The 144,179-nt window shown below is 43.8% G+C and overlaps 1 protein-coding gene, 1 non-coding gene and 3 pseudogenes across 2 annotated transcripts; 1 reads left to right on the forward strand and 4 right to left on the reverse strand.

The window, feature by feature from the left end:
- Positions 1 to 9,484: 9,484 nt before the first annotated feature.
- On the reverse strand, positions 9,485 to 95,812 carry DEPDC1B (DEP domain containing 1B). Its single transcript, XM_075541059.1, has 11 exons — positions 95,715 to 95,812; positions 72,054 to 72,319; positions 42,051 to 42,186; positions 38,678 to 38,805; positions 37,722 to 37,852; positions 35,363 to 35,410; positions 23,398 to 23,538; positions 19,576 to 19,742; positions 16,819 to 16,995; positions 13,406 to 13,591; positions 9,485 to 11,581 (listed from the first exon to the last, which is right to left on the reverse strand). The coding sequence occupies exons 1-11, from the start codon at positions 95,760 to 95,762 to the stop codon at positions 11,420 to 11,422; spliced, it is 1,590 nt and encodes a 529-aa protein (XP_075397174.1). The 5' UTR covers positions 95,763 to 95,812; the 3' UTR covers positions 9,485 to 11,419.
- On the reverse strand, positions 87,953 to 88,083 carry LOC142442083 (small nucleolar RNA SNORA70). The gene has a single exon (XR_012783337.1). It is a non-coding gene; the product is annotated as a small nucleolar RNA SNORA70 (small nucleolar RNA).
- Positions 95,813 to 105,889: 10,077 nt separating the features above from the next.
- LOC142439989 (microtubule-associated protein RP/EB family member 1 pseudogene) lies at positions 105,890 to 106,706 on the forward strand (annotated as a pseudogene).
- A 2,995-nt stretch (positions 106,707 to 109,701) lies between these two features.
- Positions 109,702 to 110,042, reverse strand: LOC142440798 (pro-FMRFamide-related neuropeptide FF-like; annotated as a pseudogene).
- A 12,749-nt stretch (positions 110,043 to 122,791) lies between these two features.
- LOC142440799 (high mobility group protein B3 pseudogene) lies at positions 122,792 to 123,388 on the reverse strand (annotated as a pseudogene).
- Between the last annotated feature and the right edge of the window lie 20,791 nt (positions 123,389 to 144,179).

Consider the following 144,179-nt stretch of genomic DNA (forward strand, 5'->3'; position numbering starts at 1 on the left):
GCTATCAAGCTGTGAAGTTTTCTGGTTTTCTTTAAAGGAAAAAAAACACAAAACTATAATAAAAGAGCCAAAGTATGATCCACCATTATGTATGCTACCTTACAAGTAAATATAACCAAATTTTAAATTCTTTCCACAATTCATGATTTATTACATATATGGCTTATATTGGGCATTTGAATAAAATCTCTAACTTTTTCTTTGCGGTACAATAATTACCAGCACAAGTCTGACCTCTACTGGGAATCTAGGGCCTGTGATCATGACTTGTGGAAAAGTAAACATCCCAAGCCAGACGCCTCTGAAGGCTTTGTGGGGTCTCCTGAGTCAAGTCTCTAACAAGGTAGGAGTTGATGGATTTTCTGGCACCCAACACCACCATCAGTCTTAAGCAGCTACTGCATCTCATTGTATGTGACAGAAAGTGTTCCAATAAGCAGAAAAGACAAAGAAATCTACAAATAGTTTCAGCAAATGGATTAAATGATCATTATTGATTGCAATGATTATCAAGAACTGGAACATATGAACAGTATCTCCTACTTAGATTGACCATTTGATACATTCTGTTTAGAAAAGTGTTAGCATCCACGTGCTTTGAACGGATTGAGATCTTCAGGAGAAATGCACTCATTGACAAAAACCCAGCTTTAAGAAAAGATCATCATGGCAGAAGGGAAGGTGTGGGAAAGGAAGTGGTGTTAACAAACCCAGGGACAAGGGAACAACAAGTCAGTGGCGAGGAGGGTGTAAGAGGTCTGGTAGGGCTGATCAAGGGCAATGTAACTGAGAGGAATTACTGAAACCCAAACAAGGGCTGAGCATGATAGTGGGACAAGAGGAAAGTAAAAGGTATAGAGGAAAGAACTAGGGGGCAAGGGCTTTTATAGAGGTCTAAATACAGGCATTTACATATGTAAATATATTTACATATGCTGATAGGGAAATGGATCTATGTGCATATAAGGTTAGTAGTAAGGTTGCAGGTATACATTGGGCCTACACTCAAGTACTCTCTCAGTGCAAGAACACTTTGTTCTATTAAACTGGCATTCCATGATGCTCACCTTCTCAACACGATCACTGGCGACAAATGGGTGCATAAGCAAATGTGGTGAAGAAAGCTGATGGAGCCTGGCTATCAAAAGATAGAGCGTCTGGGGTCTTAAAGATTTGAAGGTGAACAAATGGCCATCTCGCTTAGAGGCAACAAAGCCCACATGGAGGAAGCACACCAACCTGCGTGATCATGAGGTGTCGAAGGGATCAGGTATCAGGCATCAAAGGAAAAAAATCATATCATCGAGAATGAGGGGCAGTGCGGACAGGTCAAGCACATTTGTACATTTGTTTTCATAGTCGTTCTCAAAACATTTGCTTTCTACTTGAGCCCTTGGTATCAGCTTCTCACTTTTTTCCCTCCCTCACTTCTTTCCCCTCCCTCATGAACCCTTGATAATTTATAAATGATTATTATTTTGTCATGCCTTACACTGTCCGACGTCTCCCTTCACCCACTTTTCCGTAGTCCATTCCCCAAGGTGACATGACTAACTTTGGCAGCCACAGCTCTACAATCTGGGTAAGTTATCACCAAACTGTTTGGTGCCAGGACTCCTCCAAAGGTCAGGTGTTCTTTGAAGAAACTAAGGCTAAAGGCCTCTTCATCCCAGCGTTGGAGTCGCCGACATTGATGAAAATCAAAGTACACTTATTTCTCAGGAAGATAAAATGATATTTAACCCTCTTTTCTTTCTTTTTTATTAAAGTAAACCTTTATTTGTTCTACTGGACACACAGAGTAATCTGTTACACCACTCGAGGAAAAATACCTCTTGAAACCAGGAAATGAGGAGAGTGCTGACGCATGTAGGGGAATTCACTGATGTCACAGAGCTTTCGATGCAGACTACTGAGTGGAAAACTCATTTGTTCTGTAAACTGTCACCTGAGCCACAGGGTTTTTTGGGTTTTTTAAGGGGTGGGAGAGACTACTTGCTTGTTACTATTTATTACTATGGGCTTGCTACTATTTATTACTATTTATTACTGTTGGTCTGTTACTATTTATTACTATTGCTACTATTTATTACTATTGGCTTGTTACTATTTATTACATTTGGCAGCTCTAAGTAAAATTATAGGGCTAAGAGAAAGGAGAATCTTTCCCCCTAGAAAAGGCTCTGGATACTGTCATTGCCCTTAGCGGGTATGAGAATTGAGAGGAAGTACAGTGAGCACTTCTAGTGTGAAGACATCATTTTGTTGTTGTCGTTTAGTATGTAGACATCATTTTGTTGTTGCTGTTTAGAAATAAGCACATTTGGTGACATTTTAAAGAAAACATAAGTGATTCTAGATCCTCAAATGAAGCAAACAATGCACTTAAAAAAATTCTCCAAAGGATGTTTTGCGGAGATTGTTATTGGACTTTTTACAGGAGTCTTAGCATGGCTAGGAAATTATGGAACTTAGATAGCAGCATAAATTTACAATAAACATCTGAAAGTGACATTTAAAAATACGTTTAAAGGACTCCATTGTCCTATTATTGGTTCCATTTTCTTTTCCAAGTGAAAAGTGTAAACATTAACTAGACAGTGACACTAACAATCCATCAGAAGGTACTCATGCTCCTGGTAAATTGGTGATGAAGACATTTTCAATTTACCCTGGGCAGGTTACTGGATCTTCAAAACTACATGGCCCATTTCCAAATTGATCCAAATGAGCAAATTCTGTTTCTTAATGAGGTCCCAACTTTTAAATCACTCAGGTATCCACGGGCAAATGATTTCCTTAAAATTCAATAATAATAATAATTTCTGTTTTATAGTAATTCATTTGTCTGGAAGGTGCAGTAAGCAATAATGTCAAGGTTCAATTTTACATGTTATGCTGTCTTAAGCAAGGAAATGCAAGAATAATCTCAAATTCCTTAAAACAAGCATTTCATACTTCCTATTTTGAAGTGGAATACCGCAGATTTAGACAAAAAACATTATGAATATTAAGTAGTTGAATTTCTCCATACTTTGCTCCATTAATACTGAATATTTGTAGGTTATAAAATTTTTACTTTATTCTAGATCTTTGATGTCTATAGTTTTTTATTGTCTTATTGTTGTTTTGCTGGATGAAAGTTAGGTTGTTCTTAGAAGCCAACGTTGTCACCAACTCATAGCAAACCTATGTACAAAAGAAAAAACAAATCAGCTTCAAGCTCTATGCCATCCTCACAATTATTATTTTTTAATATTTGAGGCCATTGTTGCAGCCACGGTGTCAATCCAAATCACTAAGGTTCTTCTCTCTCACTTTACCAAGAACAATATCCTTTATCGGGGACTGGTTCCCCCTGAGAACGCCACCTACCCATCCTTGCTTGTAAGGAGTAGTCTGGCTGTACTCCTTACAAGACAGATTTGATTGTTTTTTTTTCTGGCAAGCCATGGCACTTTCAATATTTTTTGCACACCCTTGATTTAAACCCGCCAATTCTCTGGTCTTCTTTACTCGCTGTCCAGGTTTCACATGCACATGAGACGACTGCAAATGCCATGACTCCAGTGAGGCGCCCTTCGCTCCTCAGAGACGTTCTTGCCCTCTCACACGTTGGAGAGGTCTGTGCGGAAGATTTCCCCAATGCAATACGTCACTTCATTTCTTGACTGCTGCTTCCATGGGCATAAGATGAATTCCTTGAGTTAAGTCTTTTCTCCACTCATCATGATCTAGCTAGATCATCCAGTTGTGAGGATATTTGCTTTCTTTACGTTGAGTTGAAATCCTGAAAGCTGTTGGATCTTCATCTGTAAACGCTTCAAGTCCTCTTGGCTTTCGGCAAACAAGGCTATGCCATCTGTGTTTTGCAGGTCGTTAATGAAGTTTCCTCTTAGCCTGAAGCCACATTATTCTGCATATTCTCCAACTAGCTTCTCAAGATGATTAATTCAGCATGCAGACTGAGTCCGTATGGTGAAAGGATACATTTCTGATACAAACCTTTTCGAATTTTAAACCATGCTGTTCCCCTTGTTCTGTTCCAATGACTGCCTCGTGTTTGATCTATGTACAAGTTTTGCATGAGCACAATGAACTGTTCTGGAATTCTCCTTCTTCTCAATGTTACCCATAGTCATGTTGTGATCCTCTGCGTACTCACAAAAACACCGAGTGGAGCTCTTTCTGGAGTCCTATGGCAAGGTCCATCGATAGCACCAACTGTACCCCTGTTGCACGTCCTCTCCTGAATCCCTGACTTGAATTTCAGGCAGTTGAAATTAGAGGTACTTCTGCAACCATTGGCGAATTATCTTCAGCAAAAATTTACTTGCTTTTAACAATTTATTAGGGGCTCATACAATTCTTATCACAGTTCATACATATACATACATCAATTGTATAAAGCACATCTGTACAGTCTTTGCCCTTATCATTTTTTTCTCCTCTTTTCTTTTTTTACATTTTATTAGGGACTCATACAACTCTTATCACCATCCATACATATACATACATCAATTGTATAAAGCACATCCATACATTCCCTGCCCCAATCATTCTCAAGGCATTTGCTCTCCACTTAAGCCCCTTGCATCAGGTCCTCTTTTTTTTTTCCCCTCCCTCCCCTTTCCCCCCTCCCTCATGTGCCCTTGGTAATTTATACCTCGTTATTTTGTCATATCTTGCCCTATCCGGAGTCTCCCTTCCCCCCTTCTCTGCTGTCCCTCTCCCAGGGAAGAGGTCACATGTGGATCCTTGTAATCAGTTCCCCCTTTCCAACCCACTCACCCTCCACTCTCCCAGCATCGTCCCTCACACCCTTGGTCCTGAAGGTATCATCCACCCTGGATTCCCTGTACCTCCAACCCTCATATGCACCAGTGTACAGCCTCTGTCCTATCCAGCCCTGCAAGGTAGAATTCGGATCATGGTAGTTGGGGGGAGGAAGCATCCAGGATCTGGGGGAAAGCTGTGTTCTTCATCGGTACTACCTCGCACCCTAATTAACCCATCTCCTCTCCTAAACCCCTCTATGAGGGGATCTCCATTGGCCGACACTTGGGCCTTGGGTCTCCACTCTGCACTTCCCCCTTCATTTAATATAGTATATATATACATATATACACATACATACACACAATTATATCTTTTTTTTTTTTTGCATGATGCCTTATACCTGGTCCCTTGGGCACCTCGTGATCGCACTGGCCGGTGTGCTTCTTCCATGTGGGCTTTTTTGCTTCTGAGCTAGATGGCCGCTTGTTCACCTTCAAGCCTTTAAGACCCCAGACACTATCTCTTTTGATAGCCGGGCACCATCAGCTTTCTTCACCACCTTTGCTTATGCACCCATTTGTCTTCAGCGATCCTATCATGGAGGTGTGCAGTCAATGATATGATTTTTTGTTCTTTGATGCCTGGTAACTGATCCCTTTGGGACCACTCGATCACACAGGCTGGTGTGTTCTTCCATGGACTTTGTTGCTTCTGAGCTAGATGGCCGCTTGTTTATCTTCAAGCCTTTAAGACCCCAGTCACTATCTCTTTTGATAGCCGGGCACCATCAGCTTTCTTCACCACATTTACTTGTTCACCCACTTTGGCTCCAGCCGTTGTGTCGGGACAGTGAGCATCATAGAGTTCCAATTTAATAAAAGAAGGTATTCATGCATTGAGGGAGTGTTTGAGTAGAGGCCCAAGGTCCTTCCGCCACCTTAATACTTGACCTATAAATATAGACACATAGATCTATTTCCCCATCCTCCTATATATATTTGCATGTACATGTCTTTGTCTAGACCTCCATGAATGCCCTTTGACTCCTAGCTCTTTCCTCCGTCTCCCTTGACTTTCCTCCTGCCCTACTACCATGCTTCATCGCCACCTGGGCTAGAGTATACCTCTTCTCTAAGCAACCTTACCCTTGATCATATCCCACCAGGCCTGCCACTCCCCCTTCATGATGACGACATATGTACAAATGTTTTTGACATAATGGATAAATGTCTGGATTGTGATAAGAGTTGTATGAGTCCCCAATAAAATGATTTTTTTTAAATTCAAAAAAAAAATGAGGGGGAGCTGGACCAAGTAAGAAGACAAAAACCTATCACTTTCATACGGAATGAGATATGTTGGCACTACAAGGCGACCTTCACCTGAAGTCTAGAGCGCATGAACAGTTCTGGAACTTACTCACAGAGGGAAAGTAGTCAAACATGAGAAAATGTGCTACTTCCTTAACTGCATTATTCAGCTCTACTTATTTATGAGTCAGCCTTTTCCCACATAAAGATCTTTAAGTGCAAGTACCGTTCCACCATGAGTGATGAGCATTTGGAAGTGTGCTTGAGGCTGGCGGTCAGCAGCTACTGCCCGGACTATGCATCCGTGGCTCATTCCATTCAGTGCAAGTCATCAGCGTAAACTCAGGTCATGACAAAAAATGTACCTAGTTAATTGTGTTGTGTTGTGTTGTGCAATATGGACTCGTGGTTATGTAAGGCACATAAACATACATTGTACATATAAAGAATTCTCAATGCATTTATGAATAAATGTAATAAATAAAAAAAATTACTTGCATGTGATATTAATGATGTTGTTCAATAACTTCTGTATTCTGTTGGGTCACTTTTCTTAACAATGGGCACAAATATGGATCCCTTCCATTCAGCTGGCCAGGTAACTTTCTTCCAAATGTCTTGGCATACACAAATGAGTGCTCCCAGCACTGTGTTGGTTTGTTGGTTGGTTGGCTTTTCAACATTTCATTTGGTATTCAGTCAATTCCTGGAGCCTCGTTGTCAATGCAGCATGGATTTCTTCCTTCGGTACCATCAGCTCTTGAGTATATGGTTGCTTTTGAGTTGGCTTAACGTTGGCCAACAATTTTTGGTACAGTATTTCTGAGTATCCCTTCCATCTTCATTTGGTACTTCCTTTTATTATCCAATATTTTGCCCATAGAATCCCTCAATATTTCAACTCAAGGCTTGTATCTTTTCTTCAGTTCTTGCAGCTTGTGGTTGCTGAACAGTAGCTTGTGATTGCTGAAAGCTCTTGCCTTTTTGTTTTCTAACCTCAGGTTTTTGCACATTTCATTATGATTTACTTGCCTTCTTACTGCCTTTTGAACATTTCTGTTCAGTCCTTTTTCTATTTGATTTAGCTACTCTACATTCAAGAGTAAGCTTCTGTCTCTCTGATATTTATTCGATCTGCCCTTTCTTTCCTGTCTGCTAAAATGACATGGAGCCATACCTGACCTCTAGTTTCACAAAGGAAAACGAAAATCCAATGTCACATCTACCCAGTTGGTTGCCACAGGCAGAGGTCAACTATGCCTCTACTCTCCATCTTTCTTTACCTATTCTGGAACCAACCATTCCTCCCACAACACTCTACTTTTCTGCTGGGTTTGATCATTTATTGAAACATACACACAGAACTCACAGATAATTTTCGGGATTAAGGGAGCTAATAGATAAATTAGCAGGTTATCACAAGTCAGAATCAGTAAGCAAGGATACAGTCATTGATCCAAAGCAACACCTCTCCTCAGCCAGTAGCCAAGTGTGTCTCTAGTCCTCAGCCTCTCAGTAACATAGCCCCTTGGCCTCTGCTTCCATGGGGCCAGAAAGTCAACCCGCTCCTCTGCCTCCCAGTCCTATAGTCTCAACACTGCTCCTCTGTTCTAGCTCGTGGTCTTCTTGCCTTGGCTGCTGGTCTTGGCCTGTCTCATTGTCTCTGGGCCCCAGGCTCTGGTGCCTCTGGTCTGGGCTTCCACCACTTCAGAGATTACAAACGTGCTCCACTGGTGGCTCTCCTTCTGGTGGTCCTAGGATTTCTCTCTATGCTTCCCAAGTGGCTCTTATACACAGAGGAATGGCTTTGATGGAAGTGTGGCTTTATCTTTCAACAGACTATATCCCCAAGGACATACTGGGTGATGACTTGGATTGTACCCTCTTCTAATGTGGAGCTTCTGAATACGACCCACCTCAATCCTGTAACAGAGGAAAGAACTAGGAGACAAAGGGTATTTATAGAGGTCTAAATACAGGCATGTACATATGTAAATATATTTAGATAGGATGGTGGGGAAATAGATTTACGCACATATATTTATAGGTTTAGTATTAAGGCAGCAGATGAACATTGGACTTCCACTCAAGCACTTCCTCAATGCAAGAACACTTTGTTCTATTAAACTGGCATTCCATGATGCTCACCTTCCCAACATGATCACTGAAAACAAAGCAGGTGCATAAGCAAACGTGGTGAAGAACTCTGATGGTGCCCGCCTATCAAAAGATATAGCATCTGGGGTCTTAAAGGCTTGCAGGTAAACAAGCAGCCATCTAGCCCAGAAGCATCAAAGCCTACATGGAAGAAGCACACCAGCCTGTGTGATCATGAGGTGTATAAGGGACCAGGATTCAGACATCAAAGAACAAAAACATCATATCAATGGGTGTCCACCTTCTTGATACGATCACTGAAGACAAATGTGTGCATAAGCAAATGTGGTCAAGAAAGCTGATGGTGCCCGGCTATCAAAAGATATAGTGTCTGGGGTCTTAAAGGCTCGAAGATAAACAAGTGGCCATCTAGCTCAGAAGCAACAAAGGTCACATGGAAGAAGTACACCAGCCTGTGTGACCACAAGGTGTTGAAGGGATGTTATCAAGCATCAAAGAACAAAAAAAATCATATTATTGTAAATGAAGGTGAGTGCAGAGTGGAGACCCAAAGCCCATCTGTAGGCAACTGGACACCCCCTTACTTAAGTGTTGTGGGGAGGAGATGAGCCAGTCAGGTTGCAGGGTAGCAACGATGAGACATACAATTTTCCTCTAGTTCTTAAATGCTTCCTCCCCCCACTATCATGATCCCAATTCTACCTTAAAAATCTGGCTAGACCAGAGAATGTACACTGGTACAGATAGGAACTGGAAACAGGGAATCCAGGACAGATAATCCCTTCATGACCAGTGGTGAGAGTGGCAATACCTTGAGGGTGGAGGGAAGGTGGGGTTGAAAGGGGGAACCAATTACAAGGATCTACATATAACCTCCTCCCTTGGGGGTGGGCAACAGAAAAGTGGGTGGAGGGAAACGTCAGACAGTGTAAGATACGACAAAAACAATAATAATTTATAAATTATCAAGGGTTCATGAGAGAAGGGGAAGTGGAGAGGGAAGGGCAAAAATGAGGAGCTGATATGAAGGGCTCAAGTAGAAATCAAGTGTTTTGAGAATGATGATGGCAACAAATGTACAAATGTGCTTGACACAAGTGATGTATGTGTGGATTGTGGTAAGAATTGTATGAGCCCCCAATAAAATAATGTTTTTAATCCTTTAATTTTTTTCCTTATTAATTTTAAATAAGTGGAAGGATGACCATGATAATGAACTGAAAACTTAATATTGTAAAGATAATAATTTTCTCCAAATTAATTTATAGATTTAATACAACCAGAATAAAAATCTCAGCAATGTGTGGGTGACGTGCAAACGAATGCTAAAATGTAAGTAAAATTTCATAAAGTATACATTCAACCACTTCAATAATTAGGAGGGGAATGCATGCTAAAACCTTAATGAGGAACCTTCATTAGGCCCGTGTCGGACTGACAATAGTTCAAACTCTGCCAATATCAAATTTAGGGTAGGGTGTTAAACAAAGCAAATTCATAGATTTTTAATCGATGTATTAATTGGTACAAACACTTTGGAATATTCTTTGAAATTATCTAGTCATCAATTTCACATTGAGGCCAAAATTAAACTCAACTGCCATCGAGTTGATGCTGACTCATAGGAACCCTACAGGGCAGGTTTCCCCGACAGTACTCTGGACAGGGGTAGAAAACCTCCTCCTCCTCCCACGGCGGTGTCAAAATGCTAACCCTGCAGTCAGTAGCCAACGTGTAACCCACAACACTGCCGTGTAGGAGGTGTTTCTAGTGTAAGCGTGTCAGAGTGCAATCGTTCGGAAAAAGAAGAAAACAAATCATATCTACTTCCAAAGTTGTGAAATAGGAGAAGATACATTAGTGGGAAAATCCTCCAGAAAGTAGAGCTATTCTCTGCACTCTCCAGAAGACCAAGTATAAGAAGAAATCTTGAAACAGTAAGATCTCCCGTTAGATTACACACATACATGTTTAGATTAGTAAAGCAGTGCCTAGCCAAGTTTTTTTGTTGGCTTAAGCCAGGCCCCAGCATCACGGTTTTTAGATCAGCAAAATTGTACTCAGCTGTAGGAAGCGTGCTATTACAAAGAGAGAGACAGGTCCCAATTGCAAAGAAAAGTCAGTCCAGAAAGTACAGCAGGCCAATTAGTGAGTGCTGCTCTTAGCTTTTTGGGTAATTGCTCTTAAAAGAAGCCATCCAGGTGTTCCATAATCCAAGCACACTGTTATTTTATAAAAGGGTGAGGCAAGGTACAAGAAAGGCAAAGCACCCTCCTATAGTCTAACACAAAAGCCCAAATCCCACTGCTTAGTTTATTGCGGAAAGTGAGCGCGGCAAAAGCAAGGATGTTTAACGGTGGAGGATGCTCTCTGCCCAACCTACCTGTGTGCCTCCTCCAAAACCAACCAACCAGCCTGCAGATATGGCATTTTAAAAAAAGAACAGAAAACTATTTTATTTACATTCCATTTACTTTCAAAAGGATGAGGAAGCTGGGAAAACAATCACTTCTTTTCTTTAACCCCACAAAGATTTGATTTATAGCACAAAGAAGATTTGTCATAAAGTTCACCTCTGCCTCTTGTGCCACGACTGAGAGCAGTCCACTTTGGGCACGTACAAAATCCACTCAAGCACAGGTTACAAGAGAACCAGCTTTAGGAGATCTGGTCAGACTAACCAGCCTGTTTGCAATTGAAAAACAAAAAAATACAGCAATTCACAACACAACGCAGGGCACTGAGAACCCTTTTGCAGCAATGTAGAAGAGAAATTTCACAAGTGAAATCACATTTGGCTATTATGTCAAAAACATCACAGTAACAGAACCCAGTGTATTTCTTATTCAAGTATATACACTATTTTTAAGCAGAAAATTAGTAACAAGAATATACAACCACAATTACTTTCATAAACACCACAAAAAACAACACATAAGACAAATACACATTACCTTGAAATTTCTAGCAATTACAAACATCTTAGCATTGTCATCAGACATTTGACTCATAATTTTCCATTTTTTGTACACTTTAAAAATAGTATCATTTTATAAAAATACTGATAATGGCTCAACGTATTTCAGAAATCTGATCATCTTATTTTTGTATATTTCAGTAGTCTATATCTTAAGCAAGTCTTTCTTCCGCCATTCCAGTCCCTCCTTGACTATCCATGCACTCCAATGGAGGTCTCCCCAGGCGTAGTGGGGTTACATCCGAAAGCTTCGAGTTCTTTGAAAGGGTTGGAAAGGCTTTTTTAACGCCCACATGAGCAGCTGTGGCCTTGGTTTGTTTTTGTCCGGAAACAAAAGTGTTTCACTTTCTGGTGTAGGAAACCGTTGCTGGTAGACTTCAGGATAGGATTTCTGAAACTGGGAGGAATAAAGGTCTAAGAAAGTCAAAGAGACACACAGCAGACTAATAAAACAGGGGGATAGCCAATTCTAATTTTCCCACACTGCTGAGTTTGTTCTGTTTTAATGTGTATTGTTTTGCAACAGAAAATAGTACAGATAAGAACGGAGGACACAATCAAATTCCCATCAACACAATCCATTTCTTTAGTTAAATCATTAAGTCTACTTCCTATTGACCAAATTCATCTTCAATGTGGCCCATCTGTAAAGATGGATGCCTTTTAATATTTCTGACAATGTTACCCATTGCCAAATAGAAATGGGCCTCGATTTATAAGTAACTTACTTGAAGTTAGCTTACTGTTCTATCCAACTAAGGAAAAGCTAGCTCCAACTACAACCACCATCTTCCTGCTTCTCAACTCAGTCCTACCAGCTTCTGTCCAGACAGAAAAGACAAATTTCTGATACACATTACTTTATGAAATGTTACAAGAGAGCTACTTTATTTTTCCTCTAAACCACACCTCTACATTTATCTCCAAAATTACTCTGAGGAAAATATGATTGGGGGTCTAATATCATATACATTAGACTTGAGATATATATGTATATATACTTTGAAAATACCATGGAGAAATTGCATCATCTTTCAATTGCATTTTCCCCATGAACTTTTTAAAGCTCTCTCACATATTTACACATATATATGTAAAATGTATATTTACAGTGTGATCAGGAATCACATTATGTAGAATTCAGTCTTTAAAATAATTATCCGGTCTTTGATCAATACTTTGATTAAGAATGACCAAATAAGTTGTTTTATTGTAAGTTGAAAAGTACTCATTGGAATGTTTATGTTGCGTTTCCTAATGGAATGAAAACTAAAAACTTTTTATAATGCCTAAAATGAGAAGGCAATTTGATATTGGCTATCAGTGGCTTTTAAATGCCAGACAATTTACATCTGAAAATAATCAATTTTACTTGCCAATCAAAGAAATCAAAAGACACTTGGCCTCATTTGATAGGCTCTCCAACTCTAAAATAATCGACACACTACCACGGTGCCACACATCACAAAGCAGAACACGTATTAGAGAATATCTCAACCAATGGAGCACTTAATATTCACACGAGACCTTCAGTGCACAGAACAAATCTGGAAAATTGATCACAACTGTATAAATCAATGTGACTTCTAAAATATATAAATGAAATCATATACTTTTCAAAACAAGCATGATTGCATGCGTTACAGGAAAGAAGACAGTCTCTTCAACAAATGGTGCAGGGATAACCAGATGTTCACCTAAATAAGGAGTTGCCCCACTGCCTCTCACCAGACACAAAAATCAATGCAAAACGGATCCACAAGCTAAGGAGGGAAGGTCACGAAACTCGTAGAGGAAAACGCCGGAGTAGATCTCCAGGAGCTTGTTTTGGATGACGGACTCTTAGATGCGACACCAAAACGCAAGCAGCCGCAGCAGCAGCAGCAACAACAGACTATGAAAATGGAAAGCCTCCATGCGTCGATGCACATCACCAAGTTGTGAAAAGCAATATACAGAATCAGAAAGGACACTTGCAATTCACGTATCTAATAAGGTCTTAATATTCAGAATATACCAAGAACTTCTCAACAACAAAAAGACTAGACTAGAGACCCAAATTTATGGGAGCAGAAAGCCGCTCTGCAGGAGACAGACGGGCTTTCTACTCACATAGAGCGTTCCCGTCACCGAAACCCACGGGGCAGTTCTACCCTAACTCCGGGGTCACTTGAGTCGGCATCGACTTGATGGCAGGGGCAGGGTGGGGATCCTTTTTTACCTGCTTCAGCTTTTTCTTCTTCTCTTTGGTGGAGAGTTTGGCGTCTGTTATGACTTCCTCCAGCAAAGCCGCCAGGGGTTCCTGAGAGCCATATGCTCTTTGGTATTCAAATTCCTCGGGACTGATTTGGCGGCAAAAGGATGGGGCAGATAAAGTGATATCCATATCAGCTCCTGGGTATTTTATCTGAGGAAAGGGGATTAGTAGTAAAAAGAAATGGTACATTTTTCATTTTTGCATAAGCTCCAAAAATCAGTTTGGATCAAATGCCTGAATATCTCAAATTTATCTTGGAAAATATATGCTTCAAAATCCACATTTTATCATTTCAAGCTACAGTTTAAATATGACATGTTTACCTTTCTAAATTCACCATCTATTTTAATGAACAAAACCTCTGTGCCCTCTTCTACTACCATCTGAAATTTGAACCTACCGTATATACCCGAATATAAGCCGACCTGAGTATAAGCCGAGGCACCTAATTATTACCTAGGAAACCAGAAAAACTGATTGACTCGAATATAAGCCTAGGGTGGAAAATGCAGAAGCTATTGGTGAGTGTCAATAATCAAAACAAATGAAAATAAAATTACTAAAAATTGAGACATCAGTGGGGGTAATGTGTTTAAATAAAATATATTATTTTTATTTATTTTAAATAAAACACATAAATAAAAGGACAAGTCATTTAACATTAGTAAACCAGCACAGTAAGTGGAAAATAGGTTCACCAAAAACAATAAGGTATCATCAACAATGATACCTTAAATGTACTATTCCTTGAGCTCAATCAGCAACCAAGCTAAAATGTAAAGAGTTAAAATCCTTAAAAACTGAATTCCTCATCATCATCATCCGTATCCCAATGCAGAGCTTCAGCTGGTGTGAGGTCATCACAGACGCTGTCCTCACTGAGATTGCCGTCATCACCATCACTGCTGTCATTTTCATACAAAGCGCAGTCTTCACTGCCATCCATAGCATGACTAAGACTACATTTCTGGAAGGCACGTCGCACCAGTCTTCTGGAATGTCTTCCAATGCATCTCGAACCCACTTTGCTATTAACTCTATGTCAGGCTTCATGAGATATCCTCCTTTTGTTACTCGGGCTTGACCAGATGACATCCATTCATGCCACATCCTTTGCACATGGTCTTTAAAAGGCTTATTCAAAGATACACGTCATAGGACGGCTGTGATTGGTTAGATTTGAGTAAACAAACATTCAAAACCCTGCAGTGTCAGCGGGGCTTTGAATGAACAGCGGAGAAACGGCAATCACCCATGAGATAACGGGCGCTTGTTCGTTCCCTTGGGGGGGTGGGGCAGCAACATGTTACACCTCGCTGAGGCACCACTGACCCGTGTATAAGCCGAACCCCAGTTTTTCAGCACATTTTTCCCCATTTTTTGTGCTGAAAACTCAGCTTATATACGAGTCTATACGGTAAGTGTATACTTATCATCGGGACTGGTACAGTCCAGGCTTTATGCTGTGGCACACACGCCTGGCTCCTCCCTCTCTGCTGTCTGAACCACCCACCCTGAGGGGAGGGCAGAGGCACCAGCCAGCTGAGCCGTTGGGTAGAGTGGGGTACGGCGATCATTTCCAAGCATATTCATGGTGAAAACTAATAAACACAAGTTACTATCGTTCTGGTCCTCTCTGCTTTAAGCCAAGAGCCACTGTGTCAGCAATGACCCCTGTCCTTCCACATCCTCTTCTGAATCCAGCTTGCACTTCTGGTAGCTCCCTGATGAATGTATTGCTGCAACCATTTGGGGTTATCTTTGGCAAAACTTTATTAGTGATATTAAAGATATTGTTTGATAATATCTGCATGCTCTTGATCACATTTCATTGGAAAAGGGACAAATATGGATCCCTTCCAGTCAGCTGGCCAAGTGGCCATCTTCTAAATTTCTTGGCATAGACAAACAAGTGCTTCCAGCATTGCGTCTCTTTGGAGAAACATATAAATTAGTATTCAGTCCTTTTTCAGAGTCCTGTTTTCCACCAAAACCTTCTTTGCAGGTTGGAAGTTTTCTAAAATATCATTAGTTCTTGATTACATGCTACTCCTGAAATGGCTGCCTGTCAACCAATTCTTCTGGGTATAGAGACTGTGGATTCTATCTGTTGTTAATAATCGTTGCATCATGCAATATTTTCCCCATAGAATCCTTTAATCTTTCAACCCAAGCCTTGAGTTGTTTTCTTTCGGCTTGCAATAGGCTGAGTATGCTCTGCCTTCTCACGTCAGGTCTTTCCATACTTCATTACAATACTTTGTGTTTTTGAGCTAACCCTTTGTCGTTTTCTTTTCAGCTTGCTTCTTCCATTTGGTTATGCCGCTCTGTGTTCAAAAGCAAGTTTCAGAGCCTCCTTGGACATCCTTTTTTGTATTTTATTTCCTCTCGTTTTCATGACCTTTGGCATTCTGCGCGTATGATGTCCTTGATGTCATCGTACAATTTGTCTGGTCTTCAGTCATTAGTATTCAATGCATCAAATCTACTCTTGAAATGGTCTCCAAATTCAGGTGGATAATATACTCAGCATCATACTTTGGCTCACGTGGACTTGTTTTCATTTTCATCAGCCTTCATATTTAGCTTTCACACAAACTACTCATCTGCTGGCCTACTCCACAGTTGGGCCTTGGCCCTCGGTCTGGTTCTGACGAGTGAGACGGAGCTTCTCTCTTTTATCTTCCCACTCACCTTTCGTCTTGATTTGATTCCTTTCTGTTCTCTCTCTTAAGGGTCAGGTGTACAGCTGCCCCAGCTGTTGTTGACAAAGGTATTTTAAGAGAATAAATCATAGATCATGCAGAAATTCCATTATGTGATCTCTGGTGCTGTTTCTATCCACAAGCCCACATATCCCAACTGCTCATCCCCAGGTGACCCAAATGGTTTGCACTCAACTGGTAACCTAAAAGCTGAAATTTGAAACCCACCCAGTGGAACTGCAAAAGGAAAGGCATGCCAATATCCTTCTGTGGAGATTACAGCCAAGGAAACCCTGTGGAACTGCTCTACTCCGGAACACAGAGGGTTGCCCTTAGTTGAGATCAATTCAGCAACAACGAACAACAACAACAGGACCTAAGTCCCAGGTGGACAATGTAAGAATCAAGGTATCTACTACATAAAAATCATTTCCATCACTGAGTATATGGGGGTTCTGAACAAACTCGCTTGAGAATTTTGTAACAGTATTGAAAGTATACAGTATTGATTGACATAAGCAATAGCAAGCACATCTTAGTGTCAGGTTCTGGTGTAAGGATTTTCCATGTATTAAATCACTAATCCTTAAATCAAAAGCCCCAAAGAGACTTCCCAGGTAAGGTGGCTTCCCTCTGCCAATTGTCTAAGATGGGTAATAGCCTATCCTTTACCTGAACTCTTCGTAGGTGGGCCACACGCTCCTCTATAGAGGTCTGCAAGGCCACAGGAACTTTCAGAATATCCTGGTAATTGTCCATCAGAAAGGTTACCAACCTAGCAGCTAATAACTCATCCAAGTCTACTTCATCCTTGGAACACAAGATGCAACGGGAAAACGTCTGAACCATCTGAAAAAAGAAGAATTAATTAATTCCACGTGAGTTTACCTTTTCACTCTGAACTCTGAATTGATTACAATATAATTTGCAAAAGGCAACCTTGGCTAGTTGGTGAGAAATCGTGCAAGGAGCAAGGCCACCTGAGATCACCTGACCTTGTCACAAACCAGCACAAACAAAATGTCTCCCCTTCACTTGTCTGAGAAGTTCTCAAAGGTGTACCTTTTTTTATGAGCAATTTGAAATACATATTAACAAGTTCTGGAACTTATGATGACTCCATGACTAGAGCCACATAGAACTTTTAAGTACAAAGTACTTTATGGCCATGTTATCCTAATTTCACTACTGCATGTCTCACCTGTTGCTTCCCACCCCCTGCCTCATTAACTGTTATTTTCTTAACTAGACAGCACAGAGGCATTAATGCTGGTGAAGAAAAGACAACAGATCACATGCAATGAGTCAGCACAGCATGATCAAGCAAGGAAGATAGTGAAACGTATGCCAAGAATCATGGCCGACTGCGGTAAATGCTGCAATCACCATAATAACAAACAAGGCTTTGAAAGTAGATGCATAGGTAACTGTGTATGCTAAACAGGTGAGGGAAGTCGTATAGGAGCAGGTCCATATACATATAAGCATACCAAAAAGCAACACCTCACTGCAGTCAAGTCGATGCCGACTCATACTGACCCTTTAGGACAGGGTAGAACTGCCCTTTCAGTTTCTGAGACTATAGCTGCTTACTGAAGTGGAAAGCCCCGTCTTTCTCCTAAGGGGCATGCTGGTGGCTTCAGACTTCAGACTCTGTGGATCACAACCCAGTGTGTAACCCCGGACCAACAGGACACCTACATGGAGCTTTAGTTGTGGGTATTTCTACCATCTCTGTAAATGTTCCATGGACACCCATGTACATTAGAACACATACAGGGCAAAGTTATAGAAATGATTTTGGTCCTAGCACTGAACTGCTGGACTTGATAACAATCTTAGAGGACATCTGGGTCCCAGCACAGAAAGATAATGTTCTACAACCTAGCCTGGGCAATAGCATGGGAGACCTTGAAAGTTTTTGGATGGTCACCTAAAATGCAAGTATTGTCCCTCCCCAACTAAGCAAAAAAAAAAAAGGAAAACATTAGAGAGTCAAAGAAGCAATTAGTCCACATAAACTACAGCCTCCTATAATCTAAGACAGGAAAAACCAGATGGTACCCAGCTACCAGTACCAATCATTCTGAACAGGACCACAATCGAAGGTCCAGATTACAGTGATGAAAAAAAAAGGTAGAACGAAAGCAAAAGACCAGTGAGACTAGTCTGAGAGAGGCAGGAGCAACCCTCAAGGCCGTTGCCCTAAGACAACCTTCTAACTTGAAACTGAAGATCCTTCTGGAGGCCACCTTCCATGAAGAATGTGTGCCTGAGAATAGTTCACTACACAACAGGCCCAAAGGAACCATTTGCAGAAGACCAAAGAAAGCAAGAGAGGTGTGGGGACTGCCTCTAAAGTCCTAAAATAATTTGCATATGATTTTTTATTTACAAACTAATGATCTAAAGCACAACAACATAGCCACACACACACACACACACACACAGAGGTCATGAATCACTCTTAGTAGGAGCTTAGTGCCCTTCTGATCATAGTCCACGCTTCTAAAACTAGAACCAGCACAGCCAGCACACAGCAGTTTGCTAAACAGAGAACATATGCTCTCAGAAGGATTCTTTTCCTGCACAACTTTCCAGAGAGGAATTAGGAAGTTTAACTAGTAAATGGCTCCAAACATAAACCCTATTGTAAAATGCACACTGACATATTATACAGTAGAATTCAAAATTGCCAGGCATTTTTAAGCAAATCTGAGAAAACTTGAAGAAGTAGCATCTTTTATAGGATCGTAACCCCTCCTATACCCCAGAAGGGATAAACATCCTCCCTTTCTGTCCTCACAAGTTGTTTAGTCCAACAGCATTATTTATATACCGTATATACTTGAGTATAAGCCGCCCCAAATATCAGCTGAGGCACCTAATTTTACCACAGAAACGGCATTAAAAAAATGGTGATGGCAACAAATGTGCAAATGTGCTCGACACAATGGATAGATGTATGGATTGTAATAAGGGTTGTACAAACCCCCAATAAAATGATTTAAAAACAAACACCAACCAACAGCAACAACAAAAATGTGCTGAGAAACTTGGTATATACACAGCATGTGACTGCTCTCGGTTTTGCTACCCTTCTGCAGTTGGATGGAATATAGTTTCCTGGAGAGACCACCTATCTTTCCATTGTACTGTTTTGTGTTCACAGACGGTATCGCTTTAAGAAGAGCTAAGAGAATCAGCAGTTCTTGACACCCACTCCTGGGTGGGCGACCTGGTCTCTTTTCCACTGAGTGATTTACAATGCTTGGCGAGCAGAAGCAGACCAGCCGGACGGGTTCCAAGCTCGGGCTATCTGGCAAAGCTGCCCTGGACCGTTTAGAAAACTAGATTATCTAAACTAATAAACTTTACTGTATTGAATTTCATTCCAAAAGTCATGTTGGATGTTAAGCATCAACCTACCAGCGTCCGCGTGCTAAAACCTTCACACAGCGGTGGCATCTCTTTGTTCAAGCAGATCCTTGCCATCATCCTAATCAACAACTGTAACTTTTTCCTGTTCTCAGGAGGCAGGAGGAGGCAGCAAATCTGAAACGCTTCAATAGCCATTTTCTCTTTCTGTAACAAACCTAATTTAGAAAGGGGGAGAGGGTATGTATTTTAAAGCCTATAATTCACATGGTTTTGTTATGTTTTCATTTGTAAGAAATAGTTACGATTACAGTTGCATAAAATATTTTCACATATCCTACTATATTCGGACCAGGTGACTACAGACTCTCTGTCCCTTCTAACTCGGTATATGAAATAAAAAGTAACTCTTTCAAAAACGAATAAACAAAATCTAGACAGGAATTACAAACTATCGGTCTTGAATGTGAAATAGACAGCACTAATTTCTTCTCCCGTGCCCTTGAGAGACATGGCTAGGTCTCCACAGAGTCCTTTGCAAGGTCAACGCCTTAGAGAGGTCTTTTGCAGCAGCCTTTACTGATGCAATGGGCCGTTTCTTGACTGCTGCATCCATGAGCATTGATTGTAGATCCAAGTAACATAAATTCTTTGAAATTTTTCATCTTTTTTCCAGTGAGCACGAGGTAGGTTCAGTTGTGAGGATTCTGTTTTCTTTACTTGTAATCCATATTTAGGGCTGGAGCCTTTAATACTCATTAGTGGTTCAAGCCCTCTTCACTTTGTCCAGCAAACCGTCTCATCTGCATCCCACTGGCTCTTAGTAAGTCTTCCTCCGGTCCAGATGCCACGCTCACTAGTCCGGCTTCTCGGAGGACTGGCTCAGCACACACAGAGTAAGGAAGGTGAAAAGACAAACCCTGATGGACAGCTTTTCCAATTTTAAGCCATGTAGCATCTCCTTGAACTGGTCCAGCAACTGCCCCTTACTCTGAAATCCTCTCTCTTTACCTTGTTATTCCAAATGTCGTTGTTAGTCAACAAAACACAAGGGATCATAATCCAGGTCAGCCAGATTTACTTCACATCAGCTGTGACATCACTTTTTCCAGCTCCTCTTCCAAATCTGTCTCTCTGGCAGTTCCTTGTCAAGATACTGCTGCGTGTAATACTTCAATTCTACAACCCGAGTTTGAATTTTTTCTTCCGTGCTTTCTAGCTCCAACTCTTTGCACACTTTTTAAAATACCTCGTCTCGGTGCCACCCTTCACAATATTCTGTTCAGCTCTTTTGACGCAGCTGCTGCCATTTGGTGTAGCTAGCCTGCCTTCAAACACAGGTGCACAGTCTTTCTGACAGTCACTGACTCACCAACAGCATCGTAATTCAGGACCCATTGTGAAATGTTCTGTTCATCAGAAGCGTATGCCACTGCACCTCTTCAATCCACCAGTCCCGGCATCACAGATCATAGAACTGTCTGCTTTTCCCCCTTCCCTGGTTCAGATCTGACCTTTTGCTTTCTTCACATATTATGTCCTTGATGACTTCCCACAATTCATTTGGTCTTCAGTCATTGGTGTTCCATGCATTAAATCGATTGCCAGGATGATCAGGTGGGATATCTTTAAAGCTGTACTTTGGCTCTTGAGGACTTTTAAAAATGTTATTCAGCTTCAACTTGAGCTGGTAGTTGTAAATCAATGAGCTGAAGAACCCAAAATTCACTGTCTCAAGTCAATTCTACCTCATAGTGCCTGCCTCTAAAGGACAGAGGTTGTAAGTCTTCATGGAGGCAAACTGCCCATCTCTCTCCCTTAAAACAAACCCAGGAGGGGGTGTAGAAAGGGAGAAACGATCTCGGGGATCTACATGTAACCTCCTCTCTGGGGGATGGGCAACGGGAAGGTAGGTGAGGGGAGACGCCGGGCAGTGTAAGATAAGATAAAATAATAACTTATAAACTATTAAGGGTTCATGGGGGAGAGAGAGTGGGGAGGAAAATGAGCTGATTCCAGGAACCCAAGTGGAAGGTGAATTTTGAGAATGATGAGGACAACGAATATATAAGGGTGCTTTACTCAATTGATGTATGTGTGGATTGTGATAAGAGTTGCATGAGCCCCAATAAAATGATTTATTAAATTTTTAAAAAAGAAGGCCTCTGGAAAATACAAGAGTTACAGTCTTGGACTGGAAAACACTCCTAATAGACAATAAACAGTCCTTAACTAAAAACAAAAAACCCAGGGTGGCTGGTGGGTTTCAACCACCAACCTTGCGTTCACTGCCCAAAACTGAACTCACTGTGCCACCGGGCCTCCAGGAAAGCAGAGCAAAAGCATGCTAATTCAATCCATTTACTATGACAAAGTATGTTTATCATAAATGATTTGGTCTCTAAACAACTTTTTAAATGTAAGAACAATCTTGATCATTGAATCAAAACATCACCAAGAGATCATTGATTTAAAACATCAACAAGACAGTCAAATTTCCAAGAAGGAACACTATCAGAAAGACCGAAGCTAATAGTGATTTTTTTTCCTTTCTATCAGGAAATTTCCTTGATTGTGTAAATTCTGAAGTAAAAATTTATGTGAGGAATAGCAGCAGGTTTAAGGGAATGGCAATTTTATTCTATTTACTTTGCAAGTCTTAAATAGCAAATAACAAAGCCATTTCTTCTAAAAGTTAGACTTCCAAATGAAAAATAAAGCTTCCACACTTGACTATTCATGAAGTAACATCCAGAAGAGATTTAATCATGAACAGCAAATGTCAGATTTATATTCTTCCTTACCAGTAAAGTTATACTTCTTTGTATCAAATGAAATATAATTTATTATTCTTTAAGAAATAAAAACTAGCTCTTCCTGTAGCGGCCTGAGGTGACCTGCCAAAATGGTTCACTACTCACTTGACCCAGAAAACCCTACAAAATCCTGCAGATCAAGAGGGTCGAACCTCAGAGTCCACTTCAAGAACACCTGGGTACTGCCCAGGCCGTCAAAGGCATGCACATCCAGAAAGCCACCAAATCCTTGAAAGACGTCACTCCGCAGAAGCAGTGTGTGCCTTCCGACGTCACAATGTTGGCGTTGTCAGGTGTGCCCAGGCCAAATAGTGGGGTTGGACCCATGGTCGGTAGCCCAAAAAGAGTAAGGAATTTTTGCTTCACATGCTTAAAAATGGAGAAACTAATGCTGAACTTAAGGGTTTAGATGTGGATCCTCTGGTCATTGAGCACATCCAGGGAACAAAGCCCCCTGGAGGCACCGCCGGACTTAGAGTGTTCATGGTTGGATCAGTCCATACCTGAGAGCTCCTGCTGCCACGCTGAGATGATCCTGACTGAAAGGGAACAGACTGTTCCTAAACCAGAAGAGGAGGTTGCACAGAGGAAAAAGATCTCCCAGAAGAAATTGAAGAAGCAAAAACTCATGGCTCAGGAATAAATTAAGCTTAAAATAATAAAAGTTTAAAAATAAAAACTATTGATTCTTGCTTTGAGTTTCATAATATGACTTAACCATTTTCATTTTTAAAATGTTGTGATCTTTGCCTAACGGTAGTCTGTCTCAAAAAAAAAAAAAAAACCCACCTCACTGCCATTGACTCATTACTGAACCATAGTGATCCCACAGGACAGACTAGAACTGCCCCTGTGAGTTTGCAAGGCTGTAAATCTTTATGGGAGGAGAGCACCCTGTCTCCTCCCTCAGAACAGCTGGTGGTTTCAAACTGCTCACCTTTCAGGATGGCCCATCCCTTACCCACTACGCCACCAGGGCTCCGATGGAAGTCTTTAGATAATGGAAAATGAAATGATTAGATATCAACAATACAAATGTGCATGCATTACAACTTACCTAATACACTGACAAAAGCATCAAAGAGATGGAATGTAAGCAGAGGCTCTTTTAAGTGGCTATAGTAATCAGCTATCGTTTTAAAGACATCTTTTTCAAATCCAGAGTACATAGGCTGCTTCCAATCAGAACAATTTGGCCCTATTTTTAAAAAGGAAAAAAGAAACATTAATGAGACAATCAACTATACTTGCCTTTATGCATATATATGGTGTACATAGATATTCAAAATCTGAAAAGATTTCAAAGGGGAAAATAACAGAACACAAAGTGCTCACACAAAATGTTTTATATCTAAATTGAAATTTCTCCCTCTCTATTTAGAAATATCTACAAATTCATTCTAAAACAATTTTAGAAAGAAATCTGCTCTAACTTGTTCTTCTGACATTTTTATTACGTGTAAACAATGACTGCTTGCTTTGAAACATTCAACATTTTCCTGATCTTGATACATTTAACCAAGATGCTGATTGGCTCACAAATGTAACAGACAAGTTATAAAGAAAACCTCAAATGAGCTTTTCATTATTTCTTTCATTTCTGTATCATAAAATCCTGGAGTTCTAAGGTGAATAAAATAATCAATTATGCCTCTAACTATTTCAAACTGGTAAAAATGTAGCTTTTTTAAAAAAAGATGTCCTGATAAGGAGATTTTATATTCTCTCTTGTTCATCCACTCTTACTCAGAAGACATCAGCCAACACGGAAGCAACAAAATTCTGACTGTAAACCGAAGTATACCACTGATGATGTCAGATGGATCTTGGAAACTTTCAACACTGTGTTTTATTGACTAAGAAAAAGCATTCAACTGTGTAGATCATAAATTATGGATAACGTTGCAAAGAATGGGAATTTTTTAATTAATAAATCTTTTTATTGGGGCTCATACAGCTCTTATCACAATCCGTACGTACATCAATTGAGCAAAGCACCCTTATGCATTCGTTGCACTCGTCATTCTCATAATTCACCTTCTACTTGGGTTCCTGGAATCAGCTCGGTTTCCCATTTTTTCCCCCTTCCCCTCCTTCCCCAGTCCCCCCTCCCCCTGGTCCCTTGATAGTTTATAAATAACTATTATATCTTATCTTACACTGCCCGAGAATGGGAATTCTTAATTGTGTAGAGCCTGTGCATGGGCCAAGAGGCAGCAGTCCAGATAGAAGCAGAAGATGCTGAATGGTATAAAATCTGCGAAGGAGTGTGCCAGGATTGCCCTTTCATCATATGTATTTAATTTGTATGCGGAGCAACTTCAGAGTAAGTAGAGAAAAACTGAAGTGTGAGGGATGTCAGTTTACTTGGAGCCACAGTCAACACCCATGGAAGCAGCAGTCAAAAGTATCAACCCGGTGCCGACGCCCTAGCGACCCTATGCACACGGAATCAAAGGCTGCACGGTCCGTGCCATGCTCACAGCGGCTCCGCTGCCCGGGCCGTGGTTGCAGCTACCGTGCCACTCCATCTCGTGCAGGGCCTTCCTCTTCTTGGGCGCCCTCCACTTGACCAATGGAGATGTCCTTCTCCAGGACTAGTCGCTCTTGACAACATGTTCAAAGTATGTTAGATGGAGTCTTGCCATCTTTGCGTCTAAAGAGCACGCTGGCCTTGCTTCTTCCACGACAGAGGAGCAGAGGAAAAGGGGAACTCCCTCACCAAGACGGACTGGCACGGTGGCTTCAACAATGGGCGCGCGCACAGCAGCTATTGTGAGGACGGCACCGAACAGGGCGGTGCTGGGTTCTGTTGTTCAGAGTTGCTCTGCAGTCAGTCGGAACCTCACAACACCACCACCAAAAGAAACTACTTGGCCCTACAGCAGTGACAGAAAGGCGGTACACACCAAGCAGAGCCTACTTCAAAGAGAGACTGGTTACAGGACCCGTGAGTGAGCCAGCACAAGGCCAAGATGCACGTAGGTCTAGCTCCTAAAGAGAACAGGAAAAGCGAAACTCTGTACAGAGTTAGCAGTGAATCACCCCAACGGCTCACATGCCGAACACGGATTCATGCTGCCACATTAGCAGACAGACTAGAACTGCTTGGGTCTTCAGCAAATGGCAGGCAGTCCTATGAGGAGCAGTTTAGCCAGCCTTCCTTGTCGCACTACCTCGGGGAAGAAAGAAGAGGTGTAGCGGCATTGTCCATTTCTGGGCCCAGGAGGGCACGAGACAAAGCCATCATATCGGAAAAAGCATCCAGGAAAAATTTAAAGGAAATGATTCCCCTAGAGATGCTACAACAGAAAAGGAGGAGCGAGCTAAGAGACCGGTAAAACTCCCTGCAGAAGGCTTTCCACTGCAGGCCACTGGGACAGAGGGAAAAACGGGTTTTGCTGGTCTCCTTGAAACGTCCCTTACCTTGCCATTCTGCGCAGTTCTTATGAGAAATGGCTTAGTTTGATTGGGAAAAATCTGACGATCATGTGTTGCCACATTAAGCTAGCAGCAAATGCGGCCAGTTTGTCATTTCCTCCTCTGAAATAGCCCAAGCTTAGCCCAATGAAATAATTAGTTTGATCAGTCTCAGCAAGCAACACGCAATGCTAGAATTACTCTACAAGGCTATGCATGCCGTTCAGTCTAAGCAGCTGTAGCCCTTGGTGGATACTTCACCAGCCTTACTGGAAACATGCATACATTAAAAAAGGTTTCTTTACAACGATCCGTTCATAGTGATTGCTATCAAAAGAGGACATAGTTTTTAAAATGTTTTGTTTCTTGGTGGTGTTCATCTTGAACCCCAGTATGTTTTTGTTTGTTCTTTGCTTTTTAAAAAATAAATGTTTACTCCTGGCATATTCTGGAAAAGAAGTGCTTTGATATTTTGGGGGGGAGGGGTGTTGGTATCTACTTTTTTATGAATTCTAATGACCTACATGCCAGGTGAACGAAAAGGAAAAAAACTCACAGCCCAGTTTGTATAGCATCGACCCTCATTTTGCGGCTAACCAGAGGCTGACCAAAAAGCAGTGTCCATACAATGAAGAAAAGAGCACATGTTTTCCAGTAAAAGCAGAAAGGCCTGAGGTTGAAAGGCGTTGTCATGTTTACAGAAAGGGAGGCCTTTACAATCTACCTTGATTCCACTGTGCATGACTACGGTGAAAATGGACTTATTAAGAACAAGGAAGACAAGGAACATGTTCATTGTTTTCATGAACCCCAAAGTAAATTTAGGGGGCTAATAAACTTCTGGAAAAATCTGTGATTTTTTTAATCGTTTTATTAGGGGTTCATACAACTCTGATCACAAGCCACACATACATCAATTGTGTAAAGCACATTTGTACATTCATTGCCCTCATCATTCCCAAAACATATGCTCTCCACTTAAGCTCCTTGCATCAGGTCCTCATATTCCCCCTCCCTCCCCGCTCCAATCTCCCTCAGGAGCCCTTGATAATTGATAAATTATTATTTTGCCATATCTGGCTCTGTCCAATGTCTCCCTTCACCCACTTTTCTGTTGTCCGTCCCCCAGGGAGGAGGTCACATGTAGATCTTTGTAATCGGTTCCCTCTTTCCAACCCCCTCTCACTCTACCCTCCCTGTATCACCACTCAAATCTGTGAATTTTTAAGGATAACCTTTTGGAGACCGGTTGTTTTTTGGCACATTAATAAACATCTTATTGGATACCAGCCATTCACAAAGTATTATAATTGATACATGCTAGACATACTCCCTGTGTCCAAGACTTGCCATCTAATACAAAACTCCTTCACACAAAATCACTCATGAAGTATCATGAAGTATCATGCTGTGATACTTCTGTGACGGGATTATATCTACCAGCCTTCAAGGAAATCTAATTAATACAACTATCATTCAAAGTCATACACGAAGCACAAAAGCTAGTGATGAAGAAATTGAAGAATTCTACCAGCAACTTCAGTTGGAAATTGATCAAACACACAATCAAGATGCACTGATAGTTATTGGCGACTGGAATGCAAAAGCAGGAAACAAAGAGGAAGGAATAGCAGTTGGAAAACAAGGACCTGGTGATAGAAATGAAGCTGGAGACCGCATGATAGAATTTTGCAAAACCAACAACTTGTTCATCGCAAATACCTTTGCTGAGGTAACTGACTATACACATGAACTTCTCCAGATGGAATGCACAGAAATCAAACTGACTATATCTGTGAAAAGAGACGATGGAGAAGCTCAATATTAGCAGGTAAAAGCAGGCTATGGGCTGAATATGGAACAGACCATCAATTGTTCATACGTAAGTTCATGGTAACGCTGAAGAAAATTAAAACAAGTCCACAAGAGCCGAAATGTCATCTGAGTCCATCCCACCTGAATTTCAAAACCATCTCAAGGCAGATTTGACACATGGAGCACAAATGACAGAAGACCTGATGGGCTGTGGGTGGACAGCAAGATGGTCAACATGGAGAAAGCAAAGGGTCATTAAAAAGACAGGAAAGAAACAAATCAAAGTGGATGTCAGAGAGACTGCAACTTGTTCTAAATCACAGAGTAGCTACGGCAAATGGAAGAAAAGATGAAGTCCATGAGTCGGATGGAAAATTTCAACTGGCAGCTCAGTAAACACAGCCAAATCTTATCAGAAAATGTGAAAACACCTAGAATTAGAAATCAAAAGAGAAGAACAGACTCCCCATATCTGAACGGAAAGAACTCAAGAAAAAATTCAAGCCTCGAGTTGCAATGTTTTAAGATTCCATGGGAAAAATGTTAAATGATGCAGGAAGCATCCAGAAGATAGAAAAAATACCCAAAAGAACTGGTAGACATCCCACCATTTCAGAAGGTATTGCATGCGCAAGAACCAATGGTGCTGAAGGAAGAAGTTCATATTGCACAGAATGCAGCGGCTACAAACAAGGTTCCAGGAATTGAGGGGATGCCAATTGAAATGTTTCAACAAGCTGATGACTCGTCTCTGCCAGGAAACTTGGAAGAGAGCAACTTGGCCAACGAAGAGGAAGAGATCCGTATTTGTACGCATTCCAAAAGAAGGTGACTCAACAGAATGCTTAACTATCAAACAGTATCATTGATATCATATGCAAGTAATATTTTGCTGAAGATCACCCAGCAAGGGTTTTAGCAGTACATTGACAGGGTTCAGGGCAGATTCATTAGGGAACAAGGTTTATCACTGCTGATGCTCGATAGATCTTGGCTGAAACAGACTGCCAGAAAGACGTTTAGTTGTGTTCGCTGACTGTGCAAGGGCACTCAGCTGTGTGGGACACCACAAACTGGGCACCTTGAGAAGAATGGGGCTTACAGAGCGCTTCACTGTGCTCACGAGGAACTCGTGCATGAACCAGAAGCAGCTGTATGACCAGAACAGGGAATTCTGCATGGTTCTGAAAGCCAGGGAAGGTGCGCATCAGGGTTGCATCCTCCTTCCATACTTCATCGATCTGTTTGCGGAGCAAACCATCAGAGAAGCTGGACTATAGGAGGAAGACTGTGGACGGCATCAGGATACTGGAGGGAGGCTGGTTAACCACCTGACATAGGTGTGTGGCTCAAGCTTGCCTGCTGAAAGTGAAGACGACTCAAAGGACTTGCAGCCTTGTAAAGAAAACCAAGTCCTCACAGCTGGGTCAATAGGGAACACCATGCGTGAAGAAAATGTTGACGTTGTCAAGGGCTTTTGTCTAGCTGGATCCGCAATCACTGCTCATGGAAGCAGCAGTCAGGTGAGCAAAAGACGTGTTGCACTAGGTAAGTCTGCTGCACAAGACCTCTTCAGAATTTTACTTTGAGAACTAAGGTGTGCCTACCCCAAGCCATGATATTGTCTATTGCCTTATATGCATGTGAAAGTTGGACACTGAATAAGTTAGGCTGAAGAAGAATCAACGTATTTGAATTGTGGTGCTGGAGAAGAATATTGAAAGGACCACGGGCTGCTAAAAGGATAGACAAAGCTGTCTCGGTAGATAAATGTACGGCCCCAGTGCTCCTTAGACACAAGGATGGCAAGACCTCTCTTACATACTGTGGGCATCTTGTCCCTGGAGAAGGATGTCATCTTTGGTAAAGCTGAGGGCCAATGAAAAAGAGGAAGACCTTAAGGAGATGGATTGACATCGTGGGTGGAACAATGGGCTGGAGCACAGAACAACTGTGAGCATGGTGCAGAACCAGGCAGTGTTCCGTTCTCCTGGGCACAGGGTCGCTATGGGTCAGAACCGACTTGATGGCATCTAACAACCACAACACACACATGTGAAAACCATTACAAAGAGTCACTCCTCGTGTGTAACTCCAGTTCTTCTAACCTTTCTGCAGAAAGCCACTGTTTAGTGCCAGGGAAAATTATAATCTTCACTAAATCTTGGTAACCACAAGAAATTCAGTATCATAAACATGCCTTAATATATACCCTACAACAAAGTTAGATTGACTTACTCTGTTCATTCCCTGCTACCAACTTCCAAACTCTTACTCTCCCAGGAGTTCAACAATGGGTAATTTAATTTCTCATTTATATTTTCATCTTGTCACTTCTGTCTCTGGCCAAATATAATTTAAATTTAATTTACTTTAAATGGTTGTGCAGGCAGAATAAAAAAACACTCCCCTTGACTCAATCCTCCATAGTCTGCACCTCAGAGTTCCTAAATATGAATCACCAGTCGGAGAAATTTTTAACTTGTTAGTGTGAATTGTGCAAAGGTTTCACGAGCAGGTGATGAGTTTCCGTATTCTGTTTCATCTCAGTCACACCACTTACCTCACTCCTGCCCCTGTGTCCTCTCCCTCGGCTCTTCCTTCTTTCCTTCCTAACCCTTTTGAACTTTCGTCCTTTGGTAAACACTGTGCTTTTGATCTCAAAGGGTTGAATAGATACATATTTTAATACCTAAACCCAGAGGGGTTTAGGCTTTGCACAAACTATATTTGGCAATCACACTCAAAATGATACAATGTAATCATTTTCTATTACAACTAAAAGTATTCACATTAAGCTGTACTGAGAAAACAACCCCCAGTTAAATGAATAATTCAAGACTCTGGATGGCTATACATCTATCTGTGCATGCTCACTCCCTGCCACAGAGTCAAGTCCGACTCACAGCGACCCTACAGAATACAGTAGAGCTGCCTCTGTGGGTCTCGGAGAATGTAATTCTTCACAGGAGTAAAAAGCCTCATTTTCCTCCTTTGCAGTGGCTGGTGGTTTAGAACTGCTATCCTTGTGGTTAGCAGCCCATGGCATAACCACTACACTACCATGGCTCAGTATCTACATGCTTGTCCTACCCAGAAGGGTAGGACCTCTGTGGGGTAATTTGTGAGGTTCTGTTGATTCAAAGAGTTCAGCACTTGGCTGTCATCAGAAAGGTTGGCAACATGAACCCACCTCACCGGTGCAGGGGAAGAAGACAGACCAGGCCACCTGCTTCTGTACAGAATGGAGGAGCCTCGCAATCCAGGGGAGGCCAAGCAAAGTAACAGACACAGGGAGCTACTGCCCTACACACACTCACCGTGAACGCCAAATTTAGAAACAAAACAAAACAGAAAACAGCCAACGCTGGAGAGTTTGGAGCCCCCACGCACGGGCGGTGGGACTGTAAATCTGTGCAACCATTGTGGAAAGTGACACAGTGACACCTGAAACAACTGGGGATGGAAATTCCTTCGGATCCAGCAATGCCTGTCGGGGACGTACCCTGAAGAAGTAAGAGCCATAATAGGCACAGACGTATGCCCTCCACGTTCACCGCAGCACTGCTCACAGTAGCAACAGGATGGAAACAACCTAAATGCCCATCAATAAAAGGATGGATAAAGGAACTGGTGCAGCCACACAAAGGAATACTGTGCACCTCTAAAAACCATGAAACGTCTCATGGCACGGATGGGCCTGGGGAACGTTGCCCTGAGTGACATTAGCCAAACACTGAAGGACAAGTGCTGCATGAGACCACTGTTAGTAGAGGGGCAAAGAAGACAAAGACATCCATGCCAAAGGGAACAGAGGGTGTTACCAGAGGGAGGGAGATGGAGCACGAGGCTAAGGGGTTAACAGGTACTAACTTGAGTAAAGGAGAAGACAGGAATCCACAGAGTGAAAAGAAGCGGGAGGAGGTAATCTATTGGGGAGAAGGGGTAGTAACTAGTTTCAACTGTTGAACACAAAATTGAAGTACTGAAATGTAAAATGCCCCACCATGTTTAATCAACCATGTTTAAAAATTTTTTTTAAAAAGCCCAATTACCTGGCCTTTGGAATCAAAGAGAGGATTCAACAAATCCTAGTTCTACTGCTTATTAACTCGGTGATCCAAGTCCTGGGCAGTTCCACTCTGTCACATGGGGTTGCTATAGGCAAAACCAACTCACGGGTTCCCAACAACAATAACAACCAAAGGGCAAATATAACCAGAATCAAGTGGTCAAAATAACTGGCACTCCTCTCATTCAAATAACTTTTGGGGGGGTCTAAAACGTTATGATTAGACTCTTTTTGGGTCAAGCTTTCCAAAATCACCCCCCAAATAAATCTATGTACTTATATGTATATGTTAGGTATTAGGGTAGTAGATGGACATTGGGCCTTGACTCCAGTACTCTCTCAATACAAAAACATTTTGTTCTAATAGCCCAGCATTCTGTGATGCTCACCTTCCTGACTCGATCGCTGACGACAAAACGGTGCACAAGCAAATGTGGTGAAGAAAGCTGATGCTGCCCACCTATCAAAAGATATAGTCTGTGGTCTTAAAGGCTTGAAGATAGACAAGTAGCCATCTAGCTGAGGAGCAACAAAGCCCACATGGAAGAAGCACACCAGCCTGTGTGATCATCATGAGATGTCAACGGGATCCGAATAAGGCAATAAGACCCAAAACAAAACCATATGGGTATGATTTGGGGTAGAGGGGGGCATGGAGTAGACCCAAGGACCATCTCTAGACAAATGGACATCCCCTCACAGAGGGGTCACAGCGAAGAGATGAGCCAGTCAGTGTAAAGCATAATACCGATAAAACACACAATTTTCCTCTAGTTCTTTGGTGCTTTCTTCACCCTATCATGACCTCAATTCTACCTTACAAATTGGATTAGACCAGAGCACGCACACTGCTACAGATAAGAGACTGCAACACAGGGAATCCAGGATAGATAAAACCCTCAGGGCCAACAAGGAGGGTAGAGATACCAGGTGGGTGGGGGGAGAGAGGAGGAATTGATCACAAGGATCAACTTAGAACCCCCTCCCAGGGGGACAAATAATGGAAAAGTGGATGAGGGGTGACAGAGGACAATGTCAGTATGGAAATAATAATCTATAACTTAGCAAGGGTTCGTGAGTGAAGGCAGGCGGGGGAGGGATGGGGAAGAAATAGGGAGCTGACTTCAGGGGCTCAAGTGGGAAGAGAATGTTTTGAAAATGGTGATAGCAGCATATATGCAAATGTGCTTGATAAATGGATGAATGTATGGACTGTGAAAAGAGATGTAAGAGCCCCAGCTGATGGTGCCCGGCTATCGAAAGAGATCGTGTCTGGGGTCTTAAAGACTTGAAGGTGAACAAGCAGCCATCTAGCTCAGAAGCAATAAAGCCCACATGGAAGAAGCACACCAGCCGGTCTGATCATGAGGTGCCAAAGGGACCAGGTATAAGGCATCATGAAAAAATATATATATGTAGTGAATGAAGGGGGAAGTGCAGAGTGGAGACCCAAGGCCCAAATGTCAACCACTTGAGATTCCCCTCATAGAGGGTTTTAGGAGAGGAGATGGGTCAGTCAGGGTGCAATATAGTACCAATGAAGAACACAGCTTTCCCCCAGATCCTGGATGCTTCCTCCCCCCAACTACCATGATCCGAATTCTACCTTGCAGGGCTGGGTAGGGCAGAGGTTGTACACTGGTGCATATGGGAACTGGAGGCACAGGGAATCCAGGGTGGACAATACCTTCAGGAACAGGGGTGTGAGGGGCGATGCTGGGAGAGTGAAGGGTGAGTGGGTTGGAAAGGGGGAACTGATTACAAGGATCCACATGTGACCTCCTCCCTGGGAGATGGATGGCAGAGAAGGGGGGGAAGGGAGACTCCGGATAGTGCAAGATATGACAAAATAACAATCTGTGGATTATCAAGGGCTCATGAGGGAGGGGGGAAGTGGGGAGGGTGGGAAAAAAAAAGAGGACCTGATGCAAAGGGCTTAAGTGGAGAGCAAATGCTTTGAGAGTGATTAGGGCAAAGAATGTACAGATGTGCTTTATACAATTGATGTATGTATATGTATGGATTGTGATAAGAGTTGTATGAGCCCCTAATAAAATGTAAAAAGGTTTGAAGACAAACAAGTAGCCATCTAGCTGAGAAGCAACAAAGCCCACATGGAAGAAGCACACTATCCTGTGTGATCATGAGGTGTCGATGGGATCAGGTATCAGGCATCAAAAATCATATCATCTAGAATGAGGGGCAGTATAGAGTGGAGAGCCAAAGCCCATCTGTAGACAATTGGACGTCCCCTTACAGAAGGGTCACAGGAAGAGATAGCACTGATAAAACACAACTTTCCTCTAGTTCTTAAATGCTTCCTCCCCCCACTATCATGACCCCAATTCTACCCTACAAATCTGACTAGACCAGAGCCTGTATAGTGCTACAGGTAAGAGCTCAAAACACAAGGAATCCAGGACAGATAAACCCCTCAGGACCAATAATGAGAATAGAGATACCAGTAGGAGAAGGGGAAGGTAAGGGGGGGGGGGGAAGAAAAGGGGAACTGATCACAATGATCTACATATAACCCCTTCCTAGGAGGATGGACAACAGAAAACTGGATGAAGGGAGACAGCGGTTGGCGTGAGACATTGGGGGTGGGGAGATTATAAATTATCAAGGGTTCATGAGGGAGGGAGGGTGGAGGAGGGGGAAATGAGGAGCTGATACCAATGGCTCAAGTAGAAAGCAAATGTTTTGAGAATGATGATGGCAACAAATGTACAAATGTGCTGGACACCATGGATGGATGGATGGATGGATGGATGGATGGATGGATGGATGGATGGATGGATGGATGGATATGAGAGCTGTAAGAGCCTCCAATAAAATGATTTTTTTAATAAATAAAAATACCCCTCTCCCCCCTCCCCCACACCGAAAGGTAGTATTTGTGAGATACTAACTAACTCAGTCCTTTCCAGTGCCTCTAAGACCCAACCATACTGAAAGGTGACAGAGGAACCACGCTACACCGGGCCCCCTCATCGTACACCCAAATCACTGAGACAGCCTTGTTCTTTCTCTGCCTGCAGATTCTTCCTCTCCAGAGACATCATCCTACCTGTCCATTAGATCAGCCTTCTAAAATGTTCCCAAGCCCAAATGGCATTGCCTGGATTCTGACGCATAGCAACACGGGCTCCTAAACTGTCAATACGTTATGTGGACAGACAGCCTCGCCCTTCTCTCCCTTGCAGAATGGCCAATGCCTCACCCCTGCCCCTGCCTGGCAGTGCCCCAGCATCGCCCTAGGAATTGCTTATGATCGTCAAGATCTGCTGAGCAAGCTGAGAAGATAAAGTCCAGGCAGCCTGAGGAATCCATAAAAGTAGTTAGTGATAAAAACCTGTGAACTGTTACATCGTGTGCCAAGTCACTGTCTGTCTTTGTGGATGCAGCGATCTAAAAAGGAGTGTGGCTTTATGTGCACTTCTAGCACGCCTGCCAAAAGTGCAGAATTCTTTCAAACACCTTCTATCTCAGTCCTTCCACGAAGTCGCAAATAAATTTATCAACAAAAGCACAGCAGCCTACACCAAAGGGGTTCAAATCAGGCTCAGCCATGGAGTAGAACTATTTCCCAATTCAGGGTACGCACTTCTGTTATTTTTATAAACTTGGTAGTAATGACATGATGGCATTGTATGAAAGGTGGGCTACCTGCCAATAAAACTGGTGAAGAATTTGGTAGATAATGAATACTTACAACTTGCCAAGCACTTCAGAGCTGACAGTACCCAGTGCGGGAGTTCTTCTGCCGGAAAAAGAGAGTAAAAACAGTGTTTTGTGCAGTTGCATATAACTCAAGGATTTCTGTGCACTCTTGGTTCAATAAGTAGGTATTGCTTGTCTGAGGAAAAGCCAAAATATTTATGCAAATCATAAATATGCCCCATGTAATTTTCTTAGTAGCAGAGTCACAACATTGGTTTGTACAGGCCATGCCTGCAAACGCCTTACATTAGAAGAGATACCTTTCTAAGGCGTCAGCATAAAGCCATCTGATGGTTCATTGCAGAAAAACCAACTAACAGACAAAGAAACGATCCCAAGCATTATACAAGGGGGGAAAAGAAATCACACACTCCTTAAGAACAGCAAGTTGTCTCAACATGAGTATATTCTTACATGTTGTAACTATTCATTTATGTGTGGTGTTTGCGGCTGAGAAAGCTTCCGGGGCGCGTAGACTTGTGCTGTAAGTAGTGACTGTGGCCTGCTGCAGGAATAACTCCCAGGGACCATGTGGTGCAGCGCCTCTCCCCTCCTGGCCCGGCACTGCCACTCAGTAACTGGGCATCCACTCTGCAGCCTCTCTACGCTCTGCACAATTAGGAGGATGCTTGTTCAACTGCGCTAGGTCTAATGAGTTTGAGGCTTGTGAAGTGCTCTCTGCCTTTCTGAAGAACTTACGTAACAAATTGAATGATGCCTGGTTATCGAACTGGCAGCTGAAAGTATTAATGTTTGGTACACTCAAAGAATGGGATTACAGATGTACTTCAAAGGCTACACATAAACACACACACGCACGCACACACACCCCTCACTGTACATAACTTAATTGCACAGGTTGGCATTTACCTGACAGCTCATTAACCTGAATTCATAGCTCTATTCATTCCTGTCCCCCAGTGTCCTTCATCCCTGATGTAGAAACGGTGCTTCAGGAAGCCAGTGCTAAAAAGACCCCCGTGCCTTCTCATACTTGCTCAGGCTCCTTCTGGGTTACTGTGCTGCCTAGGAGCTTCCATCCCTAAATTTAATATTATTTTAAAAACCCAAAAAGCATAAGATCATCTTCTTTACATCCGAAACTCATTCTGGTTCTGCCCAATCTCAGCATCAAAGGTTGCCCTAAAGGAAGAACTGATCAAAGAGGCCATGGAATTCTGGTCCACCCCTCATGCACAGGAAGCAAGCTGGAAGGCTTAGAGCCAGCCTGGAGGCCCAGCCCACCGCAGGTGCTTGGTGTTGCAACAGTGCAGCCCCGGGCAGCTAACCCAAAGGCCAGCGGCTCAATGCCACTCATGGCTCTCTGGGAGAAACGCTCGGCAAACAGCTCCCATAGAGGTGACAGTCCAGGAAGCGCTGGGGGCAGTTCCACTGCGTCATTCATGGTGGTTCTGGGTCAGCGTCGACTTGGCAGCACACAACAACAACAACATACAAGGGGCCTTCGAAAAGCTCATGGGAAAATGCCATTATCTTTGAATCCCATTTTCCCAGGAACGTTTTGAAGCCCCCTTTAGGTCCCACAACCATATTTTTGCCAAATCAAAAACCAGGCTGGGTGACAGCCAAAATACTTCCTTTTTCCTGCTTTGTAAACAAGTTCGGATGAAAAGGCACAAAGCTTTTAAAGTATTTTTGGCATTTAGAACACCATATTTAAATTTTTAAAAAAACACAATTTCAAATAATTTAAGATGGCAGTTAAAAAAATTACCTAATCTAGACAACCTCAGAAAACTGGACACAGGGACACCTTAATGAACAAGGTGAAGGAGAACTAAACCCAGCCAGGACCAGGAATCAAACCTGGAAAGGAATCAAACTCCAGTGAGCGCCCACGCTTACTCACTACTCAGGGGTCTTCCCGCAGGGGATATGGAGCAACCTAATGCCCAGTGAGGGGTCCATGCGGGCGTGGCACAAATGGTTAGGCGCTGGGCTATCAAGTCAAAGGTTGGTGGCTCAAATCTACCCAAGGATGCCTCAGAACAAAGGCCTGGCGATCTCGCTCCTAGAGATCACAGCCACAGAAAAGCCCTCGGGAGCACGGCTCAGCATCGACTCAAGAGCACACGGTAGGTCTCTGGTTTGAAGTCCAGCCTGACTAACAAGGAACTCGCCTCTGGACGAATCTTTCTATGAAGTTTCCTTAACACAAACAATTCATAGAAAAGTATGAAATGAGAGGAAAGTTAGATAGCATTAGGGACTCATTTTTATTCTAAGAAAATAAAACCCAGAGTTTAGACGGGGAGGGGAAGTCTTCAAAGTTGTTGGATCCACTAGCTGACATACTACGTTCGCCGAGAAGAGCACGGTTCCGCACTTACTGGACTTGTCGTCCAGGATCACCACGCCCTGTTTGCTGACACCGTACACATTATGGATGATGAACTTGGAGTGGATGCGCTGGCTGTCTAAAACTTCTTCTAAGGACTGTAGCCCGAGCATTTTCTGTAAGCTACAGAGATAAACAACAAATAGTTAGTTACTTTTCTTTTTTTTAATCATTATTTAGCAAAATACCTCGTTACTGCAATAGCTCAATCTCAAGGATGCTTATTTTCTGGGATCGCCCAATTGTCTTTACAGAGCGGAAAGGTTAAAATTTAAGTACAACAAAAACAAATATAAAAGATGACCTTCACCATTAACATACTGCTTCCCTGATTTTAATAACAGACCACTTAGAATGTCAGGGAGACCATATAAATCTGGTTTGTCCAATGATGAGAAACGGCTACGAGTATATTTCTTAAGGAGAAGAGGAAAAAGCAGTTGCTGGGCCAATAGTACACAGGTTCCCAAACTGATTTGACCTGTCACCCTCTTTTCAAAATGAATAAAACCCCTCAGTGGCCCCCTAGCAATTGAAAGTGTTTGGCCTTTGAAGCCCATGATCCAGGATGAAGTGTCGGGATTGTTTCTGCTCCCCCACGGGCCAGTCCATACCATCTCCGCCGGGTGCCATGGCCCGCTTGTGTTTGGGAAACACTGCTATGGTAAGTCAAGTCGATAGGAGACCAGATCCCCCAGAAGTTTCATCAAGTTTGAGATTTCTTAAAAACTTTTAAATTCCTGTTCTTAACTATAATATAAATGACAATGAATGCCCATAATTCAGTTAAATTGGTTTTGCTAAGCAGCGCAGCTGCAAATAATACAATACAAAGTTGAGGTATTTATATATAATTTCAGAAAATTATACAGAGGCAAAAGAGAAAAAACAATTTCACTGCAAGTTCTCATCGATCCCAATATCAAAAGCAGGGGCAAATGCACATACTACGACAAAGTCATAGACTTCCATATCTCTTCCACATTGGCCTCCGTCAGCTGCCTGCGGTGGATAAGGCGGCAAGTTGGCACTTCTCCGATAGCAATGCTGTGACGCTTGTACCACATCTCAGAATTCTAATGGAGAGAGAGGCAGCGAGATCAGAAACACTTCAATAGCTAATACTGGCGCTTCATTAGAAATTCCTTTCGTATATCTGTTTCTCATCTGGTTTAAAAGACTGCTAGGAATATTGATTTGGCATGGACGCTGGAAGAGCTATTGCTGTTTCAGGAGCCCTAGGGGCCTGGTGGGCACCAGAACTGCCCTGCCAACCGCAAGGCGACCCACTCAACCTCATAAAGATTTACAGCCTCAGAGAACCCCGGCAAGCAGTTCTACTCTGTTCTGTAGGGTCATCACGGGTCAGCACTGACTCGATGGCAGCGGGGTTTTTGAGCGGATCGTTGCTGTGGTGTGAGCTCACGGCAGCCCATGCCCAAGAGGACAAAACCCTGGCCAGCCCTGCGCCGCCCCCGAACTGCTTGCAGATCACAACACTGTGATCCATAAGGTTTGGACTGACTGGTATTTTGGAAGTAGGGTGCCTCACTAGGAAGTACACACTTTCTTCCTTGTTCCTCCTTGTCTGGAAGCTCCACTGAAGCCTGCTGTGTTATCTGTAATCCGTAATCCAAGACTGAGTGTAGTTGTCTGCTGCTGCAACCCCCTGGATCATTGTTCCGCAAGGCTTCCCTGATTGGTGGATGGTAGCTGTGGATGAAGTGCATCCCACAAGTCAAGGCCTGTCTCCCACCTTGGAGGCATGGACTCTGCCACTCAACCATCACTGTGCCCTCAACGGAGTAAGATGTGGTCACAGGCCCTCGCAGGAGGGTCACTGGGGAGGAAGTTACATCCAGGGTGCAGTACAGCACTGAGGAAACGCATAACTAGCCTATAGTTCTTTCATATGTCCTCATCTTATGATTGTGGTCTCAGCTTTACCTCAGTAAGCTTTTTATGCCTGCGAATATTCATTTGTATAATGGAGACCATTCAAGGCATGAAATCCAAGCTAGACAGACCGGTAAGAAACAGTACTGGGAGCAACAATTCACTAGGGGTGCGGGAAGAGATGAGGGAGAGGGGAAGGGGAACCAACAGCAAAGATGGCGGCATAACCCCTCTGGAGGGGAACAAATAACAGAATCGTAGGGGAACAGATACAGTGGAGAGTGCAAGATATGGCCAAAATATAAAAAATTATAACTATTTATAATATCATAATTAGGGTTCCTGGAGAGGGGAACTGATATCAACGAGTTTAAGAAAGAAGATGTTTTGAAAATAATGGCAGCAGCAATTGTACAATTATTCATGATCTAATCAAGCTATGGATCGCTATAATATCTATAAGAGCTCCCAATAAAATTATCTTTTAAATGTGATCATATTACACGTGAGTATTCATCAGTTACTGAAGAGCCTTATGTGTGACATTCATAATTCATAGTGATTTTTTTTCTGCAGGGGTTGAACTAATCAATGAAGTACCAGTGAAATAAAATGCTATCAATTCAAAATTAAGTGGATGACAGCTATCCAAACTCATGCATTGTCCAGACTGAGTGACATTTTAAAATACAATTACAATGAATGTTTACAAATTAAAATTACATTACTCTCAAGAGGCTCTAGTTTTTAGCAAGCAAAGATAAAACCTATGCAGCCTTGGATATCGGCCCCCTGACCTTTGGCATCTGGAAAAGAGAAGACCCAAATGTCCCACCGGGGCAACCCAGAGATGGCAACGAGAAGGAGCGAAGGATGAACTCTCGGGGCAGTTGATGGCACCATAGCCCCTTTCTACGGAGAGAAAAGGCAAAACTTCACGAGGGTAAGGATTTTCCCCAAAGGCCCACAGCTGTCACCACCTCGTGGCTCCCATGATTCCCGACACTTCCCTTTGCTCATCTCAGTGATGAATATTGAACTTTTAAACACAAGCATGTCAAAAATCACTTGCAAAGCGTTTCTAGAATAGTTTGGGATTTGTTTGTTTGGTTGTTTTTTGTTTTTCAAAAACCAGGTCGTGTAGTGGTCACCCCTTGGGTGGCCACCCACAGGGTCAGCAGTCGGAAACCAGGCAGCTGCTTCGCAGGAAGAAAGGAAGCTTTCTACTCCTGAAAACTGTCACCCTCTCGGAAGCATCCGGGGTGGTTCAGCCTGTCCTACTGAGTCGCGATGAGTGATTGTCATAGAAAACTGTGGAAATGAAAGACCATGAAAATGAATTTTTGTTGAATCACTGACTTGTCAAATGAAATTCAAAGACCACACAGATTTCTGATCTGTTTTAAAGTATCTGAATATAAGGCTGCTGTATTGGGTAGTGCATTATTTCATGTGGCTGTTCTAGCCCAGCTCTCTTTAACTCCCACCAAATTACCTTGGTCTGCCTGGGTCTGGTTAAGAAGGTGGAGGATTCTTATGGACAGGATGCAATGGATTGCCACCCTGCTGAATATAAAATGAGCCCTCTGAGAAGCAGGAGAGGAAATCTTACTACCAGCAAGAACCATGAGTGGATCTGCACCCTAAGATCCTTGCCCAGGGAACCTCCCGGATGCAGGGACGGCTGTGACATCAGAGGAGCAGCAGCAGGAGACCCAGAGCAAGTCAATCTGAGTGTTTGGGACCACATGACTGACTTGTAGAGTGGGGTGCCTCTGAGCACTCACTGGGGGAGCTGGCCTTGCCGACCCACACAGCTTGACTGAATGCCTTTGGGTTGAGGCCTGCTCTCTGGGCATTTATTAGCAGTCTTGAAAGCACTTTGCAGCATGTCCTGACTGGATGTATGTATCCAGGGCATTTCTCACCTGCAATGTAAGCTGTTTAACTTCAACAACATAAAAACACTATAATTGTGAGCACTGCCAGTGAGTTCTGTGTGTCCTCTGCAATGACTCGGAATGACAGTGTAGAAAGTATTAGTGCAGACAACAAAGTCACTCGATGGCAGTGAGGAATTTAGTCCAGGTTTTATTTTTTAAAGTAATATCCAAGTTATTGCATTTCCCTATAAATCCCGCTTCTCAAGCTTACCTGAGAGATATGCTGATAGAGATAATCAAATATCAATTCGTGAAAATGTTGCTCGCGATCGCAATAAGGATTGCTGACCATCACCAGGAGCAGTGAGGGATTCTCAGCCCTAACAGTGAGAGACTACGTTTCTGTTGTCTTCAGCACCTCGCTTGTGTACGTTTTTAATAGCAGCACTCAGAAACTGGGCCAGGGCCAGGGGTCCACAGCCTGTTTCTGCCAGCTAGCTCCTGGCCCCTAGGCCATCGGCAAAGTTAGGCAGGGCACTTACCATCACAGTGGGCCGCATTGGGATGTTCTCTTGGGAAATGCCTGGTGGGGGATCATTAAATTCCGGAAATTTAATGGCATCCTTTTGGTAGGTGGGCTTCTTTGGGTAAGGTTTTAAAGGTGAGGAAGGAGGAAATCTAAAATCAAGAAAAAAACAATTATTACAGTCAGTAGGAAACAAAGATACGTTAACCACAGTCCGGCTCCGTGAGTCCTTGAGAATGTAACAATTCCAAACCTCGGATAATAAATGAACTGCTACTTAACAAAAATTATGACATGTGACGAGTCATACCCAACAATAACATGTACCTTTTTTTTTTTAATGTTCATTCCAGGAGTCAAGCATGTGACACATTTTGAAAATAAATAAAACTTGTTTCTTATCCTTTCACCTCCAGGAGTAAAGACGTTCTTAAAGGAATGCTACCGTAGGCCATGTCTTTAGTGCCTCATAACACAATCAAAGTTAGAGACGGCGATTTGCTGTCCCTGGAGAAGGACATCGTGCTTAGTAAAGCAGAGGCGCAGCGAAGGAGAGGAGCCTGCATCTACAGCAACGCTCTTACCACCCCCACCCCCATCACAGGCCTCGAGGCAGTCACAGGTCACAGCGAGCCTACAGGACAGGGTAGAACCTGCACCTCTGGGGTTCCAAGACTACATCTTTGTCGGAGTAGCCTGCCTCATCTTTCTGCCCCAGAGTGGCTTGTGAGTTTGAACTGCCAACCTCGTAGTTAGCAGTCCAACACGTAACCCTCCTTGAGGGCTCCTTGAACAAATGGGTAGTGCCAACACCACACTCACTGCCATCGAGTCCATGCTGGCTGAGGGCCACCCTGTTGGTCAGAGTAGCACTGCCCTTGTGGGTTTCCAAGACTAATTCTCTAGAGGCGTAGAAAGCCTCATCTTTCTTACACAGAGTGGCTGGGGGTTTTGAACTACTGACCTTCTAGTTAGTATCCCTTGATGCCACTTGGGCTCTTAATGCATAGCAGTACATCCATTATAAAACTGAACTCCCGGATAATCAAGATGACGCTGACTCAGAGACCCCACAGGACAGAGCAGAACTGGTCCTTTGAGTTCTGAGGATGTAACTCTTCCCGGGAGTAAAAGGCCTCCTCTTAGTCTTGAGAAGCACCTAGTGGTCTCTAACTGCCAACTTCATGGTTGGCAACCCAACACGTAGCCCACTGCGTCGCTACAGTTCTCTTCAAATTGGCCTAGACGTTACACCGGCGTGCACACGCTGAAGCCTCCAGTGAACCCCTCTGACCACAGACTGAGGGTGGGCGTAGCCTGGCTCTCACGCAGAATGCAGTGTTTTGGCTTGTTTTCCTGTAGATGAAATCTAGGATGGGTGAAGGTATGGAGAGAGTGACTACATGACTGGTTTCTTGAGGGGCGTCAGGGCGAAGGTTGCAGGGAGGTGGGGAGTTGGTGGCGAGGGTGAGGAGGGAAGTAAATGTTCTGGAGGTGACATGGAGATTATTGTGACGCTCTCTCATTATGACTGAACTACTGAATTGTATGATATGGGAAACAGCTGCCAACAAAACTGCTTAAAATAAAAGACAATAGAAAGGCAAGTAATTTTTTTCCCTACAGACTCTTTTTCAGCTGCCTTGTTAGGAAAGAAAAATATCAGAGTTTATAAAACATGCAAGAACTCTAGATTCTAATGCTGACCCATGAGTCTATAGGTTATTGATTTTTTTGTTAAAGTCATATTAAAAACTGAAATGTGCAGAGAACACCAGAAATTAGTGTAACAATATAGTTAATATACAATTAAAATTAAGCAGCATCAAACTAAAAGTATTGGGAAGGTACTCTAAAGAGTGAAAATAAGTTATGCAGGGAGATATCAAAAAGTATTCCTACTAAAGTGTGGTGAAAAAGCTGATGATGCCCTGCTATCAAGAATACTGTTTAAAAATACATATATAGATATATATATAGCATGTGGGTCTTAAAGGCTTGTATTCAAGCAAGCAGCCATCTAAGTTAGGCGTCAAATAAGTTCACATGCCTGTGTGAACCAAAGATGACAAAGAACACAATCCAAATATGATGGAAAGTATTAGAGTTCAAATTGTGAACACCCAATTTGTAGAACGCTACGGAGGACAGTGGGAGCCCAAAACCTATCCGCCTCTGGCAGATCCCGGACCACAGTGGAGGGGTGTAAATAGCCCTACTAACAAGCAGAGATTATTATAAACACAATTATTGTGGGTGGAACTGTAGTATAAGAGGGTACTGGGTCAGTTGATCTCCCTCTTGATTCATTCTGGATTTGTTCTAGGTTTAAAAAGTCCTCATTTCTCTCTGGCTTATATAAATATTGCTGGCAGTCTTTCCTTTTTGTCTCTGGTACGCTTTTTGTCTCTGGTACGCTTGCCCATCTATAAAGCACGGAAGGGGCGGATGTGCAGAGGCAACAGTTGATGTAATGGCTTGTCAGGGACAGGGGGCGTGGAGAGGAATTTGGGGAGCAAAGGGTGACTACTGCAGGAGGGAAGGTGCACTGGAACTGACTATGGCGATGTTGATACAACTCCCTTTAAGAACTACTGAATTTTATCACAATAAAACCACTCGGGGAAATAAAAGAATGGATGAGGAATTGCTTCTAGACAAAGCAATAGTGAGGTACCACCTTACAAAGACAATGACAGCCAAGTTAAAGACAAGAAAGAGAGAGAGAGAGAGAGAGAGAGAGAGAGAGAGAGAGAGAGAGAGAGAGAAAGGAAGGAAGGAAGGAAGGGAGGGAGGAAGGAAGGAAGGAAGGAAGGAAGGAAGCAGAGACTAACAAACACTGGAGCAGCTGCAGAAATATTGGAACCCTCGCCCACTGCCAGGTGGCTGTAACTATACACAACCACTGTGGAAAGCCATGTGGCGCTACCCCCAAACAATCCAGCAATCCCTCGATTGGGTATATACCCTGAAGAAGTGAGAATCTGAACACAAATGGACATGTGTACACCATGCTCACTGTAGCACAGTTCACAGTAGCAAGAAGCTGGATACAGCCTAAATGCCCACCAGCAGAAGCGTGGGTGAAGAAGCTGCGGGACACACACACACACACACACACACACACACACACACACACACACACACTGGAATACTATACATCCCTAAAAAAACTATTGTAAAACCAGGAAGCACCTCATGGCAAGGAAGGACCTGGAAAACATTATGAGTGAAATATTACATGAAGTAACTGTTACGGTGGGTGTGGGGGGAAAGGGAGGGGAGAGGATTGAAGATCAAGACTTTCATACCTCAGGGAAGAAACCTAAGGGAGTTTTCCAAAGAGGGCAGGGCAAGGACAGGAAGATGAACTGAAGATGACGTGAGCCAGCTGATGGTGTTCACTTGGATGGAGTGGAGGATGGGGGCCCACAAGAGGAAGAAGAGAAATCAAGGACTGGGTGTAGGGTAAACTATTGGGAGATTCGACTGGGAATGTAAACGATTGAATACAAAGCTGATCACCTGAAATGTAAACCCCTACCTAATTTATGATTAAGAAAAATATATCATCATCACTCGGGCTTAATTCATATATCTGAGCAAAATATGTTTGGGGATCTTATAGTAAATGGCTGAGCTACAGACCAGCCCTCGAGTGCCTTCAAAGGAAGGTCCAACAAAAACCGTGACTTCTGAGCGGATCTGCTGAATCAGTTAGATTCAAGACATCCCAGAGAGGTTATTGTTAGGGTACATTTTCTCAAAGGGCACGGGGGGCTGCTGCAAAGAAGCTTTAAGAAAACTGAACGCTGCATTGGAAAGAAATGGTTTGGAAAGCTGCATCAAGATTTTGGTTTTCTCCCCCATTACAACAATGCACCTACTCTTTCCTCAAGGGTCGCAAGGCCGGTCCAAGGGAAACCTTATCCTATCCAATCTACACGCCCCTGATCTTGCCCCGCCAGACTTCTTTTTGCTTCCAAAACCCAAAGAACATGTATAAGGAATACAATTTAAGCCCCTTGAGGGTGCCAACAGTGCCTGGTGACGTGGTGGATACAAGTTGGGCTGCAATCCAAAGGGTCAGCAGTTTGAAACCAGCAGCTGCTGCTCAGGAGAAAGATGAGGCTTTCTATGCCCATTAAGAGTTAGACTCAAGAAACTCACAGGAGCAGCTCTATGCTGTGCTGCAGGGTCTCTGTGAGTTGGCATCGCTAGATGGCAGTGAGTTTGGCTGGGATTTTGGGGGAGATGGCAACGGTGTAATTTTGAAGTGCTGCCAATCGAAGAGAGCCAAGCTCTGAAAGGAAAGGTTAGAGAAACGGAAACGCTATCTGCAAAAGGTGCTTCTCCCAGAATGTCTTACTCAGGGAACTGTGGTTAGAGAGATGCCAGGGCATTGCTCTTCCCCCACTGAGAAGATGGGCTCTTGGCACTGAACTGCAGCTGTGGCAGGTGTGTTACCGATTTTCAGATGGCAGAGTCTAGAAACCTCGCAGGCATCAAGCTCCCTCTGGTGGCTACTTTTACTCTGTGCATCGAACGGTTCCATTTCAGTTCTAACCTTATAACCATGTAATCCTGGGCTGGCAAGCCTTTAGAGATAAAAGGCCACACTTTTCCCTTAAGGAAACTGAGGCCCCCAAAAGGAAAACAATTTACTAAAAACTCAATAACTAATGGACCAACATAAAAAGCCATTAAAACAAAACATTTGAAAACCAGTCCATTTGTAAGAAAAATACAAAATTTCATCGAAAGACATTAAAGAGCTAAGTTGGAAACTGCCTTTATCTCCTGGGGACCCAGGCCAGGTGCTGTGCAGTGCTGGGGCATTGGATCCTACAACTTCACTGTCTCAGTGAGACCCGATGCAGAAAATCTGCTGGGTTCTCAGCCACTCCTGCAACCTGAGGACTTGTAAAGACAAAAAAGTACATGGTATCCAAGGAATCAGGAGGCAGCTGCACCAAGATGGCTGAAATGGTCGTAGGTGGGGAAACATGGGCATATATACTGTCTTAAGATATGTGCTACTCTGGCAAACCTGTGCCTGGTATTCTCAGTTAATAGTATTGTAAGTTTTCTCTGACAATTAACCCCACTGTCCGTGTAAATAGCATCCAGCCACGAAAGGATGGATGCTGTACAGGTGAATAATTCCAGGTACTGTGAGATGGAGTTAGCCTACATTATCCCAATATCACTTTCTCAACTGGGCTTTAAAAAATTAGTGCCTTGACACGTGGATATATGTATGGACTGTGAATAAGAGCTGTATCTGGCCCCAATAAAATGATTTTTTTAAATTAGTACCAGAGGCTATTCAAAAACAACATTAACAGAAAATTGTTATGCCCCAGGGAGATGATCGAGAAGATTCTCTACTATTAATTAACAAGGGTTTGAAAGGGAGCCAAAGGCAGATAAAAAGAAAACAACAGCATAAATCTGGGAATGGATTTTGGGTTTGTACTAAATCCTAGCTCCAATTTAAGAATAATTAGTTCTTATCCTACTTAATACTCACCAATAATTAGATCATGGCCCTGCTTAATGCTCACCCTCAGGAAGGGACCGCAGAAGATGTGGGTGCTTCAGCAAAGTATACTGAAAAAAATTAGATGGTGCCCGGCTGTCAGATAAAACAGTGTCTGGATTCTTGTTTCCAAACAAGCAGCCATCTGAGAGAGATGTCAGCTTACATGGAGGAATCCACCATCCTCAGTCACGGAAGGACTGGAATCCATATACCATATATACTCGAGTATAAGCCGACCCGAATAGCCGCCGAGGCACCTAATTTTACCACAAAAACTGCATTAAAAATGTGCTGAGAAAACTCGGCTTATGCATGAGTATATACAGTAATCCTAAATCAAAGGAGGGATTAGCTCTAATTAGAGCCTAAATTGTGAGAATCTGGTTTGCAGAAGGCTGACGACAGTGGGAGGCCATGACACACGTGTGGGAACTACACAGGAAATGACCGCCGGTGATCTCTCTATCCATGTTACAGACAGGAAGAAACGGGTTACCAAACAGAGGGCACTGGAGAGATGACTGGAAGTTCAAGATGATAAACCTGCTTGAACGGTTAAAACCTTGTCAGTTGATTCCCTGCCAGCCCCCATGCATGCTAGGCCTGATCTGGTTTTCAGCATTTTCTGTATTTTTTATTTTTGTTTGCTCATATTGGGGTTCTTCTCAGATGTGTGATGTCATTGGGGTCACCCTCTAGAATTTTTGCTAAAGTTTTTTTCATATATGAAACCCAGGGTTGATGAACCTATATGACAGCAAGTAGAAAAAGGGGTTTTTAGTTTTGTTTTGAGGAGGGGTGTTGAGTACAGTGATGGAGGGGAGGGGTATAAAAAGGAGCTGATGTCATAGAATTCAGGAAGTGTGGTACTCATATAATTATTTGTCAATTTGAGAGGATTAAGAGTGAAGGGGGTGGAGTCTAGCCTGTCAATCACACCATTGCCAATGAGGCCTCTGTGTAAACATGGCCTTCTCCTGAGGATTCTGGGAACTCCTGTAATTCCTCCTTGGAGGTGCAAGACACACTATCTCTCTCTCTGCTCACTCCCTGCAAGACAATCTTGTTGACAAGTTACATGGAGACAGGCTGATGGCAGCCAGAGCCTTGGAGCTGGAGGAGTCATGTGGAGACTCACACCAGTGCTGACATGCTTCCACCGCCACTGGATCCACAAGACTTTCTACACACTGGCCTGAGATCTTCATGCATTCAGAGTCATTGCATATGTTTCATGAGTCTGAAGAAGACTTTATAGACTGGTATCAGACATGTGGGCTAATATTGGACGTATGGACTTGATTTGGGTTGGCTTCGGACGTTTACTAAATACTTAATTGCTCTTATATATAAAGCTGTTTCTTATACACATATGCAGGTTTATGAATTTGTTTCTCTGGTCTACCCGGACTGACCCAGGAAGGAAAAGAGTGTTTGGAAACTGACTGTGGGAGCAGTTGCAAGATCCTGCTTGACGTGACTGAACTATGGGATACAGGGTTCAGCTTTCCCTTGAGCCACAAAGTCCAATCAAAACACAGTTTTCATGAAACATGATAAAGTGATTCTACATTTTGTACGGAAATACAGCGGGCCAAGTGTAAACAAGACCTGCTCTTAATGAAGAAAACGAGATTCATGGCTTGCCCTAGCACCTATCAAGGTTAGCTAAGATGCTAACGGAACTGGGGCATAGGCCGTGGCACGGAAACCCCAGCACTACGAACAAGAGCCGTCTAGCACCAGCAGCTTCCTAGGCCTTTCCCCACAGATGCTGGCAGAGCTCCTTCTCCTGCGATGGCTCCCAACAATGTCTCCGGCTGGCCAGTCCGTCCCCACTCAGAGCAACTGATAAGGGGTTTTCAAGGCCGTAAATCTTTACACGGGTGGACAGACTTGCCTTCCTCCCACAGGCCAGTTGGTGGGCTTGAACCAACAAAGAACATCCAAAGCAAACACAACACCTACTTAGAAACCTGGTTTATGACAGCTTGAGTATTGCAGGTCAGTATATCTAAATTACAGAGCAGGAAAAAACAGAAAAAGTCAGCACATAAAATCACGATTGGTAGCCGACTCAGTCATCATAGTTGCAGACTGAACTACGGAAGTGGGGGAGGGGCTGTGCGTGGGACATGAACACTAATGCCCACAGAAAAGCCTACAGGGCTGGTTCTGAGGGTCCCTTGGGCGATATGGATGAGGGCATGACTCATACTTCTTAGACCCTAGTACCCCAATTTCCTAAGGGCTAGACCGCCCCTCCTGAGCTGGGCAGGGGAATGGCAGCAAACACCCTCTCCCAGAGGGCAAATCTAATGCTCAGAATTTAAGCTCTAATACAGGGTGCAAATCACAATAAAATTCATTGTAAAAAATGAAAACATTATAATTTAAGCACATCTGCAAGACATTAGTACTAGTGGAATCACCCTCTTCTTGACCTAAACAGTTCACAATGAAAACAACACCCAGGGATCTCCAACACCAACAAAGAGGAAGGAAGCTGTATTCCACTGCAAACCCGATCCACTAGTCTAAAAGGAACGATGGTTCTAAATGCAGAGCCAAGCACCCAGGGTGGAGCCAGGAAACACACAGAACTGATCAAGGCATGGGAAGAAGATGCTTACCAAAACCCATAGTCTAACACTGAATTGATTCAGACTCCTGGTGAACGGAGCAGAACTGCTCCATAAGGCTTCTAAGACTGCAAATACTCATGAAAGCAGGCAGCCATCTTTCTTCTGCATTATGGCTGGTGGGCTTGAATTGCTGACCATCGGACTAACAGCCCACCCACTGTACAGTCCACTGAACCACTCAGGCCCCTACTACAAACCACTGAGGCGGTGTTGTGGGATAAAACATTGGGAGTCTGGATGGAGGAGGTACACGTGGTTTACAAATGAAAGGAATGTATTTTGGCAATCGGCAAACTATGACAGATAATACTTTTCAAAGGTAACCACAATAATATTTCTCCTCACATGCTCCTCCCTCTCTGCAGTTTTCACATTCTTCCATGTAAAGGTTAGTCCTCTATTCTCCTGAATCTCACAAAGAGAACCAGCCTGAAAACCGCGTGATGGCTAAGGCTGTGTGTCAACTTAACTGAGTCACGGTAATCTGGCACTTATACGGTAATATACTCGTCCCCGTTATAGAGCCTGGTATGTGTGGATATCCTGGTAAAACTCTCTAGCTTTGGGCTTGCTCTGGATTCCACATCTGACTCCCATCATCTGACCTCTGGTTCTTGGGATCTGAGCCAATGGCTTGCCATATTGCTTGCTAACTTTCGATTCATCAGCCTGCTGACAGTGCCCATGAGCTAGCAGCCTGCTGCCTGACCTGCCAATGTTGGGTTCATCAGCTCCCGCAACTCTCTTAGTAAAAGGAAGCCTCCAGCCTGCGGTCTCTGACCCACAGGCTTGGGACTTGCTGGCTTATCCAATGGTGTGAGTCATTTACTTGACACACATACACACACACACTTCCACATACACATATGTGCACACACACATGCACACGCACACACAAAGCTCTTCACTGGTTTTCCTTCTCTAGAGAAACCAGCCTGAAACAAATACTATGCCAATTCTAGGTATAGATGTCAAGTGCATAGCAGTTTCTATTCTTATCTATCCAAACGCTTGCACTTGGAATCTCTTCTTGGGATGTAACCTCTTGGACTTTGGTCACCACATGACTACTACTTCAGTGACTACTCTAAGACCATATGGTTCAGGGAAGTACAGTCCACTGAGAGATGCCCTAGAAGATGAAACTCAAAGTAGAATTGGCAAAGAAGCGCAAAGGCACATTTGTGAGTGAAAAAGGTTTTCAACACAACTGATGTTTGAGACCCCTGGTAACATAGTGGGTACACAGAGTGCTAACTGGAAGGCCAGCAGTTCAAAACCACCAGCCACTCCTCAGGAGAAGGATGAGGCTTTCTACTCCAGAAAAATACCTACAGTTTTGGAAATCTGCAGGGGCAGTTCTACTCTATCCTACGGGATCACTATGAGTACGAATTAACTCGATGGTAGCGAGAAAAATGTCTTGTGAGTGAGCAGTAAACTACTCAGATGAGCCCTTCATTAATTCTTAACTCAAAAACAGTGAACAAAATATGAGGAGCAACCAAAAAAAAACCAGAAAGGCACGGGCCAGAGCAGAGCTTTTGTAGTAGTACATTTTTCCCACTAGGTGAGCATCCAGCCACTTGCTCTAAGTTAGTGCACCCAGTGGTGTCGCTTTGCAAGGCTCTCTCTGGTCACAATGAATTTTTTTAATAAAAGTAGTTCCGCTTGAGCCTCGTGTTTTGTGTTGGCCAATGTAAGAGAACAGCATGCAACTCCGAAATTTTGTTTCCTGCTCAGGAAAGTGCTGCAAAAACTGTTGTGATGTTGCACACAGCTTACAAGGACAGGGCTATGGGAAAACTCAAGTGAGCAAGTGGTTTTCTCATTTCCAAAAAGGTGAAATGTCAATTGATGACAAACCTCATTCTGGACATCCGCCCACTTCCTGAATGGATGAAAATGTCAACTCCTAAGGCTGTAACTCTTAAAGGGAGTAGAAAGCCCCGTCTTTGTGCCTTGGAGAGCATGGTGGATTTGAACAGCTGATCTTTCGGAATGCAGCACAGGAATGAGGAATGTAGAAGTCAGAACCTCCCAGGAAAGGAAAATGCGGGTAAAGAAATACTCATTTCATTATTTTTATTTAAACCCTTCAGATCCAGTTTTTGGACTCTTATGAAAGATGGGAGGAGACCAGGTGGCACAACGATTAAGCATCCATGCAGACCCACAAAGATGAGAGCCCAGGACCCCCTATCAGGCAGTGCCACTCCAGAGAGGCAGCATTTTAGGGTTGATGTGACGCAGAACTGACTCGTAACAGACACTATGAAAACATATTTGAGAAGGAATTTTTTAAAGGACGGAGCTCCCTCTAGTGGGGTACATTTGTTTTGCTCTAAAACTTGCCCATCCTGATGAACTATAAAAGCAACTTAGAAGTCCATCTATACAGACTGCACATTTTATACAGGATTGAGACCAGAAAGGCAATTGGACTCGGAATGGTCAAAGTAATACTGAAGAAGAAGAATGTAGAGGGACTCACAGTCCCATCCAGGCTCTCTTAGTTACTGTGGCTGGATTGGTTCCACAGCAGACACGCAGACCAGCAGCGAGATAGAATTGTGAACTCGGAATTAAAGCCAACCACCTACAGGCAAGCAACTGATTTTCAACAAGGGGCCAGCCCACTGAAGGGGGTAGGAACAGTCTCTTCAACAAATGGTGTTTGCAAAGCTGGACATCCAACTGCAGGACAATTCAACAGGACCCATACCTTATACAAGTCACAGGAACTAAGTCAAAATAGATATAAGACCTGACTGTTAAATCTCAATGATGCAATTCCTCAGAGTAAACCATGGGGCCTTCTCTTTTATGAAAACAGCATATCAAAGATGTCATACGCGAATAGAAGATGACAAAACCAATCAACAGAACCTCATTAAAATTAAAAACCTGTACTAATACAAAAGAGGAAAGAAAGAAACTCACGGTCAAGTCAATTGTGACTCCTAGTGACCCTACACAACCAGACAGAAACGAGGGCTTCTGAAGCCACAGATCTCCTGGAAGACTGCCTCTCTGTCTTCCTCGGAGCAGCTGACGGATTCACACCACCAACCTTTCCGTTAGCAGCCCTGGGCTTCGCCCGGTGCACCATGAGAGCTCCCGTGTGCTCATCAAACGGTGTTTAAGGTACACAGCCTACAGACTGGGGGAGGGGGGGTCGTTGGAAACAACTGAGAAGGGTGGAGTCTCTAAAATCTAGAGAAAACTGCATCAGCTCAACGACAAAAATGAAACAGCCCATCACAACCTGGGCTAAAGACATACACAGAATCTTCACCAAAGAGGGCATTCGAGCATCCAACAAACATATGAGAGGATGTTCACGATCACTAAGCATCAGAGAGATGGAAATCAGAACGAGAATGGAGGCTTCTGGTAAGATGGCAGACTAGGCGGACACAGGACCTGGACAGCAAGGACCCAGAGACCACATGACACAGACACTCATGAGAAGCCTGAGCTCTGAGCTTCAGAGGAAAGGATAGGGAAGCGGACTGAGTACTGACCAGAAGCAGCTGGACGAGAGCAATGAGGGGGACACACAACAAGGGAATTGTCGGCCAGCCTGGGGCCGTGTGACCATCAAGCAGCATTCAACTGACACAGTGGCCTGGAACACTGGTGGCTAGTGACAAGAAAGATGGCATTCTCTCGTTCCCCACATTCTCCTGGTGACAACATCATGCCAGCCCCAGCCCATTGGCCTGTGATACATTCCTACCCCCACCCGCAAGCTCTGCTCTGCCTGGTGGATCTGCTCCAGGTACATCACTTCTGTGTCTGCAGGTGTGAACGTCCTCACATCAGACCAACAAAAAACCGTGCTGGGTCCCTGGACACGCCCAGATGGGCAAGAACTCTCTCCATAACTAGCTGCCCTGCCCACAACTGCCCTCTGGCCCTGAAAGAATTTCTTCCAGCAACAAACACCCTGGCCTCAGCCACCATATGAACTTGAACAAACTACTTCTAAGTCATGTGCAGTGACCCAGGACCACATACAGGCCAACAGAAACTCCATCTAAAACCTGGCAGCCCCCCTTCTATGCCCTCCCCTAACCCTAGGAGGATTTTGTCTAGCACCGGGTGCCAACCTACAGCAGGAGGTCTGTCTTCCACAATGTTTGCCTTTCTTTGCTTTTTGTCTTTTTTTTCCCATTCCTCTGTTTTTATTATATTCTTTTCTTTCTTTGCTGTTCATCTTCCTTTTAAAAATGTTTCCCTTGCCTTTTTTCTTGTTAGCTATTAGATACATTTCCTTACTGTTGTTTACCTGTCCCCTCCTTCTGACTTGCTTTATTATTATATTATTATTCTCTCTCTTTTTTGCTGTTTCTCTCCCGCCCCCCCTTAGCTTGTTGGGTTTTGTTTGTTTGTTCTTTTCATGTCCCACCGAAAAGGAGACAACAACTCTGTCCACGTGGCCCAGCCACACCTGTACCTCTTGGCACCCCACCTACTGAGCAAGGCCCACTATTCACTCCTGTACCATGTGGTCATCAGTAGACAGCAACCAACACTAGCCAGGCCCAGCAGCAACTGTGCAACACACACCGCAAACAGAGAACTGCACACACACTCACCTTCTCAATCACAGCCACCAGGACCTGAACAGTGAGTGCCTGGGAACATACTGTGTTAGTCTGGGTAGACAAGAGAAACACATTCAGAGAGACACTCAGATGTGTGAAAGAGAAAACTTTATATCAAAGAGCAATTGTACATTAAGAAAACAACCCAGCCCAGTCCAAGTCAAGTACATAAGTCCAATATTACCCCATATGTCAATACTAGTCCATAAATTCCTTAGACTCACACAGCCATGCAACCATTCTGAATGCAGGAAGATCACAGGCTAGTGGGTGGAAGGGCTTGTGGATCCAGTGGCAGCGGAAACATATCAGAGCTGGCGTGGGTCCCCATGTAGGTCCTTCACTCCAGGGCTCTAGCATAGCTCCATATGTCTTGTCATCAGGAATACCAAGCAGAGAGTCTGTGTGAACCCCCTCCAGCAAGCTTTTTATCTCTGTAGCACCTCCAAATAAGGTAATTAAGCAGTGACCTGATTGACAGGCTAAGCTCCACCCCATTCACTCGTGCTAGTCTCAAGTTGGCACCAGATTATGTAACTACACACATACTGACATACAAACTGCAACTAAATACAATACCACAATGTCTCAGACAAAAGGCAACTTCAGTTCACACGAAGACAAGATAGAGTGGCCCGAACAAGTGATCGATACAGTCAAGTGACCTTTTGGTGGAATAAAAGGTGGGACCCACCCAACAATGGCTGGAAAAGTGGTGTTCAGATACTTCCAACAGGTTGAGAGAAATATTGCAGAAACTGCAGACAAAAACGACCAAAACACAGAAAAGGCTTTCAGAAGACTAGACCACTGTGAAAACAAATTTGAAAGTAAATAGTGTTCCTGCCGAGCAGCTAGTAAGTTCGAACCTCCGACCTTCAGGTTAGCAGCCCAGTACTAAACTACCATCCTACCAGGATCCCTATCACCTCTGAATCAATAAAAAACTAGGGCATCTAGGCCATAAGAAAAACAGCTAACACATATTCATAGATGTGACTCCCCTGAAAGAAGGTGCAGTGGCGTGGTCCAGCCCTTCCCCCACTAAGCGCTAACACAGCTCCTTCTATCAGCACCAGGTGGCAGCACCTACAAACAGTTTGCCTCTCCATACACCTTTCATACAAAGAGTCATTCCATGGTGGTTACTCTAGGAGTTGGTCTCTGAAATTCATATTTAAAAAAAAAAACACCCACAGAGGTTAGGCAAACTCAACATTTTCTGGGTTTCACTGTGCTTAGTAAATCCATCTGATGTATTTTTGTGGACTAATAGTGGTATATAGTAACCATACCATTTAAATGCTTTAAAAAAACTGCAAGCTTACTTTTTTGAAATTCTGGTTGAATATGTATCAAGTACATAATGTGTTTGGGGAAATAAGAGGAGCGGAAGCAGGAAAAGCAGTTAACTACCAAAGTAAGGATGGCTTTGAACTCTGTGTTGGTCTGGGTTGACTAGAGAAACAAACTCATAGACACTCCTATGTATATAAGAAAGAAGTTTATCTACAAGAGCAATTGAATATTGAGAAAATGTACCAGCCAAGTCCAGATCAAGTCCACAAGTCTGATATAAGTCCATCTGTCCGAAACCAATCTATAAAGTCCTCTTCAGACTCACAAAATACATGCAATGATACTGAGTGCAGGAAGAACACAGGCCAGTAGGTTGGAGGTCTTGTGGATCCAGTGGCATTGTAAGTATCTCAGCGCTGGCAGGGGTCTCTCCGTGGCTTCTCTGGCTCTAGAGGTCTGGTTGCATCAGGATAGGTCCGAGTGGCTTCTCCAGCTCGCAGGGCATAGCACCGTGTGTCTTGTCAGTAGAGCACCTCTCAGGGAGTGAGCAGAGAGAGTTTCCAAGGGAGGGAGCCGAGTGAGAGGGTCTCTCCCACCTCCAAAGAGGAAAATCCAGGAGTTCCCAGAATTCTCAGGAGAAGGCCATGCCCACACAGAGACCTCATTGATTATATCTTGATTGACAAGCCAGATTCTACCCCTTCACTCAGAATCCTCTCAAATTGATACCCGATTATGTAACTACCACAAACTCTAAGCTGAGAAATGTTTTCATAGACATCGAAAATAAAGATTCCTTTTTGAGAGGAAGAAATGAGGATTTTTAAAAAGGAAAGAGATGTGACATAATCTGAGAGGTAATTTACTATAGATTAGCAATAACTATTGCAGGGACAATGAATTAGTGAAGGTGCCTCTTCAAACCCAAGTCTCTGTAACTCCCACCCTACTCAGGCCTTTTCCTGCCTGAGTATGAATAAGATGGGGTGTGGGGGGGGTTGCGGGGGCAGAGGGAGACGGGAGGGGTGGGAAAGACACTGATATGAGTCACCTGTGAGTAACTGCTCACAAGATACAGTGTGGGTGCCAACCTGCTGCATATAAAATGAGTCCTCCCTCTGCCAAGCAGGAGGGCAGGGGTCTTATCACCATGAGAACCAGGAGTAGAGCGCATCTTCTGGACCCCAGATCCCCGCTCAGCGAACCTCCCGATCTAGAAGACAACTGTAACATCAGGCTTTAGGCTAAGGCTTCCTGGAATGGGGTGCCTCTGGGCACTTAAACCAGGGAATTGGGTCCGCTGATCCATGGAGCTTGAGCTGAATGCCTTCGGGTTGTGGCGGGAGTGGCATGGCCTTCAGGCATTTATTAGCAGCCCTGAGAGAACTTTACAGCACGTCCCAATAAACAGCTGCATCTGGAGCATTTCTCAATTGCATTGCAACGTGTAAACCTCCTCAAGAAACCCTTTAACCGTGAGCTTTGTCTGTGAGTTCTGTGCGGCCTTTGCAACGAACATCAGAACCTAGAGGGAAAGCAGAGTGCAGGAAAAAAGAAGGCTGCAAAGGACAGAACAGGTACTGAGAAAAGAAATCTCATTGAAACCAAGGAGTGTGTGTGTGTGTGTGTGTGTGTGTGTGTGTGTGTGTGTGTGTGTGTGTAAAAGTCCTGGTGAAAGGTAAATGCTTAAGTGCCAAACAATGGGCCTTCCAGCTACTGGCCAGAGAGTTGGTAGTTTGAAGCCACCATCAGACACTTTGGAATGCCTGGTGGTGCTCCTCCAAAGCCCAGTGGGGTTTCCCTCTGCTCATACAGCATGGTCACTGTAAGGCAGCAGCTGAGCACAATGTGACGTAAGGGGGGCTAACGGGGAGTGATCATGTACAAGACCACCTAAAACCATGAAATACTTCTAAATAAATCTAAGAAAACATATATAAGATCGACATGCATAAACCACAAGCCAACGTTAATAAAGACACCAATAAAGGAAGAATACACCAACTACAAAGATCCCTGCTGGCACAGTCAGCTAAGCATTAGACTGCTCGCCCAGCAGTCAAGGGTTCAAACCTACCAGCTGCTCTGAGGGAGAATGAGGAGGGAGTCTGCTTCCAAAAGTTTTACACCCAAGGTTGCTATGAGTTGGAATTAATTCAACAGCAGTGGGTTTGCACCGTATTTGCATTAATGGATTAGACAACTGAGTAGTTACATAATTTCATATCAACTTGATACATAAAAAGATAAGGGTGGAATCTAGCCTGTCAATCAGGTGACTTCCCTGTGGTACTTCCCTGTGGGTGTGGCCTTCTCATAAGGAGGGCCCTAAGGACACCCCACTTCTCTCTCTGCCCTCACCTTCCTGCTAACTGCCCGACTGCTGCCAGAGCCAGCGCCATCGGATCCACATAATTTTGCACCCACCAGCCTGTGATCTTCCTGCATTCTGCATCATTGCAAGTGGCTGTGTGACTCTGAAGAGAGACATATGAACCAGTAACAGATTTATGAACTTGAGTTGGATGGGGCTGGGATATTTTCTCAATATAATTACTTCTTGATATAAAGCTCTTTGTTACACACATATATGAGTGTCACTGGTTTTGTTTCTCTCGTCAACCTGGCCTTACGCAAAGACTTAATATAAACTTACAGTAAACAAAACAGAGGCAAGCTAGACAAATTGACCAAAGGAACAGAAGAGGCATTAAATCAAATCGGTAAGGCACTATGTCTCCCATTGAAAGATATATGAATCCAGGAGCCAAAGGGCTGAAACAGAAGTATCCTACTTACCATCCCTCCTAGTAACTCACTGGGGGCTTTGTGCTCCCCTATCCTGACAATCCTGGCCTTGGCAGAAACAGAGGTCAGCCTTGCCAAGACATACAACCAGGGTGCTTTGGACTTCCTATGTCCAGACACCAGGAGGCAAGAAAGAGAACCGCTATCCTGATAAGGGTAAGCATTCCTGAGCCGCAGGAAAGAAGAGGGCTGCTCTTGCACAATGGGGACAGGGACCCGCGGCGTCCGGATCTGCAGGGACACCTCTTGGTGAATGACTATGTGCAGAAGCACCGTCTGAGAAGTGCATGGCTGTCGAGAATCCAGGCCCCCAGGAAGAAACTTCTGAGCCATACCACCATATGTGCCACCCAAGGCCCACAGAAGTGATAGATGAGGAGATTGGCAATGGAGTGTGGAGGAGGGGTGGGGGAGGATAAGGACCAGTGGTCCTGAGACCAGTAGTGACAAAGGTTGTATTTCTTTCTAGTAATCTCCCTCTTCTGGGTTTCCTCTCTAGAAGGCCGGCCCATGGACATTCAAGGAGAGGAGGATTCGAGTAGCTCAAGCCACGCCTGCGCTGGCCCTGGAGCTGCACGAGTTGCCCAAGCCCCTTTCATGCAAAGGCCCTGCTTCCCTCGGGTTTCATCCAGTCAATCCAGAGCAAATCAGGAGGCAGGCCAATCCTCCCGGAAAACACGGGACTCCTCTAACAGGTAACCTTTCCTACCAAAGTCCCAGAAGCCTGGTCAAGACTTTCTCAGAACACTACTCACCCGGCCGTCTTAGAGCATCCCTGCACAATCCTCCTTTCCCTCTGTCCACTCACAAGGGCCAAGGCCAGCACCTTCAAGAAATTACTCCTGAACATAAAGAAATTGCACATCTGGACCAATACACAACGTCATGATCAACAGAAAAGATACGGAAGTGGTGGCGTACTTCATTGTACTTGGATCCACAACCAATGTTCATGGAAGCGGCGATCATGAAATCAGAGTACACACTGCAATGGCAAATATCCTACAAAGGTCTTCTACAAAGGATTACAAAGCAAAGGTGTCACCTTGCTGAAAAGTGTACCTGACCAAGCCATGGTGTTTCCAATGGCCTCAGCTCAATCAGAAAGCAGGACAGTGAATCTGAAGACCAAAGGAGAGTTAGTGCTTTTGAATCGTGGGGTTGGTAAAGACTAGTGAATGTACTATGGGCTGTCAGAAACATTACGGATGGAATGCTCCTTAGAAGTGAGGCTGGTGACATGTTGCACGTACTTCACACACGTCATCAGGAGGGACCGATGCCCGAAGAAGGAGATGGTGCTGGATAAAGCAGACTGCCAGCAAAACAAAACGAGGAAGGCCTCGCTCACATGGAGTGACACAGTGGCTGCAACGTGGACGGATGCTAAGGCAGTGCTGCATTCTGACAGGCACAGGATGGCTGAGTCTGAACTAGCTCAGCAGCATTTAACAAGAGTTGGTTACAACAGATACCAAATTTTAAAAAATGTATAAGCCCAGCGGTGCTGAACTGAAATCCCTGTCATGTGGCTTTTCTATCCATGCCTGTTAACTCCCACCCAATCATTGGGTGGATGGGACGATGCAAATGGGGTACATGAAGCAACCAAGAGAGGGAACTGCTCAGTTCGGGTTTCTGTTCCTGACTGCTAGAGAGCTGTTTCAGGAGTGGGGAGAGAGAGAAAGACTCCCAAAACCATTGAGGTAGAGCCACCACCAGCAAGGCACACTCAAGCTCCCTGGCTAAAGTGGCTGAGGCCACGGCCTGGAGACCATGCACAGAGCAGTAGAGCCCTGCTGAGCCAGAGCACAGGGGCTACACACCAGAGACCTGAGGCTGTGGCCCAGTGAAGTGCAGCGGCAGGCAGGCCTCCTGGACCACAGAGGCGGATGCCAGGAGACAGTGTAGCTGAGAGGCTGAGGACCACTAGCATGGAACTACTTTATGATCTTGCCTTGTGGTAACCTTTACCTCCTCTGTAAACCCCCTTAATGATGAGTACTGTCTGTGAGTTCTGTGGGACTCAACAGAAAAGAGGGCCCTGCCAAAGTCCCAGAAGCCTGGTCAAGACTGGGCAGGTGGTGTCCAAAGGTGGACGCATTATCTGATCTCTGTCTAGAGGCAACTGGCGGAAAGGAGCTGGATTCTCCTTCTCCCTGGTCAAGTCAGAGGAGGTCAGATGTAGCCTCGGCGACCTGTGCACACCAGCTTACAAACATGCCCTATAGGGCTACTGCTCTATTTACTTCTTGAACCTTCTACTGTGCCCAGGGCGGAGCTGTCATTATTACCCAATTACAGTGAACTCTGAATCACGTTCCATGAGGCAAATCTGCTTGCACAAGACCTCCTTATTGTATTGAAAAGCAGGGATGGTACTTTGCGGACTAAGGTGAGCCTAACCCAAGCCATGGTGTTTGCCATGGCTTCCCGTGCACGTGAAAGTTGGACATTGAATAAGGAAGGCGGTAGAAGAATGGATGCAGTTGAACTGTTGGGCTGGACAAGAAGATTGCAGGCCCAATGGACTGTTAAAGAAAAAAACTGATGTGTATTGGCTGTCTTGGAAGCTGGGGATACTTCACCTTACACACTCGGGACATGCTGTCAAGAGACATCAGTGCCTGGAGATGGACAGCAGGTGTGGTACGGTGGAGAGGCATGAAAAAGAGGCAGGCCAAGGCCCTTCCTGAGGTGGACTGACACAGTAGCTGCACCAATGGGCTCAAGAATAGAAACAGTCGTGAGGGTGGTGCAGGACCAGGCAGTGTGTCCTTCCATTGGGCATCAGGTCATTATGAGGCAGAACAACATAACAACAACTGAATTGTGCCAGCAGCGATTGTTTACATTGTTGCTAATGTTCTTATAGTTGCTAATTTGTCAAAGTTTCTGATGCTTCGGCAACAATATTTTGGTAATTGGTATTTGTTAGCCTATACCAATATGGTTTTTTGGATGAAGTAGTAATTAAAGAAAAGGGGGGGGGGGTTAGGGGCATTTTTTTCTGTTATATACAACGTTGTAAACTACTAATGTTATAATTCAATGAAGACCAATTTTATAAACTAATTTTGCCTTAAGGATTCACATAATCTAAAAAAATATTGCATTTAAGTGCTGTACAAGTTTATAAGGGGCTTCAAAGGTCATGGGAAAATGGAATTAAACGATAATGGGATTTGCCCAGGAACTTTTTAAACCCCTCATATTTATTACCTATTAACCTGTGATTAATATTTATAACACCATTACAAAGATTTTTATATAGTCTGGTATAGGAGACCAATGAGGGAGGGTGGGGACACTGCAAGTTACTGCACTGAGTGTCACCAACCCTAGTAATGCCACTGGCTGATGGCCTAGTGGAACCAGAGACAGAAAAACTCACTTGGTCTATGTGAGTCAGAAGCAACTCGCTGACAGAGAGTTTGGTTTGGTTTCTGGTGCTACAGCTCCAACAGCACAAGGGACTTTCTGTCTTGTTCCTACTACTTTGCCAACGACCAATACATTCCATTTTAACAATAACGCTGCAGGAGTCTGGGGAAAGTCCTAGTCCAATCTCACTATCTGTCCACAATACACTGAGATAATTAAGGTTTACTGTGCCAATCTGGCTGATAAACACATGTGGGGTTAATTGAAGGGCAGAAAGATAAAGGGCTCAGTGAGCCTAGCCTTTCTAGGTCTTGGGTCTTTTGCTTCAGCTGGCAAAGCTCACTTCCTGCAAGACATGCCTGAAGAGAAGCCACATGGACCTACCCCGATGCAGCCCTGGGTGCTGGAGCAGCCGTGTGGAGACCCCCTGCCAGCGCTGAGATTCAGCTTTCCTCCTGCAGTCGGCATCATTGCGTGTTTTGCAAGATTGAGGAGCACTATGTAGATTGGTGTCGGACATATGGGCTAATGTTGGACTTGTGGGCTTGGACAGCACTGGGTTGGGATGCTTCCTGAATATACACTTACCCTTGATATCAAACTCTCTCTTATACATATGAGTTTCTGTGGTTTGCTTCCCTAGTTTACCCAGACTAACACACCTTCAATAAGGAAATATCAACAGCCTTACTTTATGGATGAGGACATAGATGTGCAGAGACCAAGCCATTTGCCTGAGGTCGCGCAGGAGTGGTAGCTGAAAGCCAAGATTAGAACCCACATCTGCCTCACTGCAAACGCTGAGGCACTGCTGTGCACCACTGAGCTCAAGTGCCACTTAACTGCAGTGCATCTGCCATGGACTGAGCACCCCTGCCTCTGCGGAACACAGAATGGAATCATCACTGTTTAATTCCTCACAGTAAGACAGAGACTACATAGTCACTGACCTTGACACTTCTTTCTAAATGAATTTTAGGTTTCGGCTGGGTGTGGGGAATTCAAAGATAAAAAGCAAAATTAATTGACATCCTTATCTCCTCCCATTTTCTTGGTAATGATCCCAATCTAAGTTCTCATATGGCTGAGCTCACTAATGATTACTGCCTTGGGACTCTGTCCCCTTCACCTCAATGGACCTTTCTCGCAACCTCCCCTTGGCAAACGCCAAGTGAGAAACCAAGCTTCAAGTGCAGCGCCGCTTCTGGACCAAGTACTCCCAGACTTACTCAGACAGAGCTGTGAAGTCACATCCACATGGTGGCTTTTACAACAATGCCTTTTACTTCCTAACTAGGTGGAGAACTGCGAGGTGGCATCGTGCACATGTCTGCCACACACAGGCACTCCAGGTGCTTGTGAGAGGAAGAGGAGGGAGGGGGCAGGAGGGAGAACCTTCTGTGAAACCAAAGTGAAATCAAAGACCCGGAGACAGACTACAGAACTAACAAGAGGATTGAACTATTAATCAAGCAATTGGTCAAATGCTGACTGGAGGTGAGCCGCACACAGGTGCTTCGATAAGCCATGCTTCCTTTCAGTCGCTTACACCTTCTGTCTGACCTCTCCCAGTCCTACCTGCAGGCTTACTGAATCCTCAGATTCAGAGAACTGTGTGCTCAACCTTCTGCAATTGTTATCAATCCAGTCGTGTAATCAGTCTCAAGCAGATTCCTACTCTTACAGCAAGTTAGACTACAATGGACGAGGACAATGATCAGTTCCTGCGTGATCTCCAACCATTGATTTTGTAGCCCAGAATATCTTGATACCATGATTAATCTACTTCCTCTGGCCAAAAGGACTTTCTCCTAAGACTATAGCCTCCAGTGAGCCACGTTCCTTCATTTCTCTGTGTTCCAGTGCTCTGTTTCCCAACGAATGAAACTAACTCGTGGGTAATGACGGTTGCTGTTTTCCATCTAGTCGATTCCGACGCGTAGCAAGCCTGGAGGCCAACATAGGATGGTCCCATAGGGGAAGTTCCTAGGCTGTGATCTTTACAGGGGCAAATCATCAGGCCTTTAACCTACAGAGCAGCCAGTAGGTTTGAACATCCAACCTTTAGGTCAACAGTTGGATGCTTAACCATTGCTACACACCAGGACTCCTTAGACAAGATGAGTTGGCGCAGTGGCTTCATCGATGGGCTCAAACACAAAAACAACTGTCAGAATGGTGCATAACCGGGTCGGGTTTGGTTCTGTTGTCAGAACTGACTCGACAGCACCTAACAACAACAAGGCTCCTTGGGATGATAAACAGACGTAAATTTGTAGGAAAGAAACACGGGTAAGGATTTTAAAATATGGGCCATTGCGAAAGAACCTTGGATTTTAAAACCTGGGCAATTTTAAGGGCGACTCGGTGAAGACCAAGTGGATAAAATGAAGAGGTAAAGAGAAAGGGATAGAGACACCTACAGGAAACATGAAAACACCAGCCACAAATAAGGGACCAGAAGGGAAAGACACGTGGCAGGATGAGTCACTCACCAAATCCTGAAAGGGAGGGTACAGAAGCAGGAGCTGCTCGTCCATGAGCTGCCGTCCGTGCCTCAGGGCAGATGCAGGACACCACGTGATGAGGCTTCCTTGGCAGCCAGTACGGCAGCGAGGGCATCCCAGCCTCAGGCAGAGTAGCCCAGCACAGAACCTGCAGCCCTACTAAGTGAGCCTTGGTGGACTCTGCTGGTATGCCTCAGGAGACGATAAAATAGGGAGGAAGCAATTTACACTACAATGTCTTCCTCATCTGTCTTGCCTTGAACTGGGGTACATGTGTCATAAACTCAATGGCCAACCCCATTACTGTCAAACTGATTCCAACTCATGACAGGACAGTGCTGAACTGCCCGAGAGTCTTTCCGGGGCTCATCAATATCGATGGAGGCACCTGCTCAATTCCAACAGCCAATCTTTCCGTTAGGGGCCATAGGTATTGCATGTGGGAAACTATAAACGTTTAGAACTAAAATGCCCCATTCTGGAGAGGAGGAGGTGGATGCCCACGAAGGTTAAGAAACTTAGCCAACAAATTACAGGGCAAGAACTCGGGACTTGATGAAATGGTAAAGGACAGCAAATTGGCACGGGGTCTTTGTGTACTTTGTTACCAAATCAAAAGATGCCCACCAGAGGGAGCCAACGGGTCATTAATTTGAAGGTAAAGTTTTTAAAACAAACCTTTGGCAATCCAGTCAACTAAGACCCTCTTTCAAAAAGGCTTACAGAGCAGGAGTGAGGAATTTTCCCACAAAGCTCCAGAAAACTATTAAAGAATCACTCACACAAAGAAACTCAAATTCTTTCCTGAACTAAAAATAGAAACTTTTCAAATGATTCATTTTAGTTGTCTTGGTTTGCTCGTTTTGCCTCTCCTTTTCAAGTGGAATATGTTGCCGCTAGATGAGTATATGAGGAACCCACTCGATGGCAGTGGGTTGGTCTGGTTTTCACAAGCACATACGCATTCCAGTTAGCAACCCCCTGGGGGTTGGGGGGGCAGGGCCTGGACTGCTAATTGCAGTCCGTGGTTCAAATGCTCCAACCGCTGCAGTAGTACATTCACTGTGAGCCGGAATCACCTCGAGGGCGGTGGGGCCAGCAGTGTGAGCACCACCACCGTCAGCATACAAGATTCCTCACCAGCCTCCAGGAGAAAACACGTCCCCCTGGGGCGGCCCTTCCCTCCGGATCAGCAGTCAGCTGAGCTCCAGGTGAGCTTCAGCCCTCCACTCCTTTTCACACGGAGCAGTACATTCATACAGTCCACCAGCTCCAACACTGGGGTTGTTTGCAGGGATCGGCGGTTACGCACAGGGGTACTATAAACATGCCCCCGTGGAAGCTTAAGTCTCCGTTCCTTGTAGACAAATAAAAGCCTTGGACCAGTTTCTTAGGTTACAGGATAAATATAAAGGGACTTCAAAAAGTTCATGGGGGAAAAAAATCCATTATCTTTCAGTTCCATTTTTCTGCGAACGTTTGGCAGTTCCCTCGTCTATCTTTCACTTCCTCAGACACTGTCACCACGCTGTGTTGCGAGATTTCACATTCCCACAGGGGAAGCGGGCCACCTGCGCCCAGCGGCTCTGCATCTTCATCGGTATTTGGTACTGTCTTTGGTTCACTTGCTTGTGTTTCTTCATGACGATTGCTTTCCAGTAAGCCTTACAAATCGAGTTAAATAAAACCAACAAAACTTGGGAAAAAATCATTTCAAATCGAAATCAGTATTTTGGAAATTGGCTAGAAGTGAGAGAAAAACAGGAAGGAAAGGAGAAATGAAGGAAAGGGCATAAGAGGGGAAAGGAGAGCGGCACAGATGAAGAGAGGTAGAAACAAAGGGGGAAAGACAAAAGCAGCAGGGCGAAGAAAGCGTTCTGACACTTAAGTTCAGGTCGCACAGCCGCCACTGGAGCCGGGAAGTCTCCTCTGTAGAGGCAAGCACTTGACAGCCATGGAGAACCAGGTTCAAGCTCCAGATCAGGGCAGGCAGCCCCTACCCACTCTCCCTCACCACCACCATCCCCCCTCCCCCACACACACACACCCTCCCTCCCCTCCAGGCTGCTACAGATCATAGGCCAGGCACCTTTCTCCATCAGTCCTGCAGCTGATGATCAGAACAGGCACTTCTATCTTCACATGCCCACAGCATTGCACTTAAACACCCACTGCCATTGAGCCAGTTCCAACTCACAGGAACCCGACTGGGGGGACAAGGGTGCCCGTCTTTGCAGGAGCAGATAGCCACATCTTTCTCCCTCCGGGTGCTTTTGGGATCTGAACCATCAACCTTGTGGTTTGTAGTCCCACGCTTCACGCACAGCGCCAAACAGTCCTACCTAGGTAGATCTGCTCACATAGGTTTCACCTTTTTAAAGAGAACAGTCTTTGGCTTGATGAGAATGAAATAGCCTCCCTGTTCACCTCGAAGGTTGTCATAAAGATCACATGAGGGCATGAAGGGGCAAATGCTTCACCCACAGAGAGCCCAGGGAGAAACAGGAAATGAGGGGCTCAAGTAATACTTCCGGACCTCTGGTCACCTTTCGGAAAACTTGCCCCTGGTCAGTAAGGCCATTTGCATAGTAGGAGCTTACTTTCCTTCATACACTAAGATTGAAAATATCTTTTTATTTTGTATACCTAGTTCGGATTTCAGATCAACTCTTTGATTCTGAAGGGAAAATATTCTAAATTTTAATGTAAAATGCATTCTACATTCACACAGCAAATATGGCACACAATTTTTTGTTTTAACTCTCAAAAGAAAACCTTTCACATTCCAAAATAGTAAGTTTAACTCATCATCTTGTTCACAGAATTATCCAACACACATTGTTATACACATACACACACGGCAGGGGGAGTGGGGTTTCCCAACAGTTCATGGAAAATGGAATTAATAAATAATGGAATTCCCCACAAACTATTTTTAAATGCCCATCCCCATGCCTGTCTCATTAACAAATATATTAAAGGCTTACCGTATATACTCAAGTATAAGCCAAACCGAACATCAGCCAAGGCACCTAATTTTACCAGAAAAAAACACAATAAAAATATGCTGAAAAACTTGGCTTGTACATGAGTATATACGGTATATTTTCTTTAGCATTCTTTAATTATGCCTTTATCTAACTCACAGATCCAAGAACCTACCTCTTCCCTGCTATATTTATGTAAGTTTATATGCTAATATATTTGTTTCCCCCTTTATTTAAGGGCAACTTCTTGAAGAGAAGTGAGACTTTAATAGTAAATATAAAGAACCCTGGTACCACTGAGGTTTGGGTATTAGGCTACTAACCACATGATTGGCAGTTTCATTAGGCTGGGTTGACTAGAAAAACTAATCCAGTGACACTCATATATATATATATATATATATATGTGTGTGTGTGTGTGTGTAAAAAGGATTTTATATCAGGATTATATATTGAGCAAGCACTCTAGCCCAGTCCAGATAAAGTCCACTAGTGTAGACACACACAGCCATCCATATACAATGATGCAGAATGCAGGAATATCACAGAGCGGTGGGTGCACTCATGTGGATCTAATGGTAGTAGCCGCATCACAGGGTTCGCAGCAACTAGGGTCAGCCAGCAGGAAGGTGTGTGTGGGGCGCGGGGGCGGGGTTCCCATGACCCTCCTTATGAGAAGGCCACGCCCACAGGGAGACATCATAAGACTGTGACCTGGTGGACAGGCTAAACTCCACTCCTACACTTTTATACATTGTCAAGTTGACATGCAATTATGCAACTGCCACGGCAGTTCAAACCCATCAGCAGCTCTGTGAGAGAAAGATTTGCAGTTTTGCGGTCTCTGAAACCCTATACAGGGCTGCTATGAGTTGGGTTGAGTGGGTGGCAGTGGGTTTGATTTCCTGGGAGTACGAAACACATTACTGGAACTCTGCGAACACATAAAAATGTGATAGCTACACCAAAAGCTTCCCGTTTAGTCGTCTATGTCCTTGTTTATTCACTGTCTCATTTGGCACTGCAAAGATGTTGAGTGACTTCTGACTCATAGCTACCCAAGGTGCAGCAGAAGGAAACCCCGCTGGCTGCTGTGGCAGCCACACAACTGTTACTGTGCATGAGGCGATGGCTGCAGCCACTGTGTCACTTCACTTTGTCAAATGGCTTCCTCTTTTTCGCTGCCCCTCTACTTACCAAGCCTTTCCCATGCCTTTCTCCAGGAACGAGACTCTCCTCCTAACATGTCCAGACTCATGAGACAAAGTCTCACCATCCTTGTTTCTAAGGAACATTCTGACTGTACTTCTTCCAAGAAGGATCTGTTTGTTCTCTTGGCAGTCCTTGGTACCTTCAATATTCACCAGCACCTTAATTCAAATGCACCGATCTTTCCTTGGTCTTCCTTATTCAATGTCCAACTTCCACATCCATGTGAAAAAGACCAGTGTGAGCCAGGAGGACCTTACTCCTCAAAACATCAGCCTTGCTCTTCAGCATTTTCAAGAGGTCTGGTACAGCAGATTTACCCAATGTAATGCATCCTTTGATCTCTTAACTGCTGCTTCCATAAGCACTGATTGTGGAGCTATTCAAGACGAAATCCTGACAATTTCCATCTTTTCTCTTCATCATGACGTTACCTATTGGGCCAGCTGTGGTATTTTGGTTTCGTTACTTTGGGTTATAATCCATTCTGAAGACTGCAATCCTTGATCTTCATCAGGAAGGGATTTAAGTCTTCCTCCGGTTCAGCAAGCATCAAAGGGAGAGTTCTTAATTTAAATCCTGGCCCTTCCACTGCCAGCTCAATAACAGTGGGTGAACAAATACCTTTGGCCTCATTAAATTCGGCTCACTCACTGCCATCAGTTGATGCCTATTCATAGAAATCCTACAGGACAGTGCAGCACTTTCCCTGGGAATCTTCTACCCCAAGAGTGCCCAGTAGTACAAATTGCTGATCTCAGAGTTAGCAGGCCAGTACATAACCACTGCATTCCTGATTTAAAACTAGGCGGCTACCACCATATTGCCATCTAGTACAGTGGTTCTCAACCTTCGTCATGCCGCGACCTTTAATACAGTCCCTCATGTTGTGGTGCCCCCCCAATCACAACATTATTTTCATTGCTACTTCATAACTGTGCGTTTGCTACTGTTCTGAATCGGGTGACCTCTGTGAAAGGGTCGTTCGACCCCTAAAGGAGTCACAACCCACAGGTTGAGAACCGCTAATCTAGCACCTGTAGATGGAGGTGGAAGTACCCTCCCTCAGCTACAGGGTGAGCTGTGGGACAAGCCTGCCCATCACAGATGCTCTAGAAATGTTCATTCCCGGCTTCCCGGCAAGAACTCTTCTCCGCTGTCCTTTCCAGCTTTCTTCCTTTTCCATACGGAAGCCCCTCTTACAGAAAGCATGGCATTTAGAAGTGTGGTCCTAAATTTCATTGAACTTCATTGAATTTCCATCTGTTTTGAAAGGCAGCCTGCCTCTAGCTCAGTCTCCCACCTGTGTCTTCGTTATAGCCTTGCGACACTACGGGACGCAGCAAGGCTGTTGGAGCACGCAGCTCTGGTAGAACCACCCTGCTCTCTCCCGGAGCCCGAGCATGCAGCAGCGACTGTCTTGCGCTTCAGTCAGAGGCTGCAGGTGTGCAGCCGCTGGCTCCACGCTCTTCAGCTCACTCTCAATCCAAGGCTTGTGCAGCTCCACAGAGTAGATTTACATGTCTAAACAGAGTTCGGCCCAGACTTGTCTGGCTCATTGGCAAACCTCAATGAGTTGATGAGGAGGAACGTTCCCTTGGAAAAATGGAAAGTCACACTGTGATTTTGTGTACAAATAGTGAAGGAAACTCTCCCTTTGTGACTCATTGGTATTTCTTAAAACAAACTGGTAAGGGGGCAGGGGGAGCGATTTCTTAAAGGAGGACTTTAATCTGCCTGTGCAATCCGCTTTCAAGGGGGATACACCATTAAATCTCAATAATGAGGTGAGGTGGGTTCCAATAGAGCAACCATTTTACTCTCGGGGGATCCATAAAGCCCCCGGGAACTGCGTGGAAGAGACTCAATTTAAGGTCGCAATAGAACAGATTGGAAGTTACTCATCCAAAGGATCTTTCAGAAGTGTTCTCAGCCGAGTCTTGATTGGCTACAAGTAATTAACGTTTCCTAAGGGAAAGCATCACTTACTAGAGCATCCCCCAAGGAAGTGTGGCATATGGTAGTCAAGTTTCCAGGGCCTAGTGCTCAGTTCTTTGGTCTCAAAATCAGCTGAGATAACCCAAGATCCTCATTCAAAACTGGATCTGCAAAGGCAGGCATACCAGATGACAATCTTCATGTCTTAACAGCAAGAGACCGCTGATTAAACTCCGCCAGGAGCTAGACTCTAAATGTACAGCAGTATCTGTCCTTAGTCCTTGGGGCTCCTGGCCGCCAGCCTGCTCTGTGGCCCTGCCCAGCAGCTCCGCCAAGAAGGTGCAGAAGCCACATGGCTGGATGCCCCAAGATGCCCTCAGTCAGCGTCCTGTAAAAGCTTTCTTATTTTCTTCGGGAGTAGTTCTTAAAAAGTGACTGCGCAGGGTCCAGATATGCTCCCTTTCTATTTTAACTCCATGTTTCCATGCCCGGTTCTTAACACTTAAGTTCGGCAGGGACATCGACAGAAAAGTCAACAAGTCCTCCTTTCTGGGGCAGTGCAGCTTCTTTGCTCCTACTCCCTCTTCCACGTCCATCACTAGAAACCTGCTGTACTGTACGGAGAAGGGAGGTGAGGGCAGAGACAGCTACTTTCCCTGAGAGAACCATGAAAAGCGGAAAAGCTAGACTTGCGGGACCGTCGTGAATCTTCCACGTAGGGAATTACTAGTGCAGACTCCCAGTGGGCCTTGAACTCTTAAAGATCAGGGGCACTCTGCCACTAAGCCCTGGCTGGCTACACCCTCCTCCTTGCTCACGAAGGTTCGGACGGAGCGTTCAAGTCCAACGTTACCGTTACCTCGGTGGCCATCTCCCCAGGTGGGCATCAGAAATGAAAAGTTCTCCTTACAAAGGACTCACTGTAACAAAAGACTGCTCTGGGGCGCTTGGGGACCAGGAGGAACAGCAAGCCGCTGAGGATCAGCACAACCAAGAGCACTGCTCTCCCGCCAGCAGGGGGGACTCCTGCCACATCCACGCAGCCTCCCCGCCCTCCGCCTCGGGGCTGCCGGGCTGCGGTTACCTGTACAGACGGCCGTTGTCTTCCAAGTCTTCCTGGCCCCAGTTCCCCTTGATGTCCTCAATAACGTGGTTCTTCAGGAATTTCTTTAGCAGCTGAACCGTTTGCTTGCGGGTCACCTCGGGGCCGAAGTTCTGGCTGCGCCGCAGGAGCTCGTGGAGCCAGTCGGCAGCCTCGGCCGCGGTGAAGCAGCGCTCATAACTCTTGAAGCGACAGCGGTGTTTGCGTAAAGGCATCCGAGCCCGGAAAAGCTCCACGGTGTCATTCCACTGGGGGGAAAGGGACAGGGGCGCTTAGTGATCTACTGGCTTTGTCTTTCTTTTTTTAAAGCTATTGCATCCCGAATATGCTCATTAATGCAATTAACCAAAGTCACTGCCGTCCCATAGCGACCAAAGAAGCTTCCAAGCCTGTAGCTCTCTGTAGAAGAAAGCCCAGCCTTTCTCTCGGGGCGCAGCTGGCAGTCTCAAACTGCCGGCCCTGGGTCACAGGCCAGTGCATAACCATTAGGCCTCCAGGGCCCCTTAAAACACCGCTCATTAAAGCCCAAGTAGCAGACGAACTTTGACATGCTTCCACGTACAGCCTCCAAAGTCTAAAGAAAATGTAACTTTCTAAAGGTGGTTAGTTCATCGTTTATTCGTTCAAGAAAAAACTGGGGATATGTCCATCAACGTGTCCTGTTATGTGAACTTAATGGATTTCAAGGCAATGAAAAACAGACATAAAACTAAGTCCAATGTGCATAATTTACTTCCTGGAGTTCTTATGCAGAATGTGGCTTTATTTCATTCAGCACGTACTTATTATCGAAGGAAAGGCATGATGTAAGAGGCAGCGAACTAGAGGTACATTAGATAAAGTGCTTGATGTCAACCTCAAAGTCACTGCCATGTAGTCCATTCCAATTCTGAGCTACCCAATAGCCAGAGGAGAATTGCCCCTGTGGGTTTCCAAGCCTGTAAATCTTTACAGGAGTAGGAAGCTCATCTTCCTTGCTCAGAACAACTGGTGGGTTTGAACTACTGACCTTGTAGTTAATAGCCCTACACATAACCCAGGAGTCCATGCCTGATGCCACAGAACCCAACACCATAAAGACACACCTTTTAAAAGTAAATAGGCAGTCTGCTGTATCCTAGTATTCTCACTCAACAACACAGAATAAACTTTTTTTAAGCACATAAAGCACAGAATGGGTGGTTGTATGGACAAAAATAATTGGTGTGTGGCTTATCCGGGGTACGGGATGTGGTGGGAGGTTGGAGATAAATGACGAGCAAATAATGACACAGGACAGGGGAGTATGTTCTAGAACTGACAGTGGTGATGTATATACAACTCTTTTTCAAGACAACTGAACTATGGACGTGTATGTGGTACACAGTGCACTAAAAGTATTGAGGAAAAAGTAAGTACATAAAAGAATTAAAAATAAAATAAAATACTTGACCGAAAAAAGAAAAAAAAAGAATGGGGGGTTGGAGCAAAGCAAAACTATTTAAAAGAATGGCTACTAGAGATTTTCAAATAATTCATGCTAATTTTAAGCCAGTTTATGGGTAGGAGGCACTTCAGATATATCATGTAGACACAGTGCCCTGAGCAGTTAGGGTTCGTACCAAATTCTAACATCAGAGGGTTCCACAGCCTGCTCTACTACTTAGCAGGGAAAACTCAAGCATGTTAGTAGGCCAAAACTAGATAACTGTTTGTTGGATGCCTTCTAGTCAATTCTGAATCATGTTAAGCCTCACCCTATAATGACAGAAGAACTGCCCCATAGGGTTTCCTAAGCTGTCATCATAACAGAGGGGCCCTGATGTCACAGTGGCTAAGTGCTCGGCTGCTAACAAAAAGGTTGGGGGTTCAAGTCCACCAACTGCTCTATAGGATAAAAACATAACCGTCTGCGACCATAAAGATTTACCGCCTTGGAAACGCATGTGGCAGTTCTACTCTGTCCTATGGGGTCACTGTGAGTTGGAATCAATTTGCTGGCAATGGGCTTAATCCTTATGGGAGCAGATCCCCACATCTTCTTCCTGAATATGGTTATCAGGTATTACTTAACTGTTGTTACCACCCAGGTTCCTGATAGCAACATTAGACCCAAACCAATAAAAATCCATTCCATCTAATAGATCCTGATGCTACAGGATTGAGTAAAACTGCCCCTAGAGGGTTCCCAGTGCTGTAATTTTTATAGAAGTAGACCGTTACATCCTTCTCCCTGCTGCATTCAAACCACTGACACCCCCCCAGTTAACTGCTAAGCTGCTTAACCACTGAGCCAACAAGGTCCCTATCCTAGAACCCAGGAATAGATAATCCATGACTTTCACCTGATTCAAAAACTTAAAAAATGTTATCAGCAGAGAAGGGGTGGGAAAAGGGAACGCACATTCTGGGTAGTAAACATCTGCTACTTTTGGTGATGGTAAAAGAGACATGATATGTAGACATAGCAAGCCCAGCATGACCAAATTAAAGGATGCCTCTGAGAAACGCTCTCGAGCTAAGCATGTCTGTACTATAGAACAGGCATATGTAAGAGGGCAACAAGCACAACAAAGAACAAGAACTGAGCCCACGATCCCATAAGGCACACACGTATATGGTCAGATGTGACAACAGATGTAAGCATCTCTATGTGCATGCACATGCAAATACAGATGTGTGTAGGCAGACACATACATTCATGGAAGGCACCACTACAAACAATCCTCAGACCTAACCAAATACTTTCCAAGATCAGATTTCTACCTTTCAAACCAACTCAACTGGCACAGCACAGCTCACAAAGTCCATGTTCTACATCCTAGTGAAGTGAATAGTGTCTTAGGTCTTAAACAGTTGTGAGAGACTAAGACACGACTATTGGTTTCTATTTATCAGAAGTGTAAGAGAAAGATGATAACCAAAATCACAGAGAAGAAATAAGTCTACAAAGTTGATAGCCTATGGAAGCCACAATCTGAACCACCCTGAGACCATAAGAACTAGATGGTGCCCAGCTACTCTCACCAACCCTTCTAGGAGAGTAAGGGAACACCATAAATGATCTTGGTTAGAATGGGAGAAAAATGCAGAAACTCAAATTCATAAAAATGGCCAGATTAATTGGACCATTTGAGACTAGAGAATTCTCTGAGACTTTTACCCTAAGACACGCTTTAAACACTGAACCAAAAACAATACCCTGAAGATCACCTTTTAACAGAAAAGGGTAGTTCTACCCTGTCCTATAGGGTCGCTATGAGTCTGTATTGACTCATACTTATTACTCTGTATACGGAACAAATAATTTGATTAGCTGGACTAAATAAAGAAATATATAACATCAAGATTGGAAAATGATTCGTTAAAAATGTGCTATATGCATATGACACCAGCTTGCTTGCTGAAAGAATGTAAGCATTGTCTAAGGAAGGTCAAAGAATATAGCCTTCAGTATGCTGTGTGCAAAGTTCAAATCCAACAAAACCCCCTGCCATTGAGTTGATTCTGACTCACTACCACCTTATAGAAAAGACTGAATTTGGGGGATTCTGAGAGTGTACCTCTTTAGGGAGTAAAATACCTCCTCATTCTCCGGAGAAGGGGATGGATCAAATTGTACCGGAGTGGTGTCTCAAACTGCTGACCTGGGAGTAAGCAGCCCAACAAGTAGACACTCTACCACAAGGGCTCCTCACAGCTCAATGAAGAGCAGCATAAATCCTCGCAATTCGACCAATAGACAACGTCACAATAAATGGAGAAAAGATTGAAGTTGTAGAAGCTATGGTCAAGAAATCAAACAGCATATTACATACAGAAAGTCTGCTGCCCAGATCTCTTTAAAGAGTTAAAGAGCAAAGACGTCACTTTGAGAACTACTGTTTACCTGACCCAAGCTATACTATTTTCAAGCACCTCATATTAAAGACGGATAGTGAAAGAAAGAGCAAAGAAGAATGGCTGTATTTGAATTTTGGTACTGGCAAAGAATATTGGAAGTACTATGGACTGCCAAAAGAACAAACAAACTTGTCTTAGAAAAAGTGCAGCCAGAAGGCTTCTCAGAAAGGAGGATGGGGCTTCGAGCAAGATGGCAACTGAGTGACACACACCAGAGGGACTCTGCAGAAATAAACACAGGAGAATTACTGAGAGGGAAATTCCACACAGCCAGATCGCAGGAGGAGCATCAGAAAGATAGCAGAGATCCACTAGGTTTTGAGGAGCTGTGGGCTTTTGGCTTCCCACAGTGGAGGCCAGCTAAGGCTAACTTTAGCCCTGCCACAATCTGGACCAGAGCCAACTCCTTCAGTCAGCCAGCCCAAGGGCTTTATCTCAATACAGCCACTGCCACCTTGCCTCAGGGTAGGGGTTAAACCCTCCCGCCCTACAGTCAGGCAGCTATATTATTATTTTTGTCTTTCTCTCCTCTCTTCCCCCACTGCTCCCCAGACTCAGCTGGCTCAGTTGGGGTTTTTTTTGTTTGGTTGGTTGACTGGGTTTGTTTTCGGGGGGCGGGGGAAGGGTTTGCTTTTTTTCCTCCTCTTTTTCCACTCACACGCCAATGCCAGCCTCCAGGCACTCCCCTTTGCCTAGGGGATTACTCCTACCCTCCACCAAGCTGGGGGAGGTCCACTCTCTGAGGCGTAACACCCAGCTGGGGAAATCGTGCCCACCTTCTGCCTCAGGGGAACTCATACCTACATTCCAAGGCACTCTATGTGGCTGAGGAAAATCCCACCCGCCAGTTCTCAGTGGCATAACAAGCAACTGGAAATATCCAACACATCATCCACTGCAGAGGAATTCTCACCTACCCTCCAAGACCCTCTAAGGAGCTAGGGGAAGACCTGTCCACACATTGAGGTGTTCTACTTGGCTGAGAGAACCTTTGCCGGCTTTCCATGGCACTCCATGTGGCTGGGGGAGCATCTGCCCATCCTCCACAATCCCACATGGCTTAGGGAAATTCCTCCACCTGCCATATTGCCTCACACAGCCCAAGGCAGCCCCGACAACACTCTCCAGCAATCCACTCTGCGGTGGGAAGCTCTGCCCGACCTACACAGCAATCTAGCCAACTAGCGCAATTCCGCCCACCATATGTGGTGCTCTACAACAAAGTGGGCACACCCACATACCCTCCCCAGCACTCATGACAGAAGGTACTACTGAACACCCTCTGAGGTGCCCCAAGCCACCATGTGTCACACCACCATGGCTTCCTGTGAGATCATCCAGTGTAGCACCATCCTCATGGGTCCACAAACACCCAACCAGCATCCCCTGAGAGGACTATCCAACTTGTCCTCTAAATAACAGAATACTGGTTGGCTATGGAAAGAGTAAAACCACAAGAGGATAAAGCGGTAGCCCAACCCCACAGTGAACTTAGCTGCAGGCAGTTCCAAGCAGCATTCCTACGAGTATCCCAGAGAGAGCCCAGTGCTCTACAACTCTCTGGAGAATGGTGCCACGCTCCTCTAAAACAACACAATGCAAATAGCAATCAGCCTGAACACACTCACCAAAAAACAGGAGAAACAAAGGCAACGTTGGAGGAAGTCCTGAACTTAATGACGTGCATAAAAGAAGCAGATATTGATCTGCCACAGATTCTTTAAAATGCTGCTTGGAGTCATACAGGATCTGAGGGGAACAATACATAAAATGGATTAAATGATAGAGGAGATAAAAGCCACACATCAAAGGGAAATACAAGACCTAGGGGATGAAATAACAAAATCCAGTAGCATATTAACAAACTTCGCCAACAAACTGGAGGAAGCAGAGAATCTCACCAATGACCTAGTGGATAACCAGGCAGACTTAAACAAGAAAGGCAGTCAAATAAGATGATCAGAGAAGCTGAAGAAAACCTGAGATCAATGTCTGATACTATGAATAAGAACAACATTAAGGGGAAAAAAAAGAAAATTAGAATAGGTCTACCTGAAAAAGACCAATGAATAATTCAACAGCAAAAATAATAAGGGAATTCTTAGAGAAAAACTTTCCCAGCTTAATGAATGAAAACCAGGCCACCATTTAGGAAGCTGAAAGAACACCAGCTAGACTGAATCCCAAGAAGAGGTGGCAAAGGATTTATAATAATTAAACTATTCAACTTTGAAGAAAAAGAAAAAATCATGAGAGCTGCTAGGGAAAGACAAGCAGTAACCTATAAAGGTGCCGAAATAAGAATATGCTCAGACCTATCAGCAGACACTATGAAGGAGAGAGTGGAATAACATGTTCCAAAAATTGAAGGAAAACAATGCAAACCCAAGAATACTCTATCCTGCCAAATTTTCTATCAAGATAAACGGGGAAGTAAAAGTGTTCCCAGACAAGGAAAAACTCAAAGAAACCCAACTCTACAAAAGATCCTTGCCAACCCAGTATGGTGAGAAGAACAGCACTCGCCGAGCAAAAATAAAACACTGCAACATAGACAACCCCACTCAGAGGGCAACAGAGAAAACAGCCCCCAAGATAGCAATGGCTCAAGGGTGGAAGGAAGGCAAGAATAAAACACACACACACACACACACACACACACACAGAAGAGAAAAAGAGGTAGGAAAACAACCAACACAGAAGGTACAAGATGACATCACAGAATCCACAGATGGATGTAATAACCTTGAATATCAATTGACTGAACTATGACATTAAAAGGCAGGGCTGGCAGACTGGCTTAGAAAACATAACCCGCCAATCTGCTGCCTTCAGGAGACACATCGCAAGATTACAGACAAAAATAGACTGAGAATCAAAGACTGGAGAGAAATATACCAAGTAAATGGCAGTTTTAAAAAAACAGGAGTTGCAATCCCAATCTCAGACAAAATTGATCTCAAGGTGAAAACTATAGCAAGAGATGAGGAGCACTATATGATGCTTAAAAGAAACATAGACTGAGAACCAGTGAGCATAATCAATATATATGCACCCAACCAGAGACCCACAAAATTCATCAATCAAACACTCTATGAGATGAAAAAATGAAATTACAGCCTGAACAATTGTGGGGGACTTTAATACACCACTCTCTCAGAAAGACAGAACATGGGGAAAGAAGAGTAACAAGGTGTCTACAGATCTAAACATTATGACTAGAAGACTTGACAAGATATTTTCAGAGTTCTGTACTCAAATGCAAATAATAATAATAATTCTTCTCAAGTCCGCATGGCACATACTCAAAAATAGACCACCTGCTGGGACACAAGTAGAATCTGTGTAAATTCAAGCACATAGAGATCTACAGATTTCTCTCTCTGACCACTATGCCGTAAGGCTGGAAATCAACAAAAGAACAATTAAGAAATAAGGGCAAATATTGGAGGATGAATAACTATTATAAAAGGGGTGGGTACTGGCCCTGAGCAGAGATGAAATTAGGAAATTTCTAGAAACCTATGAGAATGAAAATACAACATACCAAAACCTTTGGGGCATAGCAAAGGCAGTTATCAGAGGAGTTTGATAGTAATACATGCACACATGAAAAAGGAAAAGAGATATGCTGACACAAAACTTACAGCAATGAGAACAGAGTCAACAGGAAAAGAAATAATAAAAATCAGGGTTGAGATTCATGAGAGGGAAAAGAAGAAAACTATGGAAAAAATTAATGCAGCTGAAAGTTAGTTCTTTGGAAAGATTAATAGAAACAACAGATCACGGCAAACCTAACCAAAGAAAGGAAGAAACAAATTTCAGTAGCAAAGATAAAGGATGCAACAAGGGATAGTACAAGGGACCCTAATGAAATCAAAAGGATAATTACACAGTACTATGAGGGCCTATACTCCAATGATTTCAACAACTAGGAAAACATGGACAAATACTTGGAAAATAATCCCTCCCTACACTATCCCAGTCAGATGTCAAGAATCCCAAGAAACCCATAGCAATAGAAGAAATAGACAAGATAATCATGGGATTACCAACAGAAACATCTCCTGGGCTAGATGGCTTCACAGGGGAATTCTCCTAAACAGTCAGGCACGATCTGACACAACAATCCTACACAAACTTGTCCAGAACATAGAAAATGAGAGCAAACTCCCAAACTCTCCTTATGAAGCTAATATAACTCTGATACCTAAACCAGAAAAGGATTCCCACAAAAATCAAGAACTACAGATCAATACCCTAATGAACATCAATGCAAAAATCCTTAACAAAATACGGGCCAATAGAATGCAAAAGTATATAAAATAAATAATTCACCATGACCAAGTGGGTTCATAACAGGAATGCAGGGATGATTCAACATATAAAAGACCATTAGTATTATTCACCACATTGACATGAAAAATTTTAAGAACCCATAATATTAATAGATACGAAAAAAGAATTCAACAACATCTAACACCAATTCCTGTTTCAGACACTCAAGAAGATAGGAATGGAAGGAAATTCCTCAATATAATACAAGCTATATATGAAAAACCAACAGCCAACGTGGTAGTCAATGGAGAAAAGATGAAAACAATCCAACTGAAAATGGGGACCAGACAAGGATGCCCCTTGTCCCCACTCTTACGTAACATCGTACTGGAGGTCTTAGTTAACAACATATGGCTAAGAAAAGACATCAAAGGTATTTTCCTGGGGAAGAAAGTGGTGAAACTATCATTATTTGTAAATGATATGATTTTACATATGAAAAATCCAAAAAGCTCCAAGGGGAGTACTAGAAGCAATAGAGAAGTATGGCAGAGTGACAGGATACAAGATCAACAAAGAGAAGTCTATCAGACTGTTATACACATCGGACAAGACCACAAAAGAAGGGATCAAAAGGCAGTACCCTTCACAATAGCCAAGCACAAACTGAAATATCGAGGGATATACCTGTCTAAAAAACAAACATTTATATGAGGAAAATTACAGAATACTAAACTAGTACAAGAAACAAGAGTGACCTCCACAAATGGAAGAATATCCCATGCTCGTGGATCAGAAGACTCGATATAGTAAAAATATCAGTTCTGCCCAAGGCACTATATAAGTTTAATGCTATCCCAATATCAATACCATCATATTTCTTCAAAGAATTGGAAAAACTGATCAACTTCATATGGAGAGGGAAGAAGCACAGAATTAGCAGAGAACTCCTCAACAAGAAGGACTGAGTGGAAGGGCTTGTTTTACCTGACTTTAGCACATATTATATAGCCACAGTGGTCAAACAGTGTGGTATTGGTATAATGACAGATACTCAGACCAATAGAAAAGAATTGAAACCCCAGAAATGAAATCATGAGCACAGAGACAATTGATCTTTGATAACAGCCCAAAATTATAAAATGGGGAACCGGGTGCCTTTTCAATAAGTGGTGCTGGGAAAAATGGATATCTACCTGAAGAAAAAAATGAAGCAAGACACTTACCTCACTCCATGCACAAAAATAAATTCAAGGTGGGTCACAGCCCTTGAGATAAAACCCCAAACTATTAGGGCCATCAATGAGGGAGTTGGGACCAACCTGAGAACTTTGGCTCAGGGAATACATAGGCTATCAGAAACAGGGAAGGACACAAACGCAGAGGAGGCACAAATTGACAAGTAGGATATACTGAAGATAAAACACATGTGTACATCAAAAGAATTCACCAAGAGAATAACAGAGCCCACAGACTGAGAAAACATCTACAGCAATGACACATCCGACAAAGGCCTTATTACTAAAATCTACAGTACTCTGCTAGCTTCCAAAGAGAAAAAAAAACATTCCCACTAAGGAGGTGGGAAAAGAACCTGAAGATAAGTTTCAAAGGGTCAGAAATCCGAATGGCCAATAAACATGAGAAAATGTTCCTGATCATTAGCCATAAGAAAAATGCAAATTAAAACAACAGTGAGATACCGCCTAACACCCCCAAAGATAGCCCAATTCAAAAAATCAGAAAGTAACAAGTGTTGGAGGGGCTGTGGGGAGACAGGAACTCTCGTTCGATGCTGGTAGAGCTGTAAATATGTATAGTCATTATGGAAATTGATTTGGACATAACTAAAACAGATAGAAATTGAGCTACCATACAAGCCAGCAATCCCCCTACTTGGCATATACCAGAAGAGGCAAGAAACAAACCACAGCCAGACATCTGTGCTCCAATGTTCATCATGGCACAGTTCACAATTGCAAGGAGTTGGAAAGAACCCAAATTTCCATCAACGGATGAATGGATTAAACAACTGTGGTGCATACACACACTGGAGTACTACTTATCCCTAAAAAGCAGTGCATGAAGCACATCGCCACATGGTACGAACTGGAGGAAATTATGCTAAGCGAAGTAAGCCAAGCACAAAAGGACAACTACAACATGAGTCTGCTGAGGTAAGCTTAAAAATGCAAAAGGGACATAGGGGTAAAGCTACTATATACATACCATATATACTCGAGTATAAGCAGAGGTACCTAATTTTACCACCAAAAAAAACTGGGGGGGTGGGGTTGAGCATAAAAATGTTCTGAAAAAACTCAGCTTATACTAGAGTATATATGGGACATTCCTGGGGTGAGGTCCAGGAACTATGGCAGGGGCCAGACCCAATCCAGGATGCATATGGCAACCAACTAAAGTGGAGGGGGAAATTCATGGGTAGCAGGGGAACAGGGTACTTGTTCATATCGCCACAGGATAGGGAGCGAGGGACCCGACACCAACCCGGTGCACCACGACAGAATGCAACATATTGGAATGAAGCAAGGAACCAATAAAGAGGTCTGCGGAGTTGGCCCCAATTCCAACTACATGGACATGCACCCCTCCGCCCCCCACCTCCCCTCTCAGAAGAATGCACTACAGAGGACAGCGCTGAAGCTACAGCTCAGGAAAAGGGGTGCATCTGATCAGAGCGCACAGGAGCAAACAAAGAGGGAAGACGAGAGTGGAATACATCTGGCCCACCAAGCCCCAAGGACGATATTCCTGCTCAGAGCACCCAATGCACAGAGAGGACCATAGAGCAGGCCCACCATGAGGCAATAAGTCCCTCACTGACCCATATTGCTACGAGGGACAGTCCTGGAGGAACAGGTAGGGAACTGTGCCCGATCTGACCCCACCACACTAGGGCGAAACGCTAAAGGCACCCAAAAGAGCAACAAGGGGAGCAAAGCAATGAAGTTCTCAGGGAATACCAAAAAATAGATTTGGGGGCCAGGGCAAGGCACCCCATCAGACTCGAGTGGAAACAAACAGACCAGGAACTATTTATAGGCCTTTTTATGGTCATTGGGGTTTTTGTTTCTTTGTTTGTTGTTGTTGTTGCTTGGGGTTTTTTGTTTTCTTTTATTGTTTTGTACTGTTCTGCCTTGCTTTTGTGCTTATAATTGTCTCCTCATGTCTTTCTAGATAAGATAGATGGGATAAACAATCCAGAGGAGAAAACAACAGGACCAACGATTCTAGGGGGACATGGGAGAGGGGAGGCAGGGAAAGGAAGTGGTGTTAACAAACTCGGGGACAAGGGAACAACCAGTGATCTAAAATCAATGATGATGAGGGTGTAGGATGCCTGGTATGGCTTGATCAAGGGCAATGTAACCAAGAGGAATTACTGAAACCCAAATAAAGGCCGAATATGATAGTGGGACCAGAGGAAAGTAAAAGGAAACAGAGGAAAGATCTAGGAGGCAAAGGGCATTTATAGAGGTCTAAATACAGGAATGTACATATGCAAATATATTTATATATAATGATATGGAAATAGATATATATACATATATTTATGTTAAGTATCAAGGTAGCACACAGACATTGGGCCTCTACTCAAGTACTCTTTCGATGCAAGAACACTTTGTTTTAATAACCTGGCATTCCATAATGCTCACCTCAAGGCACATTAGCTGGAAACAAAATGGGTGCACAGCAAATGTGGTGAAGAAAGCTGATGGTGCCCGCCTATCTGAGGTCTTAAAGACTTGAAGATAAACAAGCCGCCATCTAGCTGAGAAACAACAAAGTCCACATGGAAGAAGCACACCAGCCTCTGTGATCATGAGATGTCAAAAGGATCAGGTATTAGGCATCAAAGACTCAGAACAAAAAATCATATCAATGTGAATGAGGGGGGGCTGCGGAGTGGAGACTCAAAGCCCATCTATCAGCAATTGTGCATCCCCTAACAGAAGGGTCACAATGAAAAGAAGAGTCAATCAGGATGCAGTAAAGCATTGATGAAACATACAACTTTCTTCTAGCTCTTTAATGCTTCCTCCCCCACCCCACGCTCTATTATGATCCCAATTCTACCCTACAATTCTGGCTAGACCAGAACATGTACATGGGTACAGATAAGAGCTGGTAACACAGGGAATCCAGGGTAGATAAACCCCTCAAGAGAGTAGCGATAGGGGGCAGCAGGGGGTGGGGATGAAAGGGGAAGATGGGGGGAACAAGGGGGAACAGATCACAATGATCTACATATAATCCCCTCCCTGAGGGATGGACAACAGAAAAGTGAGTGAAGGGATACATTGGTTGATGAAAGACATGAAAAAATAATAATGGATAAATTATCAAGAGTTCAGGAGAGAGGGGGAGAGGGGATTGGGGCGGGGGGGCGGGGATGAGGAGCTGATACCAAGAAAATGGTTTGAAAATGATGATGACAACAAATACACAAATGTGCCTGACACGATGGATGGTGATAAATGTCGTATGAGGCCCAATAAAATGACTGGGGAAAAAGAAGAATGAGAAGACTTTGTTTCATGTTTGGGCATGTTATCAGAAGAGACCAGACATCAGAAGAGACATCATGCTTGGTAAAGTAGAGATTTAGAGAAAAGAGAAAGCCCCTCAACAAGATTGACCCAAGAGTTCCAGCAATAATTATGTTCAAACATAATTATGAGAATGGCGTAGACAGGCCAGTATTGTGTTCTATTGTTCCTAGGGTCACTGTCAGCCAGACAGAGGACTCTACAGTACCTAACAACCATGTTTACCTTGGGCATTTTTCTCCTATTTAAAAAGTAGCCCTGTTGTCACACAGAAGGCACTGTTAAATCAATTATACCATAATATCTTATCATTTGATCTCCCTTTGAACCTATTTTAAAACTGGGTCAGTTAAAAAAAAGTGAGGGGAAATCCGTGTGGCTTAAGAGGTGGGCTGTGAAGTCTGGATGCCCTCGCCATGGACCAGGGGTGTGTACCGCCTTGCGGACAGGCAGACTGCATTGCAAAGTGGGCTGCTGTACATGCAGTTAGGTGAAAATTTAGCACCCCATCACTTGATATTCCTGAAGACCCATTTAAACGTGTTTTTAATTTTTTCTGGTTTCTTTTCTATTGAGATTTTTATGTTTTATCATCTTATTCTTGTTAGTTTTGCTGTTGTTGTTTGTTGGTTAATGATTTTCTGAATATGAACTCCAGGAGAGAGAAATCTATAGAGATGGGAACTAGATTAATGGTTCTTTGGGGGTATTTGACAGGAGAGATTAGGGGGAAACGGGGAGCTAATAGCAAGTACAAGGTGGAAGAAAATGTTCTAACACTGACTGGTGATGACTGTACAACTCTTCTTGATGCGATTGGACTACTAAATTGTATGATACATGAATTAAATGGCAATAAATTTGGGGGGAATAAAAATACATGTGTGTTAAGTACTATGTCAGTATTAACAGCTCTCTCAAATGCATAGTATTTTGCTCTACCACTATAATATATTTTTGTTTGTTTGAGATGGACTTGTTTGTCCCTAAAGACTCCAAGTTCATGTCACTTTTACTTTTCCTCCTTTATGGAGGTGGGGGGGGTGCCTACTCAAATCACTATTCAGGGTTTGAGGGATAAAAAGCATAGAGGGTCTTTTGTCCCCCATGTTCCACCAACGCTACCTGATGGGAATATGACAAAAGTGGTTGGAAACCTGAGTAGACCTGTCAGTTTATATATAAGAAAGCTAAGATAAATACTTGGTACCAGATCACCCAAATACACATCTCTTCAGGCACTACATGACTTCCTGGCCTGATGTGAGATAATTTTTCATGTTATTTTCCTCCATTAACATACACTCAAAGCACCCTAAATTTACCGTCTAATCTCCTGAGTGGCAGCTGTCAACTTGAGCCCACACAGATAGTTCTTAAAAGTCCCCCTCCATTTTTAATGGCCCAAATCTGAAAAAAATTAGTACACTTTAGTGACTCCCCCCAAAATAGCAGTTTTATGTCCATTTATGATGAATATGGAAGTTAATTAGCAATCTCTTAATTAGATTAACTAAAACAGCTTCCATTTCTATAATCCACACAGTTTATTATTTTGGTGAAAAATCAATTTATTTTCAAAACCTATTTAAATCTTTTGACTTTTTCTTTGAATGTATTCTACATTATGTACAGCACCTGATGCCAACAGATAAACTTAAAGGGTTTACAGCTGTCACTGACTTGCGAGCCAGAATGACTGCAAAGGCCATCCATCCATCCATCGCCTCTAGTTCTGCCGTCTGACTGAGGCCCAGCAAGGTGAAGTGGCATGACTCGGATGTGGCGAGTACAACAAATTGTAGAATTTGTGAGCTCCCAGGTCAGCAGTTCTCTTCATCCAAGCCTGCTACCCTCAATTGATTCCAACTCTTACCAACCCATTGGGCAAAGCAGAACTGGCCCAGAGTGTAAGACTTTTAGGAAGCCAGCTACCCGTCTTTTTCCCATGGAGCAGCTGGTGGGTTTGAAGTGCTGACCTTTTGGTTAACAGCTAAATGCTTTAACCACTGAGCCTTTAGGGTGGCTTGTCCCCTTCAGAGCGCCACTATTATATACTTTGGGCGCAAGAAGGAAGGAAATGGCACAGACATTCTGGAGAGAAGAACAGGAAGCGCATTTCAGCAGTGTTATATCCTGTGGGTTGGCTCACAATAGTGAACACAACCAATTGTGCTGTAGAATTCTTTATCTTAAACTAGGAGTCTGGAAAAAAAAAAAAAGAAAATGGCTCAATTTGGTGTGTGTTCTGCTGTGTATATTCTAAACTACTTATTTTTATTTTTTAAGGGAATGAAAAGTGTAGAAAGCCCTGAGAAAAAGAGATAAGGCAAAAAATGGAAGGATCCTCTAGGACCGGACCGTGGTTCTCAACTTTCCTCATGTTGTGGTGACCCTAGCCATAAAATTATTTTTGTTGCTATTTCGCAACTGTAATTTTGATACTGTTATGAATCAGGCGACCCCAGTTAAAGGCTTGTTCAACCCCCCAAAGGGGCTGTGACCCACAGGTTGAGAACTGCCACTCTAGGGTGACTTTTGCCCAAGGATGTGCCTTTTGCTAAAGGAAGAGTGGGTTGAGGACTGAGAGAAGAGGGACAATGAAGGAAAGGTGGTCTAGGCAGAGAGAGAGGGGTGGCTGTCACAAATGTCATGGTTTACCGAGTTATAGCTTTAAGTCACAACAGAATTTCGGTGGGGGGGGGGCGGCGCAGAGGACAGGGGTGTGGAGCGACATGGGGACATCATCCTCTACACTGGAGGAAAACTCCAGTCGCCACTGAAAAAGCAAGAATCCTTTTCAAGAAACATTTCAAAAATTTCTGGTCATTGTTTTCTGTGTCATCAAAAGCTTAAGTTTAAGATCAATTTTCTCAAACAGCATAAAACTGGGAACTGACCCAGGGACCCTGATATAATCCTGGGATATTCTAGTGCAAGTGAGGTAATTCCATTAATGACCCACACAATTTAATTTTCTGCTTTAGCTTAGCCCAGGAAGTCTTGAGGACTAACGATGTCTGGAGAGCCAAACACACTTTGCTTTTTAAATCCCTTTGAGGTCATTTCAATGTTCCATTCAATCAACTGTGGTTTATGTTTTCCAGGAACAGCAGAAATGAGCCAAGCTAGAGCCATCAACAATCAGGTAGTCTCCCAGGCCCCTTAGGGCACCCTGAACATGCCAGCTGGCGGCACATGCTACTGAGGAGGGTGCTGCTTACAGCCATTGCACCAACCCCCACAGGAGGGAGGACAGTCAGCTTATTAGGCTGCAGACTAGTGTGTTTTCTACACGGGCTCTCTGAATCCTTGACACATGGTATCTCATACAAGTGAAATACATGATTGAAAATGGTTCCACCCCCAGGACCAGTGGGGAGATAGTCATAAAGGTCAATAGACAGACCTGGAATTATCTATGCTTTTTTGATTGTTTGTTTTTCCTAGTTATGATTAACTTTTGTTTTGCTTTGTTTTCTCTTTTTATTCAATCTTGCTTTCTTTTTCTTTGGTCTCTGTAATTGTTGGTTTGCCTACTTATATAAGCTAAGCAGGGAAGCAAGCTTGAGAAAGCTACAGGACCGACACTTCTGGAGGGACTTGGGGAAGAGAAGGAGGCGGGGAAGGGAGCAGTGCGCAAACAATGCCACAGACGGGGGAATAACGTGAGAATTAAAATCAACGATGAGGGGATGTAGAGATCCTGGAGGTGTTGGAGCAACAGCAATCGAGTTGAGAGGAAGTACTAAGAGGCAGAAGAAGGGCGGGCATGATGGTGGGGCAGGAGGAAAGTAAAAGACAACAGGAACCATCTAGGAAGCAAAGCTATGAATAGAGATATAAGCAGAGGTGTGTACTTTTGTAAACACATTAATTCATAAAAATAAGATATATTGGCCAATGTACATATATTTATAAGGCAATATACTGAGATAGTGGACAGACATCATGCCTCTCCTCAAGTCCTCCTTCAACCCAAGAACACTTTGTTCAAATAACCTGGCATTGTGATGTTCACCCTCCCTACACGATCGCTGAAGACTAAGTGGGTGCATAAGCAAATGTGGTGAAGAAAGCAGATGGTACCTGGCCATGAAAAGATATAACATCTGGGGTCTTAAAGGCTTGAAGTTAAACAAGCGGCTATGTAGCTGAGAAGCAACAAAGTCCACAAGGAAGCAGCACACCAGCCTGTGAGATTATGAAGTGTTGATGGGATCGGGTAACAGGCATCAGAAGACCCAAAACAAACAACAACAACAAAACATATTGTTGAGAATGAGAGGGGTCAGAGCAGAGACCCTAAACCCATCTGTAGATAATGGAATATCCCCTCCCAGAAGGGTCACAAGGAAGGGATGAGTCAACCAGGGTGCAGTAAAGCATCAATAAAACACACACTATTCCTCTGGTCCCTTGAGGCTTCCTCACCCCCCATTATCATGACCCCAGTCCTGCCTTTCACTACCGGCTAGGCTGGAGTATATGCACAGGTACAGATAAGAAAAAAGACCTCATGACACACAGAATCCAGGAACAGGAATGGGAATAGTGATACCAGCAAAGTACAAGGTGGAGCGAAGAGGGGAGAAATAGAGAACCAATAGCAATGATGCACACATAACCATCCCCAATCCCCACAGGGTGACACAAACAACAGAAATCATGAGGGAAGGGAGACAGTGGTGGGGGTTAGATATGAAAATCATTTGTAATTTATCAAGAGGTCACAGGGGTAAAGGGGAAGGGTAAAAAGAGGAGCTGATCCTAAGGGCTCAAGAGAAAGTTAATGTTTAGAAAATAATGATGGCAACATATGCACAAATATGTTTGATATAATTGATGTATGAAGTGTTATAAAATCTGTATGAACCCTCAATAAAATATTTTAATTTTAAAAATGGTTCCAGCTCTCTTTTTCAGTATTGCCTATGGAGGAGGCAGCCTCTCCTACCAGCAAGCTCAGATACCTGGTGTAGCCCAATGTCCTCAAACAGAGGATCAACCAACCAGACCCCTATGTCAAGATGCCCAGAGGCACTGACAACGGGGTCCGAAGATTTAAGGTCAGATGTGAGGCCCAATACGCTTTAGAGAGCAGCAAAGCACAGGGTGCCCAGTGGCTTCCCAAGTTCCTAGTCCTCAGAGCCATGGAGCTGGAAGTGCCGTTGGCAGGCAACAAAAGAGTTCTACCAATTGCCATGAACAGATCACAGCTCGCTAAGACTACACATGAGGTAGGAGGGTGTGCTTGAGACCTAGACTCGAGCCAGGAGTCTGGGGCCGGGGCTAGTCCTGCTTTGTCCACTACTCGCTATGTCGCTTGGGGGTGCACTCCCCCCTCTGTGGACTTTGATTCTATCATCTATCTTCCTGTGCTGAGATTGCTTGCAACATTTCCTCAAGAACCACAAAGCCCTCCTGCACAGAGCAGGCTAGCTGCCAGCAGTCACCAATCCCAATGCCACCAATGAAAGGAAGAGTATAAATATAGGAATTGGTCTATATGCTTTGTACTGAGATTTTAAAAAATCAAACATGCACTCTAAAAAAAAGCATTTCAATTATGATATAAATTTTTTTAAATCCTGACAATGTATTGGGTTATGTGTTGAGCTGCTAACCATAAAGTCAACAGTTCAAAGTTACCAGCTACTGAGGGAGAGATAAACCGTCCTGTCCTATGGGGTCACTGTAAGTCAGAATCTACTAAATAGCAGTATGTTTGAGTTTGTTTTTAAAACAAAAAATATAAAGACTAGTCACACCAAGATCCAGAGCCTTACACGATTCCCTTGCATAAGTGCTGTCAACAAACTGGGGGGATGGAGCAGGAAAGAAACAGTATGGTTCTTCTATTTTCCCTGCCTCTCACTCACGGCCAGCACTGGCTCCTAGTGACACTGTGGGACAGGGAAGACTGCCCGAGTGGGTTTCCCAGACTGTACATGTTTACAGAAGTAGAAAGCCACATCTTTCTCCCGAAGAGCAGCTAGTGGTTTCGAACTGCTGATCTTGCAGTTAGCAGCCCAACTCATAACCACTACGCCACCAGGGCTCCCTAAAGGAGAATAATAAAAGTTTTCCCCAAGTCCTTGATAAAGCAGTCTCTTTCTCATCCCTAAAGTTGATCCTACAAACAACCCTGCCTACGAGGGGGTACCCAAAAGAAAAGAGATTTAAAAAATTTTTTTCCAAGCTATGTATTTAAATTTTTTTACAAAACAAAACAATCTTATCACCTTTTTAAAGTACTCTCCATTACACTAAATACATTTGCCAAATCTGCGATTCCATTCTTGGAAACAGTTTTCCAACTCATCTGTTTGGAAGGCTGACAGCACCTCCCTTTTTTTCTTCACCTATTCGACATCATCAAATTACTGTCCCTCTTCATTCAAGAAAACAAAAGGAAGTCAGAGGGAGCGAGGTCAGGTGAGTATGCATGGGACAGGAGAGGCATGCTTTTTTCTTGCCAAAAGCAGGCACACTAAGATGGCTGCATGAGCAGGTGCATTCTCATGGTGGCAAAACCAGTCCCCTGTCTGCTACAAGTGTATGTGGCCCGGGGGGAGGGGGTGACGGGAAGGTGGCTTAATCGAGGGCAATGTAACCAAGAGGAATTACTGAAACCTAAAGGATAGTGGGACAAGAGGAAAGTAAAGGAAATAGAGGAAAGAACTAAGAGGCAAAGGACATTTATAGAGGTCTAAATATAAGCATGTACATATGTAAATATGTTTCTATATAATAATGATAGGGAAATAGATCTACATACATATATTTATGTTACATATTAAGGTAGCAGATGGACATTGGACCTCTACATAAGTACTCCCTCAATGCAAGAACACTTTGTTCTAATAGCCTGACATTCCATGATGCTCACCTTCCCGACACGCTCACTGAAGAGAGTGGGTGCATAAACAAATGTGGTAAAGAAAGTTGATGGTGCCCAGCTATCAAAAGATATAGCATCTGGGGTCTTAAAGGCTTGAAGATAAACAAGCGGCCATCTAGCTCAGAAGCAACAAAGCCCACATGGAAGAAGCACACCAGCTTCTGTGATCATGAGGTGTCGATGGGATCTGGTATCAGGCATCAAACACGCAGAACAAAAAATCTTATCAATGTGAATGAGGGTGAGTGCAGAGTGGAGACTCAAAGCCCATCTGTAGACAATTAGACATTCCCTTGCAAAAGGGTCACAAGGTAGAGACTAGCCAGTCAGGGTGCAGTATAGCAGTGATGAAACATACACCTTTCCTCTAGTTCTTTAATGTTTCCTCACCCCCACTATCATGAACTCAAGTCTACCTTACAAATTCGGCTTATCTGTACATGGGTACAGATAAGAGCTGGAAACACAGGGAATGCAGGTCAGATAAACCCCTCAGGACCAATAATGAGAATGAAGGTACCAAGGGGATAAGGGAAGGTGGGGGAAGAACAGTCGGTGTAATACATGGGAAAAATTATGAAAGAATTCATGAGGGAGGAAGGGTGGGGGAGAGGGGGATGAGGAGCTGATACCAAGGGCTCAAGTAGAAAGAGAATGCTTTGAAAATGATGGTGGCAACATATATACAAATGTGCTTGACACAACAGATGCATGCATGGATTGTGATAAGAGCTGTAAGAGGCCCCAATAAAATGATTTTTTTAAAGGCAGATTAAACATACAGTGGGGAAGATGGTCATCTAAAAGCCAAGGAACCAAAGAACACTTGGGACTGCCTACAAGGAAAGAATCCAATATCACTGAGTCCCTGGTTTGGGACTGTTAGCTTCTAGAACTACGAGAAAATAAAGTTCTGTTCTTTGAAGCCATCCACTTGTGATATTTCTGTTGCAGCCGCACCAGGTAACGCATCAGGTAACACACTAGCCATGACTTCCCTTTCCAGAAGCTGGTCTGGTCTTCCTAGGGCCACAGCTTTAATGACTCTCAAAAGAAATGGAAACTGTTTACTACCTGCTCCCCTACCTCTTCCTGTTTTAGACAGACACTTCTAAAGCACATGAGAAAATTGCATTATTTTTTTCATTTCATTTTTCTATGAAATTTCTGAACCCCCGCCCATCTATCTACCTAATTCGTATCACTTGTTTCCCACCATTTACTAGATACCCACAAAGGTTTGACGTGTCAGGTCAATTCCCAAGTTAACGTGGTCAGAAGGGGCAAGAGACAGAAAGGAAGCATCCTCACTGTTCAGTGCCATCTAGTTGGTTCTGAGTCATAGGGACCCTGGGTACAGCAGAACAAAACGCTGCCCAACCCTAAACTATTCTCGCAATTGTTCTTATCTTTGAGCTCATGCAAAGACCCGCTGGCCCTCCGTTTTACCAAGTATGATGCCCTTCTCCAAGGACTGAACTCGCCTGATCACAGACAAGCTAAAGCAAATGAAAGAAATAAGGAAGGAAAAGCGCTAACCAGAACATTTCAAAGGGCAACTTGGTGAGGACAAAGTGTACTGCTATCTCGGTTGTGAAACTAAATTCATTCCAAATTCATGTTTGAATACCAGAAAGTTTTAGAATTCAAAAAAAATTCCCATAAGAAACAGTGGAAAGCGAAGTAATTGGTTTTGAGGCCCAAAAGTTATAAATTCATTTTCCAGGACTTTAAATCACTACAGAGGCTCTTCGACTTCTCTGAAATCACTTACTCTGATAAGCTTTCACCATCACGGTGTTTGCGATTTATCCAAAGAAATACTCACTTTTTAACCCCTTTGCTGGTCTGGGTTCTTTGTTTCGTGGTTAAAAGATTTCACACCTTTCAAAACATTAGCCACTTTAATCACTTTTTTCCCCCCAAAAAAAATGTTGATCATGTCGACTTAGCTATGTTGCATTCAGCCACCAAACCACACAGGCAGTGGTGACCTGATCACATCTCCCAAAGGTCTCTTCCCTTAACGATCGTGATTCTCGGTTGTCCCCTTAGCGTTACTGCTGATATCGATTTCTTTGGAGTCACAGGTAAGATGTTTTATACCAATAAAATGAAAAAAAATCACAACAAACGTTTTAACACACCAACACAAGCACTATATGTTGTGTGAGAGAAAAGGGATGCTTCGATTGAAGCATCACCCCCTTTGTGTCCAAGGCAAGACTCACTCTCCCCTGGGCAGGTTTTAACAAGCCTGATTTTGGGTTGACACTTAAACAAAGTTACCAACACAAAGCAGATTTCTCCCCCCGCCCCCAAACTTTGCCGTTCCAGTTGTGGAAAGTTCAAGTGTGGAGTCATTCAACAACTGAGGTGTCACTGCACAAAGACCCAGAGTCAAAGTCAAAAGGAAAGAACATGCTCATATGGATTGTGATAAGAGTTGTATGAGTCCCTAATAAAATGTAAAAAAAGAAAAGGGAAAAGAAAGAAAAGAAAATGATTAGGGCAAAGAATGTACAGATGTGCTTTATACAATTGATGTATGTATATGTATGGACTGTGATAAGAGTTGTATGAGCCCCTAATAAAACGTTTAAAACAAAACAAAAAAAGATGTTGACCTTAAAAAAAAAAAAAGAAAGAACATGCTCAGCTTATCTCTAACCGAAAGAAGTAAAGAAAAAAATCCAGGCACTAGTGAAAAACAAGGCTTCAGGCATTGACGGAATACCAACAGAAATATTTCAACAAGCTGATGCGCCCTGGAAGAACTCACTCGTCTGCTAAGACATTTGAATGGCTAATATCTTGACCAACAGGATGAAATCTGTCTGTATGCCCAATCCAAAGAAGGGTGACTCACAGAACGCAGAAAGTACTGAATAATATGATGGATGTTACTAAGGAGCCCCGGTGGCAGAGCGGTTATGCACTGGGAAGCTAACCTCAAGGTCTGCAGTAGCAAAACGAGGCTTTCTACTCCGGGGAAAAAGTTACGGCCTCGGATACCCACAGGGGCAGTTCTATCCTGTCTTACAGTGTCGCTCGCTATGAGTCAGCATTGACTCGATGACCATGAGAGAATAAGAGAAGAAGCTTTATAGGTCGGAAATTTAATAAATAAATCCACTGCCATAAAGTGGATTCTGACTCATAGCGACTCCATGAATGCCAGTGTATTAACTGCAAATCTTTAGGGGATCAGAGGGCCTTAACTTTCTCCCACTTGACCTTGAAGTTAGTAGGTTCAACGTCTAACCCACAGCGCCACCCGCTATGGACATTATTAGCAAGTGGCCAGCGCTCACTCCATGACCACAGGCCGTCTGAAAAAGAAAAGACTACAGCCATTTGCTCTGGGTCATCATAAAGCAGATGAAGTACAACTCGGGGCACCAGAGGCTTTGCTCCCCAGAGAAGAAGCCACACCTGGGGCCAGCAGGGTCTGCAGAGGCTCTAGCACCCCAGGCGCTGGGCCCCACCCTCACTACGTGAGAGCCACCAGACACTTCGAAAGGCAGGGGGGTGTGAGGGGGGGGTGGAAATGTGGTCAGGGAGCCACCTCCGTCCTGGGCCCAGTTAGAACCGCTCGTCGGGGCCACAGCAAGTGTCGCTGGGGAGGGGACCCGCCCGGCCCGACTGCGCAAACAGCATCACCGCAGTGGCCCGGGACCTGGGCGTCTCCTCTGCCCGCAGCGGGCATTCCAATCCCGAGGGCGGAGTGCGCGGGCAGCGGGCGGGGAGGGCTCCTCCGGCCTCCCAACGCTTGAACCGCGAAGGCGCTGCTTTGGGGCAAAAACCCGGCCCAGAGCTCCAGAACCAAGCTGCACCCGCCCACGACGGGCTGCCCGCCGGGTCCCTCCCTCCGCCTTCCTTTGAGCCTGAGACCGAAACGTCCGAAACCTAAGCCGGGGCAGCCCCGACTCCCCGGCCAGGTTCACGGCCGCCGCGAGGTGTCACACGCACCGGCTTCGCCAGGCCCCTGGCAAACTCACTCACCAGCTTGGTGGCGCGGTACGGCCCGGGCCCCACGAGCCGGTGCTCCATGCCGCACGCCCGCTGCGCCTGCGGCTGCGGCCCCGCCAGCGCCGAGCGCCCCGCCGGCAGAGCTGCAGTTTGAATCGCGAGCCTGCAGGCGCCCGGCGCTGATTGGGCGCCGCGGGACCACGTGACGGGAACTGTGCGTCGCGCGCACCCGCCCTCGGGAGCGCGCCTGGTGGGCGGGGCTGTAGGCGAGCGGCGCGCCTGGGTCTCCGCAGACCGAGCTGTGGCCGCTGGCCACGCTCGTCCCTCCTGGTGGCCGAGTGTGGACCGGCCACGCGGAGCCGGCCAGTGGGGAGCGCCTCCTACCCCGGGAGAGCAGCTAACACCCGCCGCCTTCGAGCACAAACCCGCTTTCTCTGCCACGGGAGCGAGCGACCAAACTCACAGCGACCCGATAAGCCGGCGGAGGACTGCTGCCTGGGCAGACTGCAAATCTTCACAGAGGCAGAAAGCTTCATTTCCCTCCTGCAGAAAGGCTGGTGGGTTCAAACTGCTAACCTTGCGGTTAGCAGCACTCCGCCTAACGCACTATGCCTCAGAAAATCCTAAAACACCCCGCAGTCGCGGACTTAGAATGTGCTTAGTGAGCAGCCCCACGTGTAAACACTGCCACCAGGGCTCCTAAGAATCCTAAAAGGAGCTGTCAAAGTGTCAAGTTCAGTGTCCTAAACCCGACTGGACTGCGCAGGAAAATCCCTGCCTTTCTTCCAAGTGTACCGTTAGCCTAGAGGTAGCACGGTGACTGGGAGAGCTCGCAGTGAAATGCAGGGCATTGGCAACTTTCAAGTGGAGTGACAGAAACTAGAAAAAGAAGGCGTGGTCATAAGGAGTATAGATAGCATGCAAGCTCAACTTAGAGCTGATACAAGAGCCCTGATTGTTTCCTGTGCTTCTCTCTTGCTAGACTGGTGTTTGTCCTGGAATCTGATCCCTCTGTTTTGTATTACACGGGAGACTTCAGCCGAGTACACTTAGTTCTGTGCTATAAAACTGAGTTCTGAGGAGCGTGGGGGGGGGTGGAGAGGACCTGATGCAGAGGGCTTAAGTGGAGAGCAAATGCCTTGAGAGTGATTAGGGCAAAGAAGGTACGGATGTGCTTTATACAATTGATGTATGTATATGTGTGGATTATGATAAGAGTTGTATGAGCCCCTAATAAAATGTTTTTTTTTAAACTGAGTTCTCTTTTGCTGCTTTGGCACCCTGAGAGTTTGCCTCCTGGGAATTGCTGGTTCCAATGTTCAATTTCTCCAAGGGGCAAAGGAGATGCCCACTGGAGTTCCAAGTTCACACCTGGTCCCTGAGTACTCAGACACATCACATCGAGCTGAGGAAGGGGCCTGAAGCCCACCTTATCCCACGTGTGTACCTGCTCTCCCTTGGGCGCTGCTTTCAGTGTGCACTGAGCTGCATTTAGAAAACGGAAAAAGTTCCCGGAATGTGCTGTGTATTGCGATCAAAAAAAAGCAATATGGTTTTACTTCTGGTAAGTCAATACATAAGAATGTGCTTATGTATTGCATTCAAAAAAAAGCTATATTGTTTTACTTCTGGTAAGTCAACCCGATCATTTTTGGTAAGCTGCGTGCAGGTTTTGACCTCCACCTCTCTGACAGAAATGCAGATCCTCATCACAATACTGAGAGGTAAGTGGAGAAAGATTTCAGCGCTTGTCCATCTGGGACCAGCTACCACCTCCCATGGAAGTGTGACACAGGGAATATTTAGGAAATGCCAGGCCCAGCTTCCTGAGCGTTTCCCAAGTCCATTAAGAGTCCTAGGTAAGAAAATCCTTACTTCTGGAAAGTCATGTCCCCATATGATGTGGACATGAGGTAAAGTCAGAGGTCACAGTCTTTGTGAACATCGCTTACATTGGGTTGCTGATCCTCAGTCTTGAAGCTCAGAAAATAACCCAGACACTTCTTAGTCTCCTATATACATTTCTAACCTATACTTAAGGAGCCCTGGTGTCATAGTGGTTATGCATTGGGCTGTGTTCCACAAGGTCAATGGTTTGAGACCAGCCACTCCAAGAGAGAAAGCTGAAGCTTTTTACCCACCTAAAGAGCTACTGCCTCCGAAACCCACAGAGGCAGTTCCATCCTGCCCTCGACAGTTGCCGTGAGTCGGAAGTGACTCGATGGCAGTGAGTTTAGTTTGAGTTAGCCTACATTTCAGTCAAGTGGGCATTCTTTCTACTCCTTAAACTAAGTTTGTTCCCACTGCTTCCCAGACAGATTGGCTCTTGTCCAGGTTATTTAGACATCTGTCTTCCAGGTCTCAGTTCAACTTCAACAAACAGGAGTCTTTGCTGATCCTGGCCCTTAGAAAAACATCACACACACACACACACACACACACACACACACACACACACACACACACACCACTTACCTATATCTACAATTATTTTTATCCTGAGTCAACATTGATTCAATGCCAGTGAATTTGGTTTTGGTTTTGGTTTTTTAACCTCGAGAAGAAGGAGTCCTGTTAGCATTGTGGGATAAGCATCAGACTGCAAACCACAAGTTTGGTGGTCCAAACCCACCAGCCACTCTGCAGGAGAAATAGGAGGTTGTCTATTCCCATAGAGACTCAGAGGCTCCGGAACCATAAACAGGGTCCCTTTGAGTCAGAATCCACTTGATTGCCATGAGTTTGCTTGGTTTGAGTTTGGTGGTACAGTGGTTAAGCACTCCGGTGCCAACTGAAAGGTCAAAGGTTCGAAACCACCAGGTGCTCCACAGGAGAAAAATGTAGCAGTTTGCTTCCTAAAAGACTTAGATTCTTGGAAACCCTGTGGGGCAGTTCTACTCTGTCCTTTCAGGTTGCTATGAGTGATATTCAGCTTGGTAACAATGAGTTGCCTCTAGACTAGTAGTTCTCTGGTAAAGGGACTCCACCTTCTTAGAGCAGTTTGGACAGTTGAAGGGATGTGTTCTAGTTTTCCAAAGAACTGAGAGAATACAAGCAGGTAAAAAGATCCTCAACATGATTATTCACCAAACGAATGAAGGAAAACCAAACCGGCTGCCCTCAGGGCCCTTCTGACTCCTGGCAGCACTGTGTTTCAGGGTAGAACTGTGCCCCATGGGTGTGCATGGCAGTCACCTTCCAAGGACAGGTGATCAGATATGTTTGACAAGGCACCTCTGGATGAACTAGAACCCCATCAATTGTCAGCTAGGGTCATTAGGTAAATGAGAAATTCATTTGTAATTACCTGGAGAAGTCATAGCTCCCAACCTTATCTTGTTTCCCATTCAATACCAGTTCCTAAAATAATCTCTGGTGCATAACACTCCATTCACAATTTTGAATAAATGATATAACTTTGTTTTCATGTCAAAATGTTTTAACTTTCTCCTAACTGTCATTTGCAGTACAGAGAAATTTCATAATATGGTTCTTCTAGCCATTTCCCAAGAAGGATTGTTGGCAGAGTGGGCCACAGTATTGGACTGCTTACTGCAAGGTCAGCACTTCAAAACCACCATCTGCTCCTAGAGGGGAAAAGGAGGCTATAAAGGGTTACAGCCTCAGAAATGCATAGGGACATTACACTGTCCCATAGTGTTGGCATGAGTCAGAATCGACTTAATGGGAGTGAGTGAGTGAGTGAGTGAGTGAGTGAGTGAGTGAGTGAGTGAGTGACAAATATCTGTAACTCTTAAGAGATGATTAAGTGGAACTCTGCACATGAGGCACATGTAACACTAAAAAGAGAGGACTGGTCGGTTTTAGCTGCCACACCCCTGTGCAGATGAGCCATCTCAAAAGCTTGAACAGAGAGAAATCCATCAGTGGAGCACATTCGAGATCTCTGTCTGAAATGGTGGAAGCCAAGGCCATTTCAAGCCAACACATTCGATTGTGTGGCTCATAAAAACCTCTGGATAACTTTGAGAAAAATGGAAATCCCAGAACACTTTTGTGCTCATGAGGAACTTGTGCATGGATCAATAGGCAGTTAGTTGTGGGAATAGACCAAGGGAATAGAAACTACATGATTTAAAATCAGGAGAGGTGTGTGTGTCAGGGTTGTATCCTCGCCCCATAGTTATTCTATCTGTACGTTGAGCAAATCCTCAGAGAAGCTACATTATATGAAGAAGAATTGGGCATCAGGATTGGAGAAAGACTTTTTTAACAACCTGTGATATGTAAATGACACAACCTTGCTTGCTCAAAATGAGCTAGACTTAAAGCACTTGATGAAGATCAAGGATTACCATCTTCATTATGGATTACAATTCAATGTAAAGAAGACCAAAATTCTCAAACTAGATGTGATAGGTAGGTTTATTGTGCCAACCTGGCCAATAGGAACACATGGGATTAACAAGGTTGCAGTTTGACTGGCGGGCAAAAAAATAAATGGCTCAGTAATGCTTTCCCTTTGTTCTCTGGTGATTGGGCCAGTGTGCAGCCACTTTAACTAGTTATCTTCCTCAACTTGCAAGCTATACTACCTGTGGGACAGCCAACCATGGATCCTGTTGCTAGAGCTTGAGGTTTCTTTAAGACTTGCTTCGCCATGCTGCTGGTGTGTACATTGCTTGAGCTAGAGGCTGGTGGATCCTGTCATCTTGCATTGCTTAAGTTTGATATTTCATCCGGGCCTGCTTTGTTAAGCTCCTGAGCTGCTGACTGTTGGTGACCTGCCCTGCTGTTTGCTGCCTGTGGGCAGACTATGTCTGCATCACCTAAGGGAAGATTCAGCTGTCTGCTTCCTTGACCTTGGACCCAGCAGCCCTTGTGAGTTGAAGGACTTCCAGTATATTAACTGTTGCACAGAAGTGAGTTGAACTGAGCCCTTTGTACTTCTGTGTGTACTTCTGTGTGTTATATTCCTTCGTGCTGTATAAGTACACGCACACACACATATACCCTGCCTAACACACTGTATGAATAGGTAACATCATGATAAATGGAGAAAAGATTGAAGGTGTCAAGTATTTTATCTTACTTGGATCCACAATCAATGCTCATGGGGACTTCAATCAAGAGATCAAATGATGAGTTGCATTAGGTACATAAATCTGCTACACACGACCTCTTAAGAGTATTGAAAAGCAAATATGTGACTTTGAGAGCTGAGGTTCACCTGACCCAAGCCATGGTATTTTCCCTTGCTTCATCTGTATGTGAAAGTTGGGCATTGAATTAAGGAGACCAAAAAATAGTCAATGAATTTGAATTGCAATGGAGGCTGGCAAAGAATATTGAAAATACCATGGAGTACCAAAAGGACAAACCAATATGTCTTGAAAGAAGTATAGCCAGAGTACTCCTTAGGGGAAAGGATGGAAACATTTCATCTTACATACTTTGGTCATGTCAGGAAAGACTAGCCCTTGGAGAAGGACATCATGCCTGGTAAAGTGTAGGGGAGGCAAAAAAGAGGAAGGTCTTAAGGAGCTGGATGGACACAGTGGCTGTAACAATGGACTCAAGCATAGGAGAAATTGTGACGATGGCACAGAACTGGGAAGTGTTTCATTCTGTTGTGCATAGGGTCCCTGTCCGCTAAAACTCTCTTGATGCCACCTAACAACAATAACAGAGCACCAGAGGCTGTGCCATTAAGGCCATGGGGCAGAGCAAAGGAGCCAGGCTGAGGTAGAGGTCAAGGCAAGAAGACCATGAGACAGAACAGAGAAGCAGGACTACAGGACTGTGCGGCAGAGCAGTGGATGGCTTCCTAGTCCCCAGAGGCCAAGGGACCACTGGCTGAGAGTCTGAGGACCAGAGAGAGACTTGGCTGCTGGCTGAGGAGAGGTGATAATGTGGACCAAAGGCTGTATCCTTAATGTTTACTGATCCTGCCTTGTGGTAACCTACCTCTTCTAATAACATCCCCCATAGTGATAAGTATCGTATGAAACTTCTATGTGGCCATTGAAACAAATCAGAGAACCCCGCATAGAAACAGAGTGCTATAGGAAGAATGATTATTGTCAGAGTAGGGGAAAAAGGATGGAGGGTGGGTGCATGTCTGTCCTCTTGCCTTGTGAAAATTGACCTTGGGCTTGTATGGGATTGGATTCTCCTCCCTACTACAGCCAGAGGAGGTCAGCTAGGGCCCCTCCAGGCCATTTTTCTCTCCATTGAAACAAGCCCTGGTAGAATCAAGATGAAAGTACTTAGCTGCTAACCAAGAGGTTGAAATAAACCATTTGCCATATAAATTTAAAAAGGGCTGGGAATAGTTTTGATACGCATTAAATTTCCCAGGGATGTTATCCTTTGTATTGCGTAAGATTTGAGCAAAATTTGCTCATCGCATCAGTAAGGACAAGGCAGCTGGTGACAGTTCAATCACTGACAATACAACCCACCTATGTCAACACCATCTGTAACTTTTGAATCACAATTGTACCTATCAATGCGATATGCAAGTACTGATTTGAAGCTTATCAAAATATCACATATAAAGAAAATTTACCCCAGTATCTAGCTTCATATTCTCTTCACTTTTTCTTTCAATCCAAAGTTATTTTCAGAAACAGTCTATTCTCTCACCTGGCGTGGATATGAGTCAAACGCGGACTCAATGGTGCCCAACCCTGGCAGCAGTCTTTACAGAACCCAATGACCAGGCCAGTCTTCTCAGGTGCAGTGTAGGGGGTTCAAACTACAAACCTTTTGGCCAACCACCTCTCCATCTGAACCTAAAATCAATAATACTTTAAATCACCATACATATATTTTTCCTTTATATAAGAGAACATCATGCTTGTTTGTTTTCATCATGTTTGTTTTTCAAATGATCTGTGCTACCAACCAGTTGGACTTCACTCGACAGCAGTGGGTGTGATTTTGGTTGGCTTTGAATTATCTGCAAATTGCACTTCAGCAGAACAAAAGGCAGTTTCTGGAATATGACTCAGTTGAGGACCATTGCTCTGATCTAGAGTATAAATCCCATGAGATCTAGAACCTTATCTTACTTCCCACTGAGCCCAACGTCGAAAACAATATTGCTGTCCAGTCGGTTCCCACTCATCACGTCCCATGCACAACAGAATGAAACACTGCCAGGGCCAGGGCCGTTCTCACCACTGTCTTTATGTCTGAGCCCATTGTTTCAGCCACTGTGTCCATCCATCCATCTCCTGGAAGAGCTTCCTCCCCTTTGCGGTCCTACTTTACCAGCATGATGTCCTTTTCCCAGGAGTGGTCTCTGAAACAGTATCTGGCACATAATAATTAAAATTATGTGTATCTCAGGGTTAATAGAGCCATGTTTGAATGTACTCTTATTTACCATCGATAGAAGCCCTGGTGGCACAGTGGTTAAAGTGCTTGGCTGCTGACCGAAATGTCTGAATGAACTTCGAATGGGTGTTTGACTGGGGAAAATGTGGCAATCTTCTTCCATAATGATTGAAAATCCAAGAGGGTCGCTCTTCTTCCTCAGATGAAATTGGTATGAGTCAGAATCCGCCTGGCAACTGTGGGCTTGGTATTGGATTACTTACCATTGAAAGACAAGAGAGTGTTGACACTCTCTGTGGCTTTCTGTGACACAATGTCTTCTTTCTCTCTTCCTTTTCATCGGGACCCAAGTTGAATAAGAACAAAAAGAAACTCATTGGGGGGTGCGGGGTGTTGGGTAAGAAAAACTCATAGCTATATAACTAAATCTATTTACCTCTGCCTTACAGACAAGAAAATTCGAGGCAAATTTGTGCCCAATTACAAACAGCTATAAAGAACGTAACATGGAGCATTTCACTTTTCTGCATTTATTTTCCACTTCATCCTGTGGTGTTATGGAAGCGTGTTATAAAGGATGACAGATTCCATATTTAGTGAAAGAGGTACCTAGGTTTTATAAGAAACAAATAATAATGATTACACTTTAAAAATACTTTTCCAAGATTTTCACATCATTTCATTTGGGCCTCACAACTATTTGGATGTGTAAATATGAATTCCCAATTTACCATTAAGGAAGCTAAGCTTCTGAGAGAGGTTAAGTTATTTGATTTGGGTCACACAGCCAGGAGTTAACAGAATTTTAACTTGAACCTAGACTCTCGGCCCTCAAGGACCTGTTGAGTTTGGGTTACTTTGCTTGTTGTTTTGCTAAGGTAAGGAATCAAAAAGAATAATTTTCAAATATAAGGTCTTATTTCTCATTGTACAGAATGTTTCTGCAGGCATGTTTCAGGATAGGGGAAAGGAGAAGATACAAACTTTTTTTCCAGTCCTTTGCCAGAGGTGAGTTTTGTAAAACTTGTATGCTTGAGTTCTTTTTCAACCCTCTGAGTATGCTTTGGCTTGTTAGTGCTATAATTTTTGCATTAATTGAAATTGATTGAGTAGGAAGTATCTATATAATCCGATTACTAGGTTCAGGAAAATTTAACTCCCAGTCATGTCTTAATTAAATCATCAAAATTCATTTCCATTCTGAATGTAGCAATTTTAATAAATTTCTGTGGATGCCTAAATAATAATTTTAATCAATTGTTATGCATTCCTAAATAATACCTATGGCATTTAAAATATGAAGACACTGATATCCTGTACACACTTTGGCTAAGCCTCCGAACATCTTCCCAAAGTGAGCTTTTGTACATAAAAACTGTAGTTTCACCATCAGGAGCTTCCAGGTCTCTGGTGTTAGGAAATCTCATGCCATTGAACTGAGAGCCAATTTAGGCTTCCGGGACATTTCAGGGTTAGGAATTGTTTTCTCAATTAAGTTGAATAGGGAGTGGTTGGAAGCTGTACCTTCATTCCTCAGAGTGTTCCTGAATGCTACATGCAATCCTGTTGCCTAAATAGCTTCCCAGCCGGTTGGGTGGGTCATTTTGAAAGAGCTCTTCTGCTGAAACCCAAGTCACTCATTGGCTCACATTAGACTTTTGTCTTTGAATAGGACCGAAACTATGCTCAGTTGGTTTTTAACATTTGGGCTATCAAGAAAGTCATTCTGAAAACTGTGACTTGATTTCTACAATGTCCTGTCTGACCTGTTCTTACTCCATTGGAAAATATTCTCCCAGAACTACTATTCACCAATAAGGGTGTCATATTGTTTGAAGCTAGAATAAAATATGTGAAAAGATAAAGCTGTACTACTTCATTGGAAGTGTTGGACCTATTGAGTGATGTTTGGGTTTGAAAAGAAAGGGAAAATATCCACCACTTGTCGGTCAGTCTTGAGTGTCGCTGTGTTGCTCAAGCTATGCCACCAGTATTTCAAAAACCATCGTAGTGACCCCAGAGGGACAGATTTCACTGGACCTTCCAGAATGAAATAGACTAGGAAGACAGATCGGGCACTCTACAACTTAAAAATAAGATGGGGTGGGGGAGGGCACTGAAAACCTTATGAATAGCAGCAGAGGACAGATACCATGCCAGAAATTGAGAGTATGGGTGGGGTTGGAAGGCAGTCAAAATGTAACTGGGAAGAGCTGCCTCACCAAATAGAGACTACCTGAATGATATGGAGGGGATCCACCTTTCACTTACTGATTGATGTGGCACGTCTCAAACTGAGTAGGAACCATTGTCAACACCCATTAACAACTGGAATGTGAAATGTATGACATATAACTCTAGAGAGGCAATTACATCTGTGGAAAGGAGAGATGGAGCAGCTCAATGTCACCCATCATGAGAGGGCCAGACACTGACTGTGGAGCTGTTCACCACTTGTCCATATGTCAGTCCAAGTTGAGGGTGAAGAAGAGGAAGGCAATTCCGCAATAGTTCAAATACAAGCTGAGTGCACCCCACTTGAATTTAGAAACCAGAATAAGAACAGCATTGAGGCCTAGAGTCTGAAGGACCAGAGGCTGGACTACTTGTGGATGACATCAAGGCTGTCAGACAAGGAGAAATCAAAAGGCCATTAAAAACACAAGAAAGACAGGCAGACAGAAAGAAACAGAGAGAGAGAAAGAGAAAGAGATGGAGAAAGAACAAAATGGATCTTAGAAGAGACTCTGAAACTTGCTCTTGCACATAGAGTACTTAGACAAAAATGGCGAAAAAATCATTCATAAGAAAGCTAACCAGAAAACATCAAAGGAGAGTTCAGAAAGACAAAGAAAAATATTATCAAGAAATATGCAGGCGTCGATGACTAGCGGGGGTAGCGAATGAAGTCATCATGCAGGCCAGTGGGTTGGGTAGGTTGGTTTAAACGAGACCAAGATGTAACAGGAGACTGGTCGGCGCACTGCAGGTGGTTCAGTGGAGAGCCACAGGTGGCAGTAAATATATACTGAACATCAGTCACAAGCAATCATCTGAGTCGACAGGACATGCTGGTTTGGATCCAGAAGTGCCTGCAGTTGAATCTGACAAAGACCGGACAGTTGTGCTCAGCAGTTGCTTGTTGCCAGTCTATGGACATGCCTTGTTTCTCTGACCTTGATGGAAGTGACATTCCAAACTTAGCCAGAACACGAATGCATTCATACCTTTAAAATATTACAAGCAGGTTTTAAGAGGATGGGTGTTGACAAAACCATCCCTGAGGACAAATTAGTAAAGGGGATGCTTCAGGACAATTTTTGAGTTTGTTCAGGGGTTCAAGAAGTTTATTGATGGCACAGACTATGACCCTGCAGCTGCCAGACAAGGTCAGGAAATTGCGTTGGCCCCTTGGCTTCTTGCTCTGGCTCTGAATAAACAGAAGAAACCTCTGAGTCCTAGCAGTGCAGCCCCACAGAGGCCAAGGTCAGCACAGGGAACTGCTGCACCTGCTAAAGCCGGCTCCGTGTGGAGAAGAAGGTGCCTGGTGTGGGCGACCGGGATGGCAAAGCAGCCAGATTGATGCGGCAGGTCAGCGTCCTGAGGCTGACTGTTGAATACCTGGCGAAGGAGAGGGAGAGGGGATCTCTACTTGGGAAGCTGAGGAACGTTGAGTTGATTTCCCAGGAGAAAGAGGTGGGGGGGGGGGGGAGGGAGTGACCGGGCACCACCAAGGATGGATGTACTCTCCGGCACAGAGGACAAGGCTGGGTGATACCCAATGAAGGGGAGCCTGGACTGTTTGAACTCTTCACTGTAAATCATGTGCTTCACTGGGAAATCCTCCCTTTTATGAGTCTTCAAGGACTCACTGGTTTCTTTTCATAAGCAAAACGTCCCTCTTCTTAAAGTGCACTCTGAAGAAGTCCCGTTCCTTTTCCCATCCGTTTGAGTAGGGAGCTTTCTTCCTGGTGGCAGAGCAGTATTAGCACCTAGTGGGCTCAACCAGTCAGCAGAGAGGCTGGCCACTGGGCTCCACCATGAGCTTGCTGGAGACTCTGTCAGTGTAGAAGTCTAAAGTTGGAATTGAAATTTAAGCTAATGGGACATCTCGGCAGAGAATGTATAATAAATAAATAATGTCTTCCAAGTGTCTAACTTTGCTTCCAAATTTCAAAATATAAAGTGAAAGATGACTGGAGAGTCTGTGTTTTAACGTTGTTTGGGAAGGCAGGGCCAGACCTTGGAACCTTTGTTTGGAATGTGCTGTTGATTGACCTGTGGGGTTGCTGGAATCCTTAGAGGATTGGCCCAACAGGCAAGTTGGTTTGAGAATTGCTCTGTGAAGCCATGTACTCTGAAGTCATCGATCAGATGCATCCCTGCTAAACACCAAAATCCAGAGGCACTGGTGCCCGGATGAAGAGGGAAGATGTGGAAGAACTTGATTTTCAATGAGTCTTTCTCTTCATTATCTCCCCTAGTGATTCCCACATTTTATTGTTCTGTGTTCTTTGGGGAAAATAAGGTGTGTCCAATATCCCAACATAATAAACTACCATCTCCATTCCAAGGGTTCAAGTAGAAAGAAAATGGTTTAGAAATGATGATGTCAATGTATGTGAAATGTGATTGATATAATTGATGTATGGGGTTGCTATAAAAGCCTCCAATAAAATGATTTATTTTAAAAATAATTCATCTCTTAAAGATCAATTTGATTTGTTGTCTATATCTTTATTTCTTAGCTGAGTGTACTTGACAATATATCTAACTTTTATAGCTGCATTTTAATGTATCAGATCTGATTCTGAGCCTACTCTTCTGTTACTTTGTGTGAAAGATCCTACATGTTTGCTTCATACTTTTGAGTGTGAGAAGATACAATCCCCACCTGATACTTGATGTTCTGATTGCCTTTCATCCCTACCACTTCACACTCACACCATTACAGTTCAAAGTTAGCACACTTAAACCTTTACCAAGAAATAGAGCTGAATTGATTCTCATATTTGGGTATGACTTCAATTTCTGGAGCATCATAGCCACGCTGCCTTTGTGGCTACACCTATACCCAAACACCTACTGCCATAGAGTCAATGCTGGCTCAGAGTTACCTTATAGGACAGAGTTGAACAGCTCTTTGGTGTTTGCAAGGCTGTAAGTCTTCATGGAAGCAGAATGACACATATTTCTCCCAAAGAGCAGCTAGTGGGTTTGAACAGATGATCTTATATTACCAGCTGAGTATTTAAATCACTGAGTTACCAGGGTTAAGTTGTTGGAAGGTGCCATCAATTCAGTTCTGATTCATAGCAACCTCTGCACAGCAGAACCAAACTCTGCACCGTCTGTCAAGTCATGCACCACCTCACATGTTTGAGCCCACTGCTGCAGCTACTGTGTCAGCCCGTCCCTTTGTAGGTCTTGCTTTTCCTCATGGATGCTCTCATTCACAAGCTTGATGTCCTTCACCAGGGACTTGTCCCTCGTGATAACATGTCCAAAGTATGCAAGATAAAGTGGAGCCATCCTCACCGATAAGCGGAATTCTGGTTGTTCTTTGTACAGCAAAGATTTATTTGATCTGGTAGTGCATGATATGCTCAATATTCTTTGTCAACACCATCATTCATGTGCATTAATTCTTCTTTGGCCTCCCACATTCATTATTCAGCTTTCCCATGCATATGAGGCAATCAAAAATAACATGGCTTGGGTGAAATGTACCTAACACATCAAAGAGACATGTGTGCTTTTTAAGACAAGAAAGAGACTTTTTATTTTCTGTAGCAGATCCTTTGATTTCTTGACTGCTGCTTCCATGGATGTTAACTGTGGATCCAAGTACCATTAGATATTTGGAAACTACTTCAATGCTTTGGCTGTTTAATTTAGTGTAAATGATTGGCCCAGTTGTGAAGATTTTTGTTTTCTTTATGTTCAGGAGTGAAACAGCTAGGTCTTACGCCAATTTGAGGGTACTTGTGCTGAGGTAGGGGCAGAACCCCACCTGTCAATCAAGTGGTAGCCTGATGACACCTCCTTGGGAGTGTAGTCTTTTGTGTAAGAGTGAGAGACACTGGGAATTGTTCCCTCTCTTGCCCTTCACTTTCATCCTTGCTGGGACTCTATGCCTAGCTCCTCAAATGGCACCACATGGCCAGCCCCACCATGAGCGCCGAGCACATCCTGCCAGGCTCTCCAAGATCTTGCATCTGCATGACTGCCGCCATGCCCTGTGAGCTTGCCAGTCTCCTGCTTCACCTTCCTTCATCATCCGCCTGCAGCTCTGTGACTCTGAAGAGGGCCCCGCTACCATCTGACTTACAGACTTGAATTGAATTGGGCTAAGATACCTTCTTGGTGTAGAAGTACCTCTTGATAGGAGTTATTTCTTGTACATAGATAACTGTCACTGGTTTGTTTCTATAGACAACCCCGCCAAACTCAAAGAATAATTCACATAGAAGCTTGTCATATTTGATCTTCATCCGTAATTACTTCAAGTCCTTGTCACTTTTAGTAAAGCAAGGTTGCCTTATTTGCCTGTGACAGGTGACTAAATGAGTCATTCTGCAATCCTCAAGCAGCATTCTTCTTTATATAGTTGAGCTTCTTCTTGTTTTTTTCTTCAGAAGCCAGGCTCTTTATTCGAGGGACACATGGCTCTTTCGGGTGTGGGTCTTACATGCACACACATCAAGACGTGACGTCACTTTTTCCCAAATCGCTGGGGGGCGGCCAGGCTCCAGAACGGGAGCTCAGCCCCTCCCCAACCCGAGGACTGAGCCGCGCGTTGCAGGACCCCCGGGTGTTTCTGCCAAACCTCTGGGGCTGAAACAGGAAGGCCTGGCTCCGGCTGGATCTCCTCATGGCCTGAATCAGGGAGCGCAAGAGTGACCCCCGGGCCTGGGTGTCCTGCAGTGGGTGTGGCCCACTGTCTTCCTCCACGAAGATCTGGCCTCCGTGACTGTCTCCGGGCTCTTCTGTGTGGCCCCAGTCGGTGATGAGCAGCAGGACCACCAGCAGCAGGGAGGCCCGCCTGGAATCCATGCTGCCTTCCTCTGTCCCCATAGTGAGCTTCTTGAGTAATTTGTTCAATGTACTGATTGAAGAAGTATGGTGAAAGGATACAACCTGACACCCACCTTTCCTGATTTTTATTCATGCAGTATCACTTTGTTCTGTTCAAATAGCCTCCTCTTGTTCCATGTACAGGTTCCACATGAACACAATTAAGTGTTATGGGAATTCCGGTCTTTAAAATACTGCCCATAATTTTTAGGATCCACACAGTCAGATGTCTTGGCATAGTCAATAAAACACACGCAAGTGACTTTTTGGTATCCTCTGCCTTCCGCCCAAATCTATCTGATGCCAGCAAAGCTATGCCTCACTCCACATGCTCTCCTGAATTGCTTTTGATACGTGGAAGTTCTCTGTTAATGCACTGCTAGCACCGTTTCCAAATGACCTACAGTAAAAATAGCATGGTATAAACCTCTGTGACTAGGAAAGTGAGAGGGAAAATGTTTCTTACCTGGCATTGGTCTGCCGTGAACATAAGATGAGTTAGAGGAAGAAGAGCCTGCAGACAAAACTGTCATTGAGAAAGCAGTTGAAGGAATGCACCCATGAAGTTCTGAGCGTCCTACCCAAGTCCTCCCTCAAGGCAAGAATACTTTGTTCTGATAGCCCGGCATTCCGTGATGCTCACCCTCCTGACACGATAGCTGAAGACAAACTGGGTGCATAGCAAATGTGGGGAAGAAAGCTGATGGTGCCTGGCTATCAAAAGATATACCATCTGGGGTCCTAAAGGCTTGAAGACAAGCAAGTGGTGATCTAGCTGAGAAGTAACAAAGCCCACATGGAGGAAGCACACCAGCCTGTGTGATCATGAGGTGTCGATAGGATCAGGTATCAGGAATCAAAGATCCAGTACAAAAACTTCTATCAATGTGAATGAGGGTGAGTGCACAGTGAAGTCCCAAAGGCCATCTGTAGACAACTGGACACCCTCTTACTGCAGGATCACAAGGAAGAGACGAGCCAGTTAGGGTGCAGTATAGCACCAATGAAACATACAACTTTCCTCTCGTTCTTTAATGCTTTCTCCCCCACCCCCACTATCATGACCCAAATTCTACCTTATAAATCTGACTAGACCAGAGCATGTACACAGGTACAGATAAGAGCTTGGAACACAGGGCATGTAGAATAGATAAACCACTCAGGAACAATAATGAAAGTAGGGATACCAGGAAGGTAAAGGGAAGGTGGGGGAGAAAGAGGGAACTTATCACAATGATCTACACATAACCCCCTCTCAGGTGGATGGGCAACAAAAAAAGTGGGTTAAGGGAGACATTGGTCAGTGTAAGACATGAAAAAATAATAGTTTATAAGTTATCCAGGGTTCTTGAGAGAGGGAAGGTGGGGAAGGGAGGGGGAAAATGAAGAGCTGATACCAAAGACTCAAGTAGAAAGAAAATGTTTTGGAAATGATAATGACAACAAATGTATAAATGTGCTTGACACAAAGGATTTATGTATGGATTGTGATAAAAGTTGTACGAGCCTACAATAAAATGATCTAAAAATAAATTCCAAGAGCAACAGATTGTCATGTGAAAATGTTGTGCGACCTAAGACTCAAAAGGATCTCTGTGCCTCGGTGTCTTCATCAATGAAATGGAAATAAGAATAGTATCTGCTATGCGGGGTTATGAAGAGATTTCGTTGAAGAGATACATACAAACAGCCTAGAATTCTGCTTCCCTTCTGTGGCATGAGAGCTTCCTAGAACCTGGCCCCTGGGGCACACACACCTTTCCCCAGGGGCATCAATTTAACACTAATCTCGGAAGAGCTTTCACACATGCATTTAAGATTCTAACTCATGATCGTGAGCTATGAGGAAGTGGTGCTCGGTTCATGCCATGAGCCCTTTAATGCCAGGGCTTTCTCCAGCCAGCTTCAAGGACTCCTCTCCAGGCAGTAGCAGGTGATGCAGGGAGCCACAGCCCCCGAACCACAAACAGACACAGGAGAGAGGCAGAAGTAGATGAGCATTGAGCAGGAAGCGGAATGAGAATGAGACTGCGGCCGAGGCAGTTGGAGCACAAGGGAAGTCTGTGAGTTCGGGGTGGGGGAGGGTGTCTGTGGTGCTGGGCTACCCTGAAGGGCTAGCAAGGACCACAAGGACCATTGTGTCCATCCACACTGCTGCTCTTCTATTCTCTGAGAGCCAAGGAAACAAAACGGGCTTGGAAACAAAAACAAAGCCATTTTGAGCATTTGTCTTAGTAGTCATATGTAACCACTTTATCTTTTTCTCCTTTTATTCCTAACACATGTTTTTAAGACTTTGTATTGGATTTGTAATCTAGGTAGAGAAATGTTCACAGCATTTTAAATTATAACTTGGCATATTTACACAAACTGAGCACCTTCTTATAACCAGCACCCTGGTCGAGAAACAGAACCCAACCTAAAGACCCATCAAAGCAAAAATGGATAAATAAACCTTGGTACAAAAACACAATGAAATACCACACAACATTAAAGAATAGCATGAGTTTGAAAAACACCTCATAACACAGATGAACTTGACAGGCATTATGCTGAAGGAAACCAGTCAATCATTAAAGGAAACGGTTTTCACACTAAGAGAAACATTGCTTGCTGGTTACCAGGTTGCTAAGGGAAAGTTCAAGGGGAAAGCAGTGGCTGAAGAGTAGACACATGTTAACTTAGGTGAAGTTATGAAAAGTGATGAAGGTAGGTGATGACACGGGGAGGAATACAAGAGTGAAAGGCAACCAGGATTCATATGGTTACAGACACAACCCTGCAAGACACGTGATCTCTGCGTAGGTGGGTGGACCCATTCATACAGACTGAATCGATGTGGGAAAGAGAACTCTACCCACAAATGTATACAAACATTTGTACCTGTGTTTTCTACCTCAACTGCAAAAATATCCATGACTGTGAGGAACATACAGGTGACCATGTTATGAAAACTTCTTAGACATAACCAAATACCCTGAGAATGAGTCACAGGGCCTGAGGACTCAGAACCAAGGTCAGCTGGCATAATAGGTCCACCAACAACCTGCGGTGTGCAGATGACACAACCTTTGCTGGCTGAAAGTGAGGAGGGATTGCAGCCCTTGCTGATGAAGATCAAGGATTGAAGCCCTCAGTATGGATTATAACCCAATGTAAGGAAGAGCAAAATTCTCACAAATAGACCCATAAGTAGCAGCATGATAAATTGAGAAAAGGTTGAAGTTGTCAAAGATTTTGTCTTACTTGGATCCACCATCGATGCTCATTGAAGCAGCCGTCAAAAGATCAAAAGACATATTGCATTAGATAAATCTGCTGTTCAAGGCCTCCTTTGAGTATTGAAGAGCAAGGATGTTACTTTGAGGACTAAAGTGTGCCTGCCCCAAACCATGGTATTCTCCATTGTATCTTATGCGTGTGAAAGTTGGACATTGAATAAGGAAGACCATAGAAGAAGCGATGGATTTGAATTGTGCTGCTGGAGAAGAATATTGAAAGCACCAGGGACTGCCAAAAGGATCCATGTTGGAAGAAGTAAGGCTCTTTAGAGGCAACGATGGCAAGACTTTATCTTACATGCTATAGCCATTTTGTCAGGAGAGACCAGTCCCTGGAGAAGGACCTCATGTTTGGTCAAGTGGAGGGGCAGCGAGACAGAGGAAGGCCCTCAGTGAGACGGATTGGCACCTTGGTTGTCTCAGTGGAGTCAGGAGTAGGAAGAGTTGTGAGGATGGTCTGATCTGTGCTGTGCTTGTTCTGTTGTGGCTCGGGTCAGTATGGGTGGGAGCCCACTGGGTGGCACCTCACGACAACAAGTCTACAAAGACAGTGCTCTACATCCTTACTTTGAGAAGTAGTGACTGAGGTCTTAAGAACTCCTGAACAGCCATCTAACATGTAACCATTGGTCTCTCCCTTTCCTGAGAAAGAAGAGTGATTAAAGTCAAAGACACATGGAAATAGTTTGTCCAGCAGACAAATGGGCCACCTGAATGCCTGTCTCCATGACGCAGCGACCAGAAATAGAAGGTGCTGAGCTACCACCATCAACTGCTCGGAAAGTATCCTGTTACAAGTTCCTGGACCGAAAAAGCCCTGTCATGGAGTCAATGCTGACCCATAGTGACCCGTGTCAGACTGGGTAGAATTGCCCCTGTGAGTTCCTGAGACCATAACTCTTTATGGGAGTAGACAGTGCCTCGAGTTTCAAACTGCTGACCTTGTGGACTGCAGCTGAACATGTGACCACTGCACCCCCAGCGTCCTCCAAACCCTGGATAGACTGGGAGAAAAAATGTTGGACAAAACCCTAACTTAGAAAAAGACGGGATTGGATAGAGACTGGTGAGATCTCTGAGACTATGGCCCTTAGTCACCCTTCAGGTCTAGAAATGAACTCACCTCGTGGTCCAGTTTTCAGCGAGACAATAGGCAAGTCTGTGTGGGAAGGTGTGCTAGGGAGGTACACACAACTTAGAGATTTAAAAAAAACAGCATGTACCCAATCACAGAGTTCAAAAGATTTCTGAAAGAAAAATGAATGCAAACAGGAAATGCGGGGAGGAAATAGGACAAGTGCACTCAACGACATGAAATGTGTGTTGCTGTTGTGTTAGGTACCATTGAGTCGGTTCTGGCCCATAGCAACCTTATGCACAAGAGGAAACACTGCCTGGTCCTGTACCAGCCTCACAATTGTGCCTGTGCTTGAGCCCATGGTGACACCAGCCGTCCAGTTCCCTGAGGTCTTTCCCTGTTCGTTGCTCCTCTACTGAAGTCAGCGATCCTTGATCTTGCCTGTCAACTCTGGTACTGTGGTGGCCTGTGTGTTACTGCAATGCTGGCACAGGTATTTCAAATGCCAGCAGGGTCACCCACAGGGAGCAAGTTTCAGCGGAGCTTCCAGAGGAAGCGTAGACCGTGAGGAAGGACTCGGCTCCCTGCTGTGGAGGAAGTTTCTGAATGAAATGTGTATGAATTGCTAAATGGAATATCTATCTGCTCTATAAACCTTCAGCCCGTTCACAATAAAAAGGTTTTTTTTTAAGGAAAAACAGAGCATGGCCAATATCTGAGAAGATTCCCCTTGGATTCGCTTCCAGACTGCGCTCCCCAAGGGCAACTGGTGTTGATGTTTTAGGTATAACGTAAAAATTATTCGAAGTTGAAACCACCTATATTGTAACCCTGAAAAGCAAAGTGGGTGTTGGAGGAAGGAAGGATTTTATTTCGTGAACGAAATACCTCCATCACTTCATTTCAGACTGGATTGGCCACCCCATTTGCAGATCACACCGCCCCCTTCATTTAAAACTAAAGAGAAGCTTTCCAGACATGCAAACCTGCTTGACTACATTTTCTTGGCCAACTTTCACTAAAAACATGCTTGCCATGTTCCTGGAATAAACTGACAGAGCAGTAGTAAGGTTCTAGTTCCAACGAGAGGTGGTAGGCAGAGTGCCTCTGCTGAATTCACAATGAAGGTGCCGACCCTGCTGTGTGCTGCTCAGTCTACCCCAGGCCATAGGACCCTCTGTGACAGAGTAGAACTTCCCTATACACTGACTATCATCTTTACAAGAGTAGATCTCCAGGTCTCTTCTCCCTTAGAACCACCAGAGCTCTTCTCAGAATTCACTTGACCTTCTAGTGTGATAGAGGCACTCACTTACTTCATAGTTTTACATTTTTATTGTGAATTAGGAATCCTTTTACAGAGCAGATCATCCTTTTTCCATTCGATTGAGAAACATTTTGTTTCAACTTGCAACCTAGACTTGCTCTGTGTTTGTTTTTAGCCTAACTCAGTTCATTTTTACCTTTTCCTCACTTCGGCCTTCGTGGAATTTTTATAACTTTGCTCAAAGATAGATAAACAGTAAGCAATTATCTAGATGACTTAGCCTTCGAAAGCTTCCAAACAACTTTGCCCAAAGGATCATTAAGACACTGAAGGAAATTGTTTGTGCATCATAAATGTTACACGTATGGTTCCATCTGACTGTTGTAGGGGACATTTATAGCGTGTGACTTGAATAAAGGGAAGTACCTGGGAAAGTACATGACTCCCCCCAATGTGCATTCCAGTATAGAAGTATATAATCTCTTATGCATTCTAGCACACAAGCAGGACTTCACCAAGACAGCCTGCTGATGGTCTCCCTGCCGTTGTCACCGTCTAATAAACTCTTTTTCTAAGTTGGAGTTAGTGAATTGCCTCTGTTAATGCAGGGCTCGGATTCTTATTAGCGGTAACAAAGTCATCTATTACAATTCAGTCAACATACTATCATTTCTTCGGCTTTTCCTCTGTTTCCTACTTCCATTCGCCTATTTTCCTAACCCTGTAAACTTTGTCTTTGGGTAAATGCTGCCCTTCTGATATTAAGCGGTTGATTATTCGATCACAGAAGTGAATTCAATTCCTGACCTACAGGGCAACTGAGGGCCATAGTCGCAGGGTTCTTACCTGTCTCTATCAGACTTTTATGATTTTGAGTTTTGTTTCATGTTTTGCCTTACTCTTTCCAGGCCCCTCTAAAACAGTGGTTCTCAACCTGTGGGTCGCGACCACTTTGGGGGTCAAACGACCCTTTCACTGGGGTCTCCCGATTCATAACAGTAGAAAAATCACAGTTAAGAAGTAGCAACGAAAATAATTGTATGGTTGAGGGGTCACCACAACATGAGGAACTGTATGAAAGGGCCACAGCATTAGGGAGGTTGAGAACCACTGCTCTAAAATGATCCTTTTCAGAGCAGTTGGTGGTAGCCAGGCACCATCTAGTTCTTCCGTTTTCAGAACAGACTGACAAGTAGTTGCTAATAAGCTATAAAGACCCTAGTCCCTACTCACCTTAGTAGGATGTAGAATCTTGTCCTGGTGAACTATGTTGTGCCAAGATCTTGGGAAACATTTTAAAAAGAGATGGTGGGGCCTAAACCTAGATCTCTTGGGAGGGTGGATGGGGTAGAGGTTGAAATTCAGGTGACCAGACAACTGGCCTAGAGAGGAGCTCCTTTGGGAATAGAAGCTGCCAAAAATCACCACAAAAATGCCATTTTTGGATGGTCTCCTTCCATGGACAAACTGCGGGCTAGAAAGTGAGGGCTTGCAGGTCTTACCAGGAAGTGTCCTAAGGGCCTTGGCAGCTTCTCAGGGGACAGGGCCTCCCATAAGATAGCCTCTTCTTGAAGCTGAGCGGCTGTTACTAGCAGTAACATCCAGAAGATACATTAGATAAGGGCTATAAAGAGATTTAAATCATGTCTTAGAATTAGGTCAGGAATGCTACTGAGACCAAGAAATGGACATGGAGGCAATACATTGAGGGAGGAGGACTGAGGCAGAGGATGAAGTAACTCAGGACTGGGAGGCAAATATTTAGAGTGGTCAGTAGCTGTTAGAGGCAAGAACAACAACCCCTATTGACAAAAGATTCTTTGCCAATAATTCATCCATCAATTTAAATTTGGCCATTCTTTATTGTTATGATCCAACTGCCAAATAACAAACAAGACAGAGGATGGGAGACTATGTGAAAAGCTACCATGGGGTTACAACCAGAAATGCCCAGTGAGATAGTTAAGGTTTATTGTGCCAACCTGGCCAATAAACACGTGTGGGATTAATTGAAAGGCAGAGAGATAAATAGCTCTGTGAGCCTCGCCTTTCTAGTTCGCAAGTCTCTTGCTTTCTGAAGGGTGGACCAGGGAGCAACTGCCTTAGCCAGTTCCCTGCTTCAGCTGGCAAGGTTCACTTCCTGTAAGACATCGCTGAGGAGAAGCCACGTGGACCTCCCCCGATACAGCCCTGGGTGCTGGAGCAGCTGCGTGGAGACCCCTGCCAGCGCTGAGATGCTTACACACTCACTGATTCGGCTTTCCTCCTACAGTCAGCGTCATTGCAGGTGTTTTGTGAGATTGAGGACTTTCTAGATTGGTGTCAGACATATGGGCTAATGTTGGACTTAGGGCTTGGATAGCTCTGGGTTGAGGTGCTTTCTTAATGTATACTTACCTTTTATATAAAACTCTCTCTTATATGTATGAGTTTCTGTGGGTTTGTTTCCCTAATTTACCCACACTAACACATTATGGTACCTGGGGAGTGGGGTACTGGGGAAACAAATCATAAGATGGAGAGTAGATGTTTGTTTGACCTCTCCTCATGGTAGTTTTTCTTCTTTGGCTACACTATTTATTCGATTGTTTGCTGGAAAGAATATGGGAAGTATGAAAATAGAAACCTTGTAAGCCCACTTGCTTTCAGCCATTAAAATTTGATCTTTAGATGGGTTTAGGCCATGCCTGAAAATAATGTTTTGAAAAGATATGCCCCATCCAGTGTTTGGGAATACTCAGGAACCAATGCTCTTTGTCAGAAGCTAGAAAAAAATCTGGAACCATGAAGAAAACTCCTCTCTGGGACTAAACATTAAAGGGAGCCTGTGATGCTTGCTAGGTGACCACCTGGATCTACTTGCTGAGTGGAAGTGGGAGAAATGCAGCAATAAAGAGACAGGTTAAATTTTGCCACTGACACCCATGGACTTGGTTTACAATAAACAGAGGAGAGTGGGTTGACTAGTCTAAAGTTCATAACCTAATACGAGGGGGTTAGGCTTGTTGAGTATTTGTGAGAGCCCATGGTCTAAAGGCAAAATGACCAATCGGCACCCTGGGGAGGCTAAGTGAGGCAGCACACATTCAGTTGAACAGAACCAGAGCAGATGAGATTTTTGAGCCTGTGAACTGGTGCATACGGTTGCAGACTTTATGGATGGCCTATCCTGATTTGACTTTGCTTATGGATGCAGACTTTACAAGGTTCCAACAAGAATGAAGATTCTTCACATTGAAAAATATGATTGTCTCGTCAGAGCACTGGGTTGATGTAGTGGGCAGTATAGAAATTGGAAAATACCCAAAATTGGGGGATAAAGGCTTGAAGTAGTTGATTTAAAAACTATCATAGGTGGGGTAATATATTCATAGGATTAAGGTGTAGGTGTTACTTAACTGCAATTGTTAGGCTAAAGAATTGTGTACAGGTGTCAAATTGACAAGGGGTGCATTGCGATAATTAAGGCTTATTGTGACAACTTGGCCAATAAACACATGTGGGGTTAATTGAAGGGCAGAGGGATAAATGGCTCAGTGAGCCTTGTCTTTCTAGTTCTTGGGTCTCTTGCTTTCTGATGGTTGGATCAGGGTGCAGCTGCCTCAGTCAGTTCCTGCTTCAGCTGGCAAGGCTCACTTCCTGAAAGACGTTCCTGAGGAGGAGTCACATGGGTCTACCCTGATGCAGCCCTGGGTGCTGGAGCAGCCGCGTGAAGACCCCTGCCAGTGTTGAGATGCTTACATGTTCACTGATTCAGCTTTCCTCCTGCAGTTAGCGTCATTGCGTGTGTTTTGTGAGATTGAGGAGGACTTTGTAGATTGGCGTCAGACATATGGGCCCATTTTGGGCTTAAGGGCTTGGAAAGCACTGGGTTGGGATGCTTTCTTAATGTACACATACCCTTTATATAAAACTCTCTCTTACATCTATATGAGTTTCTGTGAATTTCTTTCCCTAGTTTACCCAGACTAACCCACCCAGCATAAGAGAAACTCCATAAATGGCCAATTTACCATTGCATGGAAGTTGGAGGTGACTGGTGGGAGACACTAAAGCTTTAACTAACCTACTAATCACAGTGTATGTGTATTATTTGGATCACGATTTCATTCAACCAACTCTAAAATTTTTTAAATTTAATATTATAAAGATTATTGGACATTGGAATAATGAATAGATATTTGATGATAACCAGAAAGCGTGATTTACATTTTTAGGTATGATAAGTACGAGTCTGTGCGGTGGTGTGTTATCTTAGTTTCACTTCTTGTGAGGTTACTTGGACTAATGTCTTGAAGGCTGAGCAATATTAAGTCCATATTTTAAATGTATATGCTCTACACACCCATATCCACAGTTTTTTATTTAGTAGGACTTTACTGGAGAACTACTGAAATTTTCATTTCTATGTACAACCATTATGAAAAGCAAATGTGATACTTAGAAGAACCAGAAATAGAAATACCATACTACCCACTAATACCTTTGCTAGGCATGTACCCCAAAGAAATAAGAGCCAGAACAACCACAGAAGTATTATGCTCCCCCATGTCTATTCCTGCACAGTTCACAGTATCCAGAAGGTGGAAACTGCCTAAAAGCCCAATCAGCAGAAGAATAAATAGAAAAGTTGCAGTACCTACACACAATGGAATATTATACACCCCTAAAAATCAGTGAAACCAGGGAACACCTCATGACATGCATGGACCTGGAAACCATGACATGCGTGAAGTTAGGCAATCACAAAAGGACAAATATTGTTTGATTCTACTACTATGAGGATTAACACCAAATGAGGGCACATAGCCCCAAAATGGAAACCCCCCACAACGCTATGTATTTTAATTTTTTACAAAACAACCTTATCATCTTCGAAGTACTCTTCATTTCACTTAATACGTTTGTCAAATCTGTGATTCCATTCTTTTTTTTTAATTTTTTAAATTTTTTTTTATTTTAACAATTTATTGGGATTCCATTCTTTTTTAAAAATCATTTTATTGGGGGATCATAAAGCTCTTAACACAATCTATATATCTCTCCATTGTGTCAAGCACATTCTTACATATTTTGCCATCATCATTTTCAAAACATTTTTCTTTCTTTTTTTAACCATTTTATTAGGGACTTATACAACTCTATCATAATCCATACATACATCAATTGTGTAAAGCACATTTGTACATTGATTGCCCTCATCATTCCCAAAACATTTGCTCTCCACCTAAGCCCCTGGCATCAACTCCTCATTTTTCTTTTCCCTCCCTGTTCCCCCTCCTTCATGAACCCTAGATCATTTATAAATGATTGCTTTGTCACATCTTGCACTGTCTGGTGTCTCCCTTCACCAACTTTTCTGTTGTCTGCCCTGCAGGGAGGAGGTTATATGTAGATCCTTGTAATTGGTTCCCCCTTTCCATCTCACCCTCCCTCTACTCTCCCAGTATTGACACTCTCACCACTGGTCCTGAAGGGAAAATCCTCCCTAGATTCCCTGTGTTTTCAGTTCCTATCTGTACCAGTGGACATCCTCTGGGCTGCCCAGATTTGTAAGGTAGAATTGGGATCATGATAGTGCGTGAGGAGGAAGCATTTAGGAACTAGAGCAAAGTTGTGTGTTTCATCGTTGCTACACTGCACCCTGACTAGCTCCTCTCCTCCCTGTGACCCTTCTGCAAGGGGATGTCCAATCAGTAGTCAGCCAAGCAGCAGCCAGTTCTGTTCCCCTGCTAAAGGAGGCAGGGGTCCCAGACAGCGAATTGTCACACATTCCATCTCTTCTTTTCCCGGTTCTCCATATTCCTCCATTGCTTGAGGTGGATACAGCTCGTTGTGCCCTGGTGGCTGCCTGTGCTCTACTTCATGAACGAATAGACAGACCAGACACAGGGAACACATCAGGACAATTAACTGGGATTTATGGAATTCCCAATAAAGGAAGCAAGTCCCAGAGGGTGTGCCTTTGTACATAATCAGTCTCGGTGTCTGCCTTCTTTCTTGTCATTGTTGTAAATATATCTATCGTGAAACTTTTGACCATTAGTCTTTTTTTTTGGACAGGCTTTGGGTCTCCACTCTGCACTTCTCCTCATTCACAATGACATAAGTTTTTGTTCTGAAGATGCCTGATATCTGATCCCTTCAACACCTCGTGATCACACAGGCTGGTGGTGTTCTTCCATGTGGGCTTTGGTGCTTCTCAGATAAATGGCCGCTTGTTTACCTTCAAGCCTTTAAGACCCCAGATGCTATATCTTTTTTTTTTTTGAAAAATGTAATACTGTTTATTTAACTTCAAAAACATGTCAGCATTCTAAACATACAAAAAAAACCCCAGAACATTGCAAAGTGTGTTTAAGTACAGACGGTTCCATCAGTGCAGCGTCTCTTTGCTGACAACGAAGAGATCGACAGTTCGCTCAAAAACAGCTTTGAAATGACCGTCCTAAACAAAAAAAAATTTTTTTGAAAAGAAAAAAAAATTGCAAACACTTCTCATGCCAGCTATGTCACTATATACAGAAAAAACAAGACAACCTGAAGCTAAATGGATGGCCACCGCAGTGTCAAGAGGTCAGCTTCACAGTGCATGCCCTGAGCTTCAGCCCCTTCTAAGGGCACCTCCCCCACTCCCCACCCTCTGCCTCGATGCCAGAGTGTGTGTCCTGGCTACTTCCTTCTTTCTTTCGCTTTGTTTCTTTACAAACTACAGATATGTACAGTGCAGAACACCGGATTCCTAGCCGATCACCATTTAGTGAACACCACCTCACTAAGGAAACAAACCAACAAACAAGTGGCCAGAACTGCTTAAATGCCTTGTCAGCTCCACAGCAAAGTGCACAGAGCTAGGGGCCCACAAGTGCCTTTTCTTTTACAAATGCGTGGAAGTATGTACCATTTTGATACAGTTCCAGGGTGCTCCGGACACCCTGGCCGCGTCAAGTAGACCTTGGACGGGTTCTAGAGCACTTTGATAGACGACACTATGATCATGATCCAACTGTGGAATTAAACCTAATGAGGGTAACGAGACATGGCAATCCCGGGCGCTCCCTCCTCTAAGGTATTCACAAGGAGACAAAGAAACCGTTCTTTATTAATCTTCCTCCTCCTCGTCATCTTCCTCCTCCTCATCTTCTTCATCTTCCTCTTCCACCTTTTTCCGGGTAACTTTGGCAGGACCTTTCGCACCATCAAACTTGGCCTTAAACTTATAGTCTGCAACATCCTTTTCATACTTCACCTTCAGCTTTGCCGCCTTGTTGATGTGAGGCTGCTTCTCGCTGTCACTCAAGTTATTCCACATCTCACCCAGTTTTTTGGCCACGTCACCCATGGAGATGCCAGGGTTTGTAGATTTGATCTTGGGGCAGAATTGAGAACAGAAGAGGAAGAATCCTGACGGTGGTCGTTTGGGAGTGTTGGGGTCCTTCTTCTTCTTGCCGCCCTTAGCTGGCCCATAATCCCTCATTTCCCGGTCATAGCGCACTTTGTCCGCCTTTGCCATCTCATCAAATTTGGATTTCTCCTTCCCAGACATGGTCTTCCACCGTTCAGAACACTTCTTGGAAAATTCGGCAAAATTGACAGGGACTTCCGGGTTTTTCTTCTTATGTTCCTCTCTGCACGTCTGCACAAAGAAGGCGTAAGCAGACATCTGGCCCTTTGGTTTCTTGGGGTTACCTTTCGCCATCCTGACTGTATTGTTGGGCTCTGGGCAGAGTAGGGCACAACGTGCCGCTTGGCTCCCAGCCTTGCGCTAGCTGCTGCCACGAGAGCCGCCTGATTGGCCAGCAGGCGCCTCCATTTCCCAGATGCTATATCTTTTGATAGCCAGGCACCATCAGCTTTCTTCACCACATTTGCTTATGCACCCGCTTTGTCTTCAGCGATTGTGTCAGGAAGGTGAGCATTGTGGAATGCCAGTTTAATAGAACAACGTGTTCTTGCATTGAGGGAGTACTTGAGTGGAGGACCAATGTCCATCTGCTACCTTAATACATAATTTGTACACATATGCACATAGATCTATTTCCACGTCCTCATATATAAATATATTTACATATGTACATGACTTTTTTAGACCTCTATAAATGCCCTTTACCTCCTAGCTCTTTTGTGATTCCATTCTTGAAAACATTTTTTCAAACTCATCTGGTTGGACGACTGACAGCACCTCCCTCGTTCTTTATTCTTTACTACTTCTACTTCATCATATTGCTATCCTTTCATGTCCCTCTTCATTCTCAGAAACAAAGATAATTTGCGCAGAGAGCGCTTAGGTGAGTAGGATGCGTGCGGCAAGAGAGGCATAGTGGGTTTGTTTGTTTTTTTGCCAAAAACTGGTGTACTGAGTGAGATGAGTCTTGAGCAGGTGTGTTGTCATGGTGGCAAACAAGTCCTCCGAATCTTTTCAGGATCTCTAAATAGAAAGTTTGATTTACAGTCTGACCTGGTGGAATGAACTCCAAATGCACTGTGAGGTGACATTGTCGTCAATTCAGGAAGTTGACAGGTGTCCAGAACTTTTGTCATCAATTGACATTCCATCTTTTTTGACATGAGAAAACCACTTGTCCCATACACTTGAGTGTTTCCCATAGCACTGTTCTTGTATACTGTGTTTAACATCACAACAGGTTCTTTGGCATTTTTTCCCAACCAGGAAACAGAGTTTCACAGTTACAAGCCATTCCCTTACATCGGCCATTACAAACATGAGGTTCCAGCGAAACTGGTTTTATGGGAAAAATTCACTGTGACCAGAGAGAACCTTCCCAGATATGGCACTGGGTGCACTAACCAATCAGTCCAATGGTTATGCAGCAGCATAACTACAGTGAGTTACTAGAGATTGTGATCAAATTGTTCTCTAGTGAGGCCTGTAATATTGAAAGAACGATTCTACAGGCAAAATATTGAATGATGCAGGAAGTATATTCAGAGTGGAAATAAAGTACAGAGTACCATAAAGAACAAGTGCACATACCTCCATTTCAGGAAGCAGCATATGAGCAGTAGCCATTGGGATGAAGGAAGAAGTTGCACTGAATCCATTTATTCAAAAACAAGGCTCTAGTAATTGATGGACTGCCAAATGAAATATTTCAACAAGTTGATGAAGCACTGGAAGCACTCACTCATCTGTGCCATAATAGCCAATGTCGAGCACAGTGGAACATTGCCAGTCCTGGGCCAGCCTCACAATTCATTGTAATGCCTTCATTCTCTTTTTGTTTGTTTATTTTGGTTTTTAAAGAAGCATATTCTATATTGCTAAATAGCCCATCTCAACAAATCAGTAACAATATCACATTAACAACCCCCACACACAGAAATGTGGGCTCCTCTTTTCTTTGCCTTGTCTTTCCTACCTCTCTCTATAATTTCTTATCCTTTCCATTTGCCTGACTCCCTCACATCCCTCGCCTCCTCAAAGTCTTAACTTTTGGTGTAAATATATGTTAGACATTATTCTTGAGGTTATCTCACACTTTGTCTGGTCTCTGTCATTAGTGTCAATGTATCAAATCTATTCTTGGAATGTTCTCTAAATTCAGGTGGAAATACTCAAGGTTATATTTTGACTTTCATGGACTTGCTTTAATTTTGATCAATTGATGGTTTGGCCAACAGTCAGATGCTGGCCTTACTTTGGCTGATGATACCAAGCTTCTCTGTGTGTCATTCTACACACGAGGTCAGTATGCTACCTATGAATTCCACCGGGCGAAGTACATGTGTACAGTTGCTGTTTGTGTTGTTTGGAGAAAAAGGTATTTGAAATGAAGAAGTCTTAGGTCTAATAAACATCTATCATGATACCTCCAGCTTTTTTTCTATAACTAAAACCACATTTTGCAAATAGTGCTCCTTCCTTCCCTTTCTTTCTGGTGTTTGCATTCCAATCGTTAGTATTTTTCAGTGCATCTTGACTGCATGCATGATCAGTTTCTGACGGAAGAAGTTTATAGTACTCTTTGATTTCTTCATACATAGCCTAGTGGTTGGTGCACAAACTTGATTAGTACATGTATTAACTGAATTTCCTTGTAGGCCTAAACATATTATCCTATCACAGACAGCAATGTGCTTCATGATAGATCTTGAAATGTTTTTTAATATAATAAAGTTGACACTATTCTTCTTGAAACTTTACTCCAGACATAGTAAACTGTATGGTTATCTGACTCAAAATGATCAAAATACAAGTTTATTCCTGCTCACTCATGTCTAGGATCATGCTCTTTATTCATTTAATTTCCTTTTTAACAACTTCCAATTTTCCTAGATTCATGTTTTGTACATTCCACATTCTGATTATTACTGAATTTTAATAGTAATTCTAGCTATACACATTCACTTTGTGATGTACCATAAACCCTAGCCTCTATGGCTATTGCTACAGTCCCATTTGGGGATGCGTTTTTGGTATGGCAAAGATGCAAAAATAGGCAGGGCTGTTTCTTGAGTGCCACCTTACTGGGGGTATGACTCAAGTCACCATTCTTTGCTTCTTGGGAATTTGGATCTGAGTTCAATACACAGGTATTTGAATGCCTGGGCAAAGTGCTTTCGATTGCTCTGGATCCTGCATCTGACTCATCTTCATCTGAGCTCTAGTTCTTGGGATTTGAGCCAGCAGTCTATCACTTAACCTGATTCACCAGCATCCAAAGTTTTGTGTGCCAGCCGCGTGCTGTCTCATCTTCTGATTTGGTGTGACTCAGTCCCTGCAACAGCAGCCGATGGTCTGACTGGATTGTCCAGCTTCTGCAACCTTATGAGCCGCAGTCTGTCTGGCCTGCCTACTTGGGTTTGTCAACCCTGCCTGCATGTGAGTGAAGGGAATCCCTAGACTGACACCTACTCCACAGATTTTGTGCCTACCACCCTCCACAGCTGGGTGCACCAGTTTCTTGAGGGTTCACTAATTCTATGAGACTTTGCATCAAATTGAAAACTCCAAAGACAAGAGAGAGAATGTTCAACAAGGGAGGAGTTGAGGTCAAGGATGATGGGAGCACTTTAAAGAAGTCGGATATCTCTAACCTCCACTATATAGAAACCAGTCTAGTGCTGACATTTCTATAAGAAATTATTTATATAGTGGGTTTAGGAAGTAACCCTGGACAAGGATGACTCAGGTATTTGTCACGGAACCCCCAAGTTACAGCACACTTGACCAAAGTAAAGGAGGCCTGGTGGCACAGTGGGCTACACAGTGAACTGCTAGCGGTAAAGTCAGTGGTTTGAACCCACCAGCCACTCTACAGGAGAAATATGAGTCTGTTTTCTCTGGCAAGGATTTAAAGTGTCAGCAATCCAAAGGGCAGGGTCCTTGGAGTGAATCAACATGATGGGAGTCAATATGATTGAGCTCTGTGTTGGCAAAAGCAAAATGTCAGATCCAGGGTCTGATCTCCTCCCCCACCTTAAATTCTGCTTCTTGCTGACAGGCGGCTGACCTTTTGTACAGAACCTACTCTATCACAAGGAACTAACTCTCTCATGAAGGACCACACAACCTCCCCCATCCCCCATCCCCGTGGTTAAGTTAACCATATACCTGGAGACCTTGACTCAATGGTAATTGAATCCAATGTATAAAATATCCTCAGGATATTTTAACCACCAGTTCCCAGAACATCTGCTTTTTAGTCACCTAACAGCCCCTTTCTGGATGATACATCTGGAATCATAATCTGTGCAATTATGCTCTGCATCCAATCCACAAAAGCCAGTTTTAACACTGTAATGAATCTTAGGAAGTCCTCCTGACCCCAACCTTGCTAAATGGAATCTTTCAACTAACTCATCTCTGATCCGCTCGTGGTAGCTGTACTCTATTAGTGCCAGTTCTGCTCTTCGCCAATGAGAAGGCATCAGCCAACCCTTAGAGGCCTGGCTTCACTTGAGGTTTCCACAACTCTCCAGTTGAAGGTCTATTGAGTTTTCAAGAAATCCCTTTGCTTTTACAGAGCCTGGGAGAGCTTTACTGCGGGGCATGCTTCCGGGGCACACAAAGTCTGTCAGTGCTGTTCTACCATTCAGCCACAGCTTTTCTAAGAACAGTCTTGAGGTGGGGGTGGAAATGAGCAGAAGGTGAGGAGTGCTGGTGGTTTTCCAGGAGTGACCAGGTTAGTCGGTCTAGCTAAAGAGTGATTCAGTATCAGCAAGCCTTACTCAGGCAACAGACCTCAGGCCATATTTTCCTAGTTGCTGGGGAAAAAAAATCCAAAAATGTCCAAAGTTTATAGAAAATCTCAAAGGTGAGTCCAGAGATACCTGTATATGAGGGGGATACCCCCCAAAAGACCTTGAATTTTTTTCAAAGCTATGTATTTAAATTTTTTTTACAAAACAACCTCATCACCTTCAATGTACTCTCAATTGCACTTAATACATTTGTTAAATCTGCAATTCCATTCTTGGAAACATTTTTTCAAACTCATCTCTTTGGATGGCTGACAGCACCTCCCTCGTTTTTCTCTTCACCTCGTCTGCTTCATCAAATTGCTGTCCTTTCATATCGCTATCTATTCTCAGAAACAAAAAGAAGTCACACAGAGTGAGGTCAGGTGAGTAAGGTGCATGGGACAAGAAAAACATGCTGTTTGGGGCCAAAAACAGGCACACTGAAATGGCTGTGTGAGCAGGTGCATTATCATGGTGGCAAAACCAGTCCCTCATATGCTACATATCAGGCCTTTATTGTCCCACACTGTTATACTATCTTTTCAGAACCTCTAAATAGAAAGCTTGACTAACAGCCTGGCCTGGTGGAACAAACTCCAAATGTACTATCCCTCACATAAAAAAAACAACAAATGAGCATCGTCTTGATCTTTTATTTCACTTGACACGCTTTTGGGGGCGAAGTGATGATGGTGTCTTCCACTGGTTTGATTGATGTTTGTCATAAGAATAAGCACCGTGTCTAAGCACCAGTAACGACCTTGGGAAAGCTCTGTGGGTCACTTCAGAGGTGTTCTTTCAAAGCACAGCATGTTTCCAGTTGACACTCTTTTTCTAGTCAGTCAGAACCCCAGGCACAAATTTCTCAGTGACCCTTCTCATTGCCAAATCTTCTGTTAAAACTTGCTCAACCGAGCTCCAAGACAGTCCACATAACTTTCCCATCCCTTCAACGGTCTATCATCAGTCTTCAAGCACAAGTGCATGAATTTTGTCGACATTTTCGTCCATTCAGGAAGTTGACAGATGTCCAGAACGAGGTTTGTCATCAATTTACACATCACCTTTTTGAAATGAGAAAAACACTCGTACACTTCAGGTTTTCCCACAGCACTGTCCTTATAAGCTGTGTTCAACATCACAGCAGTTTCTATGGCATTCTTCCTGACCAGGAAACAATTTCATAGCAGCATACTGTTCTCTTAAATCGGCCATCACACAAACTGAGGTTCAAGCAAAACTGCTTTGATGAAAAAATTTACTGTGACCAGAGAGAACCTTCCCAGCCAACACCACTGGGTGCACTAACTAAGAGGAAGTTGCTAGCCTAGTAGAAAAAAATGTGAACTACGAAAGCTTCACCCAGTGAAACTTTTTCTGGTTTTTTCCTGGTTACCATCAATTGGTAACTTTTTGCTACCTTCCCTTCTTCCTCCCTGTAACACATACATTGTACTGTTGTCTTTAGGGCAGATTTTAACAGCTATTGTCTAAGGACAGAGGTGTTTGCTCACTTAACCACAACTTCATTTCCAGCCCCAGGAAGTTTACTATTGGTAAGATATGATTATGTAAATACTATAGTTAACTTCCTACACTTTATTCTTCCTATAGCTAGCCTTTATAGCTATTATAATCAAGCTATTATAATCAAGGGTCACGCACAGCATTGGGCTGTACTGGCTCTTTTTTTTTTTTTTAGCGACTCTGGTGGGAGTACTGGCTCTTTAATCTCCTTAATCTAGAACCATTTCCCTACCTTTGCCAAGGCAGTGACAATTATGCAAAGTCCAGGCTGCCTCCCAGAATGCCTGAGTGATTGCTCCATTTGGTTCATGTTAAATATTTAGCAAGGATGCTCCCTAATGACACTGCATACTTCCAGTGATGCGACAGGAAGGGCAGTAAGTGATGTTGTTCCCTTATCCCTAATGCTGACTTTAATCTTTGGGTTAATGGGATGCAGAGCAGACCTGTCCACTGTAAATGTACGTCTTTGATTTTACATTTCATCTTGGGATGATACTGTGAAGCCACTCAAATATCTGTTCCCACATCAAAAATTCATTCTATGGTTTTAATAGTCATTAGTAATCCCTATAAGTTTTCCTGGTGGCACAACAGTTAAGCTCTCAGTTAAAGACCTGGTGATCCACTCCTGGAAAGACTGCAGCCAAGAAAACCCTATTAGGCAGTTTCAATCAGACTCAATGGTACCTACCCAACAACAATAATCCTTTTATTCATTACTTAATTTATCAGTAATTGAAAATTGTGATTGACAAATCCTACCAAGGAATGACAGGAAGACCCTCACCAGTATGGCTTGACATAGTAGCTGCCACACTGGACTCAGGCATTAGGACGGTGCAGGACCAGGCAGTGCTTTGTTCTGTGGCACACAGGGTCTCTATGAGTCTGACTGACTCAACGGCCCCTAACACCCCCATTGATTCCATATTGTTGAACTGGCATTCTTCCATAAGGAAGAGCTTCCTTCTCCACTACTTGCTTTTCTCAGTATCATGATGGATTCTAATTATTTGTGTATTTAGTGGATTATGACCCATGACTGTCATTTTTCTCCGTGGAACCAGCTCTTACATCCTTTGGGTAAAATCTGATTAGTTTTTAAATAGTTCTCATATTTCTGCTATAACCTCATCTTGTCTATTTCCTCCTCCAGATTAAACCATTAGCCAAGGAGTCCCATTCTTCTTGATGGAAAATAATATTTCTTGTAAACATTCAGTATGAACAGTTAAATTCTTATCGTTATATGCCTGAATGCTCTATTTATTTCTAAATTCATGTCAGGGTGGGGAGGAAGTGTTATTCATTTACTTCCTTACTTGTCAACTTGCCCCAGTGTGATACACGACAGACTCGCACCTCATTTCCTACATGTCTTCATGGGTTCAACAGAGATCCTCTGACTCTTTACCCTGTTAGCATTATGCTAAACAATGTTTAAGCAAGACACAAGACAGCCGTGACATTCATGAAGCTCACACAATGAAACAACACTCTCTTTTTTTTAAGAGCTCTGAAAATAAGGAAATTGAGTTCTGGGCCTTTAACAAGGGAAATGTTGGGAAGATTCTTCTGAGAAAATTAACCAAGAGCTCCAATCTGAAAAACTGATAGGAGTTACTCACTCAGGCCAAGTGTAGAGGGTTTGTGTGCTCTTCGGAGGTGCAGGTTCCAAGCATGAGCAAAGAGAGGACCTTGGCACACTGGAAGACCACAAAGAGCATTCAGCTGCTGCCGAGCACAGGTTAGGGGAAGAGGATTCAACTGGGCCTGGAAGGCCAGGCAAATGTTGAAGCCATAGGTCTTAAGGGCGCATGACGGGTTTTAGTCATTATCCTTGGTCAGTTGGAGGACATTAAAGGGCTTAAGGCATAATTCAGACCATATTTTCAAATAAAGATTAGCTAATAGGGAAATTGACTGGGGCCAGGGTTAGTAGGTTAGCATTCCAGCAGGGTGGCACTTGGCAGAGCAGGGTGTCCAAGACGGTGTAGTTGTAACATGTATTTCAGGGGGGAAAGAACCTTAAATTCAAATGCACTATATAGAAACCCAGTTATTAAATCTTAAGCAAGATAAAACCAAACCATCCACATAAAGCTTTGATTGTGTCTTTTAAAAAAAAAAAAACAACCAAAAACTCACAGCCATGTTTCTACTTACTAGGACATGGAGACCAAAGGGAGCAGCCACAAAACCAGAATGGGCAGCAGATCAACCCATCGCAGTGGTGAGCACAGCTACCTAAGTGGGAGAAGAAGTACCACGATTGGATACAAACACTGCTCTGGGTTAGAAAAGGTTCTTAGAGTGGTTCCAGATTCCCTCACCAGAGTAGCCAGAAGATGACTCATGACTATGAAATGCCTAAGCCCACTATCATCAAGTCAATTCCATTCATAACAACCCTGTTTCAGGTTTCTGAGGAGGCAATACATTTTTACCGGAGTATAAAGCCTCAACTTTCTTTTGAGGAGTAGCTGGTAGGTTTGAACCTCTGATCTGTGGTTATCAGTCCAACACTTACCCAACACCACCACCACACACAGGCACATACAGACACTGGGACATACAGGCAGTTATAGATTTGTTCATATACATAGGCACACTCTGACATACTCTATATAAAGGCACACCCAGAAGTACTCATACCCCAATTTTCTATTAGAAAACACCCAGGAAGGTCATTTAGGGTGAGGTTGCCCCTCCCTAAACTGGCTAGAGGAGTGATAGTAATCCTCTTTCAAGTAAATTCTGTCTAAGAGCAGAACTTTCCACAATGCCAGGCAATGGTCACAAAGAATCCATTGGAAGCTGAATCTATATGCCCCTGACATCATGGAATTAGGATCCCTGGCATGGTGGCATAATGATTGCTCATTGGGCTGCTAATAGGAAGGTTAGCAGTTCAAAACCACTAATAATTCATTGGGAGACAGACAAGGCATTCTACGTCTTTAAAGAGGTCAAGTCACAGAAACAGAAGCAGGCCACACCCCCTGAAAAAATGTCCTTTCAATTGCTTGATTTAATAGCAGATTCATGTTCACTGGCATGATTTTGGTATGTTAGATCTCATTGTAGAGGCTTACTAAATTATAACTACAAAACCAGTGAGAACCTTGGCCAAGTCAAGTTGACACAAAGCCTTAACAATAGCACATTTTTAGTTATTTTTTTCCAGTGAAATGATACAATGTTTTGGATTTACTTCACAATTACTGTGCTCTTTAATTCTGTAAAGGGGAATTCATTCAGAACACAGCAGGTAAGACTTGTCTTTATTCCATAATGTCCAAACCAAAAAATCAAACTGACTACTATTGAGTCTCTTCTGACTCATAGTGACCCTATCAGACAGGGTAGAATTGCCCCTGTGGGTGTCTGTGACTGTCTCTTTAACCTGGGCCCCAGAAGAAGACACAGGCGCTGTCCTAAGCCAGACCTGTGGCTTGGTGTCAAACCCAGCTGAGTCCATCCAAAATAAACCAAATACCAAACAACACACAATGTCAGTCATAAGAGAGAAAAAATAAGTATTAATTATTATAAACTTGTAATGGTTAGGGATTTTGTCACCCAAACACTCCTGGGTAAGGGTAGGGGTAGAGCCCAATCTATCAATTGGGTCATTGCCTGATAACACCTGCTTAGTATTATAAACCTCTGTATATATAAGGAGACTGAGGTAGTTAGTTAATTGTGCCAACCTGGTTGATAGACGCATGTGGGATTAATTGAAGGACGGAGGGATAAATGGCTCGGTGAGCCTCGCCTTTCGAATTCTCAGGTCTCTTGCTTTCTGATGGTCAGACCAGGTGCAGCTGCCTTAGCAGTTCCCTTGAAACGCTGACTTCCTGCAAGACATCCCCAAGGAGAAGCCACATGGACCTACCCCGATGCAGCCCCGGGTGCTGGAGCAGCTGTGTGGAGACTCCTGCCAGCACCGAGATGTTCACACGTTCACTGATTTGCCTTTCCTCCTGCAGTCGGCATCATAGCATCTGCTTTGTGAGATGGAGGAGGACTTTGTGGATTGGTGTTGGACATAGGGGTTAATGTTGAACTTGTGGGCTTGGGCAGCACTGGGTTGGGATGTTTTCTTGATGCACACTTAACCTTTATATAAAACTCTGTCTTATACATGAGTTTCTGTGGATGTGTTTCTCTAAGCTACCCAGACTAATACAGAGACCAAACAGAATCTAATCCTCTTTGACCCTTTGCCTTCTGCTGGATCTTGAGTCCTATTCCACTCTCCTGTCACCAGAGGATCCTAGGAGCTATCGGCCGATACCAACAGTGGATTCTCTCGGCCCACTTCAGACCTCTACATCCACCAGCCTGTACCCCTTGCTGTCTCTACTTCATCATCCAGCTTCATGCTCCTCAGTTTCCACGAGTCAAGAGAAGCCTGGTTTGAACTGCATTGTTGTTAGATGCCAGTGAGTTAGTTCTGACTCACAGTGACCCCATGCACAACAGAACAGAACACTGCCCAGTCCGGCACCATCCTCACAATTGTTCCTAGGTCTGAGCCCAGTGTTTCAGCCACGGTGTCAATCTTTTGGACTTACCTATTTCTACAATGGTGCAAGCCATTTCTTGATATAAATAGCATTTCATATATAAACACAGACAAGCATCGCTGGGGTTTTGGTTCTCTAGACAACCCAAACCAACACAAAACTACTTAGATTTTGAGGTTTTTTGTCAAGCAGCATTGTTGTGGCAATTGTTAATTGAAACTTATTTTAAAATACCAACAGTGGATAACTTTGGGGAGGGGGTTAACATGGTAAGATTTTTTTTTTAATTTCCACCTTTATGCTTTTGTGCTTGCCACAATTTCTTTATTTAGGTTCCATTATATCTTAAATTAGGGTGGAGCGATTAATATGTTTTTAATTAGGAGAAAAACAAAAGCAATATAAATAAGGAGGGCATTTCCTTTTTGCTAAGTGTATACTTAGGCTAGGATGAAATGTTTTATTTTCAGGAGCTCAGGAAGGTTAAATTCAATCAAGCATTAGAAGTTTTACTTTGTAAACATTATAAAAATGATAACACCATGACAATCAAATCATTTTAAGACAGCCATAATGTTCTCTTAATCATAAAGATGCAGAGAATCACCTTTCCTTCACCTTTTCTGAACATATAATGCATAATTTTTCTTCATTTTAACAACAAAAAAATCTATTTCGGGAGAAGTACAGCCAGAATGCTCTTTAGAAGCAGGAATGGCAAGAGTTTATCTCATGCACTTTGGCCATGTGATTAGGAGAGACGAGTCCCTGGAAAAGAGCACAGCATGCAGCTGCTCTTCGTATCTATTAAGAAATGATAATACAGACTCCTGGTGCAAAGATGTCGATGTGATTGTGAATTATAGATGAAAAAAGAGCCCATGAGTAGTATTTAAATTTGGCTTAAAGATCGAATGTCTCGTCCAATGACAGAAAATCCAGAAAAGTCAGTTGTTGCCATGAGAAGTCAGCACAATTATGAGCGTGGGAACGGATGCCACTGGCTATGAAGAACCACTACACGTCACCACTGTCACCACCTGGAGCCAAACAGATGCCTAATGCTGATTCTCTTGCCCTTCCTGCTCTAGCCAACAGGGAAGTAGATGCCACTTGCTGCTTTAACTCTTTGATTCATTTAACTACTATTATGGATATAATTGTGATTATGTCTCCCCCAAATATGTTTTATAAATCCTAATCCATAATGAGGTGGGAGAGAAGGATGACACATTGTCAAAAATGTAACTAATATCACAAATACATACTATAGAAATTGTGGGACATGGAAGAAGCACACCAGCTTGTGTGATCACAAGGTGTCCATGGGATCAGGTATCAGGTATCAAAGAACAAAAAAAAAATCATATCATTGTGAATGAGGGGGAGTGCAGATTGAGGAACCAAAGCCCATCTTTAGGCAACTGGACATCCCTTACAGAAGGGTCATGGGGGAGGAGAGGAGCCAGTCAGGGTGCAGAGTAGCAACAATGAAACATACAATTTTCCTCTAGTTCCTAAATGCTTCCCCCCCACCCCCACCCCCACTATCATGATCCCAAGTCTACCTTCCAAATCCAGCTAGACCAGAGGATGTACACTGATACAGATAGGAACTGGAAACACAGGGAATCCAGGACAGATGAACCCCTCAGGACCAGTGGTGAGAGTGACGATACCGGGAGGATGAAGAGACAGTGGGGTAGAAAGGGGGAACTGATTCCAAAGATCTACATATAACCCCTTCCCTGATAAAAAAAAGAGAACAAATTATGGGAATCCAATTTACTGTTGAGGAAATGGCAAGGAGACCCCATCTAAGAGGACTCCTCTGTCTACATAAAAGAGAAGGAGGATCCAACTCCAAATCAGCCTACGATCGATTGTTTACGCAAGGCAGATGTCAGACTGCCTCCATATTCCATATTCCATCCTTCTTTATACCAACCCCACCATCCCTCTGACAACACTCTGTTCAATTATCCATTTCAGTGACTCCACAGAACCCACCGACTATACTAATGATTGTGAGGGTTTATTAGGGAAACTAACAGGTGACAAAATGTTAATTATACAGTTCTTCCCACAGTGTATCTTCTAAGCTCTGCTGGCAGGCATACCTCTGTGTTAGACAGGGTGCTCTAGAGAAACAAAATCAGGACACTTATGATGTTTTATATATATATATATATAGGATGAAGGAATATAACAGCTAATTAGTACACACAGCAGTACAGACGACTCAGTTCAACTCACTTCAATGAAAGAGTTAATCTACTGGAAGTCCTTCAATTCACAAGGACAGCTGGGTCCAAGGTCAAGGAAGTAGACCACTGAGTCTTCCATTGAATAATGCAGGCAGTCCAGCACAGGCAGCAAACAGCAGGGCAGGTCACCAACAGTCTTCCAGATGACAGGATGCGACAGTTCCAAGCTAAAGCAGTGTGGTGAAGCAGGTCTCTAAAGAACCTCAAGCTCTAGCAACACGATCTACGGGTCAGGTATCCCACAGGTAGTGTTGCTCACAAGTTGAGGCAGAGAACCAACTAAGTCAGTCGCATGCATGCTGTTCTGAGAGGAGAGAGAGAGAGAGAGAGAGAGAGAGAGAGAGAGAGAGAGAGAGAGAGAGAGGTGGGGCTCACCGAGTCATTTATTTCATTGCCTTCCAGTCAAACCATAACCTTATTAATCTCACATGTTCTTATTGGCCAGGTTGGCACAATAAACCTACCTGTCACACCTCTCTCTGGTCCTTTACCTCCTCAGCTATGCGGTATGTTGGCTTCTGCCTCCATGGGCCAGGAAGCCAGCCTGCACTCTGCCTCCTGGTCTCAAGCGTGCTTCTGCACTCTGCCGCACAGGGTCAGAGCAGCACCTATCAAGCCTCCCCTGCCTCGCCACTTAAAGAGGGGGTCTTCCTTCCCTCTATTGGTGGCTCTTCTTCCTTTAGTCAAGCGATTCCCTCGCTGCTTCCTGAGAGGGCCCCCTCCCTCTTATATGCCCAGTGAAATGGTAAAACTGACAAATCCTCTCCTAGTCTTTCACAACCCTATTCTCATGGTCCCACTCAATCATTTGGTGGGAGTTACAATGGATACATGAGCCATTGCAAGTAATTTCACTTTACACAGCTGGGTCAACTTTGATCTTACACGAAATGCAATATTACTCAAAGAAAAACAACCCCCCCTAAACTTTCTCTTACCATCCCCTTTGGCAATGGGGTTTCTTTATTGTGTTAATGAGGCGCTGAGTATAGGATGTGCTTGAAGTCAATCTCTTTTGACATCTCAGAAAGGGCAAGCAAGAAGCACAGGTAAAGGGCGATAGATGCCAAGAGAACTCTAAGAAGCCAAGATTCAGAAGCTGAAAAGACACAGGCTCTTTCCCAAGAGCCACCATGGGAAAGAAAGCCTAAATCACAGCCAGCACTGAGAATTTGGACTTCTAGACTGAGAAAATAAATTTCTGAGATTAAAACCACCTATTTGCGTAATTTATCTGTGATAGCAGCACTAGATAGCCAAGACCACCAGGGTAAAATATACCCAGCTGTATGTTCAAGCGCTCCCCTGTGACAGAAGTAAATCCTGACCAAGGGAATGTGTTATAAATGAGGAGTACAGGGACACTTTGCCTGTAGGCATGAAATTGATTCACCGCCTTAAAATCATAGTCCTTCAGCATCTCCGTCGGCAAATGTGATTACTCTTTTATGTTGCGTGGGGGTACTGGGGAAAGCATGCATCTTAATTCATGTCTCAACACGATACAAAGAACCAAAGAATGGGAGCTGCGCAGGCAACAGATGTGGAGAATGTATAGCTAGCTACTAGAAGGCAAGCCATCAGTCCAAAGACGCGGTGGCTTAACGAACGACCAGGAGAGACCGCGTTGGGTTCTGAATCAGTAGTCCTGTTTTTGAAACCTGATCCTAAATTCTCTGAGACGTGATACTCTGGGCAGATAATTTCAATAACAGGGAGAAAATCAGGCCAACGTCTCTAAGATGTTGTGTGAGGATTAACCATGACTTCACACCAGGTATGCCTCTTGATTCATCAACTCATGACTCCATTAAATGGAACGTATATTTTCTAGAATCTTCACTTGACTAAGGCTGGTCTTATTTATTTATTATTCAAAAATTTATTTATTTTGCTGTTGTGGAAAATATACACAGCAAAACATACGAGTTAAACAATTTCTATAGCTATAACTTAGTGAAATTGATCACATTTTCAATTTGTGCAACATTCTCACGCACCTTTTCAGAGCTGGTCCTCCCTCATTAACATAAACTCACCGCCTCCTGGGGTTCTTACCCAAGCTTTCAAGTGGCTGTTGTAGATTTAATCCCATATACACAGTTCTGAAAAGAGCACAGTGATCAGGGGAGATGTTTTTTACTAAGTTGGGATATTTTTGGTCACTATGAGAGAGGATCCACTTGAGGACACCGGGTTTTAGTGGGTATGAAGACTATCCATCTCCTAGTCACTGAGTAGCATTCCACTGTGAGGTGTCAACTAAGTCCACATGGAAGAAGCACACCAGCCTGTGTGATCCAAGGATTATCAATAATATAATCCAAATATGGAAGAGGGAACGGTATCAGAGCTTAAATAGAGAACACCTGGTTTGCACAAGGCTATGGAAGACCGTGGAATGTCAAAAGCCATTTGCAGCGTGCACACTTAGATTAGGCCTCAGATGGATCTTCTCTGACGATAGTTGAGGGATGTCAATGGCCTTGTTAGCAGACAGAGAGCCCTGTAAAATGGATTGTAGCAGATATAAAACAAAAACTCATTGCCATCAGGCTGATGCCAAAATTTAGGAAAGAGTAGAACTGTCCCTGTGAGCTTCTGAGACTGTAACTCTTTACAGGAGTAGAAATGACATCTGTCTTCCACAGAAGGGCTAGAAGTTTTGAACTGCTGACCTTGAGGATTGCAAGCCAATGTGTAACCTGCTATGGCACCAGGGCTCCTCTTCTTGGCAGAAATAGTAAGGTTCAAATGTAGTAACTTAAATTTTTGGTCTCAATGGCTGTACAAACAGACAACTTCCAAGTCCATGGTCTGATAGGTCAGAGGCCTCTGCTGACCTGCGAAGCTGTGAAGACTGATTAGTTCAGGATTGGCAGGAACATGACAGCCTTGAGCTACAGAGGTGAATGAGTCTGAGGCCAGCGGGTCAGATGCCAGGCCACTGAAGACTTCCAGGAGCAGCAAATATTATGACAGGGCATTGGCTCAACTCCAAAGAACTGGAGGTCACCAAGCTATCTGCAGGATCCAGACTCAGCCAAAGCAAGCTTGTCTACAGCACCTACTTATATTGGGCGCAGGCCACAGCCAGTCTGTGACTTGAGTAAGGGTGTTGTATCCCACCCTAATCTGATGGCTTTTCATAGCAGACTTCATCATGTAGGTGATCAGAATTGATACAGGGAGTTAGATCATGTTAGATCACATGAAAGAGGACTTCTAGATTTTAACTGCCAAACCGCTAAGAATCCTGGCACAACCAAGTGGCTATAAAACCTTAACAATCACAATGAGCAACAAAAAGAATCCAATTATGATCAGCATCATTTGTGATTAGAAAAGCACAAACTAAAAGAACAACGAGATTTCACTCACACCTGTCAGAATGTGTAAAAAAAGTTTTTTAATGACCGTATCGATTGCTGATAAGGACACAAAACAAAATTTTTTTAATTGCACATAATTTAATTCTCCACTCTTGAGATATGGTACTGCATACTTCGATAGATTATATAACAAAACAGAGTATGTGTTTGGGGGGAGTCATGCTACCTCAGGCAGGTGTCGAGGTCAACATCAACAGTGATATATCCAGTTAATAAGGGGTAGCCTTGACATGATGTCAGAAGAATAGCACTAACCTAAATGGTCTCCCTCACAAGAGCACATAGTCGATGTTAGGTGCCATCGAGCCTGGTCTGACCCATAGCAGCCCAATGTATAATGAACAGAACACTGCCCGGTCCGGCTCCATTCTCCCCATTGTCCTATGTTGGAGCCCGTTATTGTAACCACTCTGCCCATCCATCCTGTTGAGGCTTGTCTCTCTTTCGCTGCCCCTTTGCTGCACCAAGCATGATGTCCTTCTCCAGGTACTCATCTCTCCAGTACTTTACCCTAACCTACTCATCAGAAATCAACAGACAAATTCCAACTTAGGGACATGCTATAAAATATCTGACCTGGCCTCAAAACTATCAGGTTATCAAGGAAGTTCTGAGAAACTGTAACAGCAAAGAGAAGTCTAAAGAGGCATGCTGACTAAATGTAATATGTCCTGGAGGGGATTCTGGTAAGAACTAAGGAGATCTAGATAAAGTACGGACTGTGATTAATAACAATGTGATATCAGTTCATTAACTATGATGAATGTGCCGTGCTAATGTAAATGTTAACAACCGAGCAATAGGACGTTGAGTAATGGTAACTTTTGGAATTATCATCACTGTTTTTCTGTAAACTTAAAATTATTCTAAAATAATAAGTTTGGTTGTGGGATATAAAAAAACTGTTCCCCAGCTTGTCTCCCCCAAATATATGCCAAACCTAACTGCTTGCAACTAATGGTAAATGACTGTCAAGTTATCTCCCTGAAGACACCAGCCATCCAGAGCAAGCAGACACCATTGTTTCTCCCACAATAGGTGGGGCTCACTCGCTACTCTTAGGGACAGTGGATTGCTTTCCCTGAAAGCTTAGGCTACATTAAGTCCCTAGTTCAAGGGCAATCAAGTTTAGGCCATCATCATGAATCTAGAATCCGCCCATCTTGTCACATGTATACCCTTAATCCCTCCTCTTCTTATAGCGTGGACACCCCTAGATTGTCCCCCTCCCATTACTGTATTACCTATAGTACAACCCCTTCCTGTTACATATGTCTTTACCTGGAATTAGGGGGCTTGAACGCCCCCCAAAAGATATATAAGCCTTGGGTAGCAATAAATTGCTCTCGCTCGCTCCTGCCCTCTCTGTGCATGGGCCTGGCTGTTGAGATCATGGCTGTCTGGGAGGTGAGCATACTACCATGAGATGTGTCTGACTTCTTTATTTTACCTTCTCTCCTATCTCCATTATTCTCTATGACTTTACCATAATCTTTATATATTTTAACCATACAACTGAGCCTACCCAACCCGTGATTAATTGTGGGGGGCTGACTTCCCCCACATTTGGTTTAAAAAAAAAACTAACTTGTGCCCAAGCCCAGGTATTGAGGCTTGCTTTACTTTTCTCACTGCTATTCCCTGATGCCTTTCTGGCCACACAACCCTATTCCGAGCACCCTTGAGCACCCTTGCACCTGGCAGACGCCGTTCCAAAAGTGTGTCTTCTCCAGCATTTCCTTCACTCTTCCTGTGGACAGACCACGCCTCCAGCACCACCCTAAACAGTTCCTCTTTCTGCTCAACTCCGATAACCCTTGCACGCTTCCGACCGCCCCCACTCATTCCCACGGCCGCCACACACACTGCGGTCTCCACATTGTTCATTTCCAAGCCTCTGTCCTCCAGGATCCATTCATCTCCTTCGCTAGTGGTCAGATAATCTAGTTTAAGGCTACATTTCCCAGCCTCCCTTTTGCTTTGTGTAACCCATATGGCTAAAAGCTGGCCAATGCTGTGTACCTTCTGTTATGTGTCCTTCAATGCAAAGGCCAGGCCCTTTCTTCTTCATCCTCATGCTGGTGAAATGTGTGTGTAGCACCTGGAGTTCCTGCCTCCATGTTGGACTGTGATGTGTCCAGGCCAAAGGAAGCCTACAAGGCAGAGCCACAAAATAAAAAGACCCTAAGTCTCTGGTACTAGGGTGGCACCAAAGCACTTCTGGTTGCAAATTACAAACACCATGTGAAAAGGAAACACGCTTCTCTTGCTTTTGTAACTGTTATTTGGGGGGTTTATCGTTATTGTTGGACTTGAAGAATCCACTCTATCAACCCCTCCTGGAAGTATAAACAAACCCAAACTAAACCAAAGTCGATGAGTTTTCAAAACTGCACAGTTAATGAGACTGAGTAGAAAGCCCATCTTTCTCTTTCAGAGTGGTTCGGGGTTTAGAACTGCCATCCTTATGGATCGCAGCCTGACTCATAACCACTACACCACCAGGGCTCCAGGATAGTGCAGTGCTTAAATGACGACTTTAGACTCAAACAGTTCTGTATGTTACATCCAATTCTATTACTCAATAACTTTCTGATGTTAGGCAAAGTACTTAAGTCTGTAAGACCAATTTCTTCATCTACATCTTCCTCACTGTACCCTTTCTAGAGAGGTTGTAAGCACTAACCTGTGTAAGATGTGTAATACGGAGCTTAATGAGCAGGGGATTATTTGAGATCTGGTCAGCTCCTTCCTTCAATCCTCACTTTGTAAAACTTTTTCCTTTTTCTCCCTAGGCCGTCCTGAAAACCAATCAACCATATGTCACCATCATCATTTCAAAGCATTGTCTTCCCACTTGAGCCCCTGATATCACCTCCCCGTTTCTTCCCCCTCCCTTCCCTAATGGCAGCATATGCGCAAATGTGCTCGACACACTGGATGAATGTATGGATTGTGATAAGAGATGTAACAACCCCTCATGGAAGTATTTAATGATAATAAAATCAACCAAATCAGCTGCCACCATGTTGATTCTGACTCATGGTGACCTGATACGCACCAGAGTACGACCAGGCTGGTTTGTATCGTGTATATTTATGGATGTAGACCGCCAGACCCTCTGTCCTAGGTGCCACTGGCTGCACTCAAACCTCTCACCCTTTGATTAGCAGCTCGGCTCCAGGCCATTGCTACAACTTATAAGCATGCAGACCTTACTTGTATTTGATTTTTAAAAGTAATTTTATTGGGGATGCTTACAACATCCAATACATCAATTGTATCAATCATATTTGTATGTATGTTGCCATTGTCATTTTCTACTTGAGCCCTTGGTATAAATTCCTCTTTTTCCCCTCCCTCCCCCACTCTCCCTTGTGAATCTAGAATCAATTAGATCTTACATTGTCCATTGTCTCCCATCATCCACATTTCTGTTATTTGTCCCCTTTGTAATAGATTCTCCCTTTCTCCCTCTTTCCTCTCCCTGACCATCCCCTACCCTCATGATATCGCCACTCCCACTACTGTTCCTGGGGGGTTTATGTGTCCTGAATTACCTGTGTTGAGAGTTCTTATCTGTACCCAGTGTGTGCTTTCCAGTGTGGGCAGATTTTCAAGGTAGAAGTGGGGGTCATGATAGAGGGGGGGAGGAAGCATTCAGGAACTAGAGGAATGATGTGTGTTTTTGTCAGTGTTATACTGCACCTTGGTTGAATCATCCCTTCCTTATAACCCTTCTGTGGGGGGATGTCCAATTGTCTACAGATGGGCTTTGGGTCTCCGCTCCAACCCCACTCATTCACGTCTATATAGTTGTTTGTTTGGGATCTTTTAATACCTGATACTTGATCCCATTGACAATTCATGATCACACAGGCTGGTGTACATCTTCCATGTGGGCTCACTTGCTTCCCTGCTAGGTAACTGTTTGCTTAATCTCAAGCCTTTAGGACCTCAGGCACTGTATCTTTTGATAGCTGGGCACCATCGGCTCTCTTCATCACATTTATATATGCACCCATTTTGTCTTCAGCAATTGTGTAGGGAAGGTAAGTATCAGAGTGCCTTGTTATTAGAACAAAATGTTCTTGTGTTAAGGGAGACCTTGAGTAGAGGCCCAAAGTCTGTCTGCTATCTTAATACTTAACATATAAATATATGTATATTGGCCTCTATCCCTGTCATATAATTTAATATATTTACATATATACATGCCTACAGCTATACCTCTATAAATAGCTTTTGCCTCCTATTTTTTCCATTTCCTTTCACCTTCCTCCTATCCCACTGTCATGCTTACCCTCCCCCTTTCGGCTCTCAGTAATTTCTCTTGGATACATTGCACTTGGTCAAACCCCACCAGGCATTATACCCCCTCCTCACCGCCAATTTTAGATCTCTTGTTGTTCCCTTATCCCTGAGTTTGTTGGCTCCTCATTCCCCCTACTTGCTCCCTCTTCTCCCCTGTCCCCCGAGAACCACCATTCCCGTTGTTTTCTCTTTGGGATCATAAAGATAGATATAGGGCAAAAGAAAAAGAAAAACAAAGAGACAAAACCAAA

Source organism: Tenrec ecaudatus, chromosome 2 (genome assembly GCF_050624435.1).
Source record: "Tenrec ecaudatus isolate mTenEca1 chromosome 2, mTenEca1.hap1, whole genome shotgun sequence".
NCBI lineage: Eukaryota > Metazoa > Chordata > Mammalia > Afrosoricida > Tenrecidae > Tenrec > Tenrec ecaudatus.

What these genes read in the sequence shown, in the direction of transcription:
- DEPDC1B (XM_075541059.1), bottom strand. Translation starts at nt 95,762, where the DNA reads ATGGAGCACCGGCTCGTGGGGCCCGGGCCGTACCGCGCCACCAAGCTG. An exon ending in GACAACGGCCGTCTGTACAG is followed by an intron (nt 42,187 to 72,053) that starts GTAACCGCAGCC and finishes TCTTGATTTTAG; the next exon opens with ATTTCCTCCTTCCTCACCTT. An exon ending in CAATGCGGCCCACTGTGATG is followed by an intron (nt 38,806 to 42,050) that starts GTAAGTGCCCTG and finishes TCTCTCCATTAG; the next exon opens with AATTCTGAGATGTGGTACAA.